This window comes from Carcharhinus amblyrhynchos, unplaced genomic scaffold (assembly GCF_965287045.1).
Source record: "Carcharhinus amblyrhynchos unplaced genomic scaffold, sCarAmb.v2.hapA scaffold_47, whole genome shotgun sequence".
In the NCBI taxonomy this organism is placed as follows: Eukaryota; Metazoa; Chordata; class Chondrichthyes; order Carcharhiniformes; family Carcharhinidae; genus Carcharhinus; species Carcharhinus amblyrhynchos.
The window spans coordinates 2,439,066-2,583,244 of NW_027649788.1; the positions used below are offsets into that span (position 1 = coordinate 2,439,066).

At 44.2% G+C, this 144,179-nt stretch overlaps 2 protein-coding genes and 1 pseudogene across 2 annotated transcripts; 1 reads left to right on the top strand and 2 right to left on the bottom strand.

Annotated features, from left to right (window-relative positions):
• Nucleotides 1–16,149: 16,149 nt before the first annotated feature.
• LOC145337363 (putative G-protein coupled receptor 139) lies at nucleotides 16,150–17,079 on the bottom strand. The gene has a single exon (XM_080182155.1). It carries the CDS (start codon nucleotides 17,077–17,079, stop codon nucleotides 16,150–16,152), a length of 930 nt encoding a protein of 309 aa, XP_080038281.1.
• Nucleotides 17,080–31,739: 14,660 nt separating this feature from the next.
• Nucleotides 31,740–64,805, bottom strand: LOC145337364 (NACHT, LRR and PYD domains-containing protein 3-like). Its single transcript, XM_080182156.1, has 11 exons — nucleotides 64,751–64,805; nucleotides 61,398–61,570; nucleotides 47,481–47,599; nucleotides 46,241–46,344; nucleotides 45,982–46,151; nucleotides 41,829–42,000; nucleotides 41,671–41,736; nucleotides 36,457–38,197; nucleotides 34,471–34,557; nucleotides 32,870–33,037; nucleotides 31,740–31,856 (listed from the first exon to the last, which is right to left on the bottom strand). Exons 1-11 carry the CDS (start codon nucleotides 64,803–64,805, stop codon nucleotides 31,769–31,771), a joined length of 2,943 nt encoding a protein of 980 aa, XP_080038282.1. The 3' UTR covers nucleotides 31,740–31,768.
• A 35,626-nt stretch (nucleotides 64,806–100,431) lies between these two features.
• LOC145337384 (large ribosomal subunit protein eL42-like) lies at nucleotides 100,432–100,816 on the top strand (annotated as a pseudogene).
• Nucleotides 100,817–144,179: the final 43,363 nt, after the last annotated feature.

Genomic DNA, 144,179 nt, shown 5'->3' on the forward strand with positions numbered 1-144,179 from the left:
CTATCTCTATCTCCCTGGGATTACTCTCTCTGATTTCACTATCTCCATCTTCACTCTCTTTGCTTTCTGGGAAAGTCGGAATTCGCCATTTTCTCCCCAGAATTGGTCCAGGAACCAGGCCGCTTCTTAAACACGATTAAAAAAGCTGAAAATCCTCCCTGCTCAGAACCGAGTATAAATATTTGCATCGCTTTCTCACCCGGACTTTCTACCGCCGAAACTTCTGGAAAGAAGCAACTCTGCGACTGCGCGTCGTTCTTTGTGATGTAAAACAGCACGCGCTCAAAGAACCCGGCGCATGCGCATACGGACAACTGCTTCTTCGTCCGCCCTCCCCTCCCCCGCTCACAACTCACAAAGGGCCTGCGCAGTGCGCGAGTCTTGGAGTTCCTTCCGTGCTGTCCGTCTCGCGCACAGACGGTGACAACCCGAGCGCGCCGCTGCCTGGACAATGAAGGGGGCGGGGCTGCAATCTATACCCTCTCCCCATTTGTTGTAGCGGCTATCAATCACCTGCTCCCAGCCAATAGGAAGGTCCTTCTCATCAGTGTGCTGTCTTGACCCCAGTGAAAGGTTCTCATCAGTGTGGATGGAGCAGACTTTAAACAAGGAAGAATTAGCAATTGGTGCTCAGCTCCTAATAACACTCACATTGGCTGAAAAATGGCTTTCAAAAGAACTGGGGATACAATTCCTTTCCTTTACTGAACGCTGCTGTACATCCTGGCAGGTTAAATCTGTTTGTCACAGTCAAGAGTTTTTTTCTTTCCTCAACCATTGAATTGCTGTCCAGATGTTTCACGGTACTTCTGGGTGACAAAACCAGATCCTTCACAGAATATTTACCTTGGATTTACCCCACACATCTTCACTTGTACGTCACATTACGACTTTCAACTTGGTCCTGGTAGATTGATCAACACAGATGTCATCATCTACATTAGCGTGCAGGCTTAGATATTGAAGAGCTGCCTGCCAGTCACGAGACATGTCTTCACATATAGGAACCCAGGAAAGCAGTCAACAATATATTTCACCGTCACGCTACCAGCGCCAAGATGGAATTGGATATCACCCTGGTGGTCACAACAGTATCAAGGCCCCAAACTTGTTCACCCAGATGTATTTCTTGATAGAACCCTCCGCTAAAAGCATCACCTCCTCAGGACTGCAGAGGAAACCTCCAAAACACTCCTCTGTAAACATGTTCCTTCCTCATTGGGATCACATGCCAACATCCTCAGGACCTCTGTTTTCGCGAGCACATGTAATTGTTGGAGGTCAGCCATCTCCGTTCCATGGCACTACTGCTGGAGCTTCTCATGTGCGTTTCTGAGGCCTACCCGCCTTTAGCTATTCTTCCAAGTGGGGACATTCACTAATAACTGAACAATGCACAACACCATTCGCAAACCCACAGGTACTGAAGTCGACCATGTTCAAATGTTGTAAGAAATAGACAATATCCACTTTTGGGTTGACAAATGACAAGTAGTGTTAGCGCCACACAAGTGTCAGGCAATGACTATCTCCAATAAGAGAAAATCTGATCATTCCTCCTTTGACATTCAATTGCATTACCATCGCTGAATTGTCCGTTACCGACACCCTGGGGTTTACTGTTGGCCTGAAACTGAACTGGATTATTCATATGCATACTATTGCTCCAACAGCAGGTCAGATGGGAGGGGAGATAGTATACAGTCGGATTGTCATCAGTGCAATAATCCAACGACATAGGGCCAGGCTGTTGAACTGAAGACCCGTGTTCAAACCCTATGAAACCGTTGTCAATTGTTGTGAAAACCCATCTGGTTCACTGATGTCCTTTATTCAAGTAAATCTATGATCCTTGCCTGGGCTGGCCTTTATGTAACCTCAGACTAAAAACAATATTGTTGTCTCTGAAAATGCCTTCTGAAATAACCTAACAAGCCATTCAGTTCAACGGAAATGGGAGAGGAACAATAAATGCTGGCCCAGCCAACGATGCTCAGATCCCATGATTAGAAATAACCAATGGCAAAATCTCATCTCCTGACTTTTGAAAGCCAAGGAATCAGGTGTTTGATGGAGTACTCTGTTATTTCTTTTGGGATGAGTACAGCTTCAACAATGCTCAAGACACGTTATGCCGTCCAGGACATAGTAACCCATTTGATTGGCACCTCATCAAAAAAAATCCACTCCCTCCATCATCAATCCGCATTGGTAGCAGTATGTACAATCTAACAGTTGCACTACAGAATCTTATCAAGCCTTCTGAAGTAGCAAATTCCAAACCCACAACCACTGTCAACTAGAAAGAAAAAGGCAGTTGACACATGGGAAAATCACCGCCTGGAAATTTTCCTCGAAGTCACTCAACATACTGATCGGGAAATACATTGCCATTCCTTCACTGCCATTAGAGAGGAAGCCTGGAACTGTTTCCCAAACAACACAGTGTGTTTACATGTATTACATGGACTGCAGCAGTTCAAAAAGGAAGATCACCACCGCCATCTCATGGAATTGGACAATAAATGGTGGCTAAGGCAGCAAGCACTACATCTTATGAATTAATAATAATAAAAAAAAGTGGATGTTGCCCAGCTGCCCAAATCAAATGGATCAATATGCAACTCAACTGAACAATGTCGAACTTCACAGGGTTCCTGGCCATTCAGCACCAACCAGAATCCCACCCAGGCCTATCCCCATATCCCTACATATTTACCCTCCGGGTTACACACCATCTGATCTCACTGGCTCCATGCCCCTGAATTACACACTCTCCGAACTCACAGTCTCTCTAACCTATGCATCGCAGGGGACACCAAGGGACAATTTAGAATGGCCAACCAACCTAGCCTGTACATCTTTGGACTGTGGGAGGAAACTGGAGAACCCTGAGGAAACCCACGCAGACACAGGGAGAAGGTGCAATCTCCACACAGACAGTGACCCAAGCCAGGATTCGAACCCAGGTCCCTGGAGCTGTGCAGCAGCAGTGCTAACCACTGTGCTACCGTGCTGCCCAATTTGAATCCAGTGACAGGCTGTGAAGAAAAAGATTGCATAATAGTGGGAGAAACGTTAACAGACTGAAAATGAACAAACTGGGAACAAAAACATGCCCCTTATTCGCATAACCTATTTTCTAGTTCAGTTCCAGGAAGTGGAACCAAGAAACAACACAATTGCAAAATGCTGCAGACGTTGCAAATTGCTGACTTGAATATTTCCAGCATTTTCTAATTCCATTAGATTTCTATACTTTTTCAACTAGTTCATTGATGCGAACATTCTAGTTCAGCCCAGACAGCTAAACATTAACTAAGGATTAATCAAGGAGACCATAATCAGTGATCTCCTGCCAATTGGAAAATAACCAATGATGGAAGTTATCCAAATTCAAGGCACAGGAATCTGGCTCCTGAGATGAATAAACAAATGTTCAAAACTATTATGTTAGCACAGAGTTAATATTAAGAAAGGTGAGAACAGGTAGTGATCCAAGTTCAAAGACATCTCTCTCTGAACTCAGAACTCACTACTGTTTCTGATTATGTCTGAACCCAACAAACAAACATTGATCTTTGCAATGAAAAAAAGTGCTGAGCAGGTCAAGCAGCTTCTTTGGAGAGTGGAATTAATGCTTCAGGTGGATGATTTTTCATCAAAATTCATTGTGTTCCCTCTTTACAGATGCTGCCTGACCTGTTGTCAGTATTTACAATATTCTCCGTTTCTATTTCAGGTTTCCATTATCTGCATTATTTTTGCTTTTGATTGGTAATCGTTGCCTCCTGGTGTCTTTTTTTATTTTGATATAAATCAGATTACTTTAAAACTAAACCAAGGTTACACAACCACACTTGCCCACTAGACTTGATTTCTCTATTGGGTCCTCTGAACTGCAAATTGAAGGGAAAGATGTAATATCACTGGTACCACATACAGGACTAATGTGTTTTTTTTCTGAAAATATCATTAATGTATCCAAACAGTTCAGAATAAACAATACTTGCAATTCAGATCGAGCTTTACACCAGAGAACAAGGTGAAAACGATTGTACTCCACAATTGAAAGTTATCTGTATGATTATGACGTTTAGTTGATTTTTCCCAGGGTACTACAGAATCCATAACACTACCCATTTTCTCAGACTCAGAAGAAACAGCGTAACGTAGGGAGCTAGAAAATTGTGACCAGTATTACCATTTTTCGTATTTCAAACAGATCCGTTATGGTTTTGCTGTATTAGTTAGGGAATATTTTCCAATTTTTGAATACTGGAATGTTTCCAGAGAGAGAAAAAAGAACAGCCACTCGGCTTATCAAATCTGTGCTGGCTTTCTAAGACAACAATGCTCATACTTCCATTCCTACTCCCATTCGTAATAACACAGTTACTTCCTTTCCTTTGTTATCCAATTTGAAGATAACAAACCAGTTTCCAACAGAATCATGGCACTGTAGTCCAAAATCTAACCTCTCATTGCAGTTCAGATTAAATAGTTCAACCTGCAATGCATGGTTAATCATAAATGGATGTTCTTATTTTTGGAGCCAGACCAAGACCAAAAACCCAATGAACCTCCTTTCCCAAGAGCAGGTCCATGGAGGATTGAAGTAGTCAGGGTGGAAGCCAATGTGGATTGAGCCAGTAAGATTAGATAGTATGTAACCCAGGGAAATTGGAGCTAGATATTGCTTATCCTGGGGAGGATAGAGCCTTTGATTTCAAACAGTGTATGACCCAGGTAGAATTGAGCCAGTGATCTAGACTGTGTAACCCTGGGAGAATGGTGCCAGTGAGATCATACAGCGTGTAAACTGGTGTTGATGGATCTAGTGAGATCAGACTGTGTGTAATCCGGGGCGGATTGAGCCAGTAAGATCATATAGTGTGTAACCCAGGAACGATGGAGCCAGTGTGATGCTGCCGGTTACGCTGATTGACCATGCTAAATTGCCCTTTAGTGTCAGGGGGATTAGCAGGGTAAATAGCAGGAGTTACAGGACAGGACCTGGGTGGGATTGTGGACTGTGCAGACTCAATGAGCAAAATCGCCCCCTTCTGCACCGTAGATTCTATGATTTTCCTCTTATCTGTAAGATAATAATATTTATGGCATTTATTAGTAAGTTTATTAGTAAGATCTGAATTTGTTAACTGGAAACAATGGCTAATTTTCTATTAGTTCATGGAAATTTTTCCACAGATGGAATTCTGAGCCCACGTTAGACATTAGCTTAAAAATGAGAAAGCTGCAAAATCTGAATCAGGGAACAGAATGCTCACCGGCGAGATCCCATTTCACAATTTTCCGTGCCCCTCAGCTGTGACATACCAAGTTTCCCACCCAAAAACATCAGGAATGTTAAAGTTTTTATATGTTATTAACTGCGTTAGCTTCTGATTTGTGAAGCATTCCACTGGCTTACTGTCCCCTCAGTAAATTATGGGCCAACACTGATTTACAAAATGAGACCCCAGTGACCTCAGCTCCAAGGGGTTAGGCTGAGTGCTCATTTCATCATCACCTTCCAGGTGTCCAATGATGAGTGGGCACCAAGAACGCAGGAAATGTCCCCTCTCTTAGGCAGAAGACTATCTAAAGACATGGGAGACTGGGACAGCCAGGAGGCTGCCAGTAACCAACTGACCCCTTCCTAGAAGGAAACACTGACACTATAAACACTTGGGGTGGAGGGGCGGGAGACTTGAGCAGACTGCCTACTGGGCACAACAGGCTCTGTGTGTCTCCGGCTGCAAGATTTCCGGAGTCATCAGCTCTGCACCAGAAATCAGCACAAAGCTGAATAAATTATTTAAATTAGTCTTTCCATTGCATTAGCAAGCCCCGAACTGGAGTAAGGAGGTGCCCCCTGGGCATTGCCAGCTTGGCAGTGTCAGCCTGACCCCTGGCACTGCCCAATGGGCATTCCAAACAGGATTAGAATCTATAGGGGTCAGGGCCTCTGGGCAAGAAGGGGAATCGCTGGCGGTGGAGGGAGATCATACTGCCATTCTGCACCGGGATCAGTGATAATGGCAAACAAGATTAAGTATATTGTTCTGTAAGATTCCAAAGCAGCATTTGAGTTCAAATGGACATGAAAATCTAATGAGAACCCAATATTAATGATGGAATATAAAAATGAGGGTTTAATAGCCAATGGAACTGTATAAATTTTCAGGAATTGTAACATTTGCATATCATGGCTTCCACCTTATAATGAGGGTAATGATAAGAAGGGCACAGAAAATCAATAAACCTCACTGCACTGTGATGTTGTGAAATATTGGGAGAATGATAGACGATAGACATAGAAACATCAATTTTCATTACAGCAGTGGATATTAACGTGCTTCTGATTGGTATGTACTAGAATACGAGTGAATAGGGCCATACAGATAGACTTTGAGCGACCAAATCGCCAATGTTTCATGCTCAGAATTTCTTTCTTTCAATAACTTGAATCTACTGACAAACTGTGAGGAGAAAGGTTACATTGCAAGATGAAATGCTTTAGCAGGACAGAAAGTTAACAAATTAGAAACAAGCCAGTTCCTTCTTTCATAACCTATTTTCTAATTCAATTCCAGGAATTGAAACCTGGACACCACGAACAGAAGACTGTCGCAGAAATTACATGTTGCTGAGTTAAGTATTTTCAACATTTTCTAATTTCATTAACTTTCTCAATTTTGCAACTTTTTAAGGGTGAGTACATTCTAGTGCAGACTAGATTGATACTCATTAACTAAACATCAATGTCGGAGATTATCAATGTTCTGTTACCAACGGGGAAATAACTAATGATGCAAATTATCCAAATTTAAGGCAAAGTAATCAAGAAACTGAAACTAATAGAGTTATGCCCAAAAGCTGTAAAGTCATCACAGAGTTAGAATTAAGACACTGAAAAAAACAGCTGATGATCAAGATCGAAGACTTGTACTCTTCCACTTTCTATGTGAACCCAATATTTCCTTTTGTATCTGAACCCAATAAACAAATACTGTTCTTGGCAATGAAAACAAAATGCTGGAAATGCTGAGCAGGTCAAGCAGCTTCTGCAGAAAGTGAAGTTGGTGTTTCAGGCTATTGCTTGGCTATTATTTTAAACACCTCCAAGCATTCCAGTTTAAGTAGATAAACAAGAACACCCTAAATTTGCTCAGTAATCTCTGTTTTTTTCAACACTTTAGTCATCAATTCAAACAGCTTCAATACGTTTGACTGTCTTACTAAACATTAACATTTAAGTGAATATTAACTCTAATAATTAAACTGAACATAGACTCTACCAGTTTTAGGTTTATAACATACATTGGTCAAGGCCATTTCTGATATAGAAAACTTATCTTCGGAGTCTTCTCTAAAGAAGTTCCTTTAGGGCACATTTCTTATGATGGTGATCGTCATGGAGATATTGCTGAAGACAAAGGCTGCACAAGTTATTTATCTACAGATTATTTCACATGCATTCAGCCAACTGTGTAAGCGGAAACCCATTATATGACTTGGACAGACAATCAAATTACTTGAAATGACACCATTATGCTTGGTTCAGATTACACGTAAGCCCATAAAACTGTTTGTCACCAGTCTACCCTAAAATACACAACTTTCCATACTAGGTCAACACAGGACGTTTCAGATCACAGTTCCCAGGCCAAATCATACTTCACAGCAAATTTACAAACTGCAATTGGTCTTAACTTTAATTTCACCAAAAATTTCAGCGTGCTCAGTCCTCGCCAGAATAGCCCTTTTAAAGCCAATACGGCCATTATTGTTGTTAAAATCATTCTGGCATTCGTTCTTTCTCTGTCAACAACCTCGATCATCTTTCATCAGAACTCATTATGCCCCTTCACCGCAGATACTGCCGAACACGTTGTGAGCATTTCCAGCCTCCTCTGTTTTCAGTTTCTAGCATCTGTGATAGTTTGTTATCGATTGTTGATATCATGATATCTGTTTGTTTTTGTATTTAGATAATAATCAGGTTACATAGTTACATTTAATGTAACTAAGGTATTATAGCCATACCTGAACACAGGACATGATTTCTCTACAAGGTCCACTGAACCACAGGTTGAAGAAAGGGGATGTACCACACATGGGACTAATTGGTGGTGTCAAAAAAATCAACAATCTATCAGAAACGTTCAACCTAAATAATGCTGTATCTCAATCAGATTAACCTTTGTACCAAGGAATAAGGTTGAGAGCATTGTACTGTTCAATTAAAAGGTCACACGGGGTTTGTTCCATAAACTACAGAATCTACAACATGATCCGTTCTGTCAGAATTTGGTGCATAGGAATGAGGCAAGACCTACAAAATAGTGACCACTGTTACCATGTTTTAATATTGTAAACAGACCAGTCTTAGATTGTATGTAGTAGTTAAGTAATATTGAAAGAAATATATCATTGAACATTTGCAGGAATAAAGACAGCCATTCAGCTTGTCAAATCTTTGCTGAGTCTCCATGAGAGCAATCCTATTTCATCTCTCCCTCACTTCTACTATATGCAATTATTTCCCTTTCCTGTATCTTTCCAATTCTCTTTTGAAAACATTATTTAAATAAACTTCTAGCAGGCTCATATTCAATGAAATCCAAAGCTACACATTCATTGCAGTTTGGTTTAAAATCTTAATCCGTAATTTTATTTCACCATAAATATATGTCCTCGTTTTTGAGGACAGATCCAGATCCAAAGCCAAACAAGAATGCACTAATATGTAAGCCAATGTGTATGGAGGCTATAAGATTACATATTGTGCAATGCAGGGAGGTTGGAGCTATTGAAATGATCATAGTGCGGATCCCAGGGAGATTGTGCCAATGAGACCAACCAGTGTTTAATCCAGGGAGCATGGAGCCTGTGAGACCAGACAGTCTATCCCCAAAATGAAGGAACCAGTGAGATCAAATAGCGTATGATCAGGGAGGATGGAGCCAGAAAAGTCAGGAAATGTTTCTTAAAATGGTGACGCTGTATAGGCAATTGCTAACAGTCAAGGTTCATGGTTGAACTGCAAGAATTATTTATTCCTGTCTTATGCAAGAATATCAAAGCCATGGCTTCCAAGGGAAATTTTATAAAATATTAGATCCAAGGGACAGGCATAAACAATGCACGCTGTAAAATCACGATTGGGAACAGTTTTGAATTCAGCAAAAGAGGGACAGGGAACTGCTTAGTAAGGGAAAAGAGAGTACGTGAGTAAGTTTGGGAGGGGGGGGGGAAACATAAAAACTGATTATTTCTTTTCACATACACATAGAAACAGTCTGCTGAAAACAAATGAAGGACACTTACTGTCAGAAAAAGGGTAATTTTTAATTAACAACAAAGAAATGTGCTGACCAACTGAATACACGTGTTGGTTCCATCTTCACAGCGGGGGACACAAATAGCATATCAGAATTGTGGGCCAGCACAGGGCTTAGAGAAAGGGAATAGCTGAAGGAGATCAGTATCAGTAGAGAAGTGTTTTTGGGGAACCTCTTGAGTTTGCAGATTGACTTTTTTTTTAGGGAAGGATAACTTACATCCCGAGTACTTAAGGAAGCAGCCCAAGCCACTGAGATCATCACTGGTCATTTCTGGTCATCTTGCAAGATTCTACGAGGTCTGGGACAGTTCCTACAGATTGGAGGTGAGGTTATCTAAACCCATTAATTAAAAAGGGTGGTAGAGAGAAAGAAGGGGAATATAATCTAGTAAACCTGATGTTGAAAATTCAGTGGTGCAGAAAATTCTAGAACACATTATCAAAAATTTTAGAGCAAAACATTTTGAAAACAGTGGTTGGTTTGAACTCAGTCTGCATAGGTTTATGAAAGGGAAATCATGCTTCACGTATGAACTGAAATTCTTCAAAGATGTAACTAGCAGAATTAATAAGGATGAGGCAATGAATGAGACATATTAGACTTTTTTTTTGTATTTCCTATTAGAACATAGAACATTACAGCGCAGAACAGGCCCTTCGGCCCACGATGTTGCGCCGACCAGTTACAAAACAATGACCCACTAACCTAAACCAATCCCTTCTCGTCCATAAACCTATCCACGGATCTCTTAAACGCCCCCAAACTAGGCGCATTTACAACTGCAGCAGGCAGGGCATTCCAATCCCTCACCACCCTCTGGGTAAAGAACCTACCCCTGACATCCGTCCTATAACTACCACCCCTTAATTTAAAGTCATGCCCCCTCGTGCTAGATTTCTCCATCAGAGGAAAAAGGCTATTACTATCCACCCTATCCAAACCTCTAATCATCTTATATGTTTCAATAAGATCCCCTCTTAGCCACCTTCTTTCCAGCGAATACAACCCCAAATCCCTCAGCCTCTCCTCATAGGACCTCCCCTCCATACCAGGCAACATCCTGGTAAACCTCCTCTGCACCCTCTCCAAAGCCTCCACATCCTTCCTGTAATGTGGGGACCAGAACTGCACACAGTACTCCAAGTGCGGCCGCACCAGAGTTGTGTACAGTTGCAACATGACGCTGCGACTCCTAAATTCAATCCCCCTACCAATAAACGCCAAGACACCGTATGCCTTCTTAACAACCTTATCTACTTGACTCCCAACTTTCAGGGATCTATGTACACATACACCTAGATCCCTCTGCTCATCCACACTATTCAAAGTCCTCCCGTTAGCCCTTTACTCAACACATCTGTTATTCCTACCAAAGTGAATTACCTCACACTTCTCCGCATTAAACTCCATCCGCCACCTCTCGGCCCAGCTCTGCAACCTGTCTAAGTCTTCCTGCAAACTATGACACCCTTCATCACTATCTACCACACCTCCGACTTTGGTGTCATCAGCAAACTTACTAATCCACCCAACTATACCCTCATCCAGATCATTAATAAAAATTACAAACAGCAGTGGCCCCAAAACAGATCCCTGAGGCACACCACTCGAAACCGAACTCCATGATGAATATTTACCATCAACCACCACCCTCTGTCTCCTATCCGCTAGCCAATTCCTGACCCAATTCCCTAGATCACCCCCAATCCCATACATCTGCATTTTCTGCAGATGCCTACCATGGTGAACCTTATCAAACGCCTTACTAAAATCCATATACACCACGTCCACTGCCTTACCCCCATCCACCTCTTTGGTCACTTTCTCAAAAAACTCAATAAGGTTAGTAAGGCACGACCTACCCGCCACAAAACCATGCTGACTATCTCCAATCAATTCTTTACTCTCCAAATAACTATAAATCCTATCCCGAATAATTTTTTCTAATACTTTGCCCACAACAGAAGTGAGACTCACCGGTCTATAATTCCCGGGGAAGTCTCTGTTCCCCTTCTTAAACAATGGGACAACATTCGCTAACCTCCAATCTTCTGGTACTATACCAGAGGCCAACGACGACCTGAAGATCAGAGCCAGAGGCTCTGCAATCACTTCTCTTGCCTCCCAGAGAATCCTGGGGTAAATCCCATCCGGACCAGGGGACTTATCTATTTTCAGACCCTCCAGAATATCTAGCACATCCTCCTTATCAACTGCAACACTGTCAATTCTACTCCCCTGCAATCCAGTGTCCTCCTCAGCTATATCCATGTCCCCCTGCGTGAACACCGAAGAGAAATATTGGTTCAATGCCTCTCCAATCTCCCCCGGTTCCACACATAACTTCCCTCTGCTGTCTATAACTGGCCCTAATCTTGCCCTAACCAACCTTCTGTTCTTGACATACCTATAGAACGCCTTAGGATTCTCCTTAACCCTATCAGCCAAAGTCTTCTCATGTCCTCTTTTAGCCCTTCTTAGCTCACTCTTCAACTCCCTCCTAGCCAATCTAAAGTTTTCTAGTGCACTACCCGAGCCCTCACGTCTCATCCGAACATAAGCCTCCTTTTTCCTCTTAACCAACGAAAAAACTTTTTTGGTACACCACGGTTCCCTAGGCCTACCAATTCCTCCTTGCCTGACAGGGACATACCTATCACGGACTCGCAGTAGCTGCTCCTTGAAAAAACTCCACATTTCAGACGTTCCCAGTCCCTGTAATCTCCTAGTCCAACCTATGCTTCCTAATTCTCTCCTAATAGCCTCATAATTACCCTTCCCCCAGCTAAAACCACTGGCCCGAGGTTCATGCCTATCCCTTTCCATCACTAAGGTAAACGTAACCGAATTGTGGTCACTATCACCAAAATGCACACCAACTTCCAAGTCTAGCACCTGGTCTGGCTCATTTCCCAGCACCAAATCCAATATAGCCTCACCTCTAGTTGGCCTATCTACATACTGAGTCAAAAAACCTTCCTGCACGCTTTGTACAAAAACTGACCCCTCTAACGAGCTAGAGCTATAACAATTCCAATCAATATTAGTAAAGTTAAAATCCCCCATAACAATTACTAACAACCCCACTGAGATCCAAATTAAGGAAGAATTGACCAGTGTACATATCCCAAATTTTTATACGTCAATTTGCTCAACCAACCTGCCACCTGTAGCTGGTCCTGGACAAACTTGAATTGGTGCCAATCAGTATTCATGCAGGAGCTCTCTTTCTAAGGTACATTGAGTCAAAAATAAAGGTCCACGTGATTTCAAACAAAAACATGCACTCTTACGATTGTTATCTGCCATTTTAATAGTTTAATTCTCAATCCCTTCTTAAACGCTTGTCCACCGTTCAAGGGTCTTCCTTGGCTGCAGAAATGGTCTTATCGATCTTGCCACTTATTTCAGAGGGTAATTCTTGCAATGTCGGATGCGTAATACAACCAGCTTCCGCCACAATTCCTACTTTGGAATTACTTGACGCAGAGATGCGAGGCGGCTGACAGCATTGTGGGTATGTAACAGGTAAAGACTAGAGTTCCATCATGGGATGGGAATGAGCCTGCAACAGAGTTGATAAGGTCAGAGAGCCAGATTTGCATTGTGTTGATCTCAAAAGCAGCTACCGCTAAAACATGCGATGTTGTCCTCTCATTAAATTTCCAATGGATGCAGGAGACCAGCTTACACGCGTCAACTATTTAAACTTTCAAATAAACTTAGTAATGCGAAAATTCCAGTGACATTTTTCTACATCGTCTAGTGATGTGTTTTTTTTTAAATGATGCACATTAACACAATTCCACTGAAATGCACACTCCTTGAACATCAAATTACGTGGGGCACACTGCATAGAGTGGCTCGGAGCCCGATCCCTAAAAGTTTATCCAAAACATACTAGGCCAGATCAGGAGGGTGATGGAGCACCCTTCCATTGGTCGGATGAGCACTTACAGAAGATGTCCAACGCAGTGCCAGATAGAGCAGTTTGTTGAACTGTTATCCCTCTCAACAGGCTGCACAGTCATCCCATATTACCAGAAATTCCAGGAGTGAAGTAAGAACATAAGAACATAAGAACATAAGAAATAGGAGCAGGAGTAGGCCATCTAGCCCTTCGAGCCTGCCCCGCCATTCAATAAGATCATGGCTGATCTGTCGCTGCTCAGTTCCACTTTCCCACTTTCTCCCCATAACCCTTAATCCCCTCACTTATCAAAAACCCATCAACCCGCTTCTTAAAAATATTTAGCGAGGCAGCCTCCACCACTTCAACGGGCAGAGAATTCCAGAGATTCACAACCCTTTGAGTGAAGAAGTTCCTCCTCAACTCCGTTCTAAACCGCACCCCCTTTATCTTGAGGCTGTGCCCCCTAGTCCTACTATCCTTTCTGAGCGGGAAGAGTCTCTCCACCTCTATCCTATCCATCCCATTCATCATCTTATACGTCTCAATGAGATCTCCCCTCATTCTTCTAAACTCTAACGAGTACAAGCCTAGTTTATTCAGCCTCTCCTCATAGCTCAACCCCCTCAACTCCGGTATCAGCCTAGTAAACCTCCTCTGCACTCCCTCCAGGGCCAAAATATCCTTGCGTAAGTGTGGCGCCCAAAACTGCACACAGTACTCCAGCTGCGGCCTCACCAATGCCCTATACAGCTGCAGCAAGACCTCCCTACTTTTATATTCAATCCCCCTCGCTATGAAGGCCAGCATCCCATTCGCCTTCCTGACCACCTGCTGCACCTGCAGGCTGGGTTTTTGCGACTCATGCACAAGGACCCCGAGGTCCCTCTGCACCATCGCCTGCTGCAGTAAGCACAATTCACAAGTAAAACTCCAGCAAGGGACGACTATGACTATAACATAGCAACACATCCACGATCATCTTCCCACTGGCTGCGCCATGCCATCCACAACCCACCTTAGAGAGTCTAGCTAGGGTAAGTGCATGGGGTTATGGGGAGAGGGCCTAGGTGGGATTGTCGCCGGTGCAGAGTCGATGGGACGAATAGACTCCTTCTGAACTGTAGGATTCTATGATTCTATAATCGTGACAGGGACTTCAAATTCCTCCATTCTCTTTTAATAACTCGATAGGCAAAATTGCCGGTCTTGCCAGTGGTATGTGCACGAACACAATAAGTAACATGACAAACAGAACTGCTGTGGAAAGCTATGATGTTACTGTTCATCACTGTATTAAAGCGCTCCAGTAGTGATTTATTTACACATTTGATGAATGCTGAGTAAATGTATCGGGTGTTATGTCCAATATCCGATGAGGGCAGGACTGGAGAAAGTGCATTTAACATTCTAGGGAAAATAATTGAAAAAAAACCAACTATTTTCATGCAGAGTGTGTAAGGCATAAAACAAACAGAATTCTATCAATGCAAAATTGCAGGGAAATGTTTGGGGTTTTTTGTCAGGAAATCAACGCAGATGTGCTGGGTAGATAATTCCCTCTGTAGAAAAATGCAATTCTTAGAAACGAAACCGAGTAATGCCAGGACAATGTGCATCAATAAACAATTTTTAATGTAAAATATAAAGCGTACAATTGCACATCCTAGAGTCATAATCCAATATGAATGAATGACAAATGAAAGGAAGAAACATCAGCAGCATATTTTCTAAAAAAAAACTTTCGGAATTATGAGATTTATGGAGATAGTTTGAAATAAACGGGACAGGTCAAAGGGAAAGTATTTTTGGAAGGGCTTTCCAGCTCCCTGGCCAGATGAATGGCCTGGCAGTACTGTGTTAAGAGTGAGAGCAAGTGAAAACTGGCCACACCGAATGAATAGTGAATTTGCATTGTAAGCTTGTGATGCAGGACTTCATCGTGATACAGGTTTTGAAAGAGACATGGCCGTGAAGTGAAACAAATAGGGTGATGTGAGTCAGTAATTGGATACATTGCAGTAACTAGGTTTTGTACAGCTCAGCACGATTAGCAATGACTGGGAGTGTGTATGCTTCATGAAAAACGTATGCCTACTCATTTACAGGTGGCATCTCTAAAGGTACATGTTTCAACAGCTGCTGCACTAACAAGGGGACAATCAATGTCACAGATGAGAGAGTGGGATCTGGGCCATGGGGTAGATGTGAAGGATATCAGCAGACAGTTTCAAAGGATCCCAGCACAGCAAGAGAGTTGAACTGCGTGAAACAGGGACTAGGAGAAGGATAGAATGAGCGGGGGATACTACATTTGTAACAGGAACACACGTTCACAGCTGTCATTACTCCCATACGTAACTGGATCAGATTGCATCGCATCCAGTATTTGGTGTCAAACAAGCAACTAGATAACCAAAAACAGTTGAAAGCGTGAAGAAAGGTGCAGGAGACGTAGAGCTGTATCCTAGCAATGTATCTGCTCCCCTGGCTTGGAATGATATCGCCCAATGGCAGCATGTGTTTGAGGAAGATAAAGGCTCCACATATGGTTCTTGGAATAAATCAGAGGTAGCAGTGCAGGGACAAAATGAGAAACTATTTGTGGGTATGCGCTGACTAGGACATTGCACTTAACAGCAGAACATCAATACCATTCAGTTGGCCAAATACAACGAGTTGCTTCAGATAGATGTTGCGTTAATGGTTGGAAGGGAAAAGTCAAGGTTGTGCAAAAGGAGAACGACGAATTCAATATGGTCACACATTATAATATATGTAGTCGTGCAATGGCTGTAAAGCGACAATATGGCATCACATTTGAAAAGAGTCTGAGTTATAACGCTGTAAATGCAGCTCCTGTTGCGGATTATTTTTACGTTGCCGTTAAAATAATTTAAGAATGAGAATAAATGGATACTTAATACCGTTCTTTAACTCCTCTCTGAATTTCCTCTGTGTTAGTGCATAAATGCAAGTGTTGGTGCACGAACTCAGAAGCCGTAGCATGTATCCAAATTGCTGGGCGATATAGACTGGGTTGGTAAAATTCTTGTCTGTGTAATTATAATTCACAATCTGCCAGTTCAACGAGTGTACAACGTATGGAATCCACAACACTAAAAAATTGGTGGACAATGTAAAAAGTAGTATAATGGATTTCCTTCTGTTCTCCACTTCTGGGTCAACTTGATTATCTGATTTTCCTTGGCTCCGGAGGCCCTTACGGAGCCGATTGACAATTATAATGTTTCTTGCCGTCAAAGAGTTGAACATTAAAACCAGGGCAAATGGAAGTAACGGAGTTAGTATACTGTCAATCCGCTCACACGCGATCCAAAAGGATGAGGTATAATAGTCGTCTTTTTCAATACAAAACCAAGGTACATTGTTGATAGTTATTGACGGAACAAAAGCAAAATACCAGGGAATGCCCCTCACACAACTGACAACGCTTAAAACTCCTATAACCACAGTTGCAGTTCTCTTGGTGCAATATGTAGTCTTTAACTTCTGGCAAGAAATGGCCACAAAGCGATCAAAGGTAAAAGCCACCGTGAACCAGACAGAACAATTAATAGCCGCAAGAAACAAAACTATTTTCAGCGCACACACTGGAGTAATGAATAAGAAATTAATTGGGAAATGAATGTTATTAATTCGATTTAATATAACATCGATGATGACGAGGAGTAGATCTGCCGTTGTCATTGCCATTAGGTACTGAGTGATACATTTGGAGAGGCCGCATTTCCCTCGTTTCAGGATCACAATTGCCACTGAATTAACTGCAGGAATAGAATTAAACAGCGGCATTTAAGTGGGAAAATCACAGAGAAAGGTGTCAACAGTTCTATAGTCAATAGTTCCGTGCCAACATTACAATTATATACACATCGATTGTAATAAATTTGTGGTCTTTCTCCAGAACAACACAGTAACATTTCAACATTGTAAATGGTGCAAAACTTCAATTAAGTAAAAGGAACAATAAAAAAATACTATTAGTGATAAAGGGAATTTGAACAAAGAGATAAAAAGTTACAATCATCTGCCGTGCAATTAAGTTAGTGGTTGAAGGTTGACATTTTAGTACCGACATTCAGATTGTCAATCTCAAGCTGTAAAATTCAGTTTAATTCAGCTGTCGAAGTGTGTCGTATAAACTGAGACCATGACATTCAATAAACATTCGGACAAGTTGTCGTCAGGGCAAGTAACTTTATCTGAACTTTCAGCCTCGAATACGTTATCAGGTTAATTGATGCATAACTGAAAGTTGGCAGATTTTCATCAGCATTTGATGAACGTAAGAAAGTACAAAATTGAATGATTAGTTGGATTTTAGACTGCTGGACACACTCTGCAATTAAATAATATGCATGACGTTTAAGATGATGAATGAGATGGATAGGATAGAGGTGGAGAGACTCTTCCCACTCAGAAAGGACAGTAGGACTAGGGGGCACAGCCTCAAGATAAAAGGGGAGGCGGTTTAGAACGGAGTTGAGGAGGAACTTCTTCACTCAAAGGGTGGTGAATCTCTGGAATTCTCTGCACGTTGAAGTGGTGGAGGCTGCCTCGCTAAATATTTTTAAGACGCGGGTTGATGGGTTTTTGATAAGAGAGGGGATTAAGGGTTATGGGGAGAGGGCGGGAAAGTGGAACTGAGCCACGACAGATCAGCCATGATCTTATTGAATGGCGGGGCAGGCTCGAAGGGCTAGATGGCCTACTCCTGCTCCTATTTCTTATGCTCTTATGTTAACAAGAGACTTTCCGCAAAATTGCCAGATAATGACCATCTCTAACAAGGGAGCATCTCACCATCGGCCTTTGAAAAATACCATCGCTGAATCCCCCATTATCAGAGGTAATATTAGGAGCTAACATTGACCAGAAATGTAACTGCACAGCCATATAAATACCTTAGCTGCAAGAGCAAATCAGAGGCTTTAAATCTTTGGAGGGTGACTCACTTCCTGACTTCCCCACGTCGGAAAGCATCCTCCACTGACGTTGAAATAAATCACTGTTCTTTCACTGCCGTGTTGTCAAAATTGTGGAACCCCTTTGCCACTAACTCTGTGGGTGTGCCTATACATCACTAACTGCAACAGTTCCAAAAGGCAACTCACAACATCCTCACTTGACTATGCCTGGAATCAGTTGAATGGAAATATATTGGGGCTCTTTGACGTACATCGGGCCCATTCGTTCTTTTAATGATCCACTGGGCAAGGTTTACTCAGTGCAACCTTGTGGCCAAGATGGCTAAATGCCACAATTATCTTCCCCGTGTCCACATCCATCGCTGCAAAACTACTCCCAACGCATCAGCCAAGCACAGCTCTGCCCCCTACGTCTGACCTCCTTTCCAGTTCACCCATTACAGGAAATAGGTGTGGGGGCGATGTGTGTGAGTGCGGGTGTGTGTGGTGTGTTTGCGCACGTGTGTGTGTGTGTGTGTGTGTGTGGGAGGGGGCGGTGGGGGAAATGCGGTGGGGGGGGGGAGGTTTGGAGGGGATGTGGTGGGTGGGAGTGGATGACAAAAATGTTAATTTGTTGCTCGAACGATGAAATCACTTGGACATTTCATTTCAAAGGAGCTTGCGAAGTTCGGTCCCATTTTAGATAAAATGAATCACATTTAAAGATGATGTTTAATCTTGTGTAAGTGTTAACATTTTGGATTAAAATGTCTTCAATATCCAGTACAAAGTGCAATATGTTAGCACACAGAAAAATACACTGCAAATGTAGAAACTTCAGGCACAGATAAAGTTTTGTTATTAGATTGCTGAACACACCCACCCAATCAATCTTTGGAACCCTTCTGAAATTGTTCTGCCAAATTCTGTTATGTTTATTTAATAATAAACTTGATAGTATTCTCAATAGTCAATCTTTATTTTAACTTCGTTCGATATGAACAAAATGAACCAGGTTGCACCTATCAAAGAGTAAAAAATTACACCAAATATTACCAACAAAGGCTGAATATGCTTTTCTTTAAAGCGATAGTGTCATCAAAGCTGGTGACATAATAGTGTCTACTGCCAGAATTCTCCAGCCTTTCACGCTGGCAGTATTCACCTGTCTGATCTAGATAGGCTGGGCGAATGGGCCAGGAACTGGCAAATGGAATTTAATGTTGGCAAATGTGAGGTTGTCCACTTTGGTAGGAATAATGGTAGGAAGGACTATTACTTACGTGGCGAAAAACTGCAGCAGGCGACGGTGCAGAGGGACCTCGGGGTCCTTGTGCATGAGTCGCAAAAACCCAGCTTGCAGGTGCAGCAGGTGGTCAGGAAGGCGAATGGGATGCTGGCCTTCATAGCGAGGGGGATTGAATATAAAAGTAGGGAGGTCTTGCTGCAGCTGTATAGGGCATTGGTGAGGCCGCAGCTGGAGTACTGTGTGCAGTTTTGGGCGCCGTACTTACGCAAGGTTATTTTGGCCTTGGAGGGAGTGCAGAGGAGGTTTACTAGGCTGATACCGGAGTTGAGGGGATTGAGCTATGAGGAGAGGCTGAATAAACTAGGCTTGTACTCGTTAGAGTTTAGAAGAATGAGAGGAGATCTCATTGAGACGTATAAGATGATGAATGGGATGGATAGGATAGAGGTGGAGAGACTCTTCCCACTCAGAAAGGACAGTAGGACTAGGGGGCACAGCCTCAAGATAAAGGGGGGCGCGGTTTAGAACAAAGTTGAGGAGGAACTTCTTCACTCAAAGGGTGGTGAATCTCTGGAATTCTCTGCCCGTTGAAGTGGTGGAGGCTGCCTCGCTAAATATTTTTAAGACGCGGGTTGATGGGTTTTTGATAAGAGAGGGGATTAAGGGTTATGGGGAGAGGGCGGGAATGTGGAACTGAGCCACGACAGATCAGCCATGATCTTATTGAATGGCGGGGCAGGCTCGAAGGGCCAGATGGCCTACTCCTGCTCCTATTTCTTATGTTCTTATGTCTGGCCGGTAACGCCCAAACTCGAGGGATTCCCGCCAGCGTGGGGTGAGAGCAAATGAGAATTACCATTGAACAGTGAATCCCGCCGATAGCAACGTGCCAACTTCCACCAGCGGGAAGCTCTCGGCTCAGCCGTCAGAGAATCCCGCCCCACATTTTCACATTTAGCCCTGTGATGTCAAAGCGTAGGGCCCCAAAACATGTGCCCCAAGCGGTTTCTCTGTGTCCAATAACTATCCTGCCAAGGACAATCAAACGTTATTCACTTCGATCAGATCACAGCTGAATCCTCTGAAGCTGATACGACTCCATCTGCCATGTCGCCAAATGTCATCATTTACTTTCCATCGCTTATTGTCCTCAGACGATGGTGGTGAACCCCCTGTTTAAACCGCTGCTCTTTCTATGGTTTAGGGAGATCCAATATTACGTTAAGGGAGATTTCCAATTGTCAACGCAGCGACAATAGATGGATGGCGATGCAATGCCAAGTCAGTATAGTGCGTGCATTTGGAGAGGAATGTGCGGGTATTGTTTATCCTCTGTGTTTCCGTCCTTGTCCTTCTACGTGTTAGACTGTGCCTATTATGCTGTTCCATGTAACATACTGTTCGTAAGCATTATTGCCATTGAGTCTCAAATTTGGAGGGAGAGAACATTCAGTGCGGTGATGAGGGCATCGATCAAGCAGGTAATTGCATCATCGACCTGAATCGTTATCCCTGTGTTTGTCCATATGCAGATATTTCTGGATCCACAGGATACTTCCAGAGCTTCCCTAATTTCCTGATTAATTTTGTGTCCAACAGTGACTGCAGTTTGCATTTTACTTTAAGTTAATACATTATTGTCTTTGTGTTAAAAATTAAAAAAAAGTGACATGCAGACAGTGGGAAGTTTTACATTCATTTTAAATCTATTCATTGGTGGGTCAACATAAAACCCCATGTAAACAGCACATGGGAGGCTGGAATATCGCTCCATTTCATTCAGCCTCACATCATGACACAACTCTCTCAGCCCAAGACCAATCAGTGAACCTTCGCTATGCCACCAGCAATACAATACTCTCCTTCACATATGGAAACTGAAAGTGCAAACACTATTCAAGGTATAGTCTTACTGAAATCTTGTGCAAATGTTGCATGCTTAAATTATTCTCATACTTCAATGGATTTGCAGTAAAGACCATTATGTAATTTGCTTAAAATAAACAAAAACAAGTGCCTGGATGAGGTAATGAATGATTGCGAAACAAATGCACAAAGGCACTGTGAAGAAATAAAAGGAACAAAACCAAACCAGAAATGAAATGAGATATAGGGCATTGGTGAGGCTGCAGCTGGAGTACTGTGTGCAGTTTTGGTCGCCGCACTTACGCAAGGATATTTTGGCCTTGGAGGGAGTGCAGAGGAGGTTTACTAGGCTGATACCGGAGTTGAGGGGGTTGAGCTATGAGGAGAGGCTGAATAAGCTAGGCTTGTACTCGTTAGAGTTTAGAAGAATGAGGGGAGATCTCATTGAGACGTATAAGATGATGAATGGGATGGATAGGATAGAGGTGGAGAGACTCTTCCCGCTTAGAAAGGACAGTAGGACTAGAGGGCACAGCCTCAAGATAAAAGGGGGTGCGGTTTAGAACGGAGTTGAGGAGGAACTTCTTCACTCAAAGGGTGGTGAATCTCTGGAATTCTCTGCCCGTTGAAGTGGTGGAGGCTGCCTCGCTAAATATTTTTAAGACGGGCTGATAGGTTTTTGATAGGCAAGGGGATTAAGGGTTATGGGGAGAGGGCGGGAAAGTGGAACTGAGCAGCGACAGATCAGCCATGATCTTATTGAATGGAGGGGCAGACTCGAGGGGCCAGATGGCCTACTCCTGCTCCTATTTCTTATGTTCTTATAAATTGGTGGCGGTGAAAGGGGTTTTTTTTCTCAACTCATTGTTGAGTTGAGAAGACTCTACTGTTCAAAATAGAAAGAAATGAACTGTTATAATCAAAACTTTGCTTTTGGCGAGGCAATACAGTCCCTGAATTCTCTGTTTTACAGTAAAAAGTCTGACAACACCAGGTTTTAGTCCAACCGATTTATTTGATAATACTCACAAGCTTTCGAGGTTTCCCTCTTCGTCAGGTGAATGGAGAGTTCTGGCCTCAGACAGGGCATATAAAGCACAGACAGTTTAGAGATTACTGATTAGAATGCGAATCCTTACTCTAAACTGTCTGTGCTTTATATGCTCTGTCTGAGGCCAGAACTCTCCATTCACCTGACGAAGAGGGAAACCTCGAAAGCTTGTGAGTATTATCAAATAAATAGGTTGGACTAAAACCTGGTGTTGTCAGACTTTTTACTGTGTTTACGCCAGTCCAACGCCGGCACATCCACATCATGACTACTTCTCTGTTTTATTTCGAGATATCATAGTCAGTTGGAAACAAAGTATTTTCTAACACGTGCATTAATCAGTTTGTATTAAAAAAGAATCAAAATTTAAAGAAACACCATCAATTTGCATGTGCAGAGGGGGCTCTAAATTTTGAGCACCATTGGAAGAGTGCATTGTCACTTATCGACACAGAAGCAAAGTAGTTGGCAGGGAGCACGAGTAATTCAATAGTTCGAGCATCCACGATGCCCTATGATCCTTGACCCTGCCACGAGGGAGAATAGCTTTTCAGCATTTACTCTGCCTCGCTCGTTGACAATTGTTTATGTTTGAAGGAGATCTTCCAGCCCCACCTATTCTTCAATATTCCATCGTAGTTCCAGCCAGTTTAACCTTCCTTGATAAGGAACTCCCTTCATACCGAGAATTATCCGAATGAACCTTCTCTGAACCGCCTCTGAGCCGATCTCTGGTTTTGAATCCCAAACCGGAGCTTTGTGGAGGGAGCATTCGCAACTCTGTCTCGCAGAATGATAATTAAATTGCAAATCTCTCTAAAGTGTTTTAAAGGGAGGCCGTGAGTATTGTGTGGATTTCTCCTCACCAAAGAGAGTTGAAGCTTTAGCTGTCACTGTCAAAAAAAAAACTACAGGCCTCAACATTAGTGTAATCTTCCACACTTGTGAAGAGGTATTTTGTTGCTAAGCAACTATAATTATTCGTCATGCCGTCGCTCTCTCTATCACAGTCGGAGGTTAAGCAACCCCTTTGTACAGAACCATTTTTGTCCAACTTGTGTCTAGCCGCAGGTTCCCTCTAGGCATGGACACGTTAAGCTAAACACTCATAACATTAATATTTCTAATGTCTTCCCCATACTAAGTTAAATCTCTTAAAACTGCCTCTGTTTTCCCAAAACCTCTGCCTTTGAAAGAAAGGAATCTTCATAAACATGGTGATTTAAGAACATAAGAACATAAGAAATAGGAGCAGGAGTAGGCCATCCAGCCCTTCAAGCCTGCCCTGCCATTCAATAAGATCATGGCTGATCTGTCGTGGCTCAGTTCCACTTTCCCACCCTCTCCCCATAACCCTTAATCCCCTCTCTTATCAAAAACCCATCAACCCGCATCTTAAAAATATTTAGCGAGGCAGCCTCCACCACTTCAACGGGCAGAGAATTCCAGAGATTCACCACCCTTTGAGTGAAGAAGTTCCTCCTCAACTCCGTTCTAAACCGCCCCCCTTTTATCTTGAGGCTGTGCCCCCTAGTCCTACTGTCCTTTCTGAGCGGGAAGAGTCTCTCCACCTCTATCCTATCCATCCCATTCATCATCTTATACGTCTCAATGAGATCTCCCCTCATTCTTCTACTCTAACGAGTACAAGCCTAGTTTATTCAGCCTCTCCTCATAGCTCAACCCCCTCAACTCCGGTATCAGCCTAGTAAACCTCCTCTGCACTCCCTCCAAGGCCAAAATATCCTTGCGTAAGTGCAGCGCCCAAAACTGCACACAGTACTCCAGCTGCTTTGGTGTTGGAGCCACTTTACACAAACTTGTCATGACACATATCTAACAATAGAATTTGTGATATTGTACAAGTAGAGTTTTGCAGGCACATTAGTTATATTCTAATTGTCCGTTACTGACTCTGGTGCATCAGTAATCATACTTGCATCAGTCATTGCTCAATTATATCAGTATTCAACAATGGGTTTGTAAATGCAGATATTACTTTAGCATTGCAACGTCCCACACCATATTATTCTTCGTCTCCTCAATTTTGCTTTGACATTCACAAATGTGTTTATTCATCTCACAGCAATCTTCCCACAATTAGCTTTGCTTTTTCATTCTGCATCAATCACTTATTCGGATTTCCCACAACATCCATCTCGTGGTCAACCCATTTTCCACGATATTTTGTGAATACATATGAAGTGAATACATATGAAAGGGTACAGAGGAGATTTACAAGGATGTTGCCTGGACTGGGAGGCATGCCTTATGAAGTTAGGTTGAGGGACCTGGGACTCTTCTCCCTGGAGAGACAAAGGTTGAGAGGCGATCTGATCGAGGTTTATAAGATGTTGAGAGGAATAGATAGGGTGGATTCTCAGAGGCTATTTCCCCGGGTTGAAATGGTCGCTACGAGAGGACACAGATTTAAGGTGCGGGGAGGCAAGTACAGAAGTGATGTTAGGGGTAAGTTTTTCACTCAGAGGGTGGTGAGTGAATGGAATCGGCTGCCGTCAGTGGTGGTGGAGGCGAACTTGCTGGGGTCTTTTAAAAGACTTCTGGATGAGTATATGGGATTTAATGGGATTGGGGGTTATAGATAGGTCTATGGATTGGTAGGTGTTGATGTGATCGGCGCAACTCGTGGGCCGAAGGGCCTGTTTGTGCTGTAGTGTTCTATGTTCTAAGTTCTCCAAATGTTAAATGAAGATGAACCTTTACCAAGTTTGCTCTTTTAAGCTTATCCTTTATAGAGTTTTTAACTCCTCAGTCAAGAGTTCCACTTTCCCAGTCTGATTCTCAATCATTCTCGTCAATGCATTTTTCTTTTCATTCTCAAACTTCTTTCACATATGAAAGATGAGTTTGTGTGTTAATCATGTTTTACTTCATTTGCTCATTAACTGTAATGATTTCTCAATTTTCTCCACAGTCACTTTTAAAAATGTGTTCATATTGCCATTATCAACTCCCTGTTGCAATAGAACTGTCATCACATTATTGTATCTACGAAACCAAAGCATTATCCGGGATGACAGGTAATTTAGGAATAAGATCCACGGTAATAATTCCATTAAAATTAATCTTAGCAAAATCATTACATTAATCTTAGCAAAATAGTTTGGATCATCACTTATTGGTTAGACTGCATTTGGAGTACTGCGTCCAGTTCTGGTCACCTTACTACCGGAAGGACGTGGAGACCCTGGAGAGAGCGCAGAGGAGGTTTACCAGGATGTTGCCTGGCATGGAAGGACTGAGTTACGAGGAAAGGTTGGGTAAACTGGGGCTCTTTTCCTTAGAAAGACGGAACTTGTGGGAGGGGGGGTGATCTGATAGAGGTGAATAAAATAATGAAGGGTATAGATAGAGTAAACAGTGACAGGCTTTTTCCTAGATTGGAGACAAATATCACGAGGGGCCATGGGCTTAGGGTGAGGGGGGGTGGAGGTATAAGTTAGATGCTGGAGGGAGGTTTTTCACACAGAGGGTCGTGGGGGTATGGAATGCACTACCAAGTAAGGTGGTAGAGGCAGGCACGCTGGACTTGTTTAAGGTTTACTTAGATAGGCACATGAGCGAAACAGGGATGGAGGGTTATAGGAGACGGTTTTAAATAAAAATCAGAGCCTCGGGACGTTCCTGGAAATCTGATGTTACATGTGTTGATGTTTTTTCTCTTTTAATCCGCAGGTGTGTCGGTCCACCTTGTTGTCTAACGAGGGGCATGCACACGGTGGGTCGTGTGTGGGCTGCTCTTGGATGTTTCAAGAGTGGCCTAGTACTTCACGTCGTTGTGTGTGCTTAAAACTGGACCAGCAGATGGGCACCACAACAGCTCAGTGACTATCACTGCTAGCTGTGCAGATACATGGATTTGAGCCTGTGTCTGTGGGAGTTTGCACATTCTCCCTGTGGTTGCGTGGGTTTCCTCCGGGTGCTCCGGTTTCCTCCCACACCCCAAAGATGTGCTCTTAGGCTGATTGGTGTAACAAATTGTCTCTAAACTATTCTCCCCTGAATCTGGTTTCCAATGGGGGTACCATAAGCATAGACATGGGTCAAGGGTGGAGGAGGAAAAACATATTGTTAAGATGGCGGCGCGGGCTCGTTACTCGTATAGATTCATACATAAAAATCCCCGTCATACACATTTCCTGATGAGCTACCATCAGTGATTTATTTTATAATTCAATTTTAGGCAATTTCATTGCTGCTCTTTCCAGAGAACTTGTTTAACTAGGCAAAAATTGCAACAATCTCAGTTCTATCCACCCAGACCAGTAATCACCATTCCAATTTATCTGTCAATTCAGGCAAATTTTTTTTTGGTTACTTTCTGCACACGAGTTAATTACATTTTCCAACTTCAAAAAAAAAGTCTTCTGAATTTCCAAACCCATTTGGGATTCTAACCTCCACAACATAACACGTAGTGGCTCAAATTATTTTGTACAATACCTCAGTAACTCAGTTACTCTTATAAAGGAGTCACGCAAGCCACCATTTAACAATGCATCTTAGAATAATGTTCCCATTCAGAATTCATTAAATTTCTTTCGATGTTTCAAAATATTCCAACGAATTAATATTCAGCCATTTCTCGAAGCTTTGGAATCATGGACCAATCCGCACATTTTCTGATGTTCCCAGTTGGCATGATGTGGGTATGCCGGCGTTGGACTGGTGTAAACACAGTAAAAAAAAGTAAACACATTGTCAGCCACTTCAGGTCTTGAACAGCAGGTTAGGTGTAAAGATTCGCATTCTAATCAGTAATCTGTAAACTGTCTGTGCTTTATATGCTCTGTCTGAGGCCAGAACTCTCCATTCATCTGACGAAGGGACTAACCCGAAAGCTTGTGAGTCTATTATCAAATAAATTGGTTGGACTAAAACCTGGTGTTGCCAGACTTTTTACTGTGTTCCCAGTTGGTCCAGTAACTTGATAGGAAAATGCCAGAACAGGAAGAAGAGTCACAAGATCACTAAATAGTTTTAACACCAAGACAATACATTTATTAAACATGAAATTTGATTGTAGTGCAATACTCCTGCAGTTTCCCACTTAGATTAACAAATATTGACCTATTTTAAGGTTAACACGGATAGTGAAGCAGATTTGAAGCTACAATTTTCTCATCAACACAAAGTCACTCGATTCACAGAAGATGTTTGTTCCCAAACACACATTCCTCTCTGAAACCAAAAATCAATGTCTCTGGATGTTTCTTCAGAATCACACCAGACGATTGACACTTGAGAGTTTCCAATCTCTAATCTTAAAATTAAAGCTTTAAGATCCTCTCTCAAAATTACGCTTTTCTTCAGTGGCTTGCATCCAAATCCATTCTTTTGCAAATGATTCGTTTGAACAGAGTTTCCCCTTCGAATCTAACAGTGAATCCATTCTAGGTTTTACGCGAACCTTTTCAAGGACCTTTTCATTCTGACTGTTTCTACGCAATCGTTTTCCCATATCCAGTCACCAGTTGTTAGAACATAAACATAAGAACATAAGAACATAAGAAATAGGAGCAGGAGTAGGCCATCTAGCCCTTCGAGCCTGCCCCGCCATTCAATAAGATCATGGCTGATCTGTCGCTGCTCAGTTCCACTTTCCTGCCCTCTCCCCATAACCCTTAATCCCCTCGCTTATCAAAAACCCATCAACCTGCGTCTTAAAAATATTTAGCGAGGCAGCCTCCACCACTTCAACGGGCAGAGAATTCCAGAGATTCACCACCCTTTGAGTGAAGAAGTTCCTCCTCAACTCCGTTCTAAACCACCCCCCCTTTATCTTGAGGCTGTGCCCCCTAGTCCTACTGTCTTTTTTGAGCGGGAAGAGTCTCTCCACCTCTATCCTATCCATCCCATTCATCATCTTATACGTCTTGATGAGATCTCCTCTCATTCTTCTAAACTCTAACGAGTACAAGCCTAGTTTATTCAGCCTCTCCTCATAGCTCAACCCCCTCAACCCCATCCATGGCACCATTCTCCTCCATTGAGTCTCCATTTTAGATCAGCTTGCTCAGACTTCATTTGTCTAGTATCGTTCATGCAAATAAATGCCCAGCCTGTTAGTCTTTCTTATTTTTGTTGTTTTTTTATTCATACATCTGGCATGGGTATCGCTGCCTGCCCAGCATTTATTGCCTGTTTCTAGTTGCCCTTGAGAAGATGGTGTTAAGCAGCCTTCTTGAGCAGTCGATGTTGTGTAGTTTGATCCGCAATGCTGTTAGAGAGGGATTTCCAGATTTTGACTCAGCAAAATGTGAAGGAACGGCGATATATTTCCAAGTCAGGACGGTGAGTGGCTTGGAGGGAATTTACAGTGCTGGTGTTCTCATGTATCTGCTGCCCTTGTCCTTCTAGATGAAAGCGGTCGTGGATTTAGGAGGTGCTGTCTAAGGACTTTGGTGAATTGCTGCAGTGCATTTGGTCGATAGTACTCACAGCTTCTACGAAACGTCACTGGTGGAGGGATTGATGTTTTGTAGATGTGGTGTCAATCAAGCGAGCTGCTTTGTCCTGGATGGTGTCAAGCTTTTTGAGTCTTTTGAAGCCATACCCATCCAGACAAGTGGGGAGCGTTCCATCACACTCCTGACATGTGCCTTGTAGATTGTGGGATAGGCAGTGCAGAGTCAGGAGGTGACTAACTCGCCACAGTATTTCTAGCCTCTGACCTGCTCTTGGAACCATTGTGTTTAGTGGTGAGTCTATTTGAGTTTCTGGCCAATGGTAACCCCAAGGATGTTGACCGTGTGAGATTCAGTTACACCATTGAATGTGAAGGGGTGATGGTTAGAGTGTCTCTTATTGGTGGTGGTCATTGCCTGGGACTTGTGTGGCGTGAATGTTGCTTGCCACACGTCAACCCAAACCTGGATATTGTCCATATCTTGTTGCATTTGATCATGGACTGATTCAGTATCTGAGGAGTCACGAATGGTGCTGAAAATTGCACAATTGTCGGCGAACATCCCCACTTCTGGCCTTATAACGGGGGGAAGGTCATTGATGAAGCAGCTGAAGATTGTTGGGCTTGAGGGATTACTGCAGAGAAGTTTTGGAGCTGAGTTGATGACCCTCCACAACCACAACCATCTTTCTATGTGCCAAGAATGACTCCAACCAGAGAAGAGTTTGCCCCTTGATACCCATTGATCCCTGTTTCACTAGGGCTTCTTGATGCCAAACTCGGTTGCATGCAGCCATGATGTCATGTGCTGTCACTCTCACCTCATCTCTCAAATTCATCCCTTGTTTCCATCTTTGATCCAAGGCTGAAATGAGGTTAGGAGCTGAGTGACCCCGGTGAAAGCCAAACTGGGCGTCACTCAGCAGGTTACTGCTGAGCAGATCCTACTTGATAGCACTGTTGGTGGCCCCTTCCATCACTTTACCGATGATCAAGAGTAGACTGATTGAGCAGTAATTGGCCGAGTTGGATGTTTCCTGCTTTTTCTGTACAGGACGTACCTGGGCAATTTTCCACACTGTTCAGTAGATGCCAGTGTTGTAACTGCACTGGAAGAGCTTGGCTATGGGAGTGATAGGTTCTGGAGCACAAGTCTTCAACACTATTGCTGGAATGTTATCAGGGTCCATTACCCTTGCAGGAACGAGTGCCTCCAATAGTTTCTTGATGTCACCTGAACATAGAACATAGAACATAGAACATTACAGCGCAGAACAGGCCCTTCGGCCCACGATGTTGCGCCGGCCAGTTAAAAAACAATGACCCTCTAACCTAAACCAATCCCTTTTCGTCCATAAACCTATCCACGGATCTCTTAAACGCCCCCAAACTAGGCGCATTTACAACTGCAGCAGGCAGGGCATTCCAATCCCTCACCACCCTCTGGGTAAAGAACCTACCCCTGACATCCGTCCTATAACTACCCCCCCTTAATTTAAAGCCATGCCCCCTCGTGCTAGCTTTCTCCATCCGAGGAAAAAGGCTATCACTATCCACCCTATCTAAACCTCTAATCATCTTATATGTTTCAATAAGATCCCCTCTTAGCTGCCTTCTTTCCAGCGAAAACAACCCCAAATCCCTCAGTCTCTCCTCATAGGACCTCCCCTCCATACCAGGCAACATCCTGGTAAACCTCCTCTGCACCCTCTCCAAAGCCTCCACATCCTTCCTGTAATGTGGGGACCAGAGCCGCACACAGTACTCCAAGTGCGGACGCACCAGAGTTGTGTACAGTTGCAACATGACGCTGCGACTCCTGAATTCAATCCCCCTACCAATAAACGCCAAGACACCGTGTGCCTTCTTAACAGTGAAGTGAATCAAATTGCCTGGAGACTGGCATCCATGATACTGCGGACCACTGGATGAGGCCAAGATGGACCATCCACACAGCACTTCCAGCTGAAGGCTGCTGCGAAGGCTTGTCCTTAGCACTGATGTGCTAGGCTCCTCCATCATTCAGGATGGGGATACTTGAGGAGCCTCCTCATCCAGCGAGTTGTATATTTGTCCACAGCCAGGCTCGACTGTAAAAACAACAAAAAAAAACTGTCGTGGAAATCCCAATCATCCAGATTAGGAGAAGCTTGCCATAATTAACAAATGTGCAATGCATGCGGCAGAGAGGTGGAGTAGGGAAAGTTCAAGTTCAGTAGAAAGAAAGAGCAGGAGAAAAATAGATTTCTGGCAGAAAAAAATGAAAGTGGTGACAGTCTTTAAGAAATGAGGCCTCTGAGAATTTCTGGAGATTTTGCTGATGTCTGTTGGTTCCTTTAAAATTGATACGGCAGGTTTTGGTTTCATTTAAACGTATAATATTGGTTTCATTGTTTGCCTGTTGAATCCCATTTATCTCATGTTCATCTTGAATGTTGGAGAATAAGGCAGATATTTTAAATTGCATAGTCTTTATGAGCTTTTGTAGAGATCTCAGTGGGATGAGAATCTCGTGGGATCATTCACTTAGCAAATATCTAAAACCTCAAAATCTATTGTACATCAAAACATTTATTCATCACTGAATCATCCAAAGAACAAGATATAAGTCTAGTTTAACGTCATTGCATGTGACTTACCAAAAATGTACATCATATACATGAGCACATTTGGTGCTAATACAGAGGTAAACCGTCGAACAATGAGCAGGAGCTCCGGCACACAGGTTTTATATTGTGCCCAGTAGTTCTTTCCTTTAATAAGACAGGTGGAAAAAAAAAGTCCCATTCTCAATTTGCCTCTGGGAGTATTAGTTTTTTTTAATTGCTCGACTTCGAATACTCCATGCTCTGGTTCAGATTTCATAAGTTGTTTAAATGTATTCAGTTGAATATCATATTTTATTAGTTACAAGCATGCAGGTCTTGTTAATGCATCTTGTTAATTGGATGACAACAATAATTTATTCATCCCTCTGATCATACAAAGACTCGCAGTCCAGCCCTGGATACTCTCAATGATCGGAGCTGTTTCTGTCCATCTGGGGTGAACTGGTTCCTCCATAACCTAAGACAGAGATGATCAATTAAATAGGAAACTAATTCATAAAACAAACTGAAAAAAAAACACGTGTAAAGTTCGAATAAAATGAACGTTTTATATTTTCCTAAGGGAACTCGGAAGGGCCATAGGGAAATGGCAGGGAGGACAAAACTGATTTTAAACTCCTGTCAGAATCGATGAATCTGTAAGAACGTAAGGAGCCATGGTGGCATTTTCACTGAAGTAGTAATCTAGAGGCTGAGGAATTGAAATCCAATTCAGTGAAAAATCTGGATTGTAAAAATCATTTCAGTAATTAACACTTTGGAGTCACCATCGATAGCCATAAAATGAATCTGGTTCAGAACTGTGCTTTAAGGTGTGACAACACTGTGCCCTCAATCCATCTATTTATGTCGTGTGTTTGATAAAGATTTTGTTTAGAAGTAGTTCTATTTATCCAGTGCTATTTTGTCTACAACTGGCGGCCTCCATGCTGAACATGCAGAAGCTCAATTGCTCCTAAGTGTTGTCGTGTCCGTTTTCATGTGAGCGAATGCAATTTTGTTATTTCTGTGTTTACTTCCGTCCTTGTCAGTGAAGCTTGACTGATATGTGACTGAGCGGAGCACGGTTTACAGAGAAAGAAGCCGCCAGTTGTTATTTTGAATCTTAACAGTGTAGCAACTCGGTCTCTCGAAAACAATTGTAACTGTTTAACTTGCCTAATTACCTGCAGTATTGATTTTTCATCCATCCCAAATTTAGAGCTCAATGATTTTAGCGGACAGCATTATTAGATGGTGCGTTTAAACCGGTGTTTTATTTATTCGTATCTAACTTGGTGTAATATGTTTGTATTTTTCTATAGCAATCAATATCGTGAAATGGACAAACATGTAGCAAATGCAACATTTCACCGTTTTAGTGTAGTACCTCAGTATAATATCTAATTCATGTGATTTCCTAATGCAGACAATTTGCACAGAAATATCTATTTACGTATTTAATAATTCAACAGAAACATTTGCACTCACTGGACCAGCTCCAAGTTTTTGCAGCTCATGATGAGGTGTCGCAAACCAGGAACACACTGGTCTGTAAATGTGTTTCCGTCCAGGTACAGCATTGTCAAAGATTGGTTCACACTGAATGCCGACCTGAGATCGTCAATGCAAGCAGCGGTCAGATTGTTGTCCTGCAAACTGACCATAATTATTCAAAATCAGAATTTAGTCCAACTCAAAAAAAAACAATAATGGTTTGAATTAAAAGGAAGGAAAAGTACACAAGAACATAAAACACGAGGAAGACATTGAGCCCGCCAGCTGTTGAGTATGTCATGCAGCTCGATAATATTTCGTGTACCATCACTCCAGCATTCAATCCTTAACCTCGAGATAGTCGCTAGAATGTACAAATCTTCATTTATAAAGAGTAAATTGGTCCACAGTTTCAACTGCCTTACTGGTTGGAAAAAGTCCTATTTGCAATATTCTGGTGTGAAGATATATTTTCTAAAATCGCGACTGAATGAATGGATAACCTTTGTCGTTTCAATCATGTCGCTTTGTTCTATATTGTACTCACAAGGTGATTTTTATTTTAAAAAAAGCTAACCAGGAATATCTTTAAAAAATGTTACACACATCATTAGAGCAAATTTTGATAATCTCCAGTTAAAATAACGGAATCGCTGTCGCTGCAAACTATCATAATGTTTCACTTTTTTTCCCCTTAAAACCTTCTGGGTTTTTTTTTGTGCAGTAGCTCCCACCAGAGCTCACGCATAGAAGTATAGAAACATAGGAGATAACAGCAGGAAGAGGCCATTTGCTCTACGAGCCTGCTCCACTAGTCATTACGGTCATGGCTGATGGTCAACTCAGTAGCCTAATCCTGCATTCTCTCTATCACCTCGGTCCATTCGCTTCAAGTGCTATATCTAGTCGCATCTTGAATACAATCATTTTTTTTTGCATCAACTACTTCCTGTGGTAATGGATTCCACAGGCTCACCACTTTTTGTGTGAATACATGCCTCCTCATCTCCGTCCTAAATGACCCACCCGTAATCCTCAGACTGTGACCCCTGGTTCTGGACTCGCCCATCATTGGGAACATGCTCTCTGCACCCACCCTGTCTAGTCAGGCTAGGATTTTATAAATCTCTAGTACATCCCTACCCACGCTGAATCTCAGCAAAAAAAAACAGCCCTAACCAACTTGATCTCTCCACATACATTAGTCCCATCACCCCCGGAATTAGTCTGGTGAACATTCGCTGCACCCCCTCGAGAGCATCAACATCCTTCCTCAGAAAACGCAATATTCAAGGTGTGGCTTCACCAAGGCCTATATAATTGTAACTACACATTCCTGTTCCTGTGCTGGAAAATTCTCACAATTTGCCATCTTTATCACCTGTATGAATCCTGTGCCTTATGAAAAGGACAAATCTTCGTTCAGTCTCGCAAAATGCTCTATAACTATCACGATCATTTCGTGCACCAAATTGCATCAAATGAAGGGACAGCGAATTATTGCAATCTAAACCTCCAGACATTTATTAGTCCGTCTAAAAAGGGTATCGGCTTGTTCGCTGTGGTGTATGAGTTAAATTACAAATGTTACTTACTCCAATTTCTGTGTTTTGCAATCTTCATGCAAGAGTGCTGCAGTCAGAACGCTAACTCCTCGATCTCCAATATGATTGTGATTTAGCCTAACAACCAAGAAGAGTCACGTATAAAATGTATTCTATCATATAATTATCCTTCATATTTACAGAAAAAAAAATCTAATCTTCATCTTGTCGATGAACTGAGGAATGTGGAGATATTATAGGTATATTCAAAACTATTAAATAGCTTAATGTATTAACAATTGAATAATTGTTCATGAATGTGTAACAGACATTGTGCAGAGTGCATATATTTTGGGCAATGTACATAAGAAGCTAAAGATGAGATCAAGTGTGTATGCATGTATATATATATAGATAGATAGAGAGATAGAGAGAGATAGATAGATAGAGAGACAGAGAAAGAGAGATAGATAGATAGATAGATAGAGAGATAGATAGATAGATAGATAGATAGATAGATAGATAGATAACTGCAAACACAACTTTCAAGGGAAGGAAGAGGAGAATAAATACGTGAAGAACAAACAATTGCGTGAGGCCATAAGAGAGAGACGAGTCAGTGGGTTGATTCCAATATACCTATAAAAGAGGTTGTCCAGCACAGTTGACAAAATGACCTCTTAATGTTTAGTTGAATTTGAAAATAATGTAAAATTCAGAGCACACTAATATACGCCAAGCATGAACCTGATTGGATAACATTATTTTGTTTTATTCTACCCAATAACATTTCACTGAAAGCAAATGTGAATATAATTGGCGAGGAGGATTATAATCTGCCATTGGCCCAGGGTTAAATTGGCTCCGTGTGAGAACAGTAGACAATCGACTCATTACATAAATTCCTGTCATCCTGATCAGATTGAAATTTCACAATTCGTACATTTCATTGCATTGCACAATGGGTTACAATATTCTCTTCAGTTTCAGTGCAAAATGACCGAAAATTCCACTGCTCCTGAACACTACGATGCAATTTGGCTGTTGCGTGAAACAAATTAATCTACCAGTGTGCCTCCTGGAAATCTCATCTGAGAATCATTTATTGCCACCAATCTCCATCTTAATCCCTCCCTTGAGTAATGGTAATGGTGTATGTACAGCTTCATTATCAATACCTAGTCAAACTAGAAGTAGATCTAAATCATTAACACACAGGGCAACATTGCAACTAGATTAATCTTCAAGTGTCAGGCATGAACTGCTGGATAGCCCATTTGGTCGTCTGATTTACACCCATTTCCAGTCCCTAGCACTCTGAAATATCTTCGCAAATTGAAGATTGGGAATGCACTTAGAGTTTGCTGCGTGAGAGAGGGACTAGTATTCAAGATTTAATAGACTACTCTGAGAAATATTCTGTTATATGACATATGAAAAGCATGTTCATAAAACGTGGGGCCAAGGTAGGCATTTATTTCTCTTAAAATATGTAAGTTTGCATCGAAGGTGGCTAGTTTGCCAGTTACATGTTAACCTCTTGTTTATGAAGGGTTGAATTTTCGTTTGTAACAAGTTCTACAGTTGGATTCAGTGACTATCAATGAAAGCGAGTTGAGGCTTGTGCTCCATGCTCTGTGATTGGAACTGACCTCAAAGTGGGTGAGAAATGATGACCTGGTGCCACACAAAATTAAACTATCCTCTTCCTGACTTATGTGTGGAGCAGTGTAGACCACTGGTGATAACCTTTAACATGTGTAAAACTGCAGATCAAAACAAGTTCCTTTTTGCACTCTCCATATGGGATTAAAATTGGCAGCTGTTGAGATCAACTAATTCCATACAGATCAGAAATTGAGTGTAAATGTTACCCGATATGCTGCAATGCATATGTGTGTGTGTGTGTGTGTGTGGTGCTGACTTTACCAAACACAGGCTGTGTTAATCTAACTCAAAATTGATAAATAGGCCACCACTTATCCACTTATCTTACATCCTTGTGATGCCAAATTTCACCAACATTAATATAAATACCTCAGAACTTTGCATTTGTGGATTGCGGGGGCCAGTCGCTTAACACCTTCCTCCTGAATGTAGCATTTCTCCAAATTCAGCTCCTCCATAGTTTCACAGAGTTGCAAAACATGGGAGAGCACAGCACAGTCCAGCGGGTTCAATTTCAGTGCGTTCTGAGGATTGTTGTCCCCAAAATTCAACCTTTCCACCGACCCTACTGTTTTCCGCACCAAAGCTGTATTCTGAGACTCGGACAGATAGTGGAAAATATTCAGCAGTTGTCTCTTGCCTGTGTTCTTGTCCATGTTTTTAATCTCTGCCTGAACGTTTGCCTGTAGCCAATCAATCACCTGGCAGGTAATGTGGTGCGATAGCGGACCCAAAATCTCTTCGAACTGCCGGGATGAGTTGGGCGCTGAGAGACCCACCACAAAACGAATAAAGATCTCAAAGCGACCGTCATCCTTCTTGAAAGCCCAGTGAAGCAGCTCCAAAATATTCTGGCGTTTTGGACTCAAGTACTGAGCGAGGGCTGCCAAGAACTCTTGGATGGTCAAGTGGAGGAACGTGAAAACAACATGTTTAGCTGCATCGTCTCTCTCCAGGATTTCCATCATGAATCCAGAAATGAACTTGGATGGTTCCAGCTGATGTTGGCGGAAATGCTCCTCGTTGAAGACGATGACCCACTTTGAAACCCCCTGGTAGGCTAACTCCCCGAGTCGGAGTAAGACCTTCCGCTGGTCCTCGACATCTCGCCGGTGGTTTTTCAAGAGATTATAGACGTAGTTAGAAAAAAGTTGAGTGATGGTTTTGGGGAGGGGTTGCTTGCCCCCTGGTCGTGTGAAGAGTGGGCCTAAGGTCGAGCACATGATCCAGCAGTAAGACGGATTGAAACACATAGTATACAGTATCTCATTCTCTTCCACATACTTGAATACTTGAGTGGCGAGATTTTCACTCCCGAAAAACGTTCTGAAATAATCTTTCCTTTGATCGGCGAGGAAGCCCAAGATCTCAGCCCAGAGGTTGATTTTGGCCTTTTCCAATGAGCCCAGTGCGGTTGGCCGGCTTGTGATCAGCACAGAACAACCTTTTAGCAACTGCTCCTGTACCAGGCAGCGTACAATTTCGGACACTTCACACGTACTTTCAGGACTGGTACAGATAGTCTCAGTGGCATTACTACGACTTGTGAAGTCAATAGTGTGCTGGAACTCATCCAATCCATCAAAGATCAAAAGCAAATACTCTGGCCTCATCCATATTTCTCCGATTGTCTCTTCCAAATAAGGGTATGAATCGAGGACTATTTCCTTCAAAGAAGTTTTCCCCTTTATTGCATTGAGATTGCGGAAAGTGAAATGAAAGACAAATTGAAACTGAGGATAGATTGTCCCTGCAGACCATTCATGCACCATCTTCAGCACCATGGTTGTCTTGCCGATGCCAGCCACCCCACTGACCACTGATGTGCCAGAAAGGCTGCTGTGGCCGAAACTGCTCCTGAATAATTGGTCAATACGGATTTTCTCAAGGTCGCTAGTGATGTATCTCTGCTGCCATTCCTCGTGGTCTTTGCCTCTGGACAGGAGCTCGTGTTCCACCAATCTCCGTTCGCGGAGAGAGGAAATTATGATAAGTTCAGTGAATCGCTCAGCCAGGCAGAATGTCATTGACTTGCCTTTTCCTTTGATGGTGTCCTTCCTCACATTTACGTTTTTGGAGAGCAGATGTAACTTGTGTTGCTTCTGGATGCCTTTGACTGGAATATTTAGAATGAGGTAAGAGTTGGTCTTTTTTATCTTCAGACATACATATGACACATGGAGACTATCAGCTAGGGTGGTAAGGCAAGGCTGGCGATTTGGACATCAATTGTTCATTACAAAAAGCAGAAATCATATTTCTTGTTATGCAATGCCATTAATTGCAATGTAAATTTGGAGATGTAAAGCAGCATATTTTATACAAATATTGAGAATCATTCCACCCCATAACTATTTTATATCCAATATTGAGTATATCTTTCCAGTGGGGCAAAAATGCAAGTGAATTTTAAATTAGCAATTAATTTTATACCAGTCAATTTACACAATCGCCACAAGCTAAAATGATTTTGAATCAGAAAGGCAATAGTCTGAAAATCAAAATGGTCAAAGATTTGATATCGATTGTTGCGTTGCCACTCAAGGTGTACATGTAAAGAACAAGACAAAGTAGTGTCAACCTGAATAATGATGACTTGTATCATAAGCATAAGTGCCTTGCAGTTTGTTTGTATGTTCATATTCAGATAATTACAACTTCTATTTTCAGACTCTGATCCTTTTTCAATTTATTGGGCCACGTTTATCTAGTAATTTCAATGTGCTTATACATCCTAAACCCAGATGCTATACATCCTAAACCCAGATGCTATACATTGTCAATCAAACATGTACTAATTCATATTAAGGAAAATATGCCTCATTATTCTCTTCTTGAATTGAGGTGAGACAATGCTGTATTACTCTAAGTTGCAGTACTAGCAATCCAGAGAAACGGCCGTGATGTGGAGAACATTGTGTCAAATTCCAATACGTCACTTCGAAGATTTGAATTCAAATTCAATGGTTTCAAAATTGAAAAAGAAAAAAAAAATGACGTGTGAAATTGACATAAGAGTCCAACAGTTTGATTAATGTTGTTTCACAGCAGGAAACCTGGCGTCCTTATTGAGTGTGGAGAGGACGAGGTTTTAGTGTTTTTTTTCCACTGGACTATTAATCCAGAGACACCGAGTGATGCTCTTGCGATGAAGGTTAGAATCCAATCAAGCAGATATGTAATTTGTAATTCAATAAGATTCTCGAATTTCAATTCTATTGATGGCCTTCGTCTGGCCTGCATGTTGACTCTTAAATACCCTTGGGAATGGGCAATAAATGCTGTCCAATCTAGTAATCCCCACATTCCATAAACAAATAAAAATAAAGTCAAATTTGGACCTGAAACTGAAGCCCTTTTTCACCCACTCTAGAACTAGCATGAACCAAGTTCCGATCCAATCTGAATCTATGTGTCTCAAGTTTCCAACAGTCCAGGAACAAATGTGACTCCAGTACTTAGCCATTATGTGTCTAAATGCAGTGGAAATTCATATGGGGTTCTTTGAATATACAGTCGTTGACAAATCTGGATTGAAATGTTTTACTTGGCTCACAGTCTACGTCGATATGCTAAATGTGGCCTGTACATACTCAGAATGGGCCTATGTTATGGATCTTCCTGTGCCTCTAGTTTATACACAGCTTGGGGGCTATGTGTGTCTCGAGTGTTTAAACAGTCCGGGAGTGCATCTCACTGTTGTTTTTTTTTTAATCCACCCTGTTCCTATGAATCATTCCAGTCAATACACATTCTGGGTCTCGATGCCAATCAAATTATTCCACTGTCAGTGTCAGCATGTGATTTCCGTCCTTAGAAGTACAATATAATTCCTCTGCTGAGTCTGGACATGCATATATTTACAACCTTAGCCATTTTGGCCTGACAATCTGTTCCAGTTCTTCCTCAATTTGGAAGAATATTTGATTTCCCTTTATCAACATTAGCGCCAGATTATTGGACTGCTAACAGTCCAGTCAAATGTGGCCAGCGAGATGTTCAGTTGTGTTAACAAAAATTCCAGCTTTGACAGCTCAGACATCAATATGAGCAATGGCGACAATATAGAGGATTGGTTGTCAAATAGGAGGCAGAGAGTGGGGGTCAACGGGTGCTATTCGGATTGGCGGTTGGTGACTAGTGGAGTGCCCCAGGGGTCGGTGCTGGGGCCTCAGCTATTTACCATTTATATAGATGATCTGGAGGAGGGAACCGAGTGTAGGGTGTCGAAATTTGCTGATGACACCAAGATTGGTGGAACGGCAAATTGTGCGGAGGGTGTGGAGAGTCTGCAGAAGGATCTAGATAGGCTGGGCGAATGGGCCAGGAAATGGCAAATGGAATTTAATGTTGGCAAGTGCGAGGTGGTCCACTTTGGTAGGAATAATGGTAGGAAGGATTATTACTTACATGGCGAAAAACTGCAGCAGGCGACGGTGCAGAGGGACCTCGGGGTCCTTGTGCATGAGTCGCAAAAACCCAGCTTGCAGGTGCAGCAGGTGGTCAGGAAGGCGAATGGGATGCTGGCCTTCATAGCGAGGGGGATTGAATATAAAAGTAGGGAGGTCTTGCTGCAGCTGTATAGGGCATTGGTGAGGCCGCAACTGGAGTACTGTGTGCACTTTTGGGCGCTGTACTTACGCAAGGATATTTTGGCCTTGGAGGGAGTGCAGAGGAGGTTTACTAGGCTGATACCGGAGTTGAGGGGGTTGAGCTATGAGGAGAGGCTGAATAAACTAGGCTTGTACTTGTTAGAGTTTAGAAGAATGAGGGGAGATCTCATTGAGACGTATAAGATGATGAATGGGATGGATAGGATAGAGGTGGAGAGACTCTTCCCGCTCAGAAAGGACAGTAGGACTAGGGGGCACAGCCTCAAGATAAAGGGGGGCGCGGTTTAGAACGGAGTTGAGGAGGAACTTCTTCACTCAAAGGGTGGTGAATCTCTGGAATTCTCTGCCCGTTGAAGTGGTGGAGGCTGCCTCGCTAAGTATTTTTAAGACGCGGGTTGATGGGTTTTTGATAAGCGAGGGGATTAAGGGTTATGGGGAGAGGGCGGGAATGTGGAACTGAGCCACGACAGATCAGACATGATCTTATTGAATGGCGGGGCAGGCTCGAAGGGCTAGATGGCCTACTCCTGCTCCTATTTCTTATGTTCTTATATCAGCAGCCTTGAGAAGATGCCAGGATAAAAAATGCCCTGACACACACTCCACAGTGCACCTGCGTATTCAGGCACCAGAATCTGAAAATATTCCGTGCAATTTAGGTTAATATTTGCTGAAGTACAACGGTACAATTTCTCAGACATCAGGTTTGATTCTCATTGTACTTCAGTGGAACTCTTGCGTGTGGGATATAACTTGTGGCAGGTAGAGTACATTCCAGATTTGCACTCCTGCCCAAGTTTTCACACACTTAATGTATTTATGTTTATGACACCTTTCAGCGACTGTTGAAGTTTATAACTTCAATTGAATTATTTGTTTAAATATTTGTATCAGAGACAAACTAAGATGCAATATCTTAATCTCTGGCGTATCATTCCAGGGTTATTGAGAAACATCGCCATTGACTTACGTTTGAGGTTATTTGATATGATTTCATCCGTCTGAATGCTGCGTGCGTTAAAAAGCAGAAGAGAACCTGTGAAGATATTTATTTTTAAGTATTATTGAGTTTAGCTCTCACACATTGGAACTTAGCCCGCATTTTCGCCGTATTGTTTGCCACAATACCTTTCTTTTCTATTTCTTTTAAAATGCGTTTCAGTTTTGGTTTGGTTTCTTGCATCTTCACCAATGTTTCCCACAATTCCCGGTTGGTCTGGCCGTTCTTCTTAGCCACTGTGTCGAGAAGGTATTGAGTTGCTTCCATTTTGTGTTGACGCTTTGACATTTTACTGATCAACTGGAATCAGAGAAAATGAAATAAGAAAGAAGGAAAGGAAACAAGGAATAAAAAGGAAGGATTGAGAACGATAAGAAAGTGGAAATGAGCAAAGTGTGTTTAAAAAGCCAAAATCAAAAGAAAAAGGCGGCAATTAGGTGAAACATCCAAATTGTTTCCTAGTTCTCATTGCTTTACTCTCTCTCCGTTTATATAATTATTTTATTCATTATTCCATTTTTATCTTACATGATCTGCTCCTACTCCATTAATTGAAGAATGCATTGATATAACTTAGCGAATTGATCTCTAGCTTCCTGATCTATGTAGTGACCATTTATTCGCAAGGACTTTGCACTTGCATTTCATCTGCCCCATGTGAACTTTCCAAAATCTAGCGAATTTTGATAGATTCTGCATAGTGGTTTCAGTTCCCCTGCAGCCAATGTTTTAACTATATAACACAGAAGATAATATCTGGATACTTCTCTGCTTTAAAACCGGTGGATATCATTCGTACTGAAGAACATAAGAAATAGGAGCAGGAGTAGGCCATCTAGCCCTTCAAGCCTGCCCCGCCATTCAATAAGATCATGGCTGATCTGAAGTGGATCAGCTCCACTTTCCCACTTTCTCCCCATAACCCTTAATTCCCTTGTCTATCAAAAACCTATCTACCCATGACTTAAATATATTTAGCGAGGTAGCCTCCACCACTTCAACGGGCAGAGAATTCCAGAGATTCACCACCCTTTGAGTGAAGAAGTTCCTCCTCAACTCCGTTCTAAACCGCACCCCCACCCGCCCCTTATCTTGAGGCTGTGCCCTCTAGTCCTGCTATTCTTTCTAAGTGGGAAGAATCTCTCTACTTCTAGCCTATCCATCCCTTTCATTATCTTATACGTCTCTATAAGATCCCCCCTCATCCTCCTAAACTCCAACTAGTATAGACCTAGTCTATTCAGTCTCTCTTCATAGTCCAACCCCCTCATCTCCGATCTACTTCTTCCTCATTGATATTGATTATTTTCAGTTCATCACTCAATTTTCCCTCGATTTTCAGTACTATTGTTGAGATATTTTTACTTTCCTCCTTATCTACAACATAGTTGTTCAAACATTCTAACTGATATGAGACAGAGAGCTGGATCAAGAGGTTAATTTTCAAGATGACAACATCTAACCAGTGGAGCGTGGCAGGGATCAGAGAGGGGGCCAGAGTAATTTACGCCATATATTAATGGCTTGGGTGAACATAAGAACATAAGAAATAGGAGCAGGAGTAGGCCAACTAGCCCTTCGAGCCTGCCCCGCCATTCAATAAGATCATGGCTGATCTGTCGTGGCTCAGTTCCACATTCCCGCCCTCTCCCCATAACCCTTAACCCCCTCTCTTATCAAAAACCCATCAACCCACGTCTTAAAAATATTTAGCAAGGCAGCCTCCACCACCTCAACGGGCAGAGAATTCCAGAGATTCACCACCCTTTGAGTGAAGAAGTTCCTCCTCAACTCCGTTCTAAACCGCGCCCCCCTTTATCTTGAGGCTGTGCCCCCTAGTCCTACTATCCTTTCTGAGTGGGAAAAGTCTCTCCACCTCTATCCTATCCATCCCATTCATCATCTTATACGTTTCAATGAGATCTCCCCTCATTCTTCTAAACTCTAACGAGTACAAGCCTAATCTATTCAGCCTCTCCTCATAGCTCAATCCCCTCAACTCCGGCATCAGCCTAGTAAACCTCCTCTGCACTCCCTCCAAGGCCAAAATATCCTTGCGTAAGTACGGCGCCCAAAACTGCACACAGTACTCCAGCTGCGGCCTCACCAATGCCCTATACAGCTGCAGCAAGACCTCCCTACTTTTATATTCAATCCCCCTCGCTATGAAGGCCAGCATCCCATTCGCCTTCCTGACCACCTGCTGCACCTGCAGGCTGGGTTTTTACGACTCATGCACAAGGACCCCGAGAAGTGAATATAGCATTGTCTAAGTTTCAGGTGACATAAACAATAGATTGGCAGGCAAGTGGTGAGGACGATGGAATGAGTCTAAACATTGATAAAGACAGGCTAGATGAGTGGATAAGAACTGCGTAGATGGACTATAATGTAGGAGACTATGAAGTTGTGCACTTTGGAAGAAAGAATAATTGAGCGGAATGTAACTTAAATGAGGAAAGTCTGCAAAAAATTGCAGCGTAGAAGGGTTTGGGGGTCCTCGTGCTTAAGTTACAAAACACTAGAACGTAATTCATTAGGCAATTGGAAGGCAAGTGAAATGTTAACCTTTGCATCAAAGGAAATGCAGTATAAAAATGGGAAATGTGCTGAAATTATGCAATGCATTTGTTAACTCACATCACAAATGATGAGCTGTTTTGCACCTGTCTGTAAGGAAACATACATCAATGGTAAAGGCAGTCCAGAAAAAGTTAATTCGGCTAATCTGGGATGTGGAGGATTTTCTTTTAACGAGAAGTTATGTTGTTTATGTCTGTAATCACTAGAGTTTAGAAGCATGAGAGAAGACATTGTTGAAAAACATGGACATCTCAGCGTCTTGGCATGGTAGATGTTGAGAGGTGGTTTCCCCTGTTCAAAGGGTGTAGCACCCAAGGGTAAAACCACAGACTACTGTGATGCTCAGTTAAGACAGAGATGTAGAATGATTTCTACTCTCAGAGGAAGTTATTTACCGTGGAGAGCTTTACAATTGGGGTGGCTAAGCATGTTCAAGGCTGAGATAGACAGATTGTTATGTTTCTTTTGGAACCCTATGTTATTGGAAACATCTCAACATACATTCTGTGTATCTAACTCGATGAGTAAATTGAGTAAAATATCGTGTTATGCCTATTTCCAACAATGAAGCATTTATCTATTACTTACGTGGCGAAAAACTGCAGCAGGCGACGGTGCAGAGGGACCTCGGGGTCCTTGTGCATGAGTCGCAAAAACCCAGCCTGCAGGTGCAGCAGGTGGTCAGGAAGGCGAATGGGATGCTGGCCTTCATAGCGAGGGGGATTGAATATAAAAGTAGGGAGGTCTTGCTGCAGCTGTATAGGGCATTGGTGAGGCCGCAGCTGGAGTACTGTGTGCAGTTTTGGGCGCCGCACCTGCGCAAGGATATTTTGGCCTTGGAGGGAGTGCAGAGGAGGTTTACTAGGCTGATACCAGAGTTGAGGGGATTGAGCTATGAGGAGAGGCTGAATAAACTAGGCTTGTACTCGTTAGAGTTTAGAAGAATGAGGGGAGATCTCATTGAGACGTATAAGATGATGAATGGGATGGATAGGATAGAGGTGGAGAGACTCTTCCCGCTCAGAAAGGACAGTAGGACTAGGGGGCACAGCCTCAAGATAAAGGGGGGGGGCGGTTTAGAACGGAGTTGAGGAGGAACTTCTTCACTCAAAGGGTGGTGAATCTCTGGAATTCTCTACCCGTTGAAGTGGTGGAGGCTGCCTCGCTAAATATATTTAAGTCACGGGTAGATAGGTTTTTGATAGGCAAGGGGATTAAGGGTTATGGGGAGAAGGCAGGAAAGTGGAACTGATCCACTTCAGATCAGCCATGATCTTATTGAATGGCGGGGCAGGCTCGAAGGACTAGATGGCCTACTCCTGCTCCTATTTCTTATGTTCTTATGTTCTTGAAATGCCAAATACTACTGAGTTTTGGTAATTACTCTCGTGTCATCTGTATTTACTTTTATTTGCTTCTCACCTCAATTCGTTCAGCTGTCATTCAAGTAAAGTTTCTTTATTCTTGTCTTTTTTTATCATCTTAACAAACCTGAGCCCATTTGCTGACCCACATATATGGCTTTATGTTTGGATACTCCCTTTGACACTCGAATGATTATTATTCATATCATTACCCTCGACTCCTGCCTAGTTTTTTTTTAACCTTCTAAATTTCCCGTCATTTGGACCTTCGCTTCCATTAACGTGTTGGTTAATAAAGAATTGGTAAAATAACACCATCTGTCCTAAAACTTACCCCATATTCCTCGTTGCTCAATGAACCTGTTGCCATTAATGCCAAGGCAATGCTCTCCACCAGTTCAAAAATAGCTTCCTCCAATCTTTGGTGGTAGAATTGAGTAATGATCTCTAAATCTGTGTCACTGTAACTGCGCAACATTTGTCTAATTGTACCGGTATCATCAGCTATATATGAAAACAAAAACTGATTATGAAAAAAAAATGCAACTTACAACATAATACACCAATATGCATGGAAATATCATAACAAATACCTTCTACATTCAACGATGACACTGGATTTAACTTTGCAATCACTAATATCTCATCTGCCTTGGCAACATTTCTAAATGATGGTACGAAATATATCAGGCATGAGCTGAATGTATAGCAGGACAGATTCAACAGGTTAAATGACATATTTAATATGTTTCAGTCTCTGATTTGCCTAAGAAGATCAAACCACAAGGGGTGTTGCAAACTTGAACTGAAAACAGAAAATGCCGGGAAATTTCAGCATGTCTGACAGTATCTGTGCACTGAAAAACTGAATTAAACTTTTGAGTTCATGTGATTCTGGAATAAGTCAATAGTAGAGACATGTGGAGTCTAAAGGTTCAGATCTGTGGAGTTCATAAGTCATTTCCTTTGTTTTTATTACTTCTGGTGGTCCACTTTGGTAGGAAGAATGGTAGGAAGGATTATTACTTACGTGGCGAAAAACTGCAGCAGGCGACGGTGCAGAGGGACCTCGGGGTCCTTGTGCATGAGTCGCAAAAACCCAGCCTGCAGGTGCAGCAGGTGGTCAGGAAGGCGAATGGGATGCTGGCCTTCATAGCGAGGGGGATTGAATATAAAAGTAGGGAGGTCTTGCTGCAGCTGTATAGGGCATTGGTGAGGCCGCAGCTGGAGTACTGTGTGCAGTTTTGGGCACCGCACTTACGCAAGGATATTTTGGCCTTGGAGGGAGTGCAGAGGAGGTTTACTAGGCTGATGCCGGAGTTGAGGGGGTTGAGCTATGAGGAGAGGCTGAATAAACTAGGCTTGTACTCGTTAGAGTTTAGAAGAATGAGGGGAGATCTCATTGAGACGTATAAGATGATGAATGGGATGGATAGGATAGAGGTGGAGAGGCTCTTCCTGCTCAGAAAGGACAGTAGGACTAGGGGGCACAGCCTCAAGATAAAGGGGGGGCGGTTTAGAACGGAGCTGAGGAAGAACTTCTTCACTCAAAGGGTGGAGAATCTCTGGAATTCTCTGCCCGTTGAAGTGGTGGAGGCTGCCTCGCTAAATATTTTTAAGACGCGGGTTGATGGGTTTTTGATAAGAGAGGGGATTAAGGGTTATGGGGAGATGGCGGGAAAGTGGAACTGAGCCACGACAGATCAGCCATGATCTTATTGAAAGGCGGGGCAGGCTCGAAGGGCCAGGTGGCCTACTCCTGCTCCTATTTCTTATGTTCTTATGTTCTTATTTAGAACGACTGAGGTTCAAACCCACCTTCCTGTCACTTACCAAATTCCACTGCAGAATTTCAGTAGACTTTTGCACTGGATTTTCTGGTAAAATCGATAGTCATTAGTATCTTGCTGTTTTGGGGAGCTAAATGTGATCAACAGGGTTGCCGAGTTTCCCTATATTAGAATGATAACAATGGAGATGCTTGACTGGGTGGACAGCACTAAGCGACGCCATAATGTTTTAAAAGAAAATCATTTAAATCAATCGTTACGTTTTCTCCAAGTGCAGTTGGTTCATAGCTCAATGGACCTATGACTTCCAACAATATATCCAATTGAAAGTCTATAAAGTTAGAATAAGGAGACGGATTTATCTCACTTCCTCTGTGTCAAAATTCCCCCACGCCTCTCCCGCCCCTCCCCCACCACCCACCAGTTCACTTTCATTTGAGCAGCGGGAACTAGTTTAAATCTGGTGCCTTCAGTTACTGGGAGTCATTACGTAGCATACTTTAAACATACGGTGATAAGAGAAGATTGATGTCTATGATGTCTGAATATTTATGATAAAATGAAGCACGTGACAGAAGGACATGCGGTAATGGAAAATCAGTCAAAGAAAGAATGGGAATAGGAAAGATATGAGTAGAAACAGAGAGACAAAGGGACATAGTAACATAATATAAGGAAAGGTTAATAGAACAAAAATGGAACACAATGGCAGAAGGTTTTCACAATGTAGAGATGCCGGTGTTGGACTGGGGTAAACACAGTAAGAAGTCTCATGACACCCGGTTAAAGTCCATCCAATTTATTTGATAGTGAACCCACAAGTTTTCGGGGTTTGCCAGTCTGGTTCAGAACTCTCCACTCACCTGACCAAGGTGCAAACCCGAAAGTTTGTGGGTTTACTATCAAATAAACTGGTTGGACTTTAACCTGGTGTTGTGAGACTTAGATTTCCACGGCATGGATACAGCAAAGTTGGAATATGAGACCTTCCCACACACCTGGTGAGCGTTTTCGCCGATCAACAAAGAACAAAGAACAAAGAACAACACAGCACGGGAAACAGGCCCTTCGGCCCAACGAGCCCGCGCCGCCGTCCCATTGTCTCAGTGACCTATTCATGATTTTAGTCTACGCCTAATGTGCAAGGATCAGGGAGGTCCAATATAGGGACAATTTGTTACCCAATCAATCAGCCTAAAAGCGCATCTTTGGGATGTGGGAGGAAACCGGAGCACCCGGAGGAAACCCACGCAACCACGGGGAGAACGTGCAAACTCCCACAGACACAGGCCCAAATCCATGTGTCCGCACAGCAACAGAGATAGTCTCTGAGCTGTCATGTTGCCCTCGAGATGGTCCAGTTTAAGCACACTAATGACATGAAGCAATAGGCAACTCCCGAAGCAACGTCCAAGAGCAGCCCACTACAACCTGCCGCATGCATGCCCCTTGCTGGACTTAAATGCCTGTGGAGACAAAAAATTCATTATTAAACAGGCAAAGACTGTAACATCCCTGAGGCAAAAACGGAATCCCAAGCCTACAATGTTTAGTAAGGCCTGCTATATCCCCCTATATGTAGACCGCTCATGTGGCTGTCTAAGTGACTCTTAAACAACCCTAGCGTGCCTGCTTCCACCACCTTACTCAGTAGTGCATTCCACACCCCCACTACCCTTTGCGTGAAAAACTGCCCTCTAATATTTGTCTTATACCTAGCCCCCCTCACCCTAAGCCCGTGACCCCTCGTTCTATCCATTTCTAATAGCGGAAAAAGCTTACCACATTTACTCTATCTATCCCCTTCATAATCTTATAAACCTCTATTAGATCCCCCCTCAGCCGACGTCTCTCAAGGGAAAACAGCCCAAGTTCATTCAATCTTTCCTCGTAAGACAGCCCTTCCATACCAGGCAGCATCCTGGTAAACCTCCTCTGCACTCTCTCCAGGATCTCTACATCCTTCCAGTAGTACGGCGACCAGAACTGGACGCAGTACTCCAAGTGAGGCCTAACCAACGTTCTATACAACTGCAACATCAGACTCCTACTCTTATATTCTATACCTCTTCCTATGAAGGCTAACATACCATACGCAGTTCATTAAATGCGCATACCATACGCAGATCAGTTCATTAAAAACCCTGAAATCGTCTACCCACTTCCTACTAAAAGTATCAATGCAGCCCCCACCCCACACACACACACACACACACACACACACACACACACAGAAGATCTATTATTTCAAATGTGAAATTTGTCCCTAGGTTCCAAGCGCAACTATTTAAAAGTGTTTGGCGTATTGTTCTTTTTTTATTTCTGGGAAGTTTTTCGTGGTCATTAGACGAAAAATTCTAAATTTAATATTTAACTGCTGCCAAGAGTTCTAGACATCGAAAACAAAGCGGCAAATGCCTCACCTACACTGCCTAATCCTATCTTCATCGAAACGTCGATAAACAGATTATTTTTATCCTTTTCTAATGAAAATAATTGTGCAGTGAGCTGACTAATGAATATAATATTGCGTTTTCACTCAAATTTCCTTGATAAATACAACATTTCGCACATTTTAAGCTATTTCAAGCCACAATTTGCTTTGTTCCTACCTTGGAAAGTAGCACCGTCTTAAGCCACTTGCTGTCTGTGAACAAACACACCCTGATCAAAGTCCACTGATTGAGATACTATCTTCAATTTATTGCAGTAACTCCGCTTCACACCCTGGTCAAAGTTTAGGGCAATATCACGGGCACCAAGGCCAACTTTAATCCGATCGATTCATTTATTATTGTTGTGTAAATGTGGCCGTCTCTGGCACGGCAGATATTTACCACCAGTCTCTCATCCATCTCATGCGGATCACAAGGGATGGGTGATATCCAAAATGAATATTTCTCATCCATATTCATTGTTGAGAAAAGCATGGATGTTAGGGAACATGGGAAAATAAATAGTGATGTCTTCAGGAGTGTACACATTGCAGAGAAGGGGGTGGTGGAAGTCTTAAAGCGCATCAAGGTAGATAAACCCCTGAGACCTGATGAAGTGCATTCCAAAACATTGTGGGAGACTAGGGAGGAATTGTGGGACCCCTAACAGACAAATTTGAACCAACGATAGGTACAAGTGAGGAGCCTGAAGATCGGAGGGTGGCAAATTTTGTGCCTTTGCTTAAAATGGATTGCAGTGAAAACCTAGGAACTACAGGCCAGCGAGCCTCAGATCGATGGTAGGTAAGTTGTTGGAAGGTATTTTGAAAGACAAGATCTACAGGCATAAGGACCGAATAGGGAGAGTTGGCATGGCTTTTTGAATGGAAAATCGTGTCTCACAAATTTGATTGAGTATTTTGAAGGGATAACCAAGAAGGTAGATGAGGGCAGTGCAGTTGATGTTGGCTACGTGGACTTTAGCAAGGCCTTTGGCAATGCACTGCATGGTAAGTTGTTGCATAAGGTTAAATCTCACAGGGTCCAGGGTGAGGTTGTCAAATGGATACAAAATTGGCTTGATGACAGAAGACAGAGGGTGGTTGTGGGGGGGGGCTATTATTTTCAAACTGGAGGCCTGTGACCAACGGGTAGGGTGTTAGCGTGGATAGAGGACTGGTTGTCAAATAGGAGGCAGAGAGTTGGGGTCAATGGGTGCTATTCGGATTGGTGGATGGTGACTAGTGGGGTGCCCCAGGGGTCGGTGCTGGGGCCTCAGCTATTTACCATTTATATAGATAATCTGGAGGAGGGAACCGAGTGTAGGGTGTCGAAATTTGCTGATGACACCAAAATTGGTGGAAAGGCAAATTGTGCAGAGGGTGTGGAGAGTCTACAGAAGGATCTAGATAGGCTGGGTGAATGGGCCAGGAAATGGCAAATGGAATTTAATGTTGGCAAGTGTGAGGTGGTCCACTTTGGTAGGAATAATGGTAGGAAGGACTATTACTTACATGGAGAAAAACTGCAGCAGGCGACGGTGCAGAGGGACCTCGGGGTCCTTGTGCATGAGTCGCAAAAACCGAGCTTGCAGGTGCAGCAGGTGGTCAGGAAGGCGAATGGGATGCTGGCCTTCATAGCGAGGGGGATTGAATATAAAAGTAGGGAGGTCTTGCTGCGGCTGTATAGGGCATTGGTGAGGCCGCAGCTGGAGTACTGTGTGCAGTTTTGGGCGCTGTACCTGCGCAAGGATTTTTTGGCCTTGGAGGGAGTGCAGAGGAGGTTTACTAGGCTGATACCGGAGTTGAGGGGGTTGAGCTATGAGGAGAGGCTGAATAAACTAGGCTTGTACTCGTTAGAGTTTAGAAGAATGAGGGGAGATCTCATTGAGACGTATAAGATGATGAATGGGATGGATAGGATAGAGGTGGAGAGACTCTTCCCGCTCAGAAAGGATAGTAGGACTAGGGGGCACAGCCTCAAGATAAAGGGGGTGCGGTTTAGAACGGAGTTGAGGAGGAACTTCTTCACTCAAAGGGTGGTGAATCTCTGGAATTCTCTGCCTGTTGAAGTGGTGGAGGCTGCCTCGCTAAATATTTTTAAGACGCAGGTTGATGGGTTTTTGATAAGCGAGGGGATTAAGGGTTATGGGGAGAGGGCGGGAAAGTGGAACTGAACCACGAAAGATCAGCCATGATCTTATTGAATGGCGGGGCAGGCTTGAAGGGCTAGATGGCCTACTCCTGCTCCTATTTCTTATGTTCTTAAACTGGAGAACCCGAGGAAATCCACGGAGACAAGAGGAGAACGTACATTCATCACATAGAGAGTGACTTGAGCAGGGAATAGAACCCAGGTCCCTGGCACTGTGATGCCTCAGTGTTTATCACTGTGCAATAGTGCAGCTCCTAATGGGACAAACATGGACTGGAGTGATTCTTCATTAATCCAAAAATCTCTCTTTTTTAACATATTATGTACCAACTCGAACTTATGAAATTGCACGCCTTTAACTCTTTTACTGAACTTTTTCTCTTAAGTGAACACTTAATTTGTATCGAAATTTGACTCTGAAATTAACATTTGATTATCTATTTAAATAAAAATACCTCCTACCAAGTTTACAAAAAATGTTGGTCAAGAATAATCGTCGATGCAGAATTTATCTTCCTCACCTTCTCTGTGAAGAATCCTTCAGGGCACACTCCTAATGCTGGTGATAGTCTGCAGAGTTGACATTGGCACATGTCTTTTACATACAAATTCGTAACTTCTTTCTAGAAGATACCGTGTCATTCAACTAATTGTACAACCAAAAATCATCCATACTGCTTGGACAGCCATTGTAATTTCATACAAAGAGGCCATTGTGCTTAGTCCAGATTTCATTTCCCTCAAGACGACGATACAACAACATGAGACATTAATTGAACTTAAGGATGGATTTGTATATTTAGAACCCCAGTTCCAGAAATCTTCCCATCATTTCGTTTCCCCTTTCTTCATAAGATCATGATCAATATTTTTGAAGTTTGTTTCCCTTGAATTAAAATTTGAGAAGTAGCAGCCAAATTTTTTGTGATGCGTTGCAAATGGTCACGTAGTAAGTTGATAGTAGCATCATATTGTTCAAAATATTTACCTTAAATGTCTCGTAGCTCATCCCTTACATTTAATAATGAGTGCTGTGTTTGATGTGTGTCGACTAATTCAATATAGCCTACTCTTGCTGGTATATGTGGAGCAACACAGAAGTAGTGTGGGTAAAATTACAAACCAAAGTTCAGTATTGATAAAGATCTGGTGAGGAATTAATGCTATATTCATCCTTTTCTTTGTAAGCATCTTTAGTGTTGTCTGTATCAAGACGCCTAACTTCCGCTGTATAATTCAGATCGTCTTTACCTGCCCAGTTAATGTTTGACACTTAATGTCGGGATTTGGAAAATGATGAGTGTTGACGATGGATCCTCCTACAATATAGCAGTTGATAAATCATTCATTAACACAAAATTCTGACAACCGTTTTAATCACCAGACCATCCATGTGTCCCATTTGTCACTTCTTGAATTAACAGGCGTCATGTTAAATTGAAAATATAATTCCCTACATTTGGTGGGACACAACGATGTTAATTGCGTGTCAATGAAGTCAAATACAACTGGTACCAATTCATAATGAACATTGTTATATTATATCTTGTTGAAATGTGTTAAGATTAAACAATTTTAGAGCCAGGGTTATATACAGGACAGTAATATATACCATTATTGTAGACGGAAGAGAGGAGAAAAAGCATTTGGTTTGGAATTGCAAGCAACACATTCTTCAGGATTAGAATATATCGTCCTCATGATATATATGTGAAGTGCAATTTTGAGTGTTTAGATTTATCTATTCACTTCCAAATATAAACTTATTTCCACTCAACAGATATATACAAGCATATGGACGCACAAACACAACGTCTCCAGACAGAGCTCAAGAGAAACACAAATCACCGACATAGATAACACTGATACATTCCTGAAAAGTACATAGATCATGCGTATTCTCAGGCAACTGAACAAATATTGAGTCATGGAGGTTTACAGCATTGAAACAGGCCCTTCCGCGCAAATTGTCCATGTTGCTTTTTTTAACCCCTAAACTAATCCCAATTGCCTGCATTTTGCCCATATCCCTCCATACCCATCGTACCCAAGTAACTATCTAAATGTTTTTTTTAAGAGATGTTACCCGCGTTTACTACTACCTCTGGCAGTTTCTTCCAGACACTCACCACCCACTGTGTGAAAACATTTCCCCTCTGGACACTTTTGTATCTCTCCCCTCTTACCATAAACCTATGTCCTCCAGTTTTAGACTCCCCTACAGTTGAGAAAAGATATTGAATGTCTAGTTGATCTGTGCCCCTCATTATTTTGTAGACCTCTGTAAGATCACCCCTCAGCCTCTATGCTCCAGAGAAAAAAATCTCAGTCTATCCAGTCTCTCCTTATAATTCAATCCATCAAGTCCCAGTAGCATCTGAGTAAATATTTTCTTTTTATTCTTCTGCAATCTTTCCAGTTTAATAATATCCTTTCTATAATAGGGTGACCGGAAGTACACACGGTATTGTAAGTATGGCCTTACCAATGTCTTGTACAACTGCAACAAGACAATCCAACTCCTGTATTCAATGTTCTGACCAATGAAACCAAACATGCCAAATGCCTTCTTCACCACTCTGTCCACCTGTGACTCCACTTTCAAGAAACTGTGAACATGTACTCCTACATCTCTTTGTTCTGTAACTCTCCCCAACACCCTATCATTAACTGAGTAAGTCCTGCCCTCATCACCACACATTTGTCTAAATTAAATTTCGTCTGCCATTTGTCAGCCCACTGGCCCAATTGATCAGGATCCCATTGCAATTGGAGATAACGTTCTTCACTGTCCACTATGCCAACAATCTTGGTGTCATCTGCAAACTTATTGACCATGCCTCCTATATTCTCATCCAAATCATTAATATAAATGACAAATAACAGTGGACACAGCACTGAACCCTGAGGCACACTGCTGGTCACAGGCCTCCAGTTTGAAAAACAATTCTCTACAACTACTTGTCAAGAAGCCAATTTTGTAACAATTTAGATACCTCACCCTGGGTCCCGTGAGATTTAACCTAATGCAACAACATACCATGTGGTACCTCGTCAAAGGCCTTGCTAAAATCCATGTAGACAACATCAACTGCACTGTCCTCACCTATCTTCTGCGTTACCCCTTCAAAAACCTCAATCAAATTTATGAGGCATGATTTTCCACTCTCAAAGCCAGGTTGAATGTCCCTAATCAATACTTATGTCTCTAAGTGCCTGTAGATACTGTCTCTCAAAATACCTTCCAACAATTTACCGACCACAGATCTGTGCCCACTGGCCTGTAGTTCCCAGGCTTTTCCCTGCAGCCCTTTTTAAACAAAGGCAAAACATTTTCCACTTTCTTTCGAAGAATGAGGGGAGATCTCATTGAGACGTATAAGATGATGAATGGGATGGATAGGATAGAGGTGGAGAGACTCTTCCCGCTCAGAAAGGACAGTAGGACTAGGGGGCACAGCCTCAAGATAAAGGGGGGCGGTTTAGAACGGAGTTGAGGAGGAACTTCTTCACTCAAAGGGTGGTGAATCTCTGGAATTCTCTGCCCGTTGAAGTGGTGGAGGCTGCCTCGCTAAATATTTTTAAGAAGCGGGTTGATGGGTTTTTGATAAGAGAGGGGATTAAGGGTTATGGGGAGAGGGCGGGAATGTGGAACTGAGCCACGACAGATCAGCCATGATCTTATTGAATGGCAGGGCAGGCTCGAAGGGCTAGATGGCCTACTCCTGCTCCTATTTCTTATGTTCTTATGTTCAATCTTCAGGCACCCCACACATGACTATTGATGATTCAAATATCTCAGCTAGAGGGCCTGCAATTTCATCCCTAGCTTCCCACAATATCCTGGGATACACTTAATCAGATCCAGGGGATTTATCTACCTCCTCCTCCTCTGTAATGTGTACACTTCTCAAGACATCACTATTTATTTCCCCAAGTTACTTAACATCAATGTTTTTTTTCTCTCAACAGTAAATACTGATGAGGAATATTCATTTAGGATCTCACCAATCTCTTGTGAATCCGCACATAGATGATCTTATTGATCTTTAAGAGGCCCTACTCTCTCCCTTGGCACTCTTTTGTTCTTTATGTATTTGTAGAAGTTCTTTGGATTCTCCTCTACCTTATCTGCCAAAACAATCCAGAATCCCCCTTTTTGCCCTCCTGATTTCTCTCTACTACATTCCCAATACTCTTCAAGGGATTCACTTGATCCCAGCTGCGTATGCATGTCATGTGTCGCTTTCTTCTTCTTGACCAGGGCCTCAATATTCCGAGTCATCCACTGTTCCCTACTTCTGCCACCCTTGCCCTTCACTTGAAGAGGAATGTGTTTATCCTGAACCCTGGCTAACACACTTTTGAAAGCGTGTCATTTCCCAATCGTCCATTCGCTTTCCCACAGACTCCCACAATTCACTTTTCAAACTTCCTGCCTGATACCATCACAATCGGCCTTGCCCCAATTTAGGGTTTTAACTTTTGGGTCAGATCTATCTTTCTCCACAGCGATCTTAAATCTAATAGAATTATGGTCACTGGTCCCAAAGTGGTCCTTCTAATACTTCTGTCGCCTGACCTTCCTTATTCCCGAGTTGAGGCCAAGTTTTGCCCCCTTTCTCGTCAGGCCATCCAAGTACTGAATGAGAAATTCCTCCTGAATACACTCAACAAATTTCGCTCCACCCAACCCTCTCATATTATGCCTGTCCCAGTCAATTTTGGGAAAGTTAAAATCTCCGCCAATGACAACCCTTTGTTTTGGAGCTATCTGTAATCTCCTTACATGTTTGTTCCCCAATTTCCCGCCGACTAATGGAGGGTCTATAGTACAACCCTATCAAAGTGATTTTCACCTTCCTGTTTCTCAGTTCTACACATATAGAATCAATGGCTGAGCCCTCGGATACATCCCCTCTCAAAAGAACATAAGAACATAAGAAATAGGAGCAGGAGTAGGCCATCTAGCCCTTCCAGCCTGCCCCGCCATTCAATAAGATCATGGCTGATCTGTCGTGGCTCAGTTCCACATTCCCACCCTCTCCCCATAACCCTTAATCCCCTCGCTTATCAAAAACCCATCAACCCGCGTCTTTAGCGAGGCAGCCTCCACCACTTCAACGGGCAGAGAATTCCAGAGATTCACCACCGTTTGAGTGAAGAAATTATTCCTCAACTCCGTTCTAAACTGCCCTCCCTTTATCTTGAGGCTGTGCCCCCTAGTCCTACTGTCCTTTCTGAGCGGGAAGAGTCTCTCCACCTCTATCCTATCCATCCCATTCATCATCTTATACGTCTCAATGAGATCTCCCCTCATTCTTCTAAACTCTAACGAGTACAAGCCTAGTTTATTCAGCCTCTCCTCATAGCTCAACCCCCTCAACTCCGGTATCAGCCTAGTAAACCTCCTCTGCACTCCCTCCAAGGCCAAAATATCCTTGCGTAAGTGCGGCGACCAAAACTGCACACAGTACTCCAGCTGCGGCCTCACCAATGCCCTATACAGCTGCAGCAAGACCTCCCTACTTTTATATTCAATCCCCCTCGCTATGAAGGCCAGCATCCCATTCGCCTTCCTGACCACCTGCTGCACCTGCAGGCTGGGTTTTTGCGACTCATGCACAAGGACCCCGAGGTCCCTCTGCACTGTCGCCTGCTGCAGTTTTTCACCATGTAAGTAATAGTCCTTCCTACCATTATTCCTACCAAAGTGGACCACCTCGCATTTGCCAACATTAAATTCCATTTGCCAGTTCCTGGCCCATTCGCCCAGCCTATCTAGATCCTTCTGCAGACTCTCCACACCCTCCGCACAATTTGCCATTCCACCAATCTTGGTGTCATCAGCAAATTTCGACACCCTACACTCAGTTCCCTCCTCCAGATCATCTATATAAATGGTAAATAGCTGAGGCCCCAGCACCGACCCCTGGGGCACTCCACTAGTCACCAACTGCCAATCCGAATAGCACCCATTGACCCCCACTCTCTGCCTCCTATTTGACAACCAGTCCTCTATCCACGCTAACACCCTACCCCCAACTCCAAGTCCCCTGACCTTCTGCAATAACCTCTTGTGAGGTACCTTGTCAAATGCCTTCTGAAAATCAAGAAAGACCACATCCACCGGCTCTCCTCTATCCACCGCCCTAGACACATCCTCATAGAACTCCAGTAAATTTGTCAGACACGGCTTCCCCTTAACGAAACCGTGCTGCGTCTGCTCTATCAAGCAATTCCCCTCAAGATGCCTCGCAATTTCCTCCTTGATGACGGATTCTAACATTTTACCTACAACAGACGTTAAACTAACCGGCCTATGATTCCCTGCCTTTTGCCTGCAACCCTTCTTAAACAACGGCGTAACATTAGCCGTTTTCCAATCTTCCGGCACTTCCCCGGAATCCAGCGACGTCTGGAAAATAACCACCAAGGCATCCACTATAACCTCCGCCATTTCTTTCAGAACCCTCGGATGCATTCCATCCGGTCCTGGGGACTTGTCCACAATCAGCCCCTCCAGTCTGTCGAGCGCCACCTCTCTAGTAACAATAATGTCATTGAGACTCTCCAGTCCTACCATCTTTCCATCGCTAACACCCGGCAAATTATTCACATCCTCCTCCGTGAAGACCGAAACAAAAAAGTTATTCAAGACCTCAGCCATTTCCCCATCCCCTACCACTAAGTCCCCCCTCTCATCCTCTAAGGGTCCAATGTTCACCCTAGCCAGCCTCCTCCTTTTTATATATTTATAAAAACTCTTGCTCTCCTTTTTTATATTCAGCGCTAGCCCAGCTCCATAGTTTATCCTACCCTTCTTTATCAACTTCTTTGTCAATCTTTGTTGACTTTTAAACCTCTCCCAATCCTCTTCTCGTCCACCACTCTTTGCTACTTTAAACGCCTCAGCTTTTAATTTAACACTTTCCTTCACCTCCTTCGTTATCCACAGCTTATTACCTCTCCTCCGACGGTCCTTTCGAACCTCTATAGTATTCGAACCTCTATAGTCATTCGTTCACCCTATAAACAGACCACAAGTCATTGGGAAATCTAGTATGTGAGTCCAAATACACTCTTCCCATTGCCAGCTAATCAGGACCATATTGTGCACAGAACAGGGGAAAACAACAAGACTGTGAATGTGTTGAGTCATCTCCCTTTCTTGGATTTGCCATTCAAGGCATTGTATCTTTCCATGGTATCTCTTTTTACTGGAAACATTTTCCAATCTCCAAAACAGATGAAGCAGTTGATGGACAGAGACTCTGTTTTGTCAAAAGTTAATCCATTTGTGTTGCAAAGAGAGGCAACTATCATAGAGGATGAGTTATGTTTGCAGGATTGATGCATACTGTGGGGGTCACGGATGGCCGTTTCAACCCTGTTTGGGAGCAGAATTCATGATTAATATAACAGTTCTTGTTAAAGTGAAAAACTACATCAAATATTTGCAACTCATGGTGCACATGATGCTTCTGTTTTGGATAATGGAACCGCGTACACAATGTTTTTGTTCAAGAATTTATGCAAAACAATGGCATATACTATTTCCGTACTGCACCATTTCATGTGGTTTCAAATGGTTTGGCGGAGCTCTGAAGTAGGGATTGAAAAAAAAACTGGTAGATGATTTGTTGAGTACAAAGATCTGAAGATTTTTATTCCAGTATTGTTTCACGCTACAAACGACAACTGGGCTATTTCCAGCAGAACTGCTGCTATGTGGATGGTCAAGTGTCACGTGGATCTGTACCATCGAAATCTCATAGCAAAAGAGAACAAGATCCAGAGAAGCCGGAACAGTTCAGGAGGGCAAAGTATTACTGATTCTCCATTTAAGTTCAGTATGTTCCTCAGTGGTTTTATTCGATGATAATTGTTTTAACGGTGTTGAGGGACTTAAGCATCTGTGAGTTTGGACTTTTTTTTGGTTTTGATCTACAAGAGCGTGATCTGGAAACAAAGAGAGAGAGGGATGGAGAGAAAAAAATAATAGCAGATTTATAGAGGGACTGACAGATAGGTAGATGAATGGATAGAGAGATAGATAAACAAAAAGGTAGACAGACAGACAGACTGGCATACAGGCAGACAGACTGTCAGACAGTCAGGTTGACAGATAGATAGATGGATAGATAAATAGATAACCAGACAGACAGACGGACGAGTGCACGGGTGGGCAGACGGACGGACGGACGTGTGATGGATGGACAGATGGATGTTAGAGAGACAGACAGACAGACAAACAGAGCTCCCGTTATTTCCTTCTCATAATCTGCATGCCACCACTAGCCATTTTGCTGCGTCACTTTGGTGTGTCCGATTCTACCTGCTACAAATTTGTAGTTGCTACAAATCATTCAAACTTTTCCCGTGTGTTTATTGATCCGTTTATTGTTTTGCCTGCGTTTTTCCACTCATTGCTTTTTTTCCCAGTCCTTGAATTGGTTGCTGTTTGTCCGAGGTCATGGACTGATCCTGTGTACGTTACCGACTGTGATTTTGTTTCTCATCCTGCCTCTCTCTATTGCGTCCTGGCCCATCGTTAATAGTACTTCCACGTTTTTGCCCTTCCAAATATTTTACTTCTGGTTCACTGAAGATCACCTATTGCAGCACACCGATGCTGTGAGCTGTTTTCATTGTTTGCATTTATTAATTAATTTAATAATTGATGTAGCAGGATATATCACTGCTCCCCTGAACCGATCTCTGAATTTCGACAGAGTTGCTACATAAATAAATGTGTTTGTGCAGCAACTTAAATTGCGCAGTATATATGCAATCTGTTCAAATATATAAAATGGAAGAGCATCTAAGCTATTTGGAACATTAAAGAAGTATAAAACGTACGGCAGCCACAGAAAGATAAAGCTGCCGGATATGGTGAATAGTATAACTATAGATTTCCTTCTGCTCTCCATTTCTGGATCATTGCAATTATCTGTCTTTTTCTGACCCCTTAATCCCTTGCGGACTCGACTGGCCACTAAAATGTGTCTGACAGTCAGAGCGTTGAGCAACAGAATTAACCCGAATGGCATCAACGGGTTGAAAATCTTTTCAAAATTTCTGAACCCAATCCATCTAGGGTCAGTGAAATAGCTTGGCTTATTGGGACAGAACCATGGTACATTGTCGACAATTATTTTGGGTTCAAATCTAAAATAGATAGGAATATTTTTCAAAACAAACAAAGTGCTGGCTGTCCATAGAACTACGGACGCAGTTTTCTTGGTGCAATATTTTGATGCTAACTTTTGGCAACAAATGGCAACAAATCTATCAAAAGTGAAAGTGACTGTGAACCAGACAGAACAGTCTGTGGCTACACGGAGCAGGACATAGCGAACACTACACACAGGCGTTATTGCGAGGAAATTCAGTTGGAAATAATAATTCTTGATTCGATTGAGAATGACCTCAGTAATAATGACCAGTAGATCCGCTATGGCCATTGCCATCAGGTAGCACGTGGTACAACTGGAAAGGCCGCATTTCCCGTTGGACAGAATGATGATTGCCACTGAGTTAACTGCAAATAAAAAGAAGGAACAGACATTATAAGCCAGCAATAAGCATCTTCCCTTTCTGCACAGAGCATACTTTTCTTTTTGCAGCAATGAAGCGTGCATGGGGATTCCGACGTTTCCAGATTCCCTTGCAAACTCAAAACACTCCCTCAATCAGAGAAAACGATTCGTTTCGGGCCATTCCCTGGATTCTGGAACGGAGCTGTTGATGTTTCAATGTTTTATATTCAGAAGAATAATAATGTTAGTATTCAGGCATGATCAAAGTGCAGCATTATTTTCCACATGGGAGATTACTAAATTAAGAGAAGTTGTGTTCTTTTTGGATCGAAAACCTTTGCCTATTGTTTGTGTTCCTATCTTCAGGTGATTTTATTTTTGTGGTGCAGTTGTATTATTACGGAAGTCACACCAAAACTGTGGAGGTGTGGATTAGCTAAAAATAATGCGTCTCTATAATATGGAGACGAGGAGGATAAGGGGTGACTCAACAGAAGAAATTCAAATTTTTGAGGGGTTTGAGATTTTGAATGTGGATAAGATACCTGTAACACTTATGAGGCTGTGCAAACCTAAATTTCATCAAAACTAGGCAAAACTATTTATGAATCCACAAAGATATATATTTCACAGGCAATCTTTTATTCCATGAGTGGAGTAAAAGTACATTTGCTACGACACAGAATCATAGAGTACTGAAAGTATGGAAGGAAGCCTTTCGGCCCATTATATAGCAACTGGCTCTCTGAAAGAATATTCAACCTCGTATCAGAACCATGACCTATCCCCGTAACTTTACACTTTACTGCTTTTAGTTTGCATGCTGATTTCCTATTCCATGCCTTGAAAGGATATTCCTCTATCATTTGTTTCATGGAAATTCAATCCAGATTCCAGCAACAGTCTGAGTGAAAATAAACTCACATTCTCTTTCGAACTTTGTGCCCATTATGTTGCATCTCTTCTCTAGTTTTTGCTGCTCTCTCAGTTGGGAGCAATTTCTCATGATTTTGTTCTATCTGTGTCCCTCGGCATCTTGAACAACCAGATCAAGTGGCACCTCAGCCTTATTTCCTCCGCAGATGATAGACCACTCTCTCCAATCCATCAAAACAGCTACAGTTCGTTTGGCTTGGAATCAGGCTTCTGAATTTCCTCTATACACTTTCCAAAGCCTTCACATCCTTCTCAAGTATTGTACACATACATGGACGCAGTGTATTTCAAACGTTTATGAAATGTGAAAAAATGTTCACGGAGTGAGTTTGAACCACGGCGAGGAAGGAATGGAGATTAGACCAGCTGTAATAAAGATAGACTGAGGACAAAATAAAGATTGAAGTAAATCAGTTGGGGCGAGTTTCCATGTTTTAACATCCGAAACTTGAGTATTACATGGCCAGAGATAGTAATGTTTATTTCATGACATTTGTAGAGATAACCTCTTAAAAACACTGCGCCCAGGACCTAATGATTATCAGGATCAGACTTGGGGAAGAAGATCAATCGTTACAAGACAATTCGGTCATTGTCTTTCCTTAGTATGAGTGAAGTTTCTTCCCAGATTGAATTATATTGTCCATTGACAAGTCTTTATCTGCTATCCAGTTACCACCCCAAACACAAGATTATTTTAACTTGATAAACACTATTTTTTCTCATTACTGAAGTCAGATGCCACATTCTAATTGGTCATCATATTCAGTATAACTTTTGCCAACTCGTCACCTTGGAAATTCATGTTCCTGATGATTTTTTCCCCCTACTTCGATGTTTGGATCAACAGAAACAATATTCCACTGAATCCAACAACTGAAAGTCATGGGTGAGATGGATATAGTTCTTCCAACACAACACGACTGCAAGAATAATTCAGGAAATTTATTTTCTCCAGATGATTTATTTCATTAGAATCCAACTAATTATGTCAATTCAATGTAATGCAACATGACAAGAAACAGATTTATAGCAGAAACAAGCTTATGCATAGTTACACTATATAATGTGTTTTAGCTACGTACCAGGAACACCAACTAAGGCAAGCAACAGATAGAATATTTTGCTGAACAAATCAATAGGTAGATGCATTTTCTGCGTGGAATGGCCCCCTTCCTTTGCTGAGCAAGTTATTCCTCTGAATTAAAATCTGTAGTGACACGTCCCTGTGCATTCACCTTTATGCATTCCCTCGATCTCCATGGAGATACAGCTGTTGCAAAAGTGTTCTAAAAATTGTTATCTTTATATTAGAACAAACACATTAGGAGAACGGGATAAATTCCCTGTGGATTGAATACACGAGATGCTGAGAATAATTGAATCAATGTTTTTTTTCATTTACTAAGCAACCGTCATTATATGCAATGCATATTCATAACTGTAGACTATATTTAAAAGCAAACGAAAGTGATATCATTACCCTCCAACCACCATGATCCCATGCCTTGACCTCATGTCAGGAGTGCAAGGACTGGGAGTTGAATGTCCAAAGCTACTCAGTATTCTAAAAGAATATACATGGTAGAACACGAGCTGGGGTTGCTTTACTGGTTAAATATAACGTCAAAGCTCCATGAAGAAATTATATTGGCATTAAAGACAAAAATGTTGCTTCTATCAGGGTGGAAATAAAAAAAGAAAGAACATTCTGGTAGTAGAAAGTTGAGGGCCCTGAGCATTAACTCCAAAGTAGGGTACAGTATATAACAATAAAAAAAAATGCTCCTGAGAAAAGTGCAGCAGTAATCACGGGTGATTTAAATATGCATCTTGACAGGATTAGTGAAATTTGCAAAGAAAATCTCCCTCTTAACGCCAGCAGTTATTCAGACAATATCTCCCACCGAACTTGCATTGCAGGTGTTCTGCGCCAAATGTCTTCTCATTCTATCATTAGAGTTCACTAATCATGATTGAAATCATCCCTTGTCCTCCCGAATTATCAACATCAACCTAATGATACAACATTGCTATCTTTCACATTTTCCGTATACTCAGCTCGGCTCACCTCATCCAGGAATGTTTCCATTCTCTTTAGATGATCCGTTTCTTGCCGTAAACTTATCCTGAACGAACTCTGGAAACTCTTGCCCACTTCTGCCCTTTACAGTAGTATTAACACTCACGTGTAATCAAATAAATGAAATCTCAAAATATAACGATCAGTCAAGCCTCTTACTAACGTGTAAATTCCTCATAAATGTGTTCATCTTTGTATTTCATACCATCGGGTGACATGGACAGCGCACTGGGGGAAATGGACGGTGGAAATTGAAAAGGAGAGAAAAGGGCCTGAAATATACTCGGGCCAAATAATCCAAGTTTCATGCATCTGAGGCCTGCAGTCGAGAGGGTGCAGAGATACAGTCCATATTATTGATTTCAGAATCACGATTCTGAAAAATTCAATGTTTTGGAAAATGGCACCGTCACATGTCTGTCCATGAAATGAGGAAGACAAAAAACAGAAAATTCCTCTACAATTGGCCTCATATCTGTCATTGGGCAAATGCCTGAATTCATTAAAGGAAAGAGCAGCAGGAAATTTAGAAAATCAGAACACCATCCAGATTAGGAAATATGGCTTCACAAAAGAAAATTATGTTTTAAGGATTTACTGGAATGTTCTGAGGATTTAGCAGAAAGATTCGGTAATGGACATCAAGTGAAGTAATGTATTAGTACTACGAAACAAACGAGAATTCGTTAATGTGCCACATAAAAGGTTGCAGCTCTTCGTGTTAATAGATGAGCATGGATATCGGATTAGTTCACAAACAGGAATCATAGAATTGGGATAAACAGTTCATTTTAAGGTTAGTATAAAGTTAATGTTGAATTCACAGAGATTAATCCTTGTGGATCACTGACTTGCAATCAATATGAATTTATTCAGTACAGTCAACCCTTCTGAAAATTCCAAGACAGGGAGAAAAGTACATCGTTATGAGGAGACACAAAGTTCCCGTGTAGATTAAATGAAGAGGTAAAACTTGGACATGTTACACACAATGTGGGAAAATTGAGGTTGCCACATGGTTCGGAAGAATACAAAAGCAGAGCATATTTCATATTGAAAGCCACTGCAGAATGTTGTGATATAGAGGGGCAAGGATGTCCTGGTACACGAATGACAAAGTCACAGAAACATAGAGGCACACGGTGCAGATCATGGGAATTCGGCCCATTGAGTCTGCAAAGATTTTCTAACAGAGAATTTTACCTCGGCACACCAACCATGCTTTCCCATGGCTAATCAATCTAACCTGGTCTCCTTGAGAAAATAAGGGACAATTTAGCATGGACAATCGACTGAACCTGCACATCGTTGGCTTTTGAGAGGAGACCTAACACACCCAGGGGAAAAACATGCAAACACGGAGAGAATGTCTCACTCCACACAGTCAGTCACCCACGACAGCAACTAAATCCCGGTTCTCACGCGGGGAGACTACTGTGCTAATCCCTGTGCCACCACGCGGCCCTCTCTGTCGTATCAGCAACTATATTATCTCATCGTAAAATATGATACCCAGGCCGAATGGTCCCTTGTTTCTGGGCCCGATGACCTCATAACCTTATTTAAAAGGACACGTGTTCTATGTCCTGCATGTTCATGGGAAGGAAGGGGAGGAGGGTTGTGTTGGCTGGAGTTCGGTGGACGTCTGCAAATAATCCTATACTGGGTGTGATTGAAGACTCTCTATTGTTTTGAAATTGAAGAGGAACAGGGAGAGACCCGAAAAAAAATGTCGTTTGTCCGGTCAAGTCCGTGCTGAGATATGATGCTTTTCTAAAGTAATGATTTTGTTTTGCATCTACGTAGCCTGTATCCCCCTATTCCCTGTTTATTCATGTATCTATCTGTCGAGATTTTTTTTAACCATTGCGATTGTATCTGCTTCTGTCATCCCCTCCGTCAGTGAAATACAGGTACTTACCACCCTCTCTGTTAAGAAAAATCTTGCCTCTCTCATCTCTTTTAAAGTTTCCCCGTTATGCCATAAAAAATATGTCCTGTAGCAATTGGCCTTTATACCCTGAGATAAAAAGACTCTGACAAGACATTCTGCCGACTGGTCTCATAATTGTGTAAACATCTATCAGGTCGATCCTCAGCTTTTACCAAAAATAATCTAGTGGTTGGTGAGTAAAGTTGAACATTTTGAGATTGGAGCATCAGATGTGTTGCATGTGGTGGAGTTGAGGTTTGAAGGAAGGAATGAGTGAAATGCTAGATTCCTTTCTGGAGGGCAAGGGATGAAGACAGTATTCTGGGAAATGCAGCATAACGGCATCATCTTTTCAAACTATAGTGCGGGGAGTCAACTTCTGAGGTTGAGAAATCAATGTCAGAAGCTCAGACGTTGCATCATCCAAACAAACACACAGGTTCAGGGAACATTATTCAAAGGCTGTATAGAAGCAGACTAAGAGGAAGTTCGGTCAATGTCCATTTGGAATTCCGGTTTATAGTAAGTATTCATCCGTGTCTATTCGCTGATATTGAGATGGAGAATTCCGGAAAGGGAAGGGAAGTGTCACACATGAAAAGTGGAAATGTGAGTGGGGAACATCAAATTGATGGAAAAAAAATGACTGTAGTGTACAGCCTTGCCGGAAAGATGGAATGATAGAAACTGAATCTTTAATGATTCAAACAAAGAGATGAAACGGCAACATAAGCAGACCAGAGACTGCTAATGAATACTTTGCGTCGGTATTCACGAAGGAGAGGGGCTTTATGTCTAGTACGGTCATTGAGGGAGCGGTAGACCGATTGAAAGATCTATTGATTATGAGGGAAGAAGTGTTAGGGTTTTTAGAGGGCATTCAGACCGATAAATCTCCGGGACCTGATTGCATTTATCCTAGGCTGCTTAGAGAGGCAAGGGATGAGATTGCTGGGCCTCTGGCGCAAATCTTTGTCTCTTCTTTGGACACAGGTGAGGTCCCAGAGGACTGGAGGATAGCGAACGTGGTACCGTTGTTTAAAAAGGGTAGGAGGGATAGCCCGGGTAACTATAGGCCGGTGAGCTTAACGTCAGTGGTAGGTAAGTTGATGGAGAGGATTCTTAGGGATAGGATGTATGCGCACTTGGAGCGTTGCGATCTGATTAAGGATACGCAGCATGGCTTTGTCAAGGGGAAGTCTTGCCTTACGAATCTGGTAGAATTCTTTGAGGAGGTGACAAAAACGGTTGACGAAGGACGAGCCGTTGATGTCGTCTGTATGGATTTCAGTAAGGCGTTTGACAAAGTCCCTCATGGTAGGTTGGTACAGAAGATTAAAGCTCATGGGATATGTGGTCAGGTATCTAGATGGGTAGAGAACTGGCTTGCAAAGAGGAGTCAGAGAGGAGTTGTGGAGGGGTCTTTTTCTAGGTGGAGGTCTGTCACTAGTGGTGTGCCGCAGGGCTCAGTACTGGGACCCCTTCTCTTTGTAGTGTATATAAATGATTTGGAAGTGGGAGTAGGTGGTGTGATCAGCAAATTTGCTGATGACACCAAGATGGCTGGATTGGCGGGCAGTGAGGAGCAGTGTCTCGCAACACAGCGGGATATTGATAGGCTGGTTGATTGGGCAGATATGTGGCAAATGGAGTTTAATCCGGATAAATGTGAGGTGATGCATTTTGGCCGGAATAATGTAGGGGGAAGTTATATGATAAAGGGTAAGCCCGTAAGGAGTATAGAGTCGCAGCGAGACCTGGGGGTGCAAGTGCACAAGTCTTTGAAGGTGGCAGTGCAAGTGGAGAGTGTGGTGAAGAAAGCCTATGGTATGTTAGCCTTTATAGGAAGGGGTATAGAATATAAGAGCTGGAGTCTCATGTTGCAGTTGTATAGAACGTTGCTTCGGCCGCATTTGGAGTACTGCGTACAATTCTGGTCGCCTTACTACCAGAAGGACGTGAAGACTCTGGAGAGATTGAAGAGGAGGTTTACCAGGATGTTGCCTGGTATGGCAGGACTGGGGTATGAGGAAAGATTGAAGAAATTGGGGCTCTTTTCCCTTGAAAGACGCCGACTGAGGGGGGGATCTAATCGAGGTATATAAGATTATGAAGGGTATAGATAAACAGAGGTAAGCTATTTCCTATAATAGAGTCACGTAGGACAAGGGGCCATGGACTTAAGGTGAGGGGGGAGAGGTACAACACAGATATTAGAGGGAGGTTTTTCACACAGAGGGTAGTGGGGGTATGGAATGCTCTGCCAAGTAAGGTGGTGGAGGCAAACACGCTAGAGTCCTTTAAGAGTAACTTAGACAGGCATATGACTGAGTTGGAGATGGGTGGACATAGGAGAACCTTTAATTAAGGGACATTCGCACTGGGGTGTCCCTAGAAATGTAAATGGGTATAGTATGATAATAATGTTTTTCTCTGTTTTCATTCACAGGTTTGAAGTCGGTCCACCTCGTGTCCAACGAGGGGCATACACGCGATGGGTCATACTGGGGCTGCTCTTGGCTGTTCGAGATTGGCCCAGTGCTTCATGTCGTTAGTGTGTGCCTAAACTGGACAAGATTCTGGGCAAGACGACAGCTCAGTGACTATCGCTGATTGCTGTGCAGACACATGGATTTGGGCCGGTGTCTGTGGGAGTTTGCGCATTCTCCCCGTGCTTGCGTGGGTTTTCTCCGGGTGCTCCGGTTTCCTCCCACACCCCAAAGATGTGGTGTTAGGCTGATTGGCAGGAATAAATTGTCCCGAAATCAGTTTTCCCTCAATCTGGATGGCCATAAAACATTAGATAGGGGTCATGGGTAGAGAGGTGGAGTTGAGATGGCAGCGTGGGCTCGTTGGGCCGAAGGACCTGTTTCCCAGCCTGATTTTGTTCTTTGTTCTTTGACTGGTTAATCTTTTCCCCGACTGGTCAATGTTTTCCCCTCGGTTGGTTAATGTTGTGCCCCTGCTTCTCCAGGGACTGTGCCCGACTGGTTAATGTTTTCCCCTCACTTCTCCAGGCACCAAGTCCCACTGGTTAATGTTTTCCCCGATTGGTTAATGCTTTGCCCCTGCTTCTCTGGAGACTAAGTGCAACTGGTTAATGTTTTCCCTTCTACTCCAGGGAGCAGATCCAACTGGTTAATGTTTTCCCCTCGCTTCTCCAGGGACTTTGTCCGACTGGTTAATGACTTCCACAATGCTCCAGTGGCTTTGGCTTTCTGGTTAATGGTTTCCCGACTGGTTAATGTCTTCCCCGACTGGATAATGTTTTCCCCGACTGGTTAATGTTTTGCCTCTGCTTCTACAGGGACCAAGCCCAACTGGTTAATGTTTTCCCCCCGGTTCTCCAGGGACGATTCCTGCCTGGTTAATGTTTTCCCCTCGCTTCTCCAGGGACTCTGTCTGACTGGTGAATGTTTTCCCCGACTGCTTAATGCTTTGCCCCTGCTTCTCTGGAGACCACTTCCGACTGGTTAATGTTTTCCCCTCGCTTCTCCAGGGACTCAGTACACCTGGTTCATGTTTTGCCCCTGCTTGTCCAGAGGGTACAATAAAAGGGGGACTGCCATTGCCCACACCGCACCAGCAGCAGCTGGTTAATGTTTTCCCCTGGCAAGTGGAAGCCTCCCTTCCCCCATCTGGCTGACACACTGACTTTCCCATTCCCTCAGCATCTTTACAAACACTGCCTGCCATTTCTTCAAAGCTTTGTTGACAGCTGCCTGCACCGGCTTCAATACTCACCTCTCCCCCGCTCTCACTCGAACACTCAACCTGTGCCTGAACTGAGAGAGGCAGAGAGTGAGTTTTTAAAGTTTATTAAGTGTCTGAAGTCAGGCTGACATTAACACTGCAGTGAAGTTACTGAGAGAGAGGGACAGTGAGAGAGAGGGAGAGACAGACAGACAGAGAGTGGGGGATTGATATTTAAAGGTGTCAACTTGAATGATTCGCCTCACAAGCAAGGCCTACATTCACACTGGATCAGCTTACTGGGACAGAGAGATACAGAGGGAGAGGTGAAAGTTTTCCCCGACTGGTTAATGTTTTCCCCCCTGCTTCTCCAGGCTCCAAGTCCCACTGGTTAATGTTTTCCCCGGTTGGTTAATGTTTTCCCCACGGTTGGTTCATGTTTTGCCCATCCAGCCAGAGCCTAAGGACCACTGGTTCATGTTTTCCCCACAGTTGGTTAATGTTTTGCCTATCCAGCAGGAGTCTTCGTAGTGTTGAAGAGCAGAAGGATCTTGGGGTCCGGGTCCACAGGACTCTTAAACCGGCCTCGCAGGTGGAGGATGTGGTCAAGAAGGCGTATGGTGTACTGGCCTTCATTAATCAAGGGATTGAGTTTAGGAATCGGGAGGTAATGCTGCAACTTTATAAGACCCTTGTCAGGCCTCACTTGGAGTACTGTGCACAGTCCTGGTCGCCTCACTATAGGAAGGACGTAGAAGCTATTGAAAGGGTACAGAGGAGATTTACAAGGATGTTGCCTGGACTGGGAGGCATGCCTTATGAAGTTAGGTTGAGGGAACTGGGACTCTTTTCCCTGGAGAGACGAAGGTTGAGAGGCGACCTGATAGAAGTTTATAAAATGTTGAGAGGAATAGATAGGGTGGATTCTCAGAGGCTGTTTCCCCGGGTTGAAATGGTCGCTACGAGAGGACACAGATTTAAGGTGCGGGGAGGCAAGTACAGAAGTTATGTTTGGGGTAAGTTTTTCACTCAGAGGGTGGTGAGTGAATGGAATCGGCTGCCGTCAGTGGTGGTGGAGGCGAACTCGCTGGGGTCTTTTAAAAGACTTCTGGATGAGTATATGGGATTTAATGGGATTGGGGGTTATAGATAGGTCTATGGATTGGTAGGTGTTGATGTGATCGGCGCAACTCGTGGGCCGAACGGCCTGTTTGTGCTGTAGTGTTCTATGTTCTATGAAATATCAGAATATATATTTAAAATATGAAATTCTGCAGAAGTCTCACTGAGACATCAAAACCATGCATAATTGGAGAGAATAACTGAACAACATTCAATGGGCTGAATGGCCTTCTATGAATGTGCACTGTAATAATTCAATGATTAAAGTGAATTCCACAGATTCGTAACATTTGAGAAAAGTATTTTCTTCTCATCTGTTTTAAATCAGCTACCTTCCATCCTAAAGTTATGACCTCTCATTCTAAATTGCCCCAAAAGAGGAAATGTCCATTTTTCACTTATTTTGTCAAAACTTTTTCTTATCTTACTTGCAAAAGGTAAATTCGTCATAGTCCCAGCTAAATATAAGTTGTGACTGATGGTGATTTAACCCAACGATCACCAACCGTCAGGCATATTTGAGAAGGTGGGACTTAATGAATAATTTTAGTCAGTACGGGAATTAAATCTACGTTTTTGGTATCACTTTTTAAAATCGCTATCCAGCAGTCCAGCCAACTGAGATAAGTCAAATGGCTTATTCACTAAGACATCTGATTATCCTGTAATTCGTACTATAATCAGAATATTGCAGTTTCCATTTCTGTGGCGATAATTTTACAGACAAATCAGGTCCAAATTAATTAAACCAAATATTGTTTATCATATTGTATACTTCATCTCCACTCATGATTCTCAATTCTAAAGACTATCAGCCTAAACTTCTCAACTTATCTTCGTAAAAGAACTCCTTGTCTCTGGAATCAATGCAGTGAATTGCCTCTGAACTGACTGGCACCATCCACTTTATTTTTATTATTATTAATTCATAAGATGTAGTGCTTGCTGCCTTAGCCAGCATTTATTGTCCAATTCCATGAGATGGCGGTGGTGATCTTCCTTTTTGAACTGCTGCAGTCCATGTAATATATGTAAACACACTGTGTTGTTTGGGAAACAGTTCCAGGATTCCTCTCTAATGGCAGTGAAGGATTGGCAATGTATTTCCCGATCAGTATGTTGAGTGACTTCGAGGAAAATTTCCAGGCGGTGATTTTCCCATGTGTCAACTGCCTTTTTCTTTCTAGATGACAGTGGTTGTGGGTTTGAAATTTGCTACTTCAGAAGGCTTGATAAGATTCTGTAGTGCAACTGTTAGATTGCACATACTGCTACCAATGCGCATTGATGATGGAGGGAGTGGGTATTTTTTGATGAGGTGCCAATCAAATGGGTTACTATGTCCTGGACAGCATAACGTGTCTTGAGCATTGTTGAAGCTGTACTCATCCCAAAAGAAATAACAGAGTACTCCATCAAACACCTGATTCCTTGGTTTTCGAAAGTCAGGAGATGAGATTTTGCCATTGGTTATTTCTAATCATGGGATCTGAGCATCGTTGGCTGGGCCAGCATTTATTGTTCCTCTCCCATTTCCATTGAACTGAATGGCTTGTTAGGTTATTTCAGAAGGCATTTTCAGAGACAACAATATTGTTTTTAGTCTGAGGTTACATAAAGGCCAGCCCAGGCAAGGATCATAGATTTACTTGAGTAAAGGACATCAGTGAACCAGATGGGTTTTCACAACAATTGACAACGGTTTCATAGGGTTTGAACACGGGTCTTCAGTTCAACAGCCTGGCCCTATATGTCTTTGGATTATTGCACTGATGACAATCCGACTGTATACTACCTCCCCTCCCATCTGACTTGCTGTTGGAGCAATAGTATGCATATGAGTAATCCAGTTCAGTTTCAGGCCAACAGTAAACCCCAGGGTGTCGGTAACGGACAATTCGGCGATGGTAATGCAATTGAATATGAAAGGAGGAATCATCAGATTTTCTCTTATTGGAGATAGTCATTGCCTGACACTTGTGTGGCGCTAACACTACTTGTCATTTGTCAACCCAAAAGTGGATATTGTCTATTTCTTACTACATTTGAACATGGTCGACTTCAGTATCTGAGGGTTTGCGAATGGTGTTGTGCATTGTTCAACTATTACTGAATGTCCCCACTTCTGATGGTATTTTGGAAGAATAGCTAAAGGCGGGTAGGCCTCAGAAACGCACATGAGAAACTCCAGCAGTAGTGCCATGGAACGGAGATGGCGGACCTCCAACAATTACATGTGCTCGCAAAAACAGAGGTCCTGAGGGTGTTGGCATGTGATCCCAATGAGGAAGGAACCAGTTTACAGAGGAGTGTTTTGGAGGTTTCTTCTGCAGTCCTGAGGAGGTGATGCTTTTAGCCGAGGGTTCTATCAAGAAATACATCTGGGTGAACAAGTTTGGGGCCTTGATACTGTTGTGACCACCAGGGTGATATCCATTTCCATCTTGGTGCTGGTAGTGTGAAGGTGAAATATATTGTTGACTGCTTTCCTGGGTTCCTATATGTGAAGACATGTCTCGTGACTGGCAGGCAGCTCTTCAATATCTAAGCCTGCATGCTAATGTAGATGATGACATCTGTGTTGATCAATCTACCAGGACCAAGTTGAAAGTCGTAATGTGACGTACAAGTGAAGATGTGTGGGGTAAATCCGAGGTAAATATTCTGTGAAGGATCTGGTTTTGTCACCCAGAAGTACCGTGAAACATCTGGACAGCAATTCAATGGTTGAGGAAAGAAAAAAACTCTTGACTGTGACAAACAGATTTAACCTGCCAGGATGTACAGCAGCGTTCAGTAAAGGAAAGGAATTGTATCCCCGACTTCCAGTTCTTTTGAAAGCCATTTTTCAGCCAATGTGAGTGTTATTAGGAGCTGAGCACCAATTGCTAATTCTTCCTTGTTTAAAGTCTGCTCCATCCACACTGATGAGAACCTTTCACTGGGGTCAAGACAGCACACTGATGAGAAGGACCTTCCTATTGGCTGGGAGCAGATGATTGATAGCCGCTACAACAAATGGGGAGAGGGTGTAGATTGCAGCCCCGCCCTCTTCATTCTCCAGGCAGCGGCGCGCTCGGGTTGTAACCGCCTGTGCGCGAGACGGACAGCACGGAAGGAACTCCAAGACTCGCGCACTGCGCAGGCCCTTTGTGGGTTGTGAGCGGGAGGACAGGGGCGAGGGGACGGGGGGCGCTGGGTCGGCGGGGAGGAACGAAGAAGCAGTTGTCTGTATGCGCATGCGCCGGGCTCTTTGAGCGCGTGCAGTTTTACTTCACAAACAACGACGCGCAGTCGCAGAGTTGCTTCTTTCCAGAAGTTTCGGCGGTAGAAAGTCCGGGTGAGAAAGCGATGCAAATATTTATACTCGGTTCTGAGCAGGGAGGATTTTCAGCTTTTTTAATCGTGTTTAAGAAGCGGCCTGGTTCCTGGACCAATTCTGGGGAGAAAATGGCGAATTCCGACTTTCCCAGAAACCAAAGAGAGTGAAGATGGAGATAGTGAAATCAGAGAGAGTAATCCCAGGGAGATAGAGATAGTGAGATCAGAGAGTGTAATCCCAGGGAGATAGAGATAGTGAAATCAGAGAGAGTAATCCCAGGGAGATAGAGATAGTGAAATCAGAGAGAGTAATCCCAGGGAGATAGAGATAGTGAGATCAGAGAGAGTAATCCCAGGGAGATAGAGATAGAGAAATCAGAGAGAGTAATCCCAGGGAGATAGAGATAGTGAAATCAGAGAGAGTAATCCCAGGGAGATAGAGATAGTGAAATCAGAGAGAGTAATCCCAGGGAGATAGAGATAGTGAAATCAGAGAGTGTAATCCCAGGGAGATAGAGATAGTGAAATCAGAGAGTGTAATCCCAGGGAGATAGAGATAGTGAGATCAGAGAGTGTAATCCCAGGGAGATAGAGATAGTGAAATCAGAGAGAGTAATCCCAGGGAGATAGAGATAGTGAAATCAGAGAGAGTAATCCCAGGGAGATAGAGATAGTGAAATCAGAGAGTGTAATCCCAGGGAGATAGAGATAGTGAAATCAGAGAGTGTAATCCCAGGGAGATAGAGATAGTGAGATCAGAGAGTGTAATCCCAGGGTGATAGAGATAGTGAGATCAGAGAGAGTAATCCCAGGGAGATAGAGATAGTGAGATCAGACAGAGTAATCCCAGGGAGATAGAGATAGTGAAATCAGAGAGTGTAATCCCAGGGAGATAGAGATAGTGAAATCAGAGAGAGTAATCCCAGGGAGATAGAGATAGTGAAATCAGAGAGAGTAATCCCAGGGAGATAGAGATAGTGAAATCAGAGAGTGTAATCCCAGGGAGATAGAGATAGTGAAATCAGAGAGTGTAATCCCAGGGAGATAGAGATAGTGAAATCAGAGAGTGTAATCCCAGGGAGATAGAGATAGTGAGATCAGAGAGTGTAATCCCAGGGAGATAGAGATAGTGAAATCAGAGAGAGTAATCCCAGGGAGATAGAGATAGTGAAATCAGAGAGAGTAATCCCAGGGAGATAGAGATAGTGAAATCAGAGAGTGTAATCCCAGGGAGATAGAGATAGTGAAATCAGAGAGTGTAATCCCAGGGAGATAGAGATAGTGAGATCAGAGAGTGTAATCCCAGGGTGATAGAGATAGTGAGATCAGAGAGAGTAATCCCAGGGAGATAGAGATAGTGAGATCAGACAGAGTAATCCCAGGGAGATAGAGATAGTGAAATCAGAGAGTGTAATCCCAGGGAGATAGAGATAGTGAAATCAGAGAGAGTAATCCCAGGGAGATAGAGATAGTGAAATCAGAGAGAGTAATCCCAGGGAGATAGAGATAGTGAAATCAGAGAGAGTAATCCCAGGGAGATAGAGATAGTGAAATCAGAGAGTGTAATCCCAGGGAGATAGAGATAGTGAAATCAGAGAGTGTAATCCCAGGGAGATAGAGATAGTGAGATCAGAGAGTGTAATCCCAGGGTGATAGAGATAGTGAGATCAGAGAGAGTAATCCCAGGGAGATAGAGATAGTGAGATCAGACAGTGTAATCCCAGGGAGATAGAGATAGTGAAATCAGAGAGAGTAATCCCAGGGAGATAGAGATAGTGAAATCAGAGAGTGTAATCCCAGGGAGATAGAGATAGTGAAATCAGAGAGTGTAATCCCAGGGAGATAGAGATAGTGAAATCAGAGAGTGTAATCCCAGGGAGATAGAGATAGTGAAATCAGAGAGTGTAATCCCAGGGAGATAGAGATAGTGAAATCAGAGAGTGTAATCCCAGGGAGATAGAGATAGTGAGATCAGAGAGAGTAATCCCAGGGAGCTAGAGATAGTGAGATCAGAGAGTGTAATCCCAGGGAGATAGAGATAGTGAAATCAGACAGTGTAATCCCAGGGAGATGGAGCAGTGAAATCAGACAGTGTAAGCCCAGGGAGATAGAGATAGTGAGATCAGATAATGTGTAATGGGGGGAGGGTGGGAATGGAGGCAGTGAGATCTGTCTGTAAACACAAGAGGATGGTACCAATATGAACAGACAGTGTCCAATCCAGGCAGGATGGAGACATGGCGATCAGACAGTGTGTAAACTGGAGAAAACGGAGGCAGCGAGTTCAGACAGTGCGTAACCCGGGAAGGATGGAAACTGAGTTCGGGGGTATGGAGCCAGTGAGATCAGACGGTGTGTAACCCGGAAGGGATGGCCGCAGTGTGTACCCTGGGGAGGATGGAGGGTGATGCTAACGGGTAAGGCCATAAGAACATCAGAAATAGGAGCAGGAGTAGGCCATCTAGCCCTTCCAGCCTGCCCCGCCATTCAATAAGATCATGGCTGAACTGAAGTGGCTCAGTTCCACTTTCCCGCTTTCTCCCCATAACCCTTAATTCCCTTGTCTATCAGAAATCTATCTACCCGTGTTTTAAAAGTATTTAACGAGGTAGCCTCAACCACTTCAATGGGCAGAGAATTCCAGAGATTCACCACCCTTTGAGTGAAGAAGTTCCTCCTCAACTCCATTCTAAACCCCCCCCTCCCCGCATTATGTTGAGGCTGTGCCCTCTAGTCCTGCTGTCCTTTCTGAGCGGGAAGAATCTCTCTACTTCTACCCTATCCATCCCTTTCATTATCTTGTACATCTCGAAAAGATCCCCCCTCATCGTTCTAAACTCCAACGAGTACAGACCCAGTCTATTTAGTCTCCCTTCATAGTCTAACCCCCTCATCTCCAGTATCAGCAGTGAACCTCCTCTGCACTCCCTCCAAGGCCAAAATATCCTTGCGCAAGTACGGCGACCAAAACTTCACACAGTACTCCAGCTGCAGCCTCACCAATGCCCTGTACAGTTGCAGCAAGACCTCCCTACTTTTATATTCTATCCCCCTCGCTATAAAGGCCAGCATCCATTTCGCCTTCTTGATCACCTGCTGCACCTGCAGACTGGGTTTTAGCGACTCATGCACAAGGACCTCCAGGTCCCTCTGCACCGTAGCATGCTGCAGCTTTTCGCCCTTTAAATAGTAATCCCTCCTACTATTATTTCTGCCAAAGTGGATAACCTCACACTTGCTAACATTGTACTCCATCTGCCAGGTCCTCGCCCACTCGCTCAGCCTATCCAGATCCCTCTGCAGACTTTCCACACCCTCCACGCAATTTGCTTTTCCACTCATCTTCGTGTCACCAGCAAATGTCGTCAGCCTAAACTCAGCCCCCTCCTCCAGATCATCTGTATAAATGGTAAATAGCTGAGGCCCCAGCACTGATCCCTGTGGCACTCCACAAGTCACCAACCGCCAATCAGAATAGCACCCATCGATACCAACTCTCTGCCTCCGATTGGACAACCAATCCTCTATCCACACTGACACCTTACCCCCAACTCCATTTTTAGTCATTTATTTTTCATCAAATTGATTTTCCCCAGCTACATTTGCACTTTTCATGTGTGACACTTCCCTTCCTTTTCTGGAATTCTCCATCTGAATATCAGCGAATAGACACGGATGAACACTTACAATAAACCAGAATTCCAGAGTGAGATTGACCGTACTTCCTCTGAGCCTTTGAATAATGTTCCCTTAACCTGTGTATTTGTTTGGATGATGCAACGTCTGAGCATCTGACATTGTTTTCTCAACTTCAGAAGTTGACTACCCGCACTATAGTTTGAAAAAATTATGCCGTTTTACTGCATTTCCCAAAATAATGTCTTCATTCGTTGGCGCCCAGAAAGGAATCTAGCATTTCACTCATTCGTTCCTTCAAACGAGGGGAGAAGTGTTAGGGCTTTTAGAGGGCATTAAAACCAATAAATCTCCGGGGCCTGATTGCATTTATCCTAGGCTGCTTAGAGAGGCGAGGGATGAGATTGCTGGGCCTCTGGCGCAAATCTTTGTCTCTTCTTTGGACACAGGTGAGGTCCCAGAGGACTGGAGGATAGCGAACGTGGTACTGTTGTTTAAAAAGGGTAGGAGGGATAGCCCAGGTAACTATAGGCCAGTGAGCTTAACGTCAGTGGTAGGTAAGTTGATGGAGAGGATTCTCAGGGATAGGATGTATGCGCACTTGGAGCATTGCGATCTGATTAAGGATACGCAGCATAGCTTTGTCAAGGAGAAGTCTTGCCTTACGAATCTGGTAGAATTCTTTGAGGAGGTGACAAAAACGGTTGACGAAGGACGAGCCGTTGATGTCGTCTATATGGATTTCAGTAAGGCGTTTGACAAAGTCCCTCATGGTAGGTTGGTACAGAAGATTAAAGCTCATGTGATATGTGGTCAGGTATCTAGATGGGTAGAGAACTGGCTTGCAAAGAGGAGTCAGAGAGGAATTGTGGAGGGGTCTTTTTCTAGCTGGAGGTCTGTCACTAGTGGTGTGCCGTAGGGCTCGGTACTGGGACCCCTTCTCTTTGTAGTGTATATAAATGATTTGGAAGGGGGAGTCAGTGGTGTGATCAGCAAATTTGCTGATGACACCAAGATGGCTGGATTGGCGGGCAGTGAGGAGCAGTGTCTCGCAACACAGCAGGATATTGATAGGCTGGTTGATTGGGCAGATATGTGGCAAATGGAGTTTAATCCGGATAAATGTGAGGCGATGCATTTTGGCTGGAATAATGTAGGGGGAAGTTATATGATAAAGGGTAAGCCTGTAAGGAGTATAGAGTCGAAGCGAGACCTGGGGGTGCAAGTGCACAAGTCTTTGAAGGTGGCAGTGCAAGTGGAGAGTGTGGTGAAGGAAGCCTATGGTATGTTAGCCTTTATAGGAAGGGGTATCGAATATAAGAGCTGGAGTCTAATGTTGCAGTTGTATAGAACGTTGGTTAGGCTGCATTTGGAGTACTGCGTACAGTTCTGGTTGCCTTACTACCAGAAGGTCGTGGAGACTCTGGAGAGAGTGCAGAGGAGATTTACCAGGATGTTGCCTGGTATGGAAGGACTGGGGTATGAGGAAAGATTGAAGAAATTGGGGCGCTTTTCCCTTGAACGACGCCGACTGAGCGGGGATCTAATAGAGGTATATAAGATTATGAAGGGTGTAGATAGAGTAAACAGAGGTAAGCTATTTCCTATAATAGAGTCACATAGGACAAGGGGCCATGGACTTAAGGTGAGGTGGGAGAGGTACAACACAGATATTAGAGGGAGGTTTTTCACGCAGAGGGTAGTGGGGGTATGGAATGCTCTGCCAAGTAAGGTGGTGGAGGCAAACACGCTAGAGTCCTTTAAGAGTAACTTAGACAGGCACATGACTGAGCTGGAGATGGGTGGATATAGGAGAACCTTTAATTAAGGGTCATTAGCATTGGGGTGTCCCTAGAAATGTAAATGGGTATAGTATGATAATAATGTTTTTCTCTGTTTTCATTCACAGGTTTGAAGTCAGTCCACCTCGTGTCCAACGAGGGGCATACACGCAATGGGTCATACTGGGGCTGCTCTTGGTTGTTCGAGATTGGCCTAGTGCTTCATGTCGTTAGTGTGTGCCTAAACTGGACAAGATTCTGGGCAAGACGACAGCTCAGTGACTATCGCTGATTGCTGTGCAGACACATGGATTTGGGCCGGTGTCTGTGGGAGTTTGCGCATTCTCCCCGTGCTTGCGTGGGTTTTCTCCGGGTGCTCCGGTTTCCTCCCACACCCCAAAGATGTGGTGTTAGGCTGATTGGCAGGAATAAATTGTCCCGAAATCAGTTTTCCCTCAATCTGGATGGCCATAAAACATTAGATAGGGGTCATGGGTAGAGAGGTGGAGTTGAGATGGCAGCGTGGGCTCGTTGGGCCGAAGGGCCTGTTTCCCAGGCTGATTTTGTTCTTTGTTCTTTGACTGGTTAATGTTTTCCCCAACTGGTCAATGTTTTCCCCTCGGTTGGTTAATGTTGTGCCCCTGCTTCTCCAGGGACTGTGCCCGACTGGTTAAAGTTTTCCCCTTGGTTCTTCAGGGACCAGGTCCGACTGGTTCATGTTTTCCCCCTGCTTCTCCAGGCACCAAGTCCAAGTGGTTAATGTTTTCCCCACGGTTGGTTAATATTTCGCCCACCGTTGGTTAATGTTTTGCCCCTGCTTCTCCAGTGACCACGTCCGACTGGTTAATGTTTTCCCCTCGCTTCTCCAGGGATTCAGTACACCTGGTTCATGTTTTGCCCCTGCTTGTCCAGAGGGTACAATAAAAGGGAGACTGCCATTGCCCACACCGCAGCAGCAGCAGCTGGTTAATGGTTTCCCCTCGCAAGTGGAAGCCTCCCTTCCCCCATCTGGCTGACACACTGACTTTCCCATTCCCGCAGCATCTTTACAAACACTGCCTGCCATTTCTTCAAAGCTTTGTTGACAGCTGCCTGCACCGGCTTCAATACTCACCTCTCCCCCGCTCTCACTCGAACACTCAACCTGTGCCTGAACTGAGAGAGGCAGAGAGGGAGTTTTTAAAGTTTCTTAAGTGTCAGAAGTCAGGCTTACATTAACACTGCAGTGAAGTTACTGAGAGAGAGGGACAGTGAGAGAGAGGGAGAGACAGACAGACAGAGAGTGGGGGATCGATATTTAAAGGTGTCAACTTGAATGGTTCGTACTGACAAGCAAGGCCTACATTCACACTGAATCAGCTTACTGGGACACAGAGATACAGAGGGAGAGGTGAAAGTTTTCCCCGACTGGTTAATGTTTTCTCCCCTGCGTCTCCAGGCTCCAAGTCCCACTGGTTAATGTTTTCCCCAGTTGGTTTATGTTTTCCCCATGGTTGGTTCATGTTTTGCCCATCCAGCCGGAGACTAAGCCCCCCTGGTAAATGTTTTCCCCCGTTGGTTAATGTTTTGCCCATGGTTGGTTAATGTGTTGCCCATCCAGCCAGAGCCCACGTCCCACTGGTTAATGTTTTGCCCGATTGGTTAATGTTTTGCCTGGTTGGTTAATGTTTTGCCCACTTGGTTAATGTTTTGCCCCTGCTTCTACAGGGACTAAGTCCAACTGGTTAATGTTTTCCCCTCGGTTCTCCAGGGATTAGGTCCGACTGGTTAATATTTTCCCCTCACTTCTCCAGGGACCGTCTCCAACTGGTTAATGTTTTCCCCTCAGTTCTCCAGGGACCAGGTCCGACTGGCTAATGTTTTCCCCTCGCTTCTCCAGGGACTATGCCCAACTGGTTCATGTTCTCCCCTTGCTTCTCCAGGGACAATGTTGAACTGGTTCATGTTTTCCCCAGCTGGTTAATGTTTTCCCCGGTTGGTTACAGTTTTCCCTGTTTGGTTAATGTTTTCCCTGACTGGTTAATGTTTTGCCCCTGCTTCTCCAGGGATTATGTGCAACTGGTTAATGTTTTCCCTTTGGTTCTCCAGGGACTATGTCCGACTGGTTAATGCTTTCCCCCTGCTTCTCCAGGGACCAAGTCCCACTGGTTAATGTTTTCCCCATGGTTGGTTCATGTTTTCCCCACGGTTGTTTCACGTTTTGCCCTTCCAGCCACAGACTAAGTCCCACTGGTTAATGTTTTCCCGTCTGGTTAATGTTTTCACCCACTGGTTAATGTTTTCCCCGACTGGTTAATCTTTTCACCGGTTAATGTTTTCCCTGGTTGGTTAATGTTTTCCCCGACTGGTTAATGTTTACCCCATGCTTGGTTCATCCTTTCCCCACCGTTGCTTAATGTTTGGCCCATCCAGGCAGAGCCCAAGTCCCACTGGTTAATGTTTTGCCCGACTGGTTAATGTTTTCCCCAGTTGGTTAATGTTTTCCCCGACTGGTTAATGTTTTGCCCCTGCTTCTCCAGGGACTATGTCCAACTGGTTAATGTTGTCCTCTCGCTTCTCCAGGGACTCTGTCCGCCTGGTTAATGTTTTCCCTTCTGCTCCAGGCAACAAGTCCAAATGTTTCAGCTTTCCCCGGCTTCTCCAGGGACAAGGTCCGACTGGTTACTGCTTTCCCCACGGTTGGTTAATGTTTTGCCCACTCCAGCTAGCGCCTAAGTCCCACTGGTTAATGTTTTCCCCGGCTGGTTAATGCTTTCCCCACGGTTGGTTAATGTTTTCCCCACGGTTGGTTAATGTTTTGCGCACGGTTGGTTAATGTTTTGCCCCTGTTTCTCCAGAGACCAAGTCTGACTGGTCAATGTTGTCCCCTGGCTTCTCCAGGGACGATGTCCGACTGGTTAATGTTTTCCCCTCGCTTCTCCATGCACCAAGTCCAACTGGTTAACGTTTTCTCCGACTGGATAATGTTTTGGCCCTGCTTCTCCGGAGACCATGTCCGACTGGTTAATGTTTTCCCCTCGCTTCTACAGGGACTCAGTACACCTGGTTCATGTTTTGCCCCTGCTTGTCCAGAGGGTACAATAAAAGGGGGACTGCCATTGCCCACACCGCAGCAGCAGCAGCTGGTTAATGTTTTCCCCTCGCAAGTGGAAGCCTCCCTTCCCCCATCTGGCTGACACACTGACTTTCCCATTCCCTCAGCATCTTTACAAACACTGCCTGCCATTTCTTCAAAGCTTTGTTGACAGCTGCCTGCACCGGCTTCAATACTCACCTCTCCCCCGCTCTCACTCGAACACTCAACCTGTGCCTGAACTGAGAGAGGCAGAGAGGGAGTTTTTAAAGTTTCTTAAGTGTCAGAAGTCAGGCTGACATTAACACTGCAGTGAAGTTACTGAGAGAGAGAGAGAGTGACAGTGAGAGAGCGAGAGACTGACAGACAGACAGGCAGAGAGAGGGGGGATCGATATTTAAAGTTGTCAACTTGAATGTTTCGTACTCACAAGCAAGGCCGACATTCACACTGAATCAGCTTAATGGGACACAGAGATACAGAGGGAGAGGTGAAAGTTTTCCCCGACTGGTTAATGTTTTCCCCCCTGCTTCTCCAGGCTCCAAGTCCCACTGGTTAATGTTTTCCCCCACTGGTTCATGTTTTCCCCATGGTTGGTTAATGTTTTACATAAGAACATAAGAAATAGGGGCAGGAGTAGCCACCTAGTCCTTCGAGCCTGCCCCGCCATTCAATAAGATCATGTCTGATCTGTCGTGGCTCAGTTCCACATTCCCGCCCTCTCCCCATAACCCTTAATCCCCTCGCTTATCAAAAACCCATCAACCCGCGTCTTAAAAATATTTAGCGAGGCAGCCTCCACCACTTCAACGGGCAGAGAATTCCAGAGATTCACAATCCTTTGAGTGAAGAAGTTCCTCCTCAACTCCATTCTAAACCGCACCCCCTTTATCTTGAGGCTGTGCCCCCTAGTCCTACTGTCCTTTCTGAGCGGGAAGAGTCTCTCCACCTCTATCCTATCCATCCCATTCATCATCTTATACGTCTCAATGAGATCTCCCCTCATTCTTCTAAACTCTAACGAGTACAAGCCTAGTTTATTCAGCCTCTCCTCATAGCTCAACCCCATCAACTCTGGTATCAGCCTGGTAATCCTCTTCTGGACTCCCTCCAAGGCCAAAGTATCCTTGCGTAAGTGCGGCGACCAAAACTGCTCACAGTACTCCAGCTGCGGCCTCACCAATGCCCTATACAGCTGCAGCAAGACCTCCCTACTTTTATATTCAATCCCCCTCGCTATGAAGGCCAGCATCCCATTAGCCTTCCTGACCACCTGCTGCACCTGCAGGCTGGGTTTTTGCGACTCATGCACAAGGACCCTGAGGTCCCTCTGCACCGTCGCCTGCTGCGGTTTTTTGCCACGTAAGTAATAGTCCTTCCAAACGTTTACCAGGCAGGAATAGTCCCTGGAGAAACGAGGGGAAAACATTAACCAGTCGGGCAAAACATTAACCAGTCGGGGAAAACATTAACCAACCGTGGGGAAAGCATGAACCAACCATGGGGAAAACATTTGCCAGTGGGACTTGGGCCCTGGAGAAGCAGGGGGAAAACATTAACCAGTTGGACTTGGTGCCTGGAGAAGCTTGGGGAAAGCATTAACTAGTCGGACTTAGTCTCTGGGGAATCAGGGGCAAAACATTAACAAAATTTGGGAAAACATTAACCAACCAGGGAAAACATGAACCAACCATGGGGAAAACATTAACCAGTGAGACTTGGTCGCTGGAGAAGCAGGGGGAAATCATTAACCAGTTGGACTTGGTGCCTGGAGAAGCGAGGGGAAAACATTAACCAGTCGGACATAGACCCTCGAGAACCGAGGGGAAAACATTAACCAGTTGCACATAATCTCTGGAGAAGCAGGGGCAAAACATTAACCAGTCGGGGAAGACATTAACCAGTAGCGTCACTAGGACGCTTACCGGTAGTTGTAGTTTTTTTTTCGGGTTTAAAAACACCTACCTCCGTGTCTCGGCCTCATTGTTCCTGTGGAGCTGAGTCGAGAGGCAGCGATTTTTGGGCGTGCGAGGAGGCAAAAATAAGGTATATTTTTCTGTTTATTCCGTTTAACTTTTTATTTTTAGTGTTAAGTCGCGAGTTTCGGCGGTTTTTTTTAAATTAGTTAGAAACCGGAAGTCGTCACTAGGACGCTTACCGGTAGTTGTAGTTTTTTTTTCTCGTGCCCCTAACACTATAAATTAGTGCAGAGAGGATTCCCGATTCTCTACACTGGTAGAGAATCCCACCCTTCCACCTCCTCTAACCTAATAAGTGTGAGGGAAGTTTTTTTTTATATTTTTACTTTTCTGCTGGTAATTGATTCAGGGATGGCAGTTCAGGCTGTAAGCTGCATCTCCTGTGGGATGTATGTAGTGAGGGACTCCCACAGTGTTTCAGGTGATTTTACTTGTGGGAAGTGTGTTAGATTGCAGTTTCTGGAGGAGCGTGTAAAGGAGCTGGAAGGGGAATTAGAGGAGCTCCGTATAATTCGGGAAGTGGAGGCAGACATAGAAAGGAGTTATAAGGAGATAGTCACTCCTAGGAATAAGTCTTGGGTCACTGCCAGGAAGAGGGGCAAAAAGCAGTTGGGGGGACAATCCCCTGGGGCTGTTCCCCTCCAAAATAGGTTCTCGGTCCTGGAGGCTACAGTTGAGGAGAAATCAACTGGGGATAGCCAAAGGGAGCAGGTCTCTGGGGGTGAGCCTATTGGCAAGCCTCAGGTGGTTAGGGGTAAGAGAGTGGGCCTCGTGATTGGGGACTCCACAGTTATGGGGACGGATAGGAGAGTTGGAGGTAAGGGTAGGGACTCTGGGCTGGTGTGTTGCCTACCAGGGGCTGGGGTCCAGGATGTATCGGACAGAGTATTCAGGACTCTTAGGGGAGAGGGAGATCAACCCCAAGTTATAGTTCATGTGGGGACACATGACATAGGGAGATTAAGGGAAGGGGATATTAAGCAAAGATTTATGGAGTTGGGGTGGAAACTAAAGGCGAAGTCAGAAAGAGTAGTTATATCTGGACTCTTGCCTGTGCCACGGGATAGTTTAGAGAGGAATAGGGAGAGGGAAAGTTTGAACTCGTGGCTGAGGGGATGGTGCAGGAGGGAGGGGTTCAGGTACTTGAGCAATTGGGGCTCATTCTGGGGAAGGTGGGACCTCTATAAGAGGGATGGTCTACACCTGAACCAGAGGGGAATCAATATCCTGGGGGGTAAATTTGCAAAAGCGATGCAGGAAGGTTTAAACTGATTCGGAGGGGGGGAGGGATAGTGAGGAAAGGGGGTGAAAGTGAGGGGGGCATAGTTGGGGAATACAAGGCACGGCATAGTGGGGGTGGGGCGGAGCAGGGTTTGAAATGCGTGTACTTTAATGCGAGGAGTATTCGCAATAAAGTGGATGAACTTGCAGCGTGGATCAGTACCTGGGACTTTGATGTTGTGGCCATTTCTGAGACATGGATAGAGCAGGGTCAGGAATGGATGTTGCAGGTTCCGGGGTACAAATGCTTTAGTCGGAGTAGAGAAGAAGGTAGAAGGGGGGGTGGGGTAGCATTGCTAGTCAAGGACTGTATCACAGTGTCGGAGAGAAAGTTTGATGAGGACTTGTCAGTTGAGGTAGTATGGGCGGAGATTAGAAATAGGAGAGGAGAGGTCACCCTGTTGGGAGTCTTTTATAGACCTCCTAAAAGTTCTAGAGAGGTTGAGGAAAGGATTGCGGAGACAATCCTGGTTAGGAGTGAAAGTAATAGGGTAATTGTTATGGGGGACTTTAACTTTACGAATATTGATTGGAGTTGCTATAGTTCTAGCTCGCTAGAGGGGTCAGTGTTTGTACAAAGCGTGCAGGAAGGTTTTTTGTCTCAGTATGTAGACAGGCCAACTAGAGGTGAGGCTATATTGGATTTGGTGCTGGGAAATGAGCCAGACCAGGTGCTAGACTTGGAAGTTGGTGTGCATTTTGGTGATAGTGACCACAATTCGGTTACGTTCACCTTAGTGATGGGAAGAGATAGGCATGAACCTCGGGTCAGCAATTTTAGCTGGGGTAAGGGCGATTATGAGGCTATCAGGAGTGAATTAGGAAGCATGGATTGGATTAGGGGATTACAGGGACTGGGAACGTCTGAAATGTGGAGTTTTTTCAAGGAGCAACTACTGCGAGTCCTTGATAGGTATGTCCCTGTCAGGCATGGTGGATTTGGTAGATCTAGGGAACCGTGGTGCACTAAAAGAGTTGAGTCGATGGTTAAAAAGAAAAAGGAGGCTTATGTTCGGATGAGATTGGAGGGCTCAGATAGTGCACTAGAAAGCTTTAGATTGGCTAGGAGGGAGTTGAAGAGTGAGTTGAGAAGGGCTAAAAGAGGACATGAGAAGACTTTGGCTGATAGGATTAAGGAGAATCCTAAGGCATTCTATAGGTATGTCAAGAACAGAAGGTTGGTCAGGGCAAGATTAGGGCCAGTTACAGACAGCAGGGGGAAGTTGTGTGTGGAACCGGAGGAGATTGGAGAAGTATTGAACCAATATTTCTCTTCGGTGTTCACGCAAGGGGACATGAATATAGCTGAGGAGGACATTGGGTTGCAGGGGTGTAAAATAGACAGTATTACGGTTGATAAAGAGGATGTGCTGGAAATTCTTGAGGGGCTGAAAATAGATAAGTCCCCTGGTCCGGATGGGATCTACCCTAGGATTCTCTGGGAGGCTAGAGAGGTGATTGCAGAGCCTCTGGCTCAGATCTTCAGGTCGTCATTGGTCTCTGGTGTAGTCCCGGAGGATTGGAGGATAGCGAATGTTGTCCCATTGTTTAAGAAGGGGAACAGAGACTTTGCCGGGAATTATAGACCGGTGAGTCTTACTTCTGTTGTGGGCAAGGTTTTAGAAAAAATTATTAGGGATAGGATTTATAGTTATTTGGAGTGTAATGAATTGATTAGAAATAGTCAGCATGGTTTTGTAGCGGGTAGGTCATGCCTTACTAACCTTATTGAGTTTTTTGAGAAGGTGACCAAAGAGGTGGATGGGGGTAAGGCAGTTGACGTGGTATACATGGATTTTAGTAAGGCGTTCGATAAGGTTCACCATGGTAGGCTTCTGCAGAAAATGCAGATGTATGGGATTGTGGGTAATCTAGGAAGTTGGATCAGGAATTGGCTATCGGATAGGAGACAGAGGGTGGTGGTGGATGGTAAATATTCATCATGGAGTGCAGTTACGAGTGGTGTGCCTCAGGGATCTGTTTTGGGGCCACTGTTGTTTGTAATTTTTATTAATGATCTGGATGAGGGTATAGTTGGGTGGATTAGTAAATTTGCTGATGACACCAAAGTTGGAGGTGTGGTAGATTGTGAGGAAGGGTGTCATAGTCTGCAGGGAGACTTAGATAGGTTGCAGAGCTGGGCCGAGAGGTGGCGGATGGAATTTAATGCGGAGAAGTGTGAGGTAATTCACTTTGGTAGGAGCAACAGATGTGTCGAGTATAGGGCTAACGGGAGGACTTTGAATAGTGTGGATGAACAGAGGGATCTAGGTGTGTGTGTACATAGATCCCTGAAAGTTGGGAATCAAGTAGATAAGGTTGTCAAGAAGGCGTACGGTGTCTTGGCGTTTATTGGTAGGGGGATTGAATTTAGGAGTCGCAGTGTAATGTTGCAACTGTACACTACTCTAGTGCGGCCGCACTTGGAGTACTGTGTGCAGTTCTGGTCCCCGCATTACAAGAAGGATGTGGAGGCGTTGGAGAGGGTGCAGAGGAGGTTTACTAGGATGTTGCCTGGTATGGTGGGGAGGTCCTATGAGGAGAGACTGAGGGATTTAGGGTTGTTTTCGTTGGAAAGAAGGCGGCTAAGAGGGGATCTTATTGAAACATATAAGATGATTAGAGGTTTAGATAGGGTGGATAGTGATAGCCTTTTTCCTCGGATGGAGAAAGCTAGCACGAGGGGGCATGGCTTTAAATTAAGGGGGGGTAGCTACAGGACGGATGTCAGGGGTAGGTTCTTTACCCAGCGGGTGGTGAGGGATGGGAATGCCCTGCCTGCTGCAGTTGTAAATGCGTCTAGTTTGGGGGCGTTTAAGAGATCTCTGGATAGGTTTATGGACGAAAAGGGATTGGTATAGGCTAGTGGGTCATTGTTTTTGTAACTGGTCGGCGCAACATCGTGGGCCGAAGGGCCTGTTCTGCGCTGTAATGTTCTATGTTCTATCTCTATCTCCCTGGGATTACACTGTCTGATCTCACTATCTCTATCTCCCTGGGATTACACTCTCTGATCTCACTATCTCTATCTCCCTGGGATTACTCTCTCTGATCTCACTATCTCTATCTCCCTGGGATTACACTCTCTGATCTCACTATCTCTATCTCCCTGGGATTACTCTCTCTGATCTCACTATCTCTATCTCCCTGGGACTACACTCTCTGATCTCACTATCTCTATCTCCCTGGGATTACACTCTCTGATCTCACTATCTCTATCTCCCTGGGATTACTCTCTCTGATCTCACTATCTCTATCTCCCTGGGATTACACTCTCTGATCTCACTATGTCTATCTCCCTGGGATTACACCCTCTGATCTCACTATCTCTATCTCCCTGGGATTACACTCTCTGATCTCACTATCTCTATCTCCCTGGGATTACTGTCTCTGATCTCACTATCTCTATCTCCCTGCGATTACTCTCTCTGATCTCACTATCTCTATGTCCCTGGGATTACACTGTCTGATCTCACGATCTCTGTCTCCCTGGGATTACACTCTCTGCTTTCACTATCTCTATCTCCCTGGGATTACACTGTCTGATTTCACTATCTCTATCTCCCTGGGATTACTCTCTCTGATCTCACTATCTCTATCTCCCTGGGATTACTCTCTCTGATCTCACTATCTCTATCTCCCTGGGATTACTCTCTCTGATTTCACTATCTCTATCTCCCTGGGATTACACTCTCTGATTTCACTATCTCTATCTCCCTGGGATTACTCTCTCTGATCTCACTATCTCTATCTCCCTGGGATTACACTCTCTGATCTCACTATCTCTATCTCCCTGGGATTACACTCTCTGATCTCACTATCTCTATCTCCCTGGGATTACTCTCTCTGATCTCACTATCTCTATCTCCCTGGGATTACTCTCTCTGATCTCACTATCTCTATCTCCCTGGGATTACACTCTCTGATCTCACTATCTCTATCTCCCTGGGATTACACTCTCTGATCTCACTATCTCTATCTCCCTGGGATTACTCTCTCTGATCTCACTATCTCTATCTCCCTGGGATTACTCTCTCTGATCTCACTATCTCGATCTCCCTGGGATTACACTCTCTGATTTCACTATCTCTATCTCCCTGGGATTACTCTCTCTGATCTCACTATCTCTATCTCCCTGGGATTACACTCTCTGATTTCACTATCTCGATCTCCCTGTGATTACACTCTCTGATCTCACTATCTCTATCTCCCTGGGATTACTCTCTCTGATCTCACTATCTCTATCTCCCTGCGATTACACTCTCTGATCTCACTATCTCTATCTCCCTGGGATTACACTCTCTGATCTCACTATCTCTATCTCCCTGGGATTACACTCTCTGATTTCACTATCTCTATCTCCCTGGGATTACTCTCTCTGATTTCACTATCTCTATCTCCCTGGGATTACACTGTCTGATCTCACTATCTCTATCTCCCTGGGATTACACTCTCTGATTTCACTATCTCTATCTCCCTGGGATTACTCTCTCTGATTTCACTAGCTCTATCTCCCTGGGATTACTCTCTCTGATTTCACTATCTCTATCTCCCTGGGATTACTCTCTCTGATTTCACTATCTCTATCTCCCTGGGATTACTCTCTCTGATCTCACTATCTCTATCTCCCTGGGATTACACTCTCTGATCTCACTATCTCTATCTCCCTGGGATTACACTCTCTGATCTCACTATCTCTATCTCCCTGGGATTACTCTCTCTGATCTCACTATCTCTATCTCCCTGGGATTACACTCTCTGATCTCACTATCTCTATCTCCCTGGGATTACACTCTCTGATCTCACTATCTCTATCTCCCTGGGATTACTCTCTCTGATCTCACTATCTCTATCTCCCTGGGATTACTCTCTCTGTTTTCACTATCTCTATCTCCCTGGGATTACTCTCTCTGATTTCACTATCTCTATCTCCCTGGGATTACTCTCTCTGATCTCACTATCTCTATCTCCCTGGGATTACACTCTCTGATCTCACTATCTCTATCTCCCTGAGATTACTCTCTCTGATCTCACTATCTCTATCTCCCTGGGATTACTCTCTCTGATTTCACTATCTCTATCTCCCTGGGATTACTCTCTCTGATCTCACTATCTCTATCTCCCTGGGATTACTCTCTCTGATTTCACTATCTCTATCTCCCTGGGATTACTCTCTCTGATTTCACTATCTCTATCTCCCTGGGATTACTCTCTCTGATTTCACTATCTCTATCTCCCTGGGATTACTCTCTCTGATTTCACTATCTCTATCTCCCTGGGATTACTCTCTCTGATTTCACTATCTCTATCTCCCTGGGATTACTCTCTCTGATCTCACTATCTCTATCTCCCTGGGATTACACTCTCTGATTTCACTATCTCTATCTCCCTGGGATTACTCTCTCTGATTTCACTATCTCTGTCTCCCTGGGATTACACTCTCTGATTTCACTATCTCTATCTCCCTGGGATTACTCTCTCTGATTTCTCTATCTCCATCTTCACTCTCTTTGCTTTCTGGGAAAGTCGGAATTCGCCATTTTCTCCCCAGAATTGGTCCAGGAACCAGGCCGCTTCTTAAACACGATTAAAAAAGCTGAAAATCCTCCCTGCTCAGAACCGAGTATAAATATTTGCATCGCTTTCTCACCCGGACTTTCTACCGCCGAAACTTCTGGAAAGAAGCAACTCTGCGACTGCGCGTCGTTGTTTGTGAGGTAAAACTGCACGCGCTCAAAGAGCCCCGCGCATGCGCATACGGAGAACTGCTTCTTCGTCGGCCCCCCCCCTCCCTCCTCTTCCTTCCCCCTGCCCACCCCCCCCTCCCCCGATCACAAGTCACAAAGGGCCTGCGCAGTGCGCGAGTCTTGGAGTTCCTTCCGTGCTGTCCGTCTCGCGCACAGGCGGTTACAACCCGAGCGCGCCGCTGCCTGGAGAATGAAGAGGGCGGGGCTGCAATCTACACCCTCTCCCCATTTGTTGTAGCGGCTATCAATCACCTGCTCCCAGCCAATAGGAAGGTCCTTCTCATCAGTGTGCTGTCTTGACCCCAGTGAAAGGTTCTCATCAGTGTGGATGGAGCAGACTTTAAACAAGGAAGAATTAGCAATTGGTGCTCAGCTCCTAATAACACTCACATTGGCTGAAAAATGGCTTTCAAAAGAACTGGGGATACAATTCCTTTCCTTTACTGAACGCTGCTGTCCATCCTGGCAGGTTAAATCTGTTTGTCACAGTCAAGAGTTTTTTTCTTTCCTCAACCATTGAATTGCTGTCCAGATGTTTCACGGTACTTCTGGGTGACAAAACCAGATCCTTCACAGAATATTTACCTCGGATTTACCCCACACATCTTCACTTGTACGTCACATTACCACTTTCAACTTGGTCCTGGTAGATTTATCAACACAGATGTCATCATCTACATTAGCATGCAGGCTTAGATATTGAAGAGCTGCCTGCCAGTCACGAGACATGTCTTCACATATAGGAACCCAGGAAAGCAGTCAACAATATATTTCACCTTCACGCTACCAGCGCCAAGATGGAATTGGATATCACCCTGGTGGTCACAACAGTATCAAGGCCCCAAACTTGTTCACCCAGATGTATTTCTTGATAGAACCCTTGGCTAAAAGCATCACCTCCTCAGGACTGCAGAGGAAACCTCCAAAACACTCCTCTGTAAACTGGTTCCTTCCTCATTGGGATCACATGCCAACACCCTCAGGACCTCTGTTTTTGCGAGCACATGTAATTGTTGGAGGTCAGCCATCTCCGTTCCATGGCACTACAGCTGGAGTTTCTCCTGTGTGTTTCTGAGGCCTACCCGCTTTTAGCTATTCTTCCAAAATACTGTCAGAAGTGGGGACATTCACTAATAATTGAACAATGCACAACACCATTCGCAAACCCACAGATACTGAAGTCGACCATGTTCAAATGTAGAAAAAAATAGACAATATCCACTTTTGGGTTGAGAAATGACAAGTAGTGTTAGCGCCACACAAGTGTCAGGCAATGACTATCTCCAATAAGAGAAAATCTGATCATTCCTCCTTTGATATTCAATTGCATTACCATAGCCGAATTGTCCGTTACCGACACCCTGGGGTTTACTGTTGGCCTGAAACTGAACTGGATTACTCATATGCATACGATTGCTCCAACAGCAAGTCAGATGGGAGGGGAGGTAGTATACAGTCATATTGTCATCAGTGCAATAATCCAAAGACATAGGGCCAGGCTGTTGAACTGAAGACCTGTGTTCAAACCCTATGAAACCGTTGTCAATTGTTGTGAAAACCCATCTGGTTCACTGATGTCCTTTACTCAAGTAAATCTATGATCCTTGCCTGGGCTGGCCTTTATGTAACCTCAGACTAAAAACAATATTGTTGTCTCTGAAAATGCCTTCTGAAATAACCTAACAAGCCATTCAGTTCAACGGAAATGGGAGAGGAACAATAAATGCTGGCCCAGCCAACGATGCTCAGATCCCATGATTAGAAATAACTGATGGCAAAATCTCATCTCCTGATTTTCGAAAGCCAAGGAATCGGGCATTTGATGGAGTACTCTGTCATTTCTTTCAGGATGAGTACAGCTTCAACAATGCTCACGTTATGCCGTCCACGACATAGTAACCCATTTGATTGGCATCTCATCAAAAAATATCCACTCCCTCCATCATCAATGCGCATTGGTAGCTGAGGACACTGGTAGGAGACCGCAGGAGACCGGACCACCCTACGGTCAACGAGTCTTTAAACCTCGCACCAATCAAGCCTTCTGAAGTAGCAAATTCCAAACCCACAACCACTGTCATCTAGAAAGAAAAAGGCAGTTGACACATGGGAAAATCACCGCCTGGAAATTTTCCTCGAAGTCACTCAACATACTGATCGGGAAATACATTGCCATTCCTTCATTGCCATTAGAGAGGAATCCTGGAACTGTTTCCCAAACAACACAGTGTGTTTACATATATTACATGGACTGCAGCAGTTCAAAAAGGAAGATCACCACCGCCATCTCATGGAATTGGACAATAAATGCTGGCTAAGGCAGCAAGCACTACATCTCATGAATTAATAATAATAAAAAAAGTGGATGTTGCCCAGCTGCCCAAATCAAATGGATCAACATGCAACTCAATTGAACAATGTCGATCTTCACAGGGTTCCTGGCCATTCAGCACCAACCAGAACCCCACTCAGGCCTATCCCCATATCCCTACATATTTACCCTTCAGGTTACACACCATCTGATCTCACTGGCTCCATGCCCCCGAATTACACACTCTCCGAACTCAGTCTCTCTAACCTATGCATCACAGGGGACACTAAGGGACAATTTAGAATGGCCAACCAACCTAGCCCGTACATCTTTGGACTGTGGGAGGAAACTGGAGAACCCTGAGGAAACCCACGCAGACACAGGGAGAATGTGCAATCTCCACACAGACAGTGTCCCAAGCCAGGATTCGAACCCAGGTCCCTAGAGCTGTGCAGCAGCAGTGCTAACCACTGTGCTACCATGCTGCCCAATTTGAATCCAGTGACAGGCTGTGAAGAAAAAGATTGCATAATAATGGGAGAAACGTTAACAGACTGAAAATGAACAAACTGGGAACAAAAACATGCCCCTTATTCGCATAACCTATTTTCTAGTTCAGTTCCAGGAAGTGGAACCAAGAAAGAACACAATTGCAAAATGCTGCAGACGTTGCAAATTGCTGACTTGAATATTTCCAGCATTTTCTAATTCCATTAGATTTCTATACTTTTTCAACTAGTTCATTGATGCGAACATTCTAGTTCAGCCCAGGCAGCTAAACATTAACTAAGGATTAATCAAGGAGACTATAATCAGTGATCTCCTGCCAATTGGAAAATAACCAATGATGGAAGTTATCCAAATTCAAGGCACAGGAATCTGGCTCCTGAGACGAAAAAAGCAATGTTCAAAACTATTATTTTATCACAGAGTTAATATAAGACAGACGAGAACAGATAGTGATCCAAGTTCAAAGGCATCTCTCTCTGAACTCTGATATCTCAGTGTACTGTTTCTGATTGTGCCTGAACCCAGCAAATAAACATTGATCTTTGCAATAAAAAAGTGTTGAGCAGGTGAAGCAGCTTCTTTGGACAGTTAACAGTTAATGTTTCAGGTTGATGATTTTTCATCAAAATTCATTTTGTTCCCTCCTTACAGATGCTGCCTGACCTGCTGTCAGTATTTACAATATTCTGTATTCTTATTTCATGTTTTCCATTATCTGCATTATTTTTGCTTTTGACTGGTAATCGTTGCCTCCTGATTTTTTTTTGCATTTTGATAAGAATCAGATTACTTAAAAACTAACCTAAGGTTACACAACCATAACTGCCCACAGGACTTGATTTCTATACAGGGTCCTCTGAGCATCAAATTGAAGAGAAACAGATGTAATATCCCTGGTACCACATACAGGAATAACATGTTTTTTTTCTGAAAATATCACTAATATGTGAAAACAGTTCAAAATAAACAAAATACTTCTTGCAATTCAGATTCAGCTTTGTACCAGAGAACAGAGTAAAGACAATTGCACTGCTCGATTGAAAGATATCTGTATGATGATGATGTGTAGTTGATCTTTACCCAGGGTACTATCGGATCCATAACACTACCCATTTTCTCAGAATCAGAAAAAACAGCGTACCTTAGGGAGCTAGAAAATTGTGAGCACTATTATAATTTTTAGTTTTTCGAACAGATCCATTATAGTTTCGCTGTATTAGTTAGGCAATATTTTCCAATTTTCCAAATTTCCAATATTGGAATGTTTCCAGGTGGAAAATAATAAGCGGCCACTCAGCTAATCAAATCTGTGCTGGCTTTCTCAGACAGCAATGCTGATATTTCCATTCCCGCTCCCTTTCGTCATGGCACAGTTATTTCCTTTCCTTTATTATACAATTTGAAAATAACAATTAAACCAGTTTTCAACAGAATCATGGCAGTGCAGCCGAAAACGTAACCGTTCATTGCAGTTCAGTTTAAATAGTTCAACCTGCAATCCACGGTTAATCATAAATGGATGTTCTTATTTTTGGAGACAGAACAAGGCCAAAAGTCCAATGAACCTCCTTTCCCAAGAGCAGGTCCCTGGAGGATTGAAGTAGTCAGTGTGTAAACCAGTGTGGATAGAGCCAGTAAGATTAGATAGTATGTAACCCAGGGAATTTGGAGCCAGACATTGCATTATCCTGAGGAGGATAGAGTCTGTGATATCAAACAGTGTATGGCCCAGGTCGAATTGAGCCAATGATCTAGACTGTGTAATCCTGGGAGGATGGAGCCAGTGAGATCATACAGTATGTAAACTGGTGTGGATGGAGCCAGTGAGATCAGACTGCATGTAACCTGTGGTGGATTGAACCAGTGAGATCATATAGTGTGTAATCCAGGAAGGATGGAACTGGTGTGATGCTGTCAGTTAATGCCAAACGATGTTGAGTATATTGGTTTAGAACATAGAACACTACAGCACAAACAGGCCCTTCGGCCCACGAGTTGCGCCGATCACATCAACACCTACCAATCCATAGACCTATCTACAACCCCCAATCCCACTAAATCCCATATACTCATCCAGAAGTCTTTTAAAAGACCCCAGCGAGTTCGCCTCCACCACCACTGACGGCAGCCGATTCCATTCACTCACCACCCTCTGAGTGAAAAACTTACCCTTAACATCACTTCTGTACTTGCCTCCCCGCACCTTAAATCTGTGTCCTCTCGTAGCGACCATTTCAACCCGGGGAAATAGCCTCTGAGAATTCACCCTATCTATTCCTCTCAACATTTTATAAACCTGTATCAGGTCGCCTCTCAACCTTCGTCTCTCCAGGGAGAAGAGTCCCAGCTCCCTCAACCTATCTTCATAAGGCATGCCTCCCAATCCAGGCAACATCCTTGTACATCTCCTCTGTACCCTTTCAATAGCTTTCCTGTAGTGAGGCGACCAGAACTGCGCACAGTACTCCAAGTGAGGCCTGACAAGGGTCTTATAAAGTTGCAGCATTACCTCCCGACTCCTAAACTCAATCCCTCGATTAATGAAGATTTTCGAACAGAGAATTTTACCTCGGCACACCAACCATGCTTTCTCATGGCTAATCAATCTAATCTGGTCACCTTGAGAAAGTAAGGGACAATTTAGCATGGACAATCGACTGAACGTGCACATCGTTGGCTTTTGAGAGGAGACCAAAAGGGGAGTTAGAAGGGGGAAAAGGGGGCATGAAATGGCTTTGGCTGATAGGATTTAGGGAAATCCAAAGGCATTTTACTCTTATATTAGGAACAAGAGGGTGGTTCGAGGGAAAATTGGTCCTCTTAGGGACAAAGGAGGGGAACTATGCATTGAGTCTGAGGGAATGGGGGAGATCCTGAATGAATGCTTTGCGTCAGAATTCTCAAAGGAGACGGGCTTGGTGTCTTGTAATGTCTTGGAGGGAGCTGTAGACCAGTTGAAGGAAATATCCATTACGAGGGAGGAAGTGTTAGGGTTTTTAGGTAGCATAAAAACTGATAAAACTCCGGGGCCTGATGGCATTTATCCCAGGCTGCTGAGGGAGGTGAGAGATGAAATTGCTGAGCCTCTGACGCAAATCTTTGTGTCTTCTTTAGACACAGGTGAGGTCCCAGAGGACTGGAGGATAGCTCATGTTGTACCGCTGTTTAAAAAGGGCAGTAGGGATAACCCTGGTAATCGTAGGCCAGTGAGTTTGACATTGGTGGTAGGAAAATTATTGGAAAAAATTCTTAGGGATAGGATGTATAAGCATTTGGAGCGTTGCGATCTGATTAGGGATACGCAGCATGGCTTTGTTCAGGGGAGGTCTCACCTTACGAAGCTGGTAGAATTTTTTGAGGAGGTGACAAAAACGGTTGACGATGGACGAGCTGTTGGTGTCATCTATATGGATTTCAGTAAGACATTTGACAAAGTCCCTCACGGTAGGCTGGTAGAAAAGGTTAAGGCACATGGGATACAGGGACAGGTATCTAGATGGATTGAAAACTGGCTACGCAACAGGAGACAGAGGGTAGTAGTGGAAGGGTCCTTTTCTAGCTGGAGGCCAGTGACCAGTGGTGTGCCGCAGGGATCAGTACTGGGATCTCCTCTCTTCGTAATATATATAAACGACTTGGAAGAGGGCGTACGTGGTGTGATCAGCAAGTTTGTAGATGACACCAAAATGGCAGGATTGGCAGATAGCGAGGAGGATTGTCAGGTGACACAGCAGGATATAGATAGGCTGGTATATTGAGCAGATAGATGGCAGACGGGATTTAATCCTGACAACTGTGAGGTGATGCATTTTGGAAGGAATAATGCAGGGAGGAGTTACATGATAAAAGGTAGACCAATTAAGAGTATAGAAATGCAGAGGGACCTGGGAGTGCAAGTGCACAAGTCTCTGAAGGTGGCAACCCAGGTGGAGAAGGTTGGGCAGAAAGCTTACGGAATGCTAGCCTTCATAGGAAAGGGTATAGAGTATAAGAGCTGGCGTCTAATGCTTCAGTTGTACAGAATGTTGGTTAAACCGCATTTGGAGTACTGCGTCCAGTTCTGGTCACCTTACTGCCGGAAGGACGTGGAGACCCTGGAGAGAGTGCAGAGGAGGTTTACCAGGATGCTGCCTGGTATGGAAGGACTGGGTTATGTGGAAAGATTGGATAAACTGGGGCTCTTCTCCTTAGAAAGACGGAGATTATGGGGGGATCTGATAGAGGTGTATAAAATAATGAAGGGTATCGATAGAGTCAACAGTGGCAGGCTTTTTCCAAGATTGGAGGCAAATATCACGAGGGGTTACAAGCTAAGGGTGAGAGGTATAATTTGGATACTAGAGGGAGGTTTATCACACAGAGGGTCATGGGGGTATGGAATGCACTACCAAGTAAGGTGGTGGAGGCAGGCATGCTGGACTTGTTTAAGGTTTCCTTAGATAGACACATGAGTGAAACAGGGATGGAGGGTTATAGGAGACGGTTTTAAAAAGGGTCAGAGCCTCGGGACGATACTGGAAATCTAATGCTGCATGTTACTGTTTTGTCTCTTTTAATCCGCAGGTGTGTCGGTCCACCTTGTTGTCTAACGAGGGGCATGCACACGGTGGGTCGTGCGTAGGCTGCTCTTGGATGTTTCGAGAGTGGCCTAGTACTTCACATCGTTGTGTGTGCTTAAAACTGGACCAGCAGATGGGCACCACAACAGCTCAGTGACTATCACTGCTAGCTGTGCAGATACATGGATTTGAGCCAGTGTCTGTGGGAGTTTGCACATTCTCCCTGTGGTTGTGTGGGTTTCCTCCGGGCGCTCCGGTTTCCTCCCACACCCCAAAGATGTGCTGTTAGGCTGATTGGTGTAACAAATTGTCCCTAAACTATTCTCCCCTGAATCTGGTTCCAATAGGGGTACCATACGCATACACACGGGTCAAGGTAGGTGTCGGAAAATGCTTTGTTCCGATGGCGGCGAGGGCTCGTTGGGCCGGAGGGCCTGTTTCCCGTGTTGGGTTGTTCTTTGTTTTGTTTTTGTTCTAAGCACCCAGAGGAAAAACATGCAAACACGGAGAGAATGTCAAGCTCTACACAGTCACCCACGACAGCAACTAAATCCAGGACCTCACGCGGGGAGACTGCTGTGCTATTAACTGTGCCACCACACGGCCCTGTCTGTCGCCTCAGCAACTGTGTTATTTCACCGTGAGACATGATACCCAGGCCGAATGGTCCCTTGTTTCTGGGCCCGATGACCTCATAACCTTAGTTAAAAGGACACGTGTTCTATGTCCTGCATGTTCATAGGAAGGAAGGGGAAGAGGGTTGTGTTGGCTGGAGTTCGGTGGATGTCTGCAAATAATCCTATCCTGGGTGTGATTGAAGACTCTCTATTGTTTTGAAATTGAAGAGGAACAGGGAGAGGCCTGAGCTTTTTTTCCGCTCACCGCCAGGTTTGGGAAAATGGTCAACGTACCAAAGACCCGGAGGACATATTGCAAAAAAAAATCGGAGGCACCAGCCCCACAAGGTTACCCAGTACAAGAAGGGAAAGGATTCCTAATACACACAGGGTAAGAGATGTTATGACAGAAAGCAGAGAGGTTATGGTGGACTGACAAAACCTATATTTGGGGAAAAGGCTCAGACCACAAAGAAGATTGTGCTGAGATTGGAGTGTGTGGAGCCCAACTGTGGGTCAGAGAGAATGCTGGCCATGAAGAGATGCAAGCACTTTGAGCTGGGAGGAGATAAGCAGAGGAAGGGCCAAGTCATCCAGTTCTAAGCTGCATTCTTTGTTTGTTGGAGAACCAATTCACAATAAAACATCTCAAAAGTTAAAAAAAAACACACAGGGAGAGGCCCGGAAAGGAAATGTCGTTTGTCCGGTCAAGCCTGTGCCGACAAATGATACTTTTCTAAACTAATGATTTTCTTTTGCATCTACGCAGCCTGTATCCCCCTATTCCCTGTTTATTCATGTATCTATCTGTCAAGATGTTTTTGTAAACATTGCTATTACATCTGCTTCTGTCATCCCCTCCGTCAGTGAAATACAGGTACTTACCACCCTCTCTGTGAAGAAAAATCTTGCCTCTCTCATCTCGTTTAAACTTTCCCCGTTATGACATTAAAATAAGTCCTGCAGCAATTGACATTTATACCCTGAGATAAAAAGACTCTGACAAGACATTCTGCCGATTGGTCTCATAATTGTGTAAACATCTATCAGGTCGATCCTCAGCTTTTACCAAAAATAATCTGTGGTTGGTGAGTAAAGTTGAACATTTTGAGATTGGAGCATCAGATGTGTTGCATGTGGTGGAGTTGAGGTTTGAAGGAAGGAATGAGTGAAATGCTAGATTCCTTTCTGGAGGGCAAGGGATGAAGACAGTATTCTGGGAAATGCAGCATAACGGCGTCATCTTTTCAAACTATAGTGCGGGGAGTCAACTTCTGAGGTTGAGAAATCAATGTCAGAAGCTCAGACGTTGCATCATCCAAACAAACACACAGGTTAAGGGAACATTATTCAAAGGCTGTATAGAAGCAGACTAAGAGGAAGTTCGGTCAATGTCCATTTGGAATTCTGGTTTATAGTAAGTATTCATCCGTGTCTATTCGCTGATATTGAGATGGAGAATTCAGGAAAGGGAAGTCTCTTACGTGAAAAGTGCAAATGTGAGTGGGGGACATCAATGTCATTTAAAAAAACTGACCGAAATGTACAGCCTTGCTAGAAAGATGGAATGATAGAAACTGAATTTTTAATGTTTCTAATAAAGAGATGAAACGGCGACGTAAGCAGACCAGAGACTGCTAAGAATAGAGGGTGATTTAAAATCAAACTGTTTGAGTTCAGTGGAAATGCAAGGATAATATATGTCTTGCAATGTTTCCTCAGGGGACTCAGGAGATTTTTAAAATGAGTTTCCGATCTCACATTCCATTATCCTAGAATTGTGCAATTATAGAATGTGTGCAGAGCGAAAAGAGTCCAAGAATCTGAATAACTTATTAAAATCGACGTATCTGCGAGTACATTTTGAATCAGACAGGGGAACGTATCCCGTGGTGTGATGAATTGCGCTACTGTGTCGGGCAGATTTATTTTCATTTAATGGAGGGCGGGTCCGAAAGGCCATTGGTTTCAGAAAAAAAAGGCTGATATGGAATATTCACACGAGGGCAAAAAGAGATCTGACTGTCGTTTTGCGGTCGAAAGATTCTATTTGAACCTCTATCGTCATTTGTTCACCCTATAAACAGACCACAAGTCATTGGGAAATCTTTTCTGTGTGTCCAAATACACTCTTCCCATTGCCAGCTAATCAGGACCATATTGTGCACAGAACAGGGGAAAACAACGAGACTGTGAATGTGTTGAGTCATCTCCCTTTCTTGGATTTGCCATTCAAGGCATTGTGTCTTCCCATGGTATCTCTTTTTACTGGAAACATTTTCCAATCTCCAAAACAGATTCAGCAGTTGAGGGACAGAGACTCTGCTCTGTCAAAAGTTAATCCATTTGTGTTGCAAAGATAGGCAACTATCATCGAGGATGAGTTATGTATGCAGGATTGATGCATACTGTGGGGATCATGGATGGCCGTTTCGACCCTGTTTGGGAGCAGAATTCATGATTAATGTAACAGCTCTTGTTAAAGTGAAAATCTACACCAAATATTTGCAACTCATGGTGCACATGATTCTTCTGTTTTGGATAATGGAACTATGTACACAATGTTTTTTCTTCAAGAATTTATGCAAAACAATGGCATATACTATTTCCGTACTGCACCATTTCATGTGGTTTCAAATGGTTTGACGGAGCTCTGAAGTAGGGATTGAAAAAAAAGTGGAAGATGATTCGTTGAGTACAAAGATCTGAAGATTTTTATTCCAGTATTGTTTCACGCTACAAACGACAACTGGGCTATTTCCAGCGGAACTGCAGCTATGTGGATGGTCAAGTGTTACGTACCATCGAAATCTCATAGCAAAAAAGGGCGAGAGAGAAGAGAAGCAGGAGTTGTTCAGGAGGACAAAATATTACAAATTATGCAGCACGGATTCGTTAAGGGGAAGTCGTGTTTGACAAATTTCTTGGATTTCTATGAGGATGTGACTCGTGTGGTAGACAGAGGGGAACCGGTGGATGTGTTTTTAGATTTTTAGAAGGTGTTTGATAAGGTGCCTCATAAAAGGTTGCTACAGAAGGTTCGGGTGCACGGAGTTGGTTGTAAGGTGTTAGCGTGGATAGAGGATTGGTTGTCCAATAGGAGGCAGAGAGTTGGTATCGATGGGTGCTATTCTGATTGGCGGTTGGTGACTTGTGGAGTGCCGCAGGGATCGGTGCTGGGGCCTCAGCTATTTACCATTTATATAGATGATCTGGAGGAGGGGGCTGAGTTTAGGGTGACGATATTTGCTGGTGACACGAAGATGAGTGGAAAAGCAAATTGCGTGGAGGGTGTGGAAAGTCTGCAGAGGGATCTGGATAGGCTGAGCGAGTGGGCGAGGACATGGCAGATGGAGTACAATGTAAGCAAGTGTGAGGTTATCCACTTTGGCAGAAATAATAGTAGGAGGGATTACTATTTAAAGGGTGAAAAGCTGCAGCATGCTATGGTGCAGAGGGACCTGGAGGTCCTTGTGCATGAGTCGCTAAAACCCAGTCTGCAGGTGCAGCAGGTGATCAAGAAGGCGAATGGGATGCTGGCCTTTATAGCGAGGGGGATAGAATATAAAAGCAGGGGGGTCTTGCTGCAACTGTACAGGGCACTGGTGAGGCCACAGCTGGAGTACTGTGTGCAGTTTTGGTCGCTGTACTTGCGCAAGGATATTTTGGCCTTGGAGGGAGTACAGAGGAGGTTCACTAGGCTGATACCGGAGATGAGGGGGTTGGACTATGAAGAGCGACTAAATAGACTGGGTCTGTACTCGTTGGAGATTAGAAGGATGAGGGGGGATCTTATAGAGACGTAGAAAATAATGAAAGGGATGGATAGGGTAGAGGTAGAGATATTCCTGACGCTTAGAAAGGACAGCAGGACTAGAGGGCACAGCCTCAAGAAAAGGGCGGGGCGGGGAGGCAGTTTAGATCGGAGTTGAGGAGGAACGTCTTCACTCAAATGGTGGTGAATCTCTGGAATTCTCTACCCGTTGAAGTGGTGGAGGCTACCTCGCTAAACATATTTAAGTCACGGGTAGATAGGTTTTTGATAGACAAGGGAATTGAGGGTGATGGGGAGAAAGCGGGCAAGTGGAACCGATCCACTTCTGATCAGCCATGATCTTATTGAATGGCGGGGCAGGCTCGAAGGGCTGGATGGCCTACTCCTGCTCCTATTTCTTATGTTCTTATTTTCTGATTACTTATTCTCCATTTAAGTTCAGTATGTTCCTCAGTGGTTTTATTCGATGACAATTGTTTTAACGGTGTTGAGGGACTTAAGCATGTGTGAGTTTTGACTTTTTTTTGGTTTTGATCTACAACAGCGTGATCTGGAAACAAAGAGAGAGAGGGAAGGAGAGGGAAAAAATAATTGCAGATTTATAGAGAGACAGACAGATAGGTAGAGGAATGTTTAGAGAGATAGATCAACAAAAAGGTAGGCAAACAGACTGGCATACAGGCAGGAAGACTGTCAGACAGTCAGGTTGACAGACAGATGGATAGATAAATAGATAACCAGACAGACGGGTGGGTGGGTCGCCAGACGGACGGACAGACAGACATGTGATGGATGGATAGATGGACGTTAGAGAGACAGACAGACAGACAAACAGACCTCCCGTTATTTCCTTCTAATAATCTGCATGCCACCACTCGCCATTTTGCTGTGTCACTTTGGTGTGTCCGATTCCACCTTCCATGCCTTGAAAGGATATTCCTCTATCATTTGTTTCATGGAAATTCAATCCAGATTCCAGCAACAGTCTGAGTGAAAATAAACTCACATTCTTTTTCAAACTTTGTGCCCATTATGTTGCATCTCTTCTCTAGTTTTTGCTGCTCTCTCATTTGGGAGCAATTTCTCATTATTTTGTTCTATCTGTGTCCCTCGGCATCTTGAACAACCAGATCAAGTGGCACCTCAGCCTTATTTCCTCCGCAGATGATAGACCACTCTCTCCAATCCATCAAAACTGCTACAGTTCGTTTGGCTTGGAATCAGGCTTCTGAATTTCCTCTATACACTTTCCAAAGCCTTCACATCCTTCTCAAGTATTGTACACATACATGGACGGAGTGTATTTCAAATGTTTATGAAATGTGAAAAAATGTTCACGGAGTGAGTTTGAACCACGGCGAGGAAGGAATGGAGATTAGACCAGCTGTAATAAAGATAGACTGAGGACAAAATAAAGATTGAAGTAAATCAGTTGGGGCGAGTTTCCATGTTTTAACATCCGAAACTTGAGTATTACATGGTCAGAGATATTAATGTTTATTTCATGACATTTGTCGAGATAACCTCTTAAAAACACTGCGCCCAGGACCTAATGATTATCAGGACCACACTTGGGGAAGAAGATCAATCGTTACAAGACAATTCGGTCATTGACTTTCCTTAGTATGAGTGAAGTTTCTTCCCAGATTGAATTATATTGTCCATTGACAAGTCTTTATCTGCCCTCCAGTTACCACCCCAAACACAAGATTATTTTAACATGATAAACATTATTTTTTTCTCATTACTGAAGTCAGATGCCACATTCTAATTGGTCATCATATTCAGTATAACTTTTGCCAACTCGTCACCTTGGAAATTCATGTTCCTGATGATTTTTTCCCCCTACTTCGATGTTTGGATCAACAGAAACAATATTCCACTGAATCCAACAACTGAAAGTCATGGGTGAGATGGAAATAGTTCTTCCAACACAACATGACTACAAGAATAATTCAGGAAAGTTATTATTTATTATTATGTATTTATTATTATTTATTTAATTTATTTATAATAAATAAATTTATTTATTTATATAATACATAATTTATTATTTATTCCATTAGAATCCAACTAATTTTGTCACTTCCATGCAATGCAACATGACAAGAAACAGATTGAAAGCAGAAACAAGCTTATGCATAGTTACACTATATAATGTGTTTTAGCTACGTACCAGGAACACCAACTAAGGCAAGCAACAGATAGAATATTTTCCTGACCAAATCAATAGGTAGATGCATTTTCTGCGTGGAATGGCCCTCTTCCTTTGCTGAGCAAGTTATTCCTCTGAATTAAAATCTGTAGTGACACGTCCCTGTGCATTCACCTTTATGCATTCCCTCGATCTCCATGGAGATACAGCTGTTGCAAAAGTGTTCTAAAAATTGCTATCTTTATATTAGAACACACACATTAGGAGAACGGGATAAATTCCCTGTGGATTGAATACACGAGATGCTGAGACTAAATTGAATCAATTTTTTTTTTCATTTACGAAGCAACCGTCATTATATGCAATGCTTATTCATAATTGTAGACTATATTTAAAAGCAAACGAAAGTGATATCATTACCCTCCAACCACCATGACTCCCATGCCTTGATCTCATGTCAGGAGTGCAAGGACTGGGAGTTGAATGTCCAAAGCTACTCAGTATTCTAAAAGAATATAGATGGTAGAACACGAGCTGGGGTTGCTTTACTGGTTAAATATAATGTCAAAGCTCTATGAAGAAATTATATTGGCATTAAAGACAAAAATTTTGGTTGTATCAGGATGGAAATAAAAAAAGAAAGAACATTCTGGTCAGAGTAAGTTGAGGGCCCCGAGCTTTAATTCCAAAGTAGGGTACAGTATATAACAATAAAAAAAAAAGAATGCTCCTGAGAAAAGTGCAGCAGGAATCACGGGTGATTTAAATATGCATCTTGACAGGATTAGTGAAATTCGCAAAGAAAATCTCCCTCTTAACGCCAGCAGTTATTCAGACAATATCTCCCACCGAACTTGCATTGCAGGTGTTCTGCGCCAAATGTCTTCTCATTCTATCATTAGAGTTCACTAATCATGATTGAAATCATCCCTTGTCCTCCCGAATTATCAACATCAACCTAATGATACAACATTGCTATCTTTCACATTTTCCGTATACTCAGCTCGGCTCACCTCATCCAGGAATGTTTCCTTTCTCTTTAGATGATACGGTTCTTGCCGTAAACTTATCCTGAACAAACTCTGGAAACTCTTGCCCACTTCTGCCCTTTACAGTAGTATTAACACTCACGTGTAATCAAATAAATGAAATCTCAAAATATAACTATCAGTCAAGCCTCTTACTAACGTGTAAATTCCTCATAAATGTGTTGATCTTTGTATTTCATACCATCGGGTGACATGGACAGCGCACTGGGGGAAATGGACGGTGGAAATTGAAAAGGAGAGAAAAGGGCCTGAAATGTACTCGGGCCAAATAATCCAAGTTTCATGCATCTGAGGCCTGCAGTCGAGAGGGTGCAGAGATACAGTCCATATTATTTATTTCAGAATCACGATTCTGAAAAATTCAATGTTTTGGAAAATGGCACCGTCACATGTCTGTCCATGAAATGAGGGAGACAAAAAACAGAAAATTCCTCTACAATTGGCCTCATATCTGTCATTGGGCAAATGCCTGAATTCATTAAAGGAAAGAGCAGCAGGAAATTTAGAAAATCAGAACACCATCCAGATTAGGAAATATGGTTTCACGAAAGAAAATTATGTTTTAAGGATTTACTGGACTGCTCTGAGGATTTAGCAGAAAGATTCGGTCATGGGCATCAAGTGAAGTAATGCATTTGGACAACGAAACAAACAAGAATTCGTTAATGTGCCACATAAAAGGTTGAAGGTCTTCGTGTTAATAGATTAGCCTGGATATCGGATTATTCACAAACAGGAATCACAGAATTGGGATAAACAGTTCATTTTAAGGTTAGTATAAAGTAAGTATTGAATTCACAGAGATTAATCCTTGTGGATCACTGACTTGCAATCAATATGAATTAATTCAATACAGTCAACTCTTCTGAAAATTCCAAGACAGGTAGAAAAGTACATCGTTATGGGGAGACACAAAGTTCCCGTGTAGATTAAATGAAGAGGTAAAACTTGGACATGTTATACACAGTGTGGGAAAATTGAGGTTGCCACATGGTTCGGAAGAATACAAAAGCAGAGCATATTTCATATTGAAAGCCACTGCAGAATGTTGCGATATAGAGGGGCAAGGATGTCCTGGTACACGAATGACAAAGTCATAGAAACATAGAGGCACACGGTGCAGATCATGGGAATTCGGCCCATTAAGTCTGCAAAGATTTTCTAACAGAGAATTTTACCTCGGCACACCAACCATGCTTCCCCATGGCTAATCAATCTAACCTGGTCTCCTTGAGAAAATAAGGGACAATTTAGCATGGACAATCGACTGAACCTGCACATCGTTGGCTTTTGGGAGGAGACCAAACACACCCAGAGGAAAAACATGCAAACACGGAGAGAATGTCTCGCTCCACACAGTCAGTCACCCACGACAGCAACTAAATCCAGGTCCTCACGCGGGGAGACTGCTGTGCTAATCCCTGTGCCACCACGCGGCCCTCTCTGTCGTATCAGCAACTATATTATCTCATCGTAAAATATGATACCCAGGCCAAATGGTCCCTTGTTTCTGGGCCCGATGACCTCATAACCTTAGTTAAAAGGACACGTGTTCTATGTCCTGCATGTTCATGGGAAGGAAGGAGAGGAGGGTTGTGTTGGCTGGAGTTCAGTGGACGTCTGCAAATAATCCTATACTGGGTGTGATTGAAGACTCTCTATTGTTTTGAAATTGAAGAGGAACAGGGAGAGACCCGAAAAAAAATGTCATTTGTCCGGTCAAGTCTGTTCCGAGATATGATGCTTTTCTAAACTAATGATTTTGTTTTGCATCTACGCAGCCTGTATCCCCCTATTCCCTGTTTATTCATGGATCTATCTGTCGAGATTTTTTTTAACCATTGCTATTGTATCTGCTTCTGTCATCCCCTCCGTCAGTGAAATACAGGTACTTACCACCCTCTCTGTTAAGAAAAATCTTGCCTCTCTCATCTCTTTTAAAGTTTCCCCGTTTTGACATAAAAAATATGTCCTGTAGCAATTGGCATTTATACCCTGACATAAAAAAACTCTCTGACAAGGCATTCTGCCGACTGGTCTCATAATTGTGTAAACATCTATCAGGTCGATCCTCAGCTTTTACCAAAAATAATCTGTGGTTGGTGAGTAAAGTTGAACATTTTGAGATTGGAGCATCAGATGTGTTGCATGTGGTGGAGTTGAGGTTTGAAGGAAGGAATGAGTGAAATGCTAGATTCCTTTCTGGAGGGCAAGGGATGAAGACAGTATTCTGGGAAATGCAGCATAACGGCATCATCTTTTCAAACTATAGTGCGGGGAGTCAACTTCTGAGGTTGAGAAATCAATGTCAGATGCTCAGACGTTGCATCATCCAAACAAACACACAGGTTAAGGGAACATTATTCAAAGGCTGTATAGAAGCAGACTAAGAGCAAGTTCGGTCAATGTCCATTTGGAATTCCGGTTTATAGTAAGGATTCATCCATGTCTATTTGCTGATATTGAGATGGAGAATTCGGGAAAGGGAAGGGAAGTGTCACACATGAAAAGTGGAAATGTGTGTGGGGAACATAAAATTGATGGGAAAAAAAATGACTGTAGTCTACAGCCTTGCCAGAAAGATGGAATGATAGAACCTGAATCTTTAATGATTCTAATAAAGAGATGAAACGGCAACATAAGCATACCAGAGACTGCTAAGAATAGAGGGTGTTAGCGCGAGTGGGCGAAACGACCACGACGGACTCAGGGTGAAGTTCAATAACGGCACAGCTTTATTTTCATTTCCGTCGACGGAGAAGCACAGTCAGGACATCCAATCGGACTGTCCCGAAAGCGCTCTGCCCGTCCCTGGCAGCAGGCTATAGTTATACCTGAACTTCGGGGCAGTGTGCGATTCAAATGCTAATACTTTATTTACAGTATTCGACCTTAGCCATCCTGTCTCGATGTTTCCAAGTGTTGAGGAAATTGTTTTAGGTGTGTGTTAATTGTTTTGTCTGATTGGTTATTTAATAGTCTGGAATCTCCGGGGTTTGAACCATAGGTGTGTCATTGATCTCAAAAGAGGTTTTGAGGGGCCAGGAATGTTTCCTTAACTATGCTAATTTTAGGTGTCTCCATGGGTTGGTTGACTGTTTTAAAGGTGCTGATTTTGACGGGGTGGAGATTTAGTTCCTGTCGGTGCCATCCTGTCCAGCTTCCCTTATGTGCCAGCCCTCACCTGCATTCTAAAAGCATGCTCTTGCCCACAGATCGGTGTCTGTTACTTTGTGATTCTTGGTGGAGGGGCTCTGAGGGGAGCTTTAGTTTGCTTCCATTTTGTGAGCCCAATTTCATAAAATTCGTTGTCCCATAACAGTTCCCCCGTGTGGGTCGGGAGCGGGCTTGTTCCTCCTCCCTCAGACCGATTTCCTTCACAAATGCTATGTCCGGTGCTCCCTGCATTTGCACGCTGCAGTCGTACAGTTTAGGGGAGCCCCAGGTTTGTCAAATTAGGTGTATGCGGGAGAAGTCTTCCCGAGATGTTCATTGTCCCATGTTGCCAATCATTCCGATGAGTTCCCTCCTAGTTTTATTTTTCTTGTGCTGGTGGGATGTATAGCACATTATGACCCCCCCAGGATATTGCCAGTATGAGTTGGATGGTAACCGGTATGTGCGAGACTATCCGGATCCAGGGGTGAATGTCCACACTTAGACCCCAGTCCCACACCCTCCGAACCCATGTCTGGCTCTGTAAGGCTGACTCTGTGTCATGCTCTAGGGTTTTGATATGTGATTGGAACTGGTGGTATAATCGAACAGAGTGTCCCACTTAGAGACGTAACTCTCTCAGTACTTCTGCTCAGTGTGGGATGGGGACCTGTTCTGGCTCTCGGTAATATTTGAGGTCGTCTCACAAAAGGGTGGTTAGGGGTAAAATCAGTCCTCTCAGGGACAGACGTGGGGAATTGTGCTTAGAGGCAGAGGGAATGGGGGAGATCCTGAATGAATACTTTGCGTTGGTATTCACGAAGGAGAGGGGCTTGATGTCTAGTACGGCCATTGAGGGAGCGGTAGACCGATTGAAAGATCTGTTGATTACGAGGGAAGAAGTGTTAGGGCTTTTAGAGGGCATTAAGACTGATAAATCTCCGGGGCCTGATTGCATTTATCCTCGGCTGCTTAGAGAGGTGAGGGATGAGATTGCTGGGCCTCTGACGCAAATCTTTCTCTCTTCTTGGGACACAGGTGAGGTCCCAGAGGACTGGAGGATAGCGAACGTGGTACCGTTGTTTAAAAAGGGTAGGAGGGATACCCAGGTAACTATAGGCCGGTGATCTTAACGTCAGTGGTAGGTAAGTTGATGGAGAGGATTCTTAGGGATAGGATGTATGCGCACTTGGAGCATTGCGATCTGATTAAGGATACACAGCATGGCTTTGTCAAGGGGAAGTCTTGCCTTACGAATCTGGTAGAATTCTTTGAGGAGGTGACAAAAACGGTTGACGAAGGACGAGCCGTTGATGTCGTCTATATGGATTTCAGTAAGGCGTTTGACAAAGTCCCTCATGGTAGGTTGGTACAGAAGATTAAAGCTCATGGGATATGTGGTCAGGTATCTAGATGGGTAGAGAACTGGCTTGCAAAGAGGAGTCAGAGAGGAATTGTGGAGGGGTCTTTTTCTTGCTGGAGGTCTGTCACTAGTGGGGTGCCGTAGGGCTCGGTACTGGGTCCCCTTCTCTTTGTAGTGTATATAAATGATTTGGAAGAGGGAGTAGGTGGTGTGATCAGCAAATTTGCTGATGACACCAAGATGGCTGGATTGGCGGGCAGTGAGGAGCAGTGTCTGGCAATACAGCAGGATATTGATAGGCTGGTTGATTGGGCAGATACATGGCAAATGGAGTTTAATCCGGATAAATGTGAGGCGATGCATTTTGGCCGGAATAATGTAGGGGGAAGTTTTATGAAAAAGGGTAAGCCTGTAAGGAGTATAGAGTCGCAGCGAGACCTGGGGGTGCAAGTGCACAAGTCTTTGAAGGTGGCAGTGCAAGTGGAGAGTGTGGTGAAGAAAGCCTATGGTATGTTAGCCTTTATAGGAAGGGGTATAGAATATAAGAGCTGGACTCTAATGTTGCAGATGTATAGAATGTTGGTTAGGCTGCATTTGGAGTACTGCGTACAGTTCTGGTTGCCTTACTACCAGAAGGACGTGGAGACTCTGGAGAGAGTGCAGAGGAGATTTACCAGGATGTTGCCTGGTATGGAAGGACTGGGGTATGAGGAAAGATTGAAGAAATTGGGGCTCTTTTCCCTTGAATGACGCCGACTGAGGGGGGATCTAATAGAGGTATATAAGATTATGAAGGGTATAGATAGAGTAAACAGAGGTAAGCTATTTCCTATAATAGAGTCACGTAGGACAAGGGGCCATGGACTTAAGGTGAGGGGGGAGAGGTACAACACAGATATTAGAGGGAGGTTTTTCACGCAGAGGGTAGTGGGGGTATGGAATGCTCTGCCAAGTAAGGTGGTGGAAGCAAACACGCTAGAGTCCTTTAAGAGTAACTTAGACCGGCACATGACTGAGCTGGAGATGGGTGGATATAGGAGAACCTTTAATGAAGGGTCATTAGCATTGGGGTGTCCCTAGAAATGTAAATGGGTATAGTATGATAATAATGTTTTTCTCTGTTTTCATTCACAGGTTTGAAGTCGGTCCACCTCGTGTCCAACGAGGGGCATACACGCGATGGGTCGTACTGGGGCTGCTCTTGGTTGTTCGAGATTGGCCTAGTGCTTCATGTCGTTTGTGTGTGCCTAAACTGGACAAGATTCTGGGCAAGACGACAGCTCAGTGACTATCGCTGATTGCTGTGCAGACACATGGATTTGGGCCGGTGTCTGTGGGAGTTTGCGCATTCTCCCCGTGCTTGCGTGGGTTTTCTCCGGGTGCTCCGGTTTCCTCCCACACCCCAAAGATGTGGTGTTAGGCTGATTGGCAGGAATAAATTGTCCCTAAATCAGTTTTCCCTCAATCTGGATGGCCATAAAACATTAGATAGGGGTCATGGGTAGAGAGGTGGAGTTGAGATGGCAGCGTGGGCTCGTTGGGCCGAAGGGCCTGTTTCCCAGGCTGATTTTGTTCTTTGTTCTTTGACTGGTTAACGTTTTCCCCGACTGGTCAATGTTTTGCCTGACTGGTTCATGTTTTCCTCACGGCTGGTTAATGTTGTGCTCCTGCTTCTCCAGGGACTATGCCCGACTGGTTAATGTTTTCCCCGCGGTTGGATACGGTTCTACCCATCCAGCCAGAGACTCAGTCCCACTGGTTAATGTTTTCCCCGACTGATTAATGTTTTCCCCGGTTGGTTAATGTTTTGCCCAACTGGTTAATGTTTTCCCCGGCTGGTTAATGTTTTGCCCTACTGGTTAATGTATTCCCCACGGTTGGTTAATGTTGTGCCCCTGCTTCTCCAGGGACTATGTCCAACTGGTTCATGTTTTCCCCTCGCTTCTCCAGGCACCAAGTCCCATTGGTTAATGTTTTGCCTGACTGGCTAATGTTTTCCACATGGTTGGTTAATGTTGTGCCCCTGCTTCTCCAGGCACCATGTCCAACTGGGTAATGCTTTCCCTTCTGCTCCAGGCACCCAGGCCAACTCGTTAATATTTTCACCGCGGTTGGTTCATGTTCTGCCCACCCAGGCAGAGCCGAAGTCCCAATGGTTAATGTTTTCCCCGACTGCTTAATGTTTTCCCCGGTTGGTTAACTATTTCACCGACTGGTTAATGTTTTCCCCGACTGGTTAATGTTTTCCCCGGTTGGTTAACGTTTTCCCTCCGGTTGGTGAATGTTCTGCCCCTGCTTCTCCAGGGACTATGTCCAACTGCTTCCTGTTATCCCCTCGGTTCTCCAAGGATCACGTCCCACTGGTTAGTGATTTCCCCATGGTTGGTTCATGTTTTCCCCACTGCTGTTTCATGTCTTGCCCATCCAGCCAGACCCAAAGTCCCACTGGTTAATGTTTTCCCCGGTTGGTTAATGTTTTCCGCAACTGGTTAATGTTTTGCCCACCGTTGGTTAATGTTTTGTCCCTGCATCTCCAGGGGGTTTGTGCAACTGGTTAATGTTTTCCCCTTGGTTCTCCAGGGACGAGGTCCGACTGGTGAATGTTTTGCCCAACTGATTAATGTTTTCCCCAGTTGGTTAATGCTTTCCCCACAGTTGGTTAATGTTGTGCCCCTGCTTCTCCAGGGACTATGTCCAACTGGTTGATGTTTTCCCCAAGCTTCTCCAGGGGCTCTGTCTGACTGGTTCATGTTCTCCCCAAGCTCCTCCAGGGACTATGTCCGACTGGTTAAGGTTTTCCCTTCTGCATCTCCAGGGACTAAGTCCCACTGGTTAATGTTTTCCCCGCGGTTGGTTCATGCTTTCCCCACCGTTGCTTAATGTTTTGCCCATCCAGGCAGAGCCTAAGTCCCACTGGTTAATGTTTTCCCCAGTTGGTTAATGTTTTGCCCGACTGGTTAATGTTTTCCCTGACTGGTTAATGTTTTGCCCTACTGGTTAATGTTTTGAGAACTTAAGAACATAAGAAATAGGAGCAGGAGTAGGCCATCCAGCCCTTCGAGCCTGCCCCGCCATTCAATAAGATCATGGCTGATCTGTCGTGTCTCAGTTCCACATTCCCGCCCTCTCCCCATAACCCTTAATCCCCTCGCTTATCAAAAACCCATCAACCCACGTCTTAAAAATATTTAGCGAGGCAGCCTCCACCACCTCAACGGGCAGAGAATTCCAGAGATTCACCACCCTTTGAGTGAAGAAGTTCCTCCTCAACTCCGTTCTAACCCACCCCCCCATTATCTTGAGGCTGTGCCCCCTAGTCCTACTGTCCTTTCTGAGTGGGAAGAGCCTCTCCACCTCTATCCTATCCATCCCATTCATCATCTTATACTTCTCAATGAGATCTCCCCTCATTCTTCTAAACTCTAATGAGTACAAGCCTAGTTTATTCAGCCTCTCCTCATAGCTCAACCCCCTCAACTCCGATATCAGCCTAGTAAACCTCCTCTGCACTCCCTCCAAGGCTAAAATATCCTTGCGTAAGTACGGCGACCAAAACTGCACACAGTGCTCCAGCTGCGGCCTCACCAGTGCCCTATACAGCCGCAGCAAGACCTCCCTACTTTTATATTCAATCCCCCTCTCTATGAAGGCCAGCATCCCATTAGCCTTCCTGACCACCTGCTGCACCTGCAGGCTGGGTTTTTGCGACTCATGCACAAGGACCCCGAGGTCCCTCTGCACCGTCGCCTGCTGCAGTTTTTCGCCCTGTAAGTAATAGTCCTTCCAACCTTTATTCCTGCCAAAGTGGACCACCTCGCACTTGCCAACATTAAATTCCATTTGCCAGTTCCTGGCCCATTCGCCCAGCCTATCTAGATCCTTCTGCAGACTCTCCACACCCTCCGCACAATTTGCCGTTCCCCCAATCTTGGTGTCATCAGCAAATTTCGACACCATACACTCGGTTCCCTCCTCCAGATCATCTATATAAATGGTAAATAGCTGAGGCCCCAGCACTGACCCCTGGGGCACTCCACTAGTCACCAACCGCCAATCCGAATAGCACCCATTGACCCCCACTCTCTGCCTCCTATTTGACAACCAATCCTCTATCCACGCTAACACCCTACCCCCAACTCCATGCCCCCTTACCTTCTGCAATAACCTCTTGTGAGGTACCTTGTCAAACGCCTTCTGAAAATCAAGAAAGACCACATCCACCGGCTCTCCTCTATCCACTGCCCTAGACACATCCTCATAGAACTCCAGTAAATTTGTCAGACACAACTTCCCCTTAACGAAACCGTACCCACAACAGACGTTTTCCCCACGTTTGGTTGCTGCTGTGCCCCTGCTTCTCCAGGGACTATGTCCAACTGGTTAATGTTCTCCCCTCGGTTGTCCAGGGACAAGGTCCAACTGGTTAATGCTTTCCCCGTGGTTGGTTAATGTTTTGCCCATCCAGCCAGAGCCTAAGTCCCACTGGTTAATGTTTTCCCCGACAGGTTAATATTTTCCCTGGTTGGTTAATGCTTTCTCCCCCCACGGTTGGTTAACGTTGTGCCCCTGCTTCTCCAGGGATTATGTCCAACTGGTTCATGTTTTCCCCCTGCTTCTCCAGGGACCAGTTCCCACTGGTTAATGTTTTCCCCGACTGGTTAATGCTTTGCCCCTGCTTCTCTGGAGACTCAGTGCAACTGGTTTAATGTTTTCCCTTCTACTCCAGGGACCAGAGTCTAACTGGTTAATGTTTTCCCTTCTGCTCCAGGCACCACGTCCAACTGGTTCATGTTTTGCCCCTGCTTGTCCAGAGGATACAATAAAAGGGGGACTGCCATTGCCCACACCGCAGCAGCAGCAGCTGGTTAATGTTTTCCCCTCGCAAGTGGAAGCCTCCCTTCCCCCATCTGGCTGACACACTGACTTTCCCATTCCCTCAGCATCTTTACAAACACTGCCTGCCATTTCTTCAAAGCTTTGTTGGCAGCTGCCTGCACCGGCTTCAATACTCACCTCTCCCCCGCTCTCACTCGAACACTCAACCTGTGCCTGAACTGAGAGAGGCAGAGAGTGAGTTTTTAAAGTTTATGAAGTGTCCGAAGTCAGGCTGACATTAACACTGCAGTGAAGTTACTGAGAGAGAGCGACAGTGAGAGAGAGGGAGAGACAGACAGACAGGCAGAGAGAGGGGGGATCGATATTTAAAGGTGTCAACATGAATGATTCACCTCACAAGCAAGGCTTACATTCACACTGAATCAGCTTACTGGGACACAGAGATACAGAGGGAGAGGTGAAAGTTTTCCCCGACTGGTTAATGTTTTCCCCGGTTGGTCAATGTTTTCCCCGGTTGGTCAATGTTTTCCCCGACTGGTTAATGTTTTCCCCACAGTTGGTTAATGTTGTGCCTCTGCTTCTCCAGGCACCAACTACGACTGGTTAATGTTTTCCCTTCTGCTCCAGGCACCCAGCCCAGCTGGTAAACGTTTACATCCTGCGTCTCCAGGGACCCAAGTCCCACTGGTTAATGTTTTCCCCGCGGTTGGTTAATGTTTTGCCCACTCCAGCCAGAGACTAAGTCCCACTGGTGAATGTTTTCCACGGTTGGTTAATGCTTTCCCCGGTTGGATAATGTTCTTCCCAACTGGTTAATGTTTTCCCCGACTGGTTAATGTTTTCCCCCTTCTTCTCCAGGCACCAAGCCCAACTGGTTAATGTTTTCCCCTCGGTTCTCCAGGGACTAGGTCCGACTGGTTAATGTTTTGCCCCTGCTTCTCCAGGGACTATGTCCGGCTGGTTAATGTTTTCCCCTCGGTTGGTTCATGTTTTGCCCATCCAGCCAGAGCCTATGTCCCACTGGTTAATGTTTTCCCCAGTTGGTTAATGTTTTCCCCGACTGGTTATTGTTTTCCCCGTTTGGTTAATGTTTTCCCCACGGTTGGTTAATGTTTTGCCCGTGCTTCTCCAGGGACTATGTCCAACTGGTTAATGTTTTCCCCTCGGTTCTCCAGGCTCCAATTCCAACTGATTAATGCTTTTCCCCTGCTTCTGCAGAGACCAAGTCACACTGGTTAATGTTTTGCTCGGTTGATAAATGTGTTGCCCGGTTGGTTAATGTTTTGCCCCTGCTTCTACAGGTACCGAGTCCAACTGGTTAATGTTTTCCCCTCGGTTCTCCAGGGATTAGGTGCAACAGGTTAATGTTTCCTCCTCGCTTCTCCAGGGACCATCTCCAACTGGTTAATGTTTTCCCCTCGCTTCTCCAGGGACCATCTCCAATTGATTAATGTTTTCCCCTCGGTTCTCCAGGCACTATGCCCAACTGGTTCATGTTTTCCCCTCGCTTCTCCAGGGACAACGTCCAACTGGTTAATGTTCTCCCCGGTTGGTTAATGTTTTCCCCTACTGGTTAATGTTTTCCCCGACTGGTTAATGTTTTGCCCCTGCTTCTCCAGGGATTATGTGCAACTGGTTAATGTTTTCCCATCGGTTCTCCAGGGACTATGTCCGACTGGTTAATGTTTTCCCCTCGCTTCTCCAGGCTCCAAGTCCAACTGGTTAATGCTTTCCCCCTGCTTCTCCAGAGACCAAGTCCCACTGGTTAATGTTTTCCCCATGGTTGGTTCATGTTTTCCCCACGGTTGTTTCACGTTTTGCCCTTCCAGCCACAGACTAAGTCCCACTGGTTAATGTTTTCCCCGTTTGGTTAATGTTTTCGCCGACTGGTTAATGTTTTCCCCGGTAGGTTAATGTTTTCCCCGACTGGTTAATGTTTTGCCCACGGTTGGTAAATGTTTTGCCCCTGCTTCTCCGGAGGCCAAGGACAACTGGTTCATGTTTTCCCCCTGCTTCTCCAGGCACCAAGCCCAACTGGTCAATCTTTTCCCCTCGCTTCTCCATGCACCAAGTCCAACTGGTTCATGTTTTCCCCCATTGGTTAATGTTTTCCCCTCGGTTGGTTCATGTTTTGATCTTCCAGCCAGAGCCTACGTCCCACTGGTTAATGTTTTCCCCGGTTGGTTAATGTTTTCCCTAGGGTTGGTTAATGTTTTGCCCCTGTTTCTCCAGGGACTATGTCCAACTGGTTAATGATTTCCCCTCGGTTCTCCAGGGATAAGGTCCAACTGGTTAATGTTCTTCCCTTGCTTCCCCAGGGTCAAGTTCTGACAGGTTAATGTTTTGCCCCTGCTTCTCCAGGGTCTATGTCCAACTGGTTAATGTTTTCCCCTCGGTTCTCCAGGGGCCAAGCCCAACTGGTTAATGTTTTCCCCCTGCTTCTCCAGGCACCATGTCCAACTGGCTAATGCTTTCCCTTCTGCTCCAGGCACCCAGGCCAACTCGTTAATGTTTTGCCCCTGCTTCTCCAGGCACCCAGGCCAACTGGTTAATGTTTTCCTCCTGCTTCTCCAGGGATCAAGTCCCACTGGTTAGTGATTTCCCCATGGTTGGTTCATGCTTTCCCCACCGTTGTTTCATGTTTTGCCCCTCCAGCCAGACCCTAAGTCCCACTGGTTAATGTTTTGCCCGACTGGTTAATGTTTTGCTCGACTGGTTAATGTTTTCCCCACGGTTGGTTAATGTTGTGTACCTGCTTCTCTAGGGACTGTGTCCAATTAGTTGATGTTTTCCCCAAGCTTCTCCAGGGGCTCTGTACAACTGGTTCATGTTCTCCCCAAGCTCCTCCAGGGACTATGTCCGACTGGTTAATGTTTTCCCTTCTGCTTCTCCAGGGACTAAGTCCCACTGGTTAATGTTTTCCCCGGTCGGCTAATGTTTTCCCCGGTCGGCTAATGTTTTCCCCGGTCGGCTAATGTTTTCCCCGGTCGGTTAATGTTTTACCGGACTGGTTAATGTTTTCCCCATGGTTTGTTAATGCTTTGCCCCTGCTTCTCCAGAGACTAAGTCCGACTGGTTAATGCTTTCCCCAAGCTTCTCAAGGCACCAAGTCCAACTGGTTAATGCTTTCCCTTCTGCTCCAGGCGCCCAGCCCAACTGGTCAATGTTTTCCTCCTGCTTCTCCAGTGCCCAAGTCCCACTGGTAAATGTTTTCCCCGTGGTTGGTTCATGATTTCCGCACGGTTGGTTAATGTTTTGCCCATCCAACCAGAGCCCAAGCCCCACTGGTTAATGTTTTCCCCAGTTGGTTAATGTTTTCCCCGACTGGTTCATGTTTTCTCACGGTTGGTTAATGTTTTGCCCCTGCTTCTCCAGGGACTATGTCCAACTGGTTCATGTTTTCCCCTCAATTCTGCAGGCACCATGTCCCACTGGTTAATGTTTTCCCTTCTTCTGCAGGCACCCAGCCCACCTGGTTAATGTTTTCCCCCTGCTTCTCCAGGGACCATGTCCCACTGGTTAATGTTTTCCCCGGTTGGTTAATGCTTTCCACGGTTGGTTCATGTTTTGCCCGACTGGTTAATGTTTTGCCCGACTGGTTAAAGTTTTCCCCACGGTTGGTTAATGTTGTGCCCTTGCTTCTGCAGTTAGTACACCCGACTGGTTAATGTTTTCCCCTCGGTTCTCCAGGCTCCAAGTCCCACTGGTGAATGTTTTCCCCGGTTGGTTAATGTTTTCCCCACGGTTGGCTCATATTTTGCCCATCCAGCCAGAGCCTAAGGACCACTGGTTAATGTTTTCCCTGACTGGTTAATGTTTTCCCCGACTGGTTAATGTTTTGCCTCTGCTTCTCCAGGGACCAAGTCCAACTGGTTAATGTTTTCCCCTCGGTTCTCCAGGGACTCTGTCCGCCTGGTTAATGTTTTCCCTTCTGCTCCAGGCACCAAGTCCAAATGTTTCAGCTTTCCCCAGCTTCTCCAGGGACAAGGTCCGACTGGTTACTGCTTTCCCCACGGTTGGTTAATGTTTTGCCCACTCCAGCCAGCGCCTGAGTCCCACTGGTTAATGTTTTCCCCGACTGGTTAATGTTTTCCCCAACTGGTTAATGTTGTGCCCCTGGTTCTCCAGGGATTATGTGGAACTGGTTAATGTTTTCCCCTCGGTTCTCCAGGGACCATGTCCGACTGGTTAATGTTTTCCCCTCGCTTCTCCAGGTTCCAAGTCCAACTGGTTAATGCTTTCCCCCTGCTTCTCCAGGGACCAAGTCCCACTGGTTAATGCTTTCCCCATTTGGTTCATGTTTTCCCCGACTGGTTAATGTTTTGCTCACGGTTGGTTAATGTTTTGCCCCTGCTTCTCCAGAGACCAATACCCTTGGGATATTCCAGTCGATGTTTGGGAAATTGAAGTCTCCCATCACGACAACTCTGTTATTACTACATCTCTCTAGAATCTGTTTCCCTATCTGCACCTCAACTTCCCTGTCACTATTGGGCGGCCTGTAGAATACACCCAGCAAAGTTATCGACCTTTTGCTGTTCCTAACTTCCACCCACAGGGACTCCGTAGACAGTCCCTCCACGGCATCCTCCTTCTCTGCAGCCATGACACTGTCCCTGATCAACAGAGCCACTCCACCACCTCTTTTGCCCCCCTCCCTGTCCTTCCTGAAGCATCTGAATCCTGGCACCTGAAGTACCCAGTCCTGTCCCTGAGACATCCAAGTGTCCGTAATGGCCATCACATCACATTCCCAAGCAGCAATCCACTCCCTAAGCTCATCTACCTTATTTACTACACTCCTGGCGTTAAAATAGATACACTTCAGCCCCTCAGTCTGGGCATTTCCCTTCTCCACCCCCTGTCTAACCTCCCTCTCATACTGCCTGCAGTCCTTCCCTAGCTGGGAGCTAACCTCCTCGGTCCCAGTATCCCCATCACAATTCCCTCCCCCCATCCTTTCTAGTTTAAAGTCCCCCCAGTAGCCTTAGCCAGTCTTCCCACCAAGATATTAGTCCCCCTGGGATTTAAGTGCCACCCGTCTTTACTGTACAGGTCACACCTGCCCCTAAAGAGGTCCCAATGATCTAGGAACCAAAATCCCTGCCCCCTGCTCCAGTCCCTCAGCCACGCATTCAGCCTCCACCTCATTCCATTCCTGCCCTCATTCTCCCGTGGCACAGGCAGCAATCCTGAGATTACTACCTTCGCTTTTCTCTTCCTCAGCTGCCTACCCAGTTCCCTATAATCCCTTTTCACCACTGCCTCCCTCTTCTTGCCTACGTCAGTAGTACCTATATGCACTCCAACCTCCGGTTCCTCACCCTTCCCCTTCAGGATGTCTGGGACATGCCCAGAGACATCCCGGATCCCAGCTCCAGGGAGACGAACCACCATCCACGACTCACGTCTACGTCCACAAAAATGCCTGTCCGCCCCCCCCCTCACTGTGGAGTCCCCTATTAATACTACCTTTCTGCTCTCTTTTTTAATTTTTTGACATACTGGCTCAGCTCCAGAGACCTGGCCACTGCTGCCTCCCTCAGATGAGCTGTCCCCCCCAGTAGTACTCAGGCAGGAGGACTTATTTTGAAGGGGGACATCCACCGGCGTGCTCTCCATCACCTGAGGTTTCCCCTTCCTAATAGTTACCCACGTGCCTTCTTCCCATTGCCCTGGTGTGACTACTTGCTGATAGCTCCTATCAATTATCTCCTCACTCTCTCTAATGAGCCGAAGGTCCTCGAGCTGCATTTGCAGCTCCTTAACCTGGTTCCGTAGGGTCTGCAGCTCCACACACCGAGCACAGGTGTGGATGTCTGGTAGACCAGGAGCCTCCAAGACCCCCCACATGTTGCACTGGCAACAACATACTGGCCTCACACCCATACTTGCCCCTTTTTAGTAACCCAGAGGAAAAAGTAAAAAAAAAACTTATAACTTCCCTTGCCTCACCCTTATCTCTTTGGCCCTGTGAGCCAAAGCCCTTACAGCACACTCAAAAACAAAAACAAACTTATCTGCTCTCAGTCAGACCCCCCCCCCTCTCTCTCTCTCTCTCTTTTTGAAGTTAGAGGAGTGGGGAGGGCTGGGATACTCTACCTATGTAGAGTATCGGGATTCCTCACCGCTCTAATTTGTAGTAAGGTAAAAAAAAAACTCTACCCGAGTGCCCTAGTAACTGCTTCCGGTGCAAAAATTTAAAGAAAAAGAAACAAGTACAAAGTTAGTTTTAAAAAAAATCACTGTACTCACCCACAAGCTCTCCACTCGCAATCAAGTGAAGTAATGTATTTGTGCTACAAAACAAACGAGGATTCGTTAATGTGCCACATAAAAGGTTGCAGCTCTTCGTGTTAAGAGATTAGCATGGATATCGGATTAGTTCACAAACAGGAATCATGGAATTGGGATAAACAGTTCATTTTAAGGGTAGTATAAAGTAAGTATTGAATTCACAGGGATTAATCCTTGTGGATCACTGACTTGCAATCAATATGAATTTATTCAATACAGTCAACTCTTCTGAAAATTCCAAGATAGGTAGAAAAGTACATCGTTATGAGGAGACACAAAGTTCCCGTGTAGATTAAATGAAGAGGTAAAACTTGGAAATGTTACACACAATGTGGGAAAATTGAGGTTGCCACATGGTTCGGAAGAATACAAAAGCAGAACATATTTCATATTGAAAGCCACTGCAGAATGTTGTGATATAGAGGGGCAAGGATGTCCTGGTACGTGAATGACAAAGTCATAGAAACATAGAGGCACACGGTGCAGATCATGGGAATTCGGCCCATTGAGTCTGCAAAGATTTTCTAACAGAGAATTTTACCTCGGCACACCAACCATGCTTTCCCATGGCTAATCAATCTAACCTGGTCTCCTTGAGAAAATAAGGGACAATTTAGCATGGACAATCGACTGAACCTGCACATCGTTGGCATTTGAGAGGAGACCAAAAAGGGAGTTTGAAGGGGGAAAAGGGGGCATGAAATGGCTTTGGCTGATAGGATTTAGGGAAATCCAAAGGCATTTTACTCTTATATTAGGAACAAGAGGGTGGTTCGAGGGAAAATTGGTCCTCTTAGGGACAAAGGAGGGGAACTATGCATTGAGGCTGAGGGAACGGGGGAGATCCTGAATGAATACTTTGTGTCGGAATTCACGAAGGAGAGGGGCTTGGTGTCTTGTAATGTCTTGGAGGGAGCTGTAGACCAGTTGAAGGAAATATCCATTACGAGGGAGGAAGTGTTCGGGTTTTTAGGTAGCATAAAAACTGATAAAACTCCGGGGCCTGATGGCATTAATGTCTTGTCTCTTTTAATCCGCAGGTGTGTCGGTCCACCTTGTTGTCTAACGAGGGGCATGCACACGGTGGGTCGTGCGTGGGCTGCTCTTGGATGTTTCGAGAGTGGCCTAGTACTTCACGTCGTTGTGTGTGCTTAAAACTGGACCAGCAGATGGGCACCACAGCAGCTCAGTGACTATCACTGCTAGCTGTGCAGATACATGGATGTGGGCCAGTGTCTGTGGGAGTTTGCACATTCTCCGTGTGGTTGCGTGGGTTTCCTCCGGGTGCTCCGGTTTCCTCCCACACCCCAAAGATGTGCTCTTAGGCTGATTGGTGTAACAAATTGTCCCTAAACTATTCTCCCCTGAATCTGGTTCCAATAGGGGTACCATATGCCTACACACAGGTCAAGGTAGGTGTAGGAAAATGCTTTGTTACGATGGCGGCGAGGGCTCGATGGGTCGGAGGGCCTGTTTTCCATGTTGGGTTGTTCTTTGTTCTTTGTTTTGTTTTTGTTCTAAGCACCCAGAGGAAAAACATGCAAACACGGAGAGAATGTCAAGCTCTACACAGTCACCCACGACAGCAACTAAATCCAGGTCCTCACGCGGGGAGACTGCTGTGCTATTAACTGTACCACCACACGGCCCTCTCTGTCACCTCAGCAACTGTGTTATTTCACCGTGAGACATGATACCCAGGCCAAATGGTCCCTTGTTTCTGGGCCCGATGACCTCAAAACCTTAGTTAAAAGGACACGTGTTCTATGTCCTGCATGTTCATAGGAAGGAAGGGGAAGAGGGTTGTGTTGGCTGGAGTTCGGTGGATGTCTGCAAATAATCATATCCTGGGTGTGATTGAAGACTCTCTATTGTTTTGAAATTGAAGAGGAACAGGGAGAGGCCTGAGCTTTTTTTCCGCTCACCGCCAGGTTTGGGAAAATGGTCAACGTACCAAAGACCCGGAGGACATATTGCAAAAAAAAATCGGAGGCACCAGCCCCACAAGGTTACCCAGTACAAGAAGGGAAAGGATTCCTAATACACACAGGGTAAGAGATGTTATGACAGAAAGCAGAGAGGTTATGGTGGACTGACAAAACCTAAATTTGGGGAAAAGGCGAAGACCACAAAGAAGATTGTGCTGAGATTGGAGTGTGTGGAGCCCAACTGTGGGTCAGAGAGAATGCTGGCCATGAAGAGATGCAAGCACTTTGAGCTGGGAGGAGATAAGCAGAGGAAGAGCCAAGTCATCCAGTTCTAAGCTGCATTCTTTGTTTGTTGGAGAACCAATTCACAATAAAACATCTCAAATGCTAAAAAAAAACGCACAGGGAGAGGCCCGGAAAGGAAATGTCGTTTGTCCGGTCAAGCCTGTGCTGACAAATGATACTTTTCTAAACTAATGATTTTGTTTTGCATCTACGCAGCCTGTATCTCTGTATTCCCTGTTTATTCATGTATCTGTCAAGTTGTTTTTTTGTAACCATTGCTATTACATCTGCTTCTGACATCCCCTCTGTCAGCGAAATACAGGTACTTACCACCCTCTCTGTGAAGAAAAATCTTGCCTCTCTCATCTCTTTTAAAGTTTCCCCGTTATGACATTAAAATAAGTCCTGCAGCAATTGGCATTTATACCCTGAGATAAAAAGACTCTGACAAGACATTCTGCCGATTGGTCTCATAATTGTGTAAACATCTATCAGGTCGATCCTCAGCTTTTACCAAAAATAATCTGTGGTTGGTGAGTAAAGTCGAACATTTTGAGATTGGAGCATCAGATGTGTTGCATGTGGTGGAGTTGAGGTTTGAAGGAAGGAATGAGTGAAATGCTAGATTCCTTTCTGGAGGGCAAGGGATGAAGACAGTATTCTGGGAAATGCAGCATAACGGCATCATCTTTTCAAACTATAGTGCGGGGAGTCAACTTCTTAGATTAAGGAATCAATTTCAGAAGCTCTGAAGCTGCATCATCCAAACAAACACACAGGTTAAGGGAACATTATTCAAAGGCTGTATAGAAGCAGACTAAGAGGAAGTTCGGTCAATGTCCATTTGGAATTCTGGTTTATAGTAAGTATTCATCCGTGTCTATTCGCTGATATTGAGATGGAGAATTCAGGAAAGGGAAGCCTCTTACATGAAAAGTGTAAATGTGACTGGGGGACATCAATTTGATTTGAAAAAACTGACTGAAATGTGCAGCCTTGCCAGAAAGATGGAATGATAGAAACTGAATTTTTAATGTTTCTAATAAAGAGATGAAACGGCGACGTAAGCAGACCAGAGACTGCTAAGAATAGAGGGCGATTTAAAATCAAACTGTTTGAGTTCAGTGGAAATGCAAGGATAATATGTGTCTTGCAATGTTTCCTCAGGGGGACTCAGGAGATTTTTAAAATGAGTTTCAGATCTCACATTCCATTATCCTAGAATTGTGCAATTATAGATTGTGTGCAGAGCGAAAAGAGTCCAAGAATCTGAATAACTTATTCAAATCGATGTATCTGTTAGTACACTTTGAATCAGACAGGGGAACGTATCCCGTGGTACAATGAATTGCGCTACTGTGTTGGGCAGATTTATTTTCATTTAATGGAGGGCGGGTCCGAAAGGCCATTGGTTTCAGAAAAAAAAAGGCTGATATGGAATATTCACACGAGGACAAAAAATGATCTAACTGTCGTTTTGCGGTAGAAAGATTCTATTCGAACCTCTATCGTCATTCGTTCACCCTATAAACAGACCACAAGTCATTGGGAAATCTATTACGTGAGTCCAAATACACTCTTCCCATTGCCAGCTGATCAGGACCATATTGTGCACAGAACAGGGGAAAACAACGAGACTGTGAATGTGTTGAGTCATCTCCCTTTCTTGGATTTGCCATTCAAGGCATTGTCTTCCCATGGTATCTCTTTTTACTGGAAACATTTTCCAATCTCCAAAACAGATTCAGCAGTTGAGGGACAGAGACTCTGCTCTGTCAAAAGCTAACCAATCTGTGTTGCAAAGAGAGGCAACTATCATAGAGGTTGAGTTATGTATGCAGGATTGATGCATACTGTGGGGGTCACGGATGGCCGTTTCGACCCTGTTTGGGAGCAGAATTCATGATTAATGTAACAGCTATTCTTAAAGTGAAAATCTACACCAAATATTTGCAACTCATGGTGCACATGATTCTTCTGTTTTGGATAATGGAACTATGTACACAATGTTTTTTCTTCAAGAATTTATGCAAAACAATGGCATATACTATTTCCGTACTGCACCATTTCATGTGGTTTCAAATGGTTTGGCGGAGCTCTGAAGTAGGGATTGAAAAAAAAGTGGAAGATGATTCGTTGAGTACAAAGATCTGAAGATTTTTATTCCAGTATTGTTTCACGCTACAAACGACAACTGGGCTATTTCCAGCAGAACTGCTGCTGTGTGGATGGTCAAGTGTCACGTACCATCGAAATCTCATAGCAAAAAAGGGCGAGAGAGAAGAGAAGCAGGAGTTGTTCGGGAGGACAAAATATTACAAATTATGCAGGACGGATTCGTTAAGGGGAAGTCGTGTTTGACAAATTTCTTGGATTTCTATGAGGATGTGACTCGTGTGGTAGACAGAGGGGAACTGGTGGATGTGGTGTTTTTAGATTTTTAGAAGGTGTTTGATAAGTTGCCTCATAAAAGGTTGCTACAGAATGTTCGGGTGCACGGAGTTGGTTGTAAGGTGTTAGCGTGGATAGAGGATTGGTTGTCCAATAGGAAGCAGAGAGTTGGTATCGATGGGTGCTATTCTGATTGGCGGTTGGTGACTTGTGGAGTGCCGCAGGGATCGGTGCTGGGGCCTCAGCTCTTTACCATTTATATAGATGATCTGGAGGAGGGGGCTGAGTTTAGGGTGACGATATTTGCTGATGACACGAAGATGAGTGGAAAAGCAAATTGCGTGGAGGGTGTGGAAAGTCTGCAGAGGGATCTGGATAGGCTGAGCGAGTGGGCGAGGACATGGCAGATGGAGCACAATGTTAGCAAGTGTGAGGTTATCCACTTTGGCAGAAATAATAGTAGGAGGGATTACTATTTAAAGGGTGAAAAGCTGCAGCATGCTATGGTGCAGAGGGACCTGGGGGTCCTTGTGCATGCGTCGCTAAAACCCAGTCTGCAGGTGCAGCAGGTGATCAAGAAGGCGAATGGGATGCTGGCCTTTATAGCGAGGGGGATAGAATATAAAAGCAGGGAGGTCTTGCTGCAACTGTACAGGGCACTGGTGAGGCCACAGCTGGAGTACTATGTGCAGTTTTGGTCGCCGCACTTGCGCAAGGATATATTGGCCTTGGAGGGAGTACAGAGGAGGTTCACTAGGCTGATACCGGAGATGAGGGGGTTGGACTATGAAGAGAGACGAAATACACTGGGTCTGTACTCGTTGGAGATTAGAAGGATGAGGGGGGATCTTATAGAGACGTAGAAAATAATGAAAGGGATGGATAGGGAAGAGGTAGAGATATTCCTGACGCTTAGAAAGGATAGCAGGACTAGAGGGAACAGCCTCAAGGGCGGGGCGGGGAGGCAGTTTAGATCGGAGTTGAGGAGGAACGTCTTCACTCAAATGGTGGTGAATCTCTGGAATTCTCTACCCGTTGAAGTGGTGGAGGCTACCTCGCTAAACATATTTAAGTCACGGGTAGATAGGTTTTTGATAGACAAGGGAATTGAGGGTGATGGGGAGAAAGCGGGAAAGTGGAACCGATCCACTTCTGATCAGCCATGATCTTATTGAATGGCGGGGCAGGCTTGAAGGGCTGGATGGCCTACTCCTGCTCCTATTTCTTATGTTCTTATTTTCAAATTACTTATTCTCCATTTAAGTTCAGTATGTTCCTCAGTGGTTTTATTCGATGACAATTGTTTTAACGGTGTTGAGGGACTTAAGCATGTGTGAGTTTTGACGTGTTTTTTTTGGTTTTGATCTACAAGAGCGTGATCTGGAAACAAAGAGAGAGAGGGAAGGAGAGGGAAAAAATAATTGCAGATTTATAGAGAGACAGACAGATAGGTAGAGGAATGTTTAGAGAGATAGATCAACAAAAAGGTAGGCAGACAAACAGACTGGCATACAGGCAGGAAGACTGTCAGACAGTCAGGTTGACTGACAGATGGATAGATAAATAAGACAGATAACCAGACAGACAGACAGACGGGTGGGTGGGTCGCCAGACGGACAGACAGACATGTGATGGATGGATAGATGGACATTAGACAGACAGACAGACAGGCAAACAGACCTCCCGTTATTTCCTTCTAATAATCTGCATGCCACCACTCGCCATTTTGCTGTGTCACTTTGGTGTGTCCGATTCCACCTTCCATGCCTTGAAAGGATATTCCTCTATCATTTGTTTCATGGAAATTCAATCCAGATTCCAGCAACAGTCTGAGTAAAAATAAACTCACATTCTCTTTCGAACTTTGTGCCCATTATGTTGCATCTCTTCTCTAGTTTTTGCTGCTCTCTCATTTGGGAGCAATTTCTCATTATTTTGTTCTATCTGTGTCCCTCGGCATCTTGAACAACCAGATCAAGTGGCGTCTCAGCCTTATTTCCTCCGCAGATGATAGACCACTCTCTCCAATCCATCAAAACAGCTACAGTTCGTTTGGCTTGGAATCAGGCTTCTGAATTTCCTCTATACACTTTCCAAAGCCTTCACATCCTTCTCAAGTATTGTACACATACATGGACGGAGTGTATTTCAAACGTTTATGAAATGTGAAAAAATGTTCACGGAGTGAGTTTTCACCACGGCGAGGAAGGAATGGAGATTAGACCAGCTGTAATAAAGATAGACTGAGGACAAAATAAAGATTGCAGTAAATCAGTTGGGGTGAGTTTCCATGTTTTAACATCCGAAACTTGAGTATTACATGGTCAGAGATAGTAATGTTTATTTCATGACATTTGTAGAGATAACCTCTTAAAAACACTGCGCCCAGGACCTAATGATTATCAGGACCAGACTTGGGGAAGAAGATCAATCGTTACAAGACAATTCGGTCATTGACTTTCCTTAGTATGAGTGAAGTTTCTTCCCAGATTGAATTATATTGTCCATTGACAAGTCTTTATCTGCCCTCCAGTTACCACCCCAAACACAAGATTATTTTAACATGATAAACATTATTTTTTTCTCATTACTGAAGTCAGATGCCACATTCTAATTGGTCATCATATTCAGTATAACTTTTGCCAACTCGTCACCTTGGAAATTCATGTTCCTGATGATTTTTTCCCCCTACTTCGATGTTTGGATCAACAGAAACAATATTCCACTGAATCCAACAACTGAAAGTCATGGGTGAGATGGAAATAGTTCTTCCAACACAACATGGCTACAAGAATAATTCAGGAAAGTTATTATTTATTATTATGTATTTATTATTATTTAATTTATTTATAATAAATAAATTTATTTATTTATATAATACATAATTTATTATTTATTCCAGATTATTTATTTCATTAGAATCCAACTAATTTTGTCACTTCCATGCAATGCAACATGACAAGAAACAGATTGAAAGCAGAAACAAGCTTATGCATAGTTACACTATATAATGTGTTTTAGCTACGTACCAGGAACACCAACTAAGGCAAGCAACAGATAGAATATTTTCCTGACCAAATCAATAGGTAGATGCATTTTCTGCGTGGAATAGCCCTCTTCCTTTGCTGAGCAAGTTATTCCTCTGAATTAAAATCTGTCGTGACACGCCCCTGTGCATTCACCTTTATGCATTCCCTCGATCTCCATGGAGATACAGCTGTTGCAAAAGTGTTCTAAAAATTGCTATCTTTATATTAGAACACACACATTAGGACAACGGGATAAATTCCCTGTGGATTGAATACACGGGATGCTGAGACTAAATTGAATCAATGTTTTTTTTCATTTACTAAGCAACCGTCATTATATGCAATGCTTATTCATAATTGTAGACTATATTTAAAAGCAAACGAAAGTGATATCATTACCCTCCAACCACCATGACTCCCATGCCTTGATCTCATGTCAGGAGTGCAAGGACTGGGAGTTGAATGTCCAAAGCTACTCAGTATTCTAAAAGATTATACATGGTGGAACACGAGCTGGCGTTGCTTTACTGGTTAAATATAACGTCAAAGCTCCATGAAGAAATTATATTGGCATTAAAGACAAAAATGTTGCTTCTATCACGGTGGAAATAAAAAAAGAAAGAACATTCTGGTAGTAGAAAGTTGAGGGCCCCGAGCATTAATTCCAAAGTAGGGTCCAGTATATCACAATAAAAAAAAGAATGCTCCTGAGAAAAGTGCAGCAGTAATCACGGGTGGTTTAAATCTGCATCTTGACAGGATTAGTGAAATTCGCAAAGAAAATCTCCCTCTTAACGCCACCAGTTATTCAGACAATATCTCCCACCGAACTTGCATTGCAGGTGTTCTGCGCTAAATGTCTTCTCATTCTATCATTAGAGTTCACTAAACCCAGCCAGCAGGTGCAGCAGGTGGTCAGGAAGGCGAATGGGACGCTGGCCTTCATAGCGAGGGGGATTGAATATAAAAGTAGGGAGGTCTTGCTGCGGCTGTATAGGGCATTGGTGAGGCCACAGCTGGAGTACTGTGTGCAGTTTTGGGCGCCGCACTTACGCAAGGATATTTTGGCCTTGGAGGGAGTGCAGAGGAGGTTTACTAAGCTGATGCCGGAGTTGAGGGGGTTGAGCTATGAGGAGAGGCTGAATAAATTAGGCTTGTACTCATTAGAGTTTAGAAGAATGAGGGGAGATTTCATTGAGACGTATAAGATGATGAATGGGATGGATGGGATAGAGGTGGAGAGACTCTTCCCGCTCAGAAAGGACAGTAGGACTAGGGGGCACAGCCTCAAGATAAAGGGGGGCGCGGTTTAGAACAGAGTTGAGGAGGAACTTCTTCACTCAAAGGGTGGTGAATCTCTGGAATTCTCTGCCCGTTGAAGTGGTGGAGGCTACCTCGCTAAATATTTTTAAGACGCGGGTTGATGGGTTTTTGATAAGAGAGGGGATTAAGGCTTATGGGGGGAGGGCGGGAATGTGGAACTGAGACACGACAGATCAGCCATGATCTTATTGAATGGTGGGGCAGGCTCGAAGGGCCAGATGGCCAACTCCTGCTCCTATTTCTTATGTTCTTATGTTCTTTTGTAAAACATTAACCAACCGTGGGGAAAACATTAACCAACCGGGGAAAACATTAACCAGTCGGGGAAAACATTAACCAGAAAGCCAAAGCCGCTGGAGCATCGTGGAAGTCATTAACCAGTCGGACAGAGTCCCTGGAGAAGTGAGGGGAAAACATTAACCAGTTGGATCTGCTCCCTGGAGTAGAAGGGAAAACATTAACCAGTCGCACTTAGTCTCCAGAGAGACAGGGGCAAAGCATTAACCAGTCTTGGAAAACATTAACCAGTGGGACTTGGTCCCTGGAGAAGCAGGGGCACAACATGAACCAACAGTGGGGAAAACATGAACCAGTGAAGCAGAAAATTGACCAGTCGGGGAAAACTTTAACCAGTCAAAGAACGAAGAACAAAATCAGCCTGGGCCCAACGAGCCCATGCTGCCATCTCAACTCCACCTCTCTACCCATGACTCCTATCTAATGTTTTATGGCCATCCAGATTGAGGGAAAACTGATTTTGGGACAATTTATTCCTGCCAATCAGCCTAACAGCACATCTTTGGGGTGTAGGAGGAAACCGGAGCACCCGGAGAAAACCCACGCAAGCACGGGGAGAATGCGCAAACTCCCACAGACACCGGCCCAAATCCATGTGTCTGCACAGCAATCAGCGATAGTCACTGAGCTGTCGTCTTGCCCAGTATCTTGTCCAGTTTAGGCACACACTAACGACATGAAGCACTAGGCCAATCCTGAACAACCAAGAGCAGCCCCAGTACGACCCATCGCGTGTATGCCCCTCGTTGGACACGAGGTGGACCGACTTCAAACCTGTGAATGAAAACAGAGAAAAACATTATTATCATACTATACCCATTTACATTTCTAGGGACACCCCAATGCTAATGACCCTTAATTGAAGGTTCTCCTATATCCACCCATCTCCAGCTCAGTCATGTGCCTGTCTAAGTTACTCTTAAAGGACTCTAGCGTGTTTGCTTCCACCACCTTACTTGGCAGAGCATTCCATACCCCCACTACCCTCTGTGTGAAAAACCTCCCTCTAATATCTGTGTTGTACCTCTCCCCCCTCACCTTAAGTCCATTGCCCCTTGTCCGACGTGACTCTATTATAGGAAATAGCTTACCTCTGTTTACTCTATCTATACCCTTCATAATCTTATATACCTCTATTAGATCCCCCCTCAGTCGGCGTCTTTCAAGGGAAAAGAGTCCCAATTCAATCTTTCCTCATACCCCAGTCCTTCCATACCAGGCAACATCCTGGTAAGTCTCCTCTGCACTCTCTCCAGAGTCTCCACGTCCTTCTGGTAGTAAGGCGACCAGAACTGTACGCAGTACTCCAAATGCGGCCTAACCAACGTTCTATACAACTGCAACATTAGACTCCAGCTCTTATATTCTATACCCCTTCCTATAAAGGCTAACATACCATAGGCTTTCTTCACCACATTCTCCACTTGCACTGCCACCTTCAAAGACTTGTGCACTTGCACCCCCAGGTCTCGCTGCGACTCTATACTCCTTACGGGCTTACCCTTTATCATATAACTTCCCCCTACATTATTCCGGCCAAAATGCATTGCCTCACATTTATCTGGATTTAATTCCATTTGCCACATATCTGCCCAATCAACCAGCCTATCAATATCCTGCTGTGTTGCGAGACACTGCTCCTCACTGCCCGCCAATCCAGCCATCTTGGTGTCATCAGCAAATTTGCTGATCACACCACCGACTCCCTCTTCCAAATCATTTATATACACTACAAAGAGAAGGGGTCCCAGTACCGAGCCCTGTGGCACACCACTAGTGACAGACCTCCAGCTAGAAAAAGACCCCTCCACAACTCCTCTCTGACTCCTCTTTGCAAGCCAGTTCTCTACCCATCTAGATACCTGACCACATATCCCATGAGATTTAATCTTCTGTACCAACCTACCATGAGGGACTTTGTCAAACGCCTTACTGAAGTCCATATAGACGACATCAACGGCTCGTCCCTCGTCAACCGTTTTTGTCACCTCCTCAAAGAATTCTACCAGATTCGTAAGGCAAGACTTCGCCTTGACAAAGCCATGCTGCGTATCCTTAATCAGCTCGCAATGCTCTGAGTGCGCATACATCCTATCCCTGAGAATGCTCTCCACCAACTTACCTACCACTGACGTTAAGCTCACCAGCCTATAGTTACCTGGGCTATCCCTCCTACCCTTTTTAAACAACGGTACCACGTTCGCTATCCTCCAGTCCTCTGGGACCTCACCTGTGTCCCAAGAAGAGAGAAAGATTTGCGTCAGAGGCCCAGCAATCTCATCCCTTGCCTCTCTAAGCAGCCTAGGATAAATGCAATCAGGCCCCGGAGATTTATCGGTTTTAATGCCCTCTAAAAGCCCTCACACTTCTTCCCTCGTAATCAATTCATCTTTCAATCGGTCTACCGCTCCCTCAATGACCGTACTAGACATCAAGCCCCTCTCCTTCGTGAATACCGACGCAAAGTATTCATTCAGGATCTCCCCCATTCCCTCTGCCTCTGAGCACAATTCCCCACGTCTGTCCCTGAGAGGACTGATTTTACCCCGAACCACCCTTTTGTGAGACAACCTCAAATATTACCGAGAGCCAGAACAGGTCCCCATCCCACACTTAGCAGAAGTACTGAGAGAGTTACGTCTCTAAGTGGGACACTCTGTTCGATTATACCACCAGTTCCAATCACATATCAAAACCCTAGAGCATGACACAGAGTCAGCCTTACAGAGCCAGTCATGGGTTCGGAGGGTGTGGGACTGGGGTCTAAGTGTGGACATTCACCCCTGGATCCGGATAGTCTCGCACATACCGGTTGCCATCCAACTCATACTGGCAATATCCTGGGGGGGTCATAATGTGCTGTACATCCCACCAGCACAAGAAAAATAAAACTAGGAGGGAACTCATCGGAATGATTGGCAACATGGGACAATGAACATCTCGGGAAGACTTCTCCCACATACACCTAATTTGACAAACCCAGGGCTCCCCTAAACTGTACGACTGCAGCGTGCAAATGCAGGGAGCACCGGACATAGCATTTGTGAAGGAAATCGGTCTGAGGGAGGAGGAACAAGCCCGCTCCCGACCCACACGGAGGGAACTGTTATGGGACAACAAATTTTATGAAATTGGGCACACAAAATGGAAGCAAACTAAAGCTACCCTCAGAGCCCCTCCACCAAGAATCACAAAGTAACAGACACCGATCTGTGGGCAAGAGCATGCTTTTAGAATGCAGGTGAGGGCTGGCACATCAGGGAAGCTGGACAGGATGGCACCGACAGGAACTAAATCTCCACCCCGTCAAAATCAGCACCTTTAAAACAGTCAACCAACCCATGGAGACACCTAAAATTAGCATAGTTAAGGAAACATGCCTGGCCCCTCAAAACCTCTTTTGAGATCAATGACACACCTATGGTTCAAACCCCGGAGATTCCAGACATTAAATAACCAATCAGACAAAACAATTAACACACACCGAAAACAATTTCCTCAACACTTGGAAACATCGAGACAGGATGGCTAAGGTTGAATACTGTAAATAAAGTATTAGCATTTGAATCGCACACTGCGCCAAAGTTCAGGTATAACTATAGCCTGCTGCCAGGGACGGGCAGAGCGCTTTCGGGACAGTCCGATTGGATGTCCTGACTGTGCTTCTCCGTCGATGTAAATGAAAATAAAGCTGTGCTGTTATTGAACTTCACCCTGAGTCCGTCGTGGTCGTTTCGCCCACTCGCGCTAACACCCTCTATTCTTAGCAGTCTCTGGTATGCTTATGTTGCCGTTTCATCTCTTTATTAGAAACAGTAAAGATTCAATTTCTACCATTCCATCTTTCTGGCAAGGCATAAGAACATAAGAGCATAAGAAATAGGAGCAGGAGTAGGCCATCTAGCCCTTCGAACCTGCCTCCGCCATTCAATAAGATCATGGCTGATCAGAAGTAGATCAGTTCCACTTTCCCACTTTCTCCCCATAACCATTAATTCCCTTGTCTGTCAGAAACCTATCTACCTGTGACTTTTTTTTCCCCCAGTTTGTTCATTTTCAGTCTGTTAACGTTTCTGCCACTATTATGCAATCTTTTTCTTCACAGCCTGTCACTGGATTCAAATTGGGCTGCACAGTAGCACAGTGATTAGCACTGCTGCTTCACAGCTCCAGGGACCTGGGTTTGAATCGAAGGGCTAGATGGCCTACTCTTGCTCCTATTTCTTATGTTCTTTTGGCCTTACCCGTGAGCATCACGCTCCATCCTCCCCAGGCTACACACTGCGACCATCCCCTCCGGGTTACACATCGTCTGATCTCACTGGCTCCATGCCCCCGAACTCAGTCTCCATCCTTCCCGGGTTACGCACTGTCTGAACTCGCTGCCTCCGTTTTCACCAGTTTACACACTGTCTGATCGCCATGTCTCCATCCTGCCCGGATTGGACACTGTCTGTTCATATTGGTACCATCCTCTTGTGTTTACATACAGATCTCACTGCCTCCATTCCCACCCTCCCCCCATTACACACTGTCTGATCTCACTATCTCTATCTCCCTGGGATTACACTGTCTGATCTCACTATCTCTATCCCCTGGGATTACACTGTCTGATCTCACTATCTCTATCTCCCTGGGATTACTCTCTCTGATCTCACTATCTCTATCTCCCTGGGATTACTCTCTCTGATCTCACTATCTCTATCTCCCTGGGATTACTCTCTCTGATTTCACTATCTCTATCTCCCTGGGATTACTCTCTCTGATCTCACTATCTCTATCTCCCTGGGATTACTCTCTCTGATTTCACTATCTCTATCTCCCTGGGATTACACTCTCTGATCTCACTATCTCTATCTCCCTGGGATTACTCTCTCTGATCTCACTATCTCTATCTCCCTGGGATTACTCTCTCTGATCTCACTATCTCTATCTCCCTGGGATTACACTCTCTGATCTCACTATCTCTATCCCCCTGGGATTACACTGTCTGATCTCACTATCTCTATCCCCCTGGGATTACACTGTCTGATCTCACTATCTCTATCTCCCTGGGATTACTCTCTCTGATCTCACTATCTCTATCTCCCTGGGATTACTCTCTCTGATCTCACTATCTCTATCTCCCTGGGATTAGTCTCTCTGATCTCACTATCTCTATCTCCCTGGGATTACTCTCTCTGATCTCACTATCTCTATCTCCCTGGGATTACACTCTCTGATCTCACTATCTCTATCTCCCTGGGATTACTCTCTCTGATCTCACTATCTCTATCTCCCTGGGATTACACTCTCTGATCTCACTATCTCTATCTCCCTGGGATTACACTCTCTGATCTCACTATCTCTATCTCCCTGGGATTACACTCTCTGATCTCACTATCTCTATCTCCCTGGGATTACTCTCTCTGATCTCACTATCTCTATCTCCCTGGGATTACTCTCTCTGATCTCACTATCTCTATCTCCCTGGGATTACACTCTCTGATCTCACTATCTCTATCTCCCTGGGATTACTCTCTCTGATCTCACTATCTCTATCTCCCTGGGATTACTCTCTCTGATTTCACTATCTCTATCTCCCTGGGATTACACTCTCTGATCTCACTATCTCTATCTCCCTGGGATTACTCTCTCTGATTTCACTATCTCTATCTCCCTGGGATTACACTCTCTGATTTCACTATCTCTATCTCCCTGGGATTACTCTCTCTGATTTCACTATCTCTATCTCCCTGGGATTACACTCTCTGATCTCACTATGTCTATCTCCCTGGGATTACACTCTCTGATCTCACTATCTCTATCTCCCTGGGATTACTCTCTCTGATCTCACTATCTCTATCTCCCTGGGATTACTCTCTCTGATTTCACTATCTCTATCTCCCTGGGATTACTCTCTCTGATTTCACTATCTCTATCTCCCTGGGATTACTCTCTCTGATCTCACTATCTCTATCTCCCTGGGATTACTCTCTCTGATTTCACTATCTCTATCTCCCTGGGATTACTCTCTCTGATTTCACTATCTCTATCTCCCTGGGATTACTCTCTCTGATCTCACTATCTCTATCTCCCTGGGATTACTCTCTCTGATCTCACTATCTCTATCTCCCTGGGATTACTCTCTCTGATCTCACTATCTCTATCTCCCTGTGATTACTCTCTCTGATCTCACTATCTCTATCTCCCTGGGATTACTCTCTCTGATTTCACTATCTCTATCTCCCTGGGATTACTCTCTCTGATCTCACTATCTCTATCTCCCTGGGATTACTCTCTCTGATTTCACTATCTCTATCTCCCTGGGATTACTCTCTCTGATCTCACTATCTCTATCTCCCTGGGATTACTCTCTCTGATTTCACTATCTCTATCTCCCTGGGATTACTCTCTCTGATTTCACTATCTCTATCTCCCTGGGATTACACTCTCTGATCTCACTATCTCTATCTCCCTGGGATTACTCTCTCTGATTTCACTATCTCTATCTCCCTGGGATTACTCTCTCTGATTTCACTATCTCCATCTTCACTCTCTTTGCTTTCTGGGAAAGTCGGAATTCGCCATTTTCTCCCCAGAATTGGTCCAGGAACCAGGCCGCTTCTTAAACACGATTAAAAAAGCTGAAAATCCTCCCTGCTCAGAACCGAGTATAAATATTTGCATCGCTTTCTCACCCGGACTTTCTACCGCCGAAACTTCTGGAAAGAAGCAACTCTGCGACTGCGCGTCGTTGTTTGTGAAGTAAAACTGCACGCGCTCAAAGAGCCCGGCGCATGCGCATACGGCGAGCTGGGTCTTCTTTTCCCCCCCCGCCCGTCCCCCGCTCACAACCCACAAAGGGCCTGCGCAGTGCGCGAGTCTTGGAGTTCCTTCCGTGCTGTCCGTCTCGCGCACAGGCGGTTACAACCCGAGCGCGCCGCTGCCTGGACAACGAAGAGGGCGGGGCTGCAATCTACACCCTCTCCCCATTTGTTGTAGCGGCTATCAATCACCTGCTCCCAGCCAATAGGAAGGTCCTTCTCATCAGTGTGCTGTCTTGACCCCAGTGAAAGGTTCTCATCAGTGTGGATGGAGCAGACTTTAAACAAGGAAGAATTAGCAATTGGTGCTCAGCTCCTAATAACACTCACATTGGCTAAAAAATGGCTTTCAAAAGAACTGGAAGTCGGGGATACAATTCCTTTCCTTTACTGAACGCTGCTGTCCATCCTGGCAGGTTAAATCTGTTTGTCACAGTCAAGAGTTTTTTTCTTTCCTCAACCATTGAATTGCTGTCCAGATGTTTCACGGTACTTCTGGGTGACAAAACCAGATCCTTCACAGAATATTTACCTCGGATTTACCCCACACATCTTCACTTGTACGTCACATTACGACTTTCAACTTGGTCCTGGTAGACTGATCAACACAGATGTCATCATCTACATTAGCGTGCAGGCTTAGATATTGAAGAGCTGCCTGCCAGTCACGAGACATGTCTTCACATATAGGAACCCAGGAAAGCAGTCAACAATATATTTCACCTTCACGCTACCAGCGCCAAGATGGAATTGGATATCACCCTGGTGGTCACAACAGTATCAAGGCCCCAAACTTGTTCACCCAGATGTATTTCTTGATAGAACCCTTGGCTAAAAGCATCACCTCCTCAGGACTGCAGAGGAAACCTCCAAAACACTCCTCTGTAAACTCGTTCCTTCTTCATTGGGATCACATGCCAACATCCTCAGGACCTCTGTTTTCGTGAGCACATGTAATTGTTGGAGGTCAGCCATCTCCGTTCCATGGCACTACTGCTGGAGTTTCTCATGTGCGTTTCTGAGGCCTACCCACCTTTAGCTATTCTTCCAAGTGGGGACATTCACTAATAACTGAACAATGCACAACACCATTCGCAAACCCTCAGATACTGAAGTCGAACATGTTCAAATGTAGTAAGAAATAGACAATATCCACTTTTGGGTTGACAAATGACAAGTAGTGTTGGCGCCACACAAGCGTCAGGCAATGACTATCTCCAATAAGAGAAAATCTGATCATTCCTCCTTTGACATTCAATTGCATTACCATCGCCGAATTGTCCGTTACCGACACCCTGGGGTTTACTGTTGGCCTGAAACTGAACTGGATTACTCATATGCACAGTATTGCTCCAACAGCAGGTCAGATGGGAGGGGAGATAGTATGCAGTCGTATTGTACTCAGTGCAATAATCCAAAGACATAGGGCCCAGCTTTTGAACTGAAGACCTGTGTTCAAACCCTATGAAACCGTTGTCAATTGTTGTGAAAACCCATCTGGTTCACTGATGTCCTTTACTCGAGTAAATCTATGATCCTTGCCTGGGCTGGCCTTTATGTAACCTCAGACTAAAAACAATATTGTTGTCTCTGAAAATGCCTTCTGAAATAACCTAACAAGCCATTCAGTTCAACGGAAAGGGGAGAGGAACAATAAATGCTGGCCCAGCCAACGATGCTCAGATCCCATGATTAGAAATAACCAATGGCAAAATCTCATCTCCTGACTTTCAAAAACCAAGGAATCAGGCGTTTGATGGAGTACTCTGTTATTTCTTTTGGGATGAGTACAGCTTCAACAATGCTCAAGACACGTTATGCCGTCCAGGGCATAGTAACCCATTTGATTGGCACCTCATCAAAAAATACCCACTCCCTCCATCATCAATGCGCATTGGTAGCAGTATGTGCAATCTAACAGTTGCACTACAGAATCTTATCAAGCCTTCTGAAGTAGCAAATTCCAAACCCACAACCACTGCCATCTAGAAAGAAAAAGGCAGTTGACACATGGGAAAATCACCGCCTGGAAATTTTCCTCGAAGTCACTCAACATACTGATCAGGAAATACATTGCCATTCCTTCATTGCCATTAGAGAGGAATCCGGGAACTGTTTCCCAAACAACACTGTGTGTTTACATATATTTACAAAATGGACGACTACACATTTATCCGCGTTGAAGTCCATGTGCCACTTCTCCGCCCAGTCCTGCTACAACTTCTGACATCCTTCCAGACCATCCACAACACCACCGACCTTCGTGTCATCAGCAAACTTACTAACCCATCCCTCCACTTCCTCATCTAGGTCATTTATGAAAATGACAAACAGCAAGGGTCCTAGAGCAGATCCCTGGGGCACTCCACTCGTGACTGACCTCCATGCAGAAAAAGACCCATCCACAACCACTCTCTGCCTTCTGCAGGCAAGCCAGTTCTGGATCCACAAGGCCAAAGCCCCTTGGATCCCATGCCCTCTCACCTTCTCAAGAAGTCTTGCATGGGGGACCTTATCAAACGCCTTGCTGAAGTCCATGTACACCACGTCCACTGCACTTCCTTCGTCAATGTGTTCAGTCACATTTTCAAAGAACTCAACGAGGCTCGTAAGGCACGACCTGCCCTTGACAAAACCATGCTGACTATTTCTGATCATGTCAAACCTCTCCAAATGCTCGTAAATCTTGTCCCTCAGAAGCCTCTCCCTCAGCTTACCAACCACTGAGGTCAGACTCACCGGTCGGTAATTTCCCGAGCTATCTCTGTTCCCTTTCTTGAAAATAGGAACCACATCCGCAATCCTCCAAACTTCCAGAACCTCTCCCGTTTCCATTGATGACGCAAAGATCATCTCCAGGGGCTCTGCAATCACTTCCCTCACCTCCCACAGTATCCTGGGGTACATCCCATCTGGTCCCGGGACTTATCTATCTTGATGGAATTCAAAAGCTCTAACACATCCTCCTCCTTAATATCCACATACTCAATCTTTTCCATCTGCTGCAAATCCGTAGCAAAATCTCCCAGATCAGTTTCCACTGTGAATACTGAGGCAAAGTACTCATTAAGCACCTCTGCCATTTCTTCTGGTTCCACACAGACCTTTCCCCCTTCACCTTTTATAGGTCCTATCCCTTCTCTTCTCATCCTTTTACTTTTCACATATTTATAGAAGGCTTTGGGATTCTCCTTAATCTTACCCGCCAAGGTCTTCTCATGACCCCTTCTGGCTCTCCTAATTTCCCTTTCAAGCTCCTTTCTACAATCCTTATACTCCTCAAGATCCTTAACATCTCCTAGCTCCCTGAACCTTTTGTACACCTTCCTTTTCCTCCTGACTAGGTTCACCACAGCCTTCGTGCACCACGGTTCCCGCGACCTACCAAAACCCCCTTGTCTCATTGGAACGTTGTCATGCAGAGCTCCAGACAAACATTCCTTGAATATCTGCCACCTTCCTTCGGTACTTTTCCCTAAGAAAGCCTCCTTCCAGTTTATTTGTCCAAGTAACTTCCTGACTTCTTCGTATTTCCCCTTACTCCAGACAAACACCTTCCTAGTATAAGTGTTATAGGTGTGACAGAGGAGGGTTAAAGAGAGGTGGAGGGGTGGCACTGTTAGTAAAGGAAAACATCACAGTAGTGCAGACAATATGGAGGAGTTAGGGATTGAGTCGCTGTGGGCGGAGTTGAGAAATAAAAGGGAGAAATAAAAGAAATAAAAAGGGAGAGATTACGATCCTAGGGGTATACTATAGGCCACCCAACAGCCCGAGGTCAGTGGAGGAAGGCATTTGCAGGGGCATTTTGGATAGGTGCAGGAAGAATAGGGTGGTTGTCGTGGGTGACTTTAATCTTCCTGGAGTGGATTGGAAGGGGCCTAGAGCTGGGGGTACGGAGGGAGAGGAGTTTGTAAAATGTGTTTTGGAAGGGTCCCTAGAGCAGTATGTAACTAGCCCGACTAGAGAGGGGGCTATACTGGATTTAGTGTTGGGTAATGAGCCGGGGCAGGTGGTTGAGGTTGAGGTAGGCGAACATGTGGCTAACAGTGACCACAAGTCCGTCTACTTTAGGATAAAAATGGAAAGGGATGAGTGCCGGCCGAACGGGAGGGTGCTGAACTGGGGGAAGGCGAGCTATAGCCAGATTAGGAGGGAGCTGAAGGACACTGATTGGGAGGGACTGTTAGCTGGCAAGTCCACGGTCGGCAAGTGGGAAGCTTTTAAGGGCAAACTGAAAATGTTGCAGGAGAGGCATGTTCCGGTTAAGCGGAAGGATGGGAAAGGTAGGATTAGAGACCCGTGGATTACAGGGGGTATCGAAGACTTGGTGAGGAAGAAGAGGGATGCGTATGTTAGGTCGAAACAACTGGGTACGGAGAGTGCGCTGGAGGAATATAGAGAGAGAAGGAGGGAGCTAAAAAGGGGAGTTAGAAGGGCGAAGAGAGGGCATGAAATGGATTTGGCTGATAGGATTAAGGAAAATCCAAAGGCATTTTATTCCTATATTAGGAGCAAGAGAGTAGTTAGAGGGAAAATTGGTCCTCTTAGGGACAAAAGTGGGGAGCTATGTATTGAGTCAGAGGGAATGGGGGAGCTCCTGAATGAATACTTTGCGTCGGTATTCACGAAGGAGAGGGGTTCGGTGTCGTGTGGTGTCCTGGAGGGAGCTGTAGATCAGTGGCAGGAAATATCTATTACCAGGGAGGAAGTGCTAGGGCTTTTAGGTAGCGTAAGGATGGATAAAGCTCCGGGGCCTGATGGTATTTATCCCAGGCTGCTTAGGGAGGTGAAAGATGAAATTGCTGGGCCTCTGGCGCAAATCTTTGTCTCTTCTTTGGACACAGGTGAGGTCCCAGAAGACTGGAGGGTAGCAAATGTGGTACCGCTGTTTAAAAAAGGTAGTAGGGATAACCCTGGTAATTATAGACTGGTGAGTTTGACATCGGTGGTAGGGAAATTAATGGAAAAAATACTTAGGGGTAGGATATATGAGCATTTGGAGCATTGCGATCTGATTAGGGATAGGCAACATGGCTTTGTTAGAGGGAGGTCTTGCCTTACGAATCTGGTAGAATTCTTTGAGGAGGTGACAAAAACGGTTGACGATGGGAGAGCCGTTGATGTCATCGATATGGATTTCATTAAGGCGTTTGACAAAGTCCCTCATGGTAGGCTGGTAGAAAAGGTTAAGGCGCATGGGATACAAGGATAGGTAGCTAGGTGGATTGAGAACTGGCTGGGCAATAGGAGACAGAGGGTAGTTGTTGAGGGGACCTTTTCGGGCTGGAGGCCAGTGACCAGTGGTGTGCCGCAGGGCTCAGTACTGGGACCTCTCC

Bases quoted from the DNA above. Each gene is read 5' to 3' on its own strand.
- LOC145337364 (XM_080182156.1), bottom strand. From the start codon at position 64,805: ATGTCACCCGATGGTATGAAATACAAAGATGAACACATTTATGAGGAA. The intron at 61,571-64,750 runs GTTAGTAAGAGG...TTTTATTTGCAG, and splicing joins CATTTATGAGGAATTTACAC to TTAACTCAGTGGCAATCATC. The intron at 41,737-41,828 runs GTATTGTGGCAA...ATATCTTCACAG, and splicing joins AAAAGAAATAGAAAAGAAAG to GTTCTCTTCTGCTTTTTAAC.
- LOC145337363 (XM_080182155.1), bottom strand. From the start codon at position 17,079: ATGCCGCTGTTTAATTCTATTCCTGCAGTTAATTCAGTGGCAATTGTG.